Source organism: Chenopodium album, chromosome 4 (genome assembly GCF_948465745.1).
Source record: "Chenopodium album chromosome 4, dcCheAlbu1.1, whole genome shotgun sequence".
Taxonomy (NCBI): Eukaryota; Viridiplantae; Streptophyta; class Magnoliopsida; order Caryophyllales; family Amaranthaceae; genus Chenopodium; species Chenopodium album.
Genome location: NC_137837.1, coordinates 27,554,032 through 27,698,210, shown reverse-complemented (window position 1 = coordinate 27,698,210; position 144,179 = coordinate 27,554,032). Strand labels below are relative to the sequence as shown.

At 38.8% G+C, this 144,179-nt stretch overlaps 3 protein-coding genes and 1 non-coding gene across 4 annotated transcripts; 3 read left to right on the top strand and 1 right to left on the bottom strand.

Moving 5' to 3' along the window:
• The first annotated feature begins 31,564 nt into the window (after positions 1-31,564).
• On the top strand, positions 31,565-32,473 carry LOC145627821 (uncharacterized). The gene has a single exon (XM_081680166.1). It carries the CDS (start codon positions 31,565-31,567, stop codon positions 32,471-32,473), a length of 909 nt encoding a protein of 302 aa, XP_081536292.1.
• Positions 32,474-34,567: 2,094 nt separating this feature from the next.
• LOC145627819 (uncharacterized) lies at positions 34,568-35,179 on the top strand. Its single transcript, XM_081680165.1, has one exon. The coding sequence runs from the start codon at positions 34,568-34,570 to the stop codon at positions 35,177-35,179; it is 612 nt and encodes a 203-aa protein (XP_081536291.1).
• A 31,068-nt stretch (positions 35,180-66,247) lies between these two features.
• Positions 66,248-117,267, top strand: LOC145626888 (phosphopantothenoylcysteine decarboxylase HAL3b-like). The gene is made up of 3 exons (XM_081679353.1): positions 66,248-67,659; positions 115,480-115,972; positions 116,966-117,267. The coding sequence occupies exons 2-3, from the start codon at positions 115,628-115,630 to the stop codon at positions 116,972-116,974; spliced, it is 354 nt and encodes a 117-aa protein (XP_081535479.1). The 5' UTR covers positions 66,248-67,659; positions 115,480-115,627; the 3' UTR covers positions 116,975-117,267.
• On the bottom strand, positions 81,317-81,422 carry LOC145629629 (small nucleolar RNA R71). Its single transcript, XR_014111791.1, has one exon. It is a non-coding gene; the product is annotated as a small nucleolar RNA R71 (small nucleolar RNA).
• Positions 117,268-144,179: the final 26,912 nt, after the last annotated feature.

The following is a 144,179-nucleotide window of genomic DNA, read 5'->3' as shown; positions in this document are numbered from 1 at the left end:
TCATGGAGAGGTTGTTGCCCACTGCTTTGAGAGAATTGCTCCCTAGCCATATATGGAATGCAATTACAGAGATAAGCCAATTCTTTCGCGATTTATGTTGCTACACAGTTACAGTTAGCGACATGGAGCGATTGGAAAAAACATAGTTGAGATCCTGTGTAAGCTTGAGAAGGTTTTCCCTCCATCTTTCTTCAACTCCATGGAGAATTTACCAATTCATTTGCCATATGAGGGCAAGTTATGTGGACCTGTTCAATATCGGTGGATGTATCCTTTCGAAAGGTAAATCAAAGGCCCTTTCTCAACTATTACTTACATCTCTTTTATTGCTTAGGGTTACTTATACTTCTACGGCTATATAAAAATAATTACAGGTTCCTCAATCACCTGAAACGAAAAATTGGTAATAAGGCTCGTGTTAAAGGTTCCATATGCAACGCTTATCTCACTGAAGAGATATCAAACTTCTGCTCCAATTACTTTCAGCCCTCAGTTGACACAAAAACACGAGATCTAGGTCGAAATGTGAATGCTGATGTGGAATCCACGGATAACAACGATGAAATCCCAGAGCTGTTCACGGTGGATAAGGGTCGTGTGTCAAATGCGGGTAAAACTCGGTATTTAGATGACAAGGAACTCGAACGTGCTCATTTGTTCGTTTTAAGAAATACCGGCATTCTTGGTGAATATGAAAGGTATATATGTTTAGGATAAACTTTTGAAAAACCCTTAAATTTAATATAATTGCTGCAATGATTAACCATGTGTAATTAATCTATTAGGCAGTTTGAGGACTACATTCTTAGTACTCGAACTTATTTGCGTCGAGAAGATGTCATGGAGAAATGCGAAAGTGAATTCTCTAATTGGTTTCATCACAAGGTGATAATACTTTTCGAACATTGCATATCGAATAACTTGTGATAATACAATATATTTCATTTCAATTAGTGTGACATTTGTATTCGTAACGGTTATAGGTGAGGGAACAGAAACCAAGTTCCGATGTGGTGCGAGCATTGTCTATGAGGCCTTTCAAGCGTGTTCGAACTTGGAACCAGATATTTGTCGGTGGCTTTAATTTCCACACACAGTCCTATGGCAAACACAAATCTACGATGAATTATGGGTGATATGTCTATTTTATATATTATTTTACCCCCGTCCCTTGGTCATAATTAGTAGTGTTTTTGGCTCTTTAGAGCCACTTTTATTACTAATTGGTGTTTTTCAGTGTTTTCGTAGATTTGGTTGACTTTTGCAGGGATTTACACTTTTGGAGTATTTTCCCGAGATATTTTGGAGCAATCACGAACATTGGAGAAGCACGACCAGAGTTTATAGCCCAGGGCCGATTAGAGCCATCGAACCGGTGATTAAGGGCTCGGTATAGGTGATACCGGGGCTTTGGACCGAGTATTCAAGACCCAAAGAGGAAACCCAGATTAGCCCGAAGAATTGGAGCCCAATCGAAGCCCAAATAGTGGCCCAAATGAGCCGCCCGGCCAAAGAGGCTGGTGCCCGGAGGCGCGCCCGGCCGGGCGGGAGAAGCTTAGTCTGGCGCCCGGTGACGCGCCCGGCCAGGCGGGAGAAGCTTAGTCTGGCGCCCGGTGACGCGCCCGGCCGGGCGCGATATTAGTGTTAGAGTAAAAAAAGGCGCTCCCGATCGGGCGGTGCCTCGCCCGATCGGGCGCGTGTATTTTTAGGAGACGATTAGTGTCGTTTTAATTTGTTTTAGTTTAGGATTTTTGTACGGAGTATAAATACTTCTCCGTAATACGATTTTAGTATCTTCTCTTTCTTAGACTTTCTCTCTCTACTTAGTTTTCTCTCTCTTAATCTATTTCTAAACCTTTGTTCTTAATTCTTTCATTAATTCCAGATTTATTTTGGTAACGATTTCTCTTCCCTTAATCTTAGTTATTTATTTTATTCCTTTCATCATGATTTATTTTATTACTTTGATTAGTTTAGTTTTTAATATGTGTGAGTAGTTTAATTTCTAGGGTTTATGGGGATCTAATAAATAATATGAAGGGGTAAATTATTGTTGTTGATTATCAATGCTAGATTAATTTCCTATTGATTGATTTAATGCTCTGTGACTAGATTAGGCCTATCTTTTATGCATGAGTTTGACAATATTGATTCAAGAATCAAGAGATGAGAATTAATGTTTAGGTCTAGTTTCAATAGGCAAGTTAATTTATAAATGGTTAAGTCAAGATTCGAGAGATGATATTTAATACCGGTAAATTAATTGTGTGATTGTAATACGTAGCGAGAGCCCTTTACAATCTGGTTAATTGATGCATTGATGATTGACTATTATTGATTATTGGTATTGCATGATGATTTCTTATTGGATTGTTTTAATGTTTTACAATTGCGGCTTGTAAAAGTATAGCAATATTAAATTGATGAATCGAGCATATGTTAATTTGATATTAAAGGCTATTTTCAATGAGGACTTAGATCTAGTAAATTGCGAGAGCCTGTTAGATCTATGTTGATTAATAAATTGCGAGAGCCTGTTAATCATGTTATTTATGCAATGTCAATGATTGATTACTATGTTTTACCCTGGAGTATTATTTATTGGTGAACCTATGCCCTAGATCCTTTTATATATTGTTTCCTTCCCATTCTCAACCTTAGTAGTTTAGTCTTTTACTTAATTATAAATATTGGTTACTTAAATAATTTAGATTATAATATTTAATTAGGAGTAAAAAAACTTGTTTCCCTGTGGAGATCGACCCTACTTCCCTATCTACCTTAGTTAGTGATTTAGGTAATAATTTTTGATTAGGGGATACGACTTTACCCTGTCAATGGGGTTTGTGTCTCAAGTGAGGACGGTGGAGAGTACTTTGGCATTTTAAACGACATAATTGAACTTGTCTACACTGGTCCTGAAAAAGAGTACAAGACTATTTTGTTTAGTTGTAATTGGATGGATTGTGGTAAAGGAATGAACATTCATGAACAATACAAGCTTGTCGAAGTAAATCATACTAAGAAATATCCCAAGTATGATCCATTTGTCTTATCTTACCAAGTGTCTCAAGTGTATTATGCATTTTACCCTAGCCTTAAACGTGATCGGGTTCAATGGTGGGCTGTATTTAGAACTCAAGCAAGGTCGGTGATTGATGCTCCGGTGGATTTAGAGTTTTTGCAGGCTCCTTCACCACAAGTACATGCAACGCTTTGTCCACTAACTGACATTCTAGACTATGAACTTGATAGTGATGATGATGATGATGACGATGGCTTTGTTATCTCAAGCGATGATGAAGAAGAAGAAGATAGCATTGACTCTAGTGATAGTGACGAAGAAGAGGACATTGATGTATTTTTAGATGACACTAGTGATAGTAATAATTATAGTGATAATGATAGTGGTAGTAGTGATAAGAGTAATGAAGAGGAGAATATGTAGTTACTCCTTTAACTATTGTCTTCGAATTTTTAGTTTTTAATGACTACTCGGACTTGTAATATTGCATTACATATTTTTTCTCATTTTATTTTTTTATGTAATATGGATCTAATTTATGAAATTACAATGTGCGATCATGGTACTAACAATTTTTTCAGGTGGTCATCATGGGAGGAGGAAATAAAGGAGAATCGTCCAAGAGGAGAAAGACTAAGGGGAAATCTCAGGTTGTACGTGATGACGAGGATGAGTCAATGGAGGAAGAGGAGGCACATGATTTGGGGGCCTCTCAAGAAATCATCAATTGGAGACAGATTCATAGGCATGTACAGGGGCAACGGGAGAAAGAGCAACAGGAGCTACAGGACCCGCAACCTAATGACTTGCTGGAGTTGGACCCTTCCACACTTTGGTGCGTATGTATTTGTAATGAAATATCCTTAAATTCCTATTTATTTTGAGAAAGTGAATTTGTATTACTTTTACCATGTTTTGTTCACTTTTTGTTGATTATCTACTTACATGAATGTCTATCCTTTATTATAGGTTTGATTATATGCCGGTGAAGAATGTGCTCTCCGACACGTTAACCGGCTACTATGTTGAGCCTTGGAAGAATTATGGAGAGGTTGATGAAGATTCGAGAGAGCACTTTTGGAACTTGTTCTGCGTATGATAACTTTAACCTAACATAAAACATGTTTTATAAAGTATATTAATGGAGTTGAATTTCTAATAAAGACATTTTCTTGATTTGCAGAAAAAATTCAAGTGGGCACCTGAGTTAAACGACCATGTGAAGCAAACTTTCAAATTCAAGTTTGCAAATCGCCTACGTGACACGCTCTACCACATCACAAAGAGGTTTAATGGTGTCAAACCAAAATGGCTTAATAAAGATGTTCACGAAGCCATGATGCGAATTGTTGCCACTGATCCAGAATATAAGAAGCGGTCGGAACAAAACAAGAAGAACAGAAGAGGCGGATCCATGGAAAATGTCGTTGAACCGACCCACTTTCAAGGTTCCATGTCAGCTGTACAACATGCTAAAAGGATGGTAAGGTTCCTAAAATATGTCCAGTAACAACCAAGTCATTTGTGTATTAATGAACTTTTGTGGGCTAACATGTTATCATTGATTTTCTGCATGTATATTTAAAGGCAGCACAAAATTAAGGCCAATTACCAAACGCCCATGATCTTTTCTTGAAGAAACACTTCAAGGAAGTACCTGGAAAAGGCCAAGTGGCTGCCAACACCAAAGCCAAAAGGATTGCGGTAAAAACTTATTACATGACTTGATATATGGCAAATTAGCAAAGTAGAACTCATTATATGCTTATTTGAATGAATTTGGATGAATTAGGGTCGTAAAGTGACTTATGTGCTCATTTTTCTCAATTTCTATCCATAGGCACCTAAAAGTAATTGATATTGGAATGCTAGAAGAAAGAACGAGTTCATTTGATTGAAAACATAGAAAATAGGCATGGTTTTAGCCATATAGGCAAATTTTGAATGATTTTGGATGAATAAGGGTCGTAAATTGACATATGTGCTTATTTTTCTTAATTTCTATCAATAGGAACCTAAAAGTAATTGATATTGGAATTCTAGAAAAAAGAACGAGTTCATTTGATTGAAAACATAGAAAATAGGCATGGTTTTAGCCATATAGGCCAAATTTGGATGAATAAGGGTCGTAAATTGACATATGTGCTTATTTTTCTTAATTTCTATCCATAGTCACCTAAAAGTAATTGATATTGGAATGCTAGAAGACAGAACGAGTTCATTTGATTGAAAACATAGAAAATAGGCATGGTGTTAGCCATATAGGCCAAATTTGGATGATTTTGGATGAATAAGGGTCGTAAATTGACATATGTGCTCATTTTTCTTGATTTCTATCAATAGGCACCTAAAATTAATTGATATTGGAATGCTAGAAGAAAAAACGAGTTCATTTAATTGAAAGCATAGAAAATAGGCATGGTTTTAGCCATATAGGCCAAATTTAGATGATTTTGGAGGAATAAGGGTTGTAAATTGAAATATGTACTTATTTTTGTTAATTTCTATCCATAGGCACCTAAATGTAATTGATATTGGAATTATAGAAGTAAGAACGAGTTCATTTGATTGAAAACATAGAAAATAGGCATGGTTTTAGCCATATAGGCCAAATTTGGATGATTATGGATGAATAAGGGTCATAAATTGACATATGTGCTTATTTTTCTTAATTTCTATTAATAGGCACCTAAAAATAATTGATATTGGAATGCTAGAGGAAAGAACGAGTTTATTTGATTGAAAACATAGAAAATAGGCATGGTTTAAGCCATATAGGCCAAATTTGGATGATTTTGGATGAATAAGGGTCGTAAATTGATATATGTGCTTATTTTTCTTAATTTATATCCATAATCACCTAAAAGTAATTGATATTGGAATTCTAGAAGAAAGAACGAGTTCATTTGATTGAAAACATAGAAAATAGGCATGGTTTTAGTCATATAGGCCAAATTTGGATGATTTTGGATGAATAAGGGTCGTAAATTGACATATGTGCTTATTTTTCTTAATTTCTATCCATAGGCACCTAAAAGTAATTGATATTGGAATGCTAGAAGACAGAACGAGTTCATTTGATTGAAAACATAGAAAATAGGCATGGTTTTAGACATATAGGCCAAATTTGGATGATTTTGGATGAATAAGGGTCGTAAATTGATATGTGTGCTTATTTTTCTTAATTTCTATCCATAAGCACCTAAAATTAATTGATATTAGAATTCTTGAAGAAAGAACGAGTTCATTTGATTGAAAACATAGAAAATAGGCATGGTTTTAGCCATATAGGCCAAATTTGGATGATTTTGGATGAATAAGGGTCGTAAATTGACATATGTGCTTATTTTTCTTAATTTCTATCCATAGGAACCTAAAAGTTATTGATATTGGAATGGTAGAAGACATAGGAAATTGTTCCGCCGCCTATCTCATGCCATGCTAAAACATAGAAATAGGCATGGTTTTAGCCATACAGGCCAAATTTAGATGATTTTGGATGAATAAGGGTCGTAATTTGACATATGTGCTCATTTTTCTTAATTTCTATCCATAGGCACCTAAAAGTAATTGATATTGGAATGCTAGAAGAAAGAACGAGTTTATTTGATTGAAAACATAGAAAATAGGCATGGTTTTAGCCATATAAGTCAAATTTGGATGATTTTTGATGAATAAGGGTCGTAAATTGACATATGTGCTTATTTTTATTAATTTATATCCATAGGCACCTAAAAGTAATTGATATTAGAATGCTATAAGGAAGAACGAGTTCATTTGATTGAAAACATAGAAAATAGGCATGGTTTTAGCCATATAGGCCAAATTTGGATGATTTTGGATTAATAAGGGTCGTAAATTGACATATGTGCTTATTTTTCTTAATTTCTATCAATAGGCACCTAAAAGTAATTGATTTGTGAACGCTAGAAGAAAGAACGAGTGCATTTGATTGAAAACATAGAAAATAGGCATGGTTTTAGCCATATAGGCCAAATTTGGATGATTTTGGATGAATAAGGGTCGTAAATTGACATTTGTGCTTATTTTTCTTAATTTCTATCCATAGGAACCTAAAATTAATTTATATTGGAATGCTAGAAGAAAGAACGAGTTCATTTGATTGAAAACATAGAAAATAGGCATGGTTTTAGCCATATAGGCCAAATTTGGATGATTTTGGATGAATAAGGGTCGTAAATTAACATTTGTGCTTATTTTTCTTAATTTCTATCAATAGGAACCTAAAATTAATTGATATTGGAATGGAGAAGAAAGAACGAGTTCATTTGATTGAAAACATAGAAAATAGGCATGATTTTAGCCATATAGGCCAAATTTGGATGATTTTGGATGAATAAGGGTCGTAAATTGACATATGTGCTTATTTTTCTTAATTTCTATCCATAGGCACCTAAAATTAATTTATATTGGAATGCTAGAAGAAAGAACGAGTTCATTTGATTGAAAGCATAGAAAATAGGCATGGTTTTAGCCATATAGGCTAAATTTGGATGATTTTGGATGAATAAGGGTCGTAAATTGACATATGTGCTTATTTTTATAAACTTCTATCCATAGGCACCTAAAAGTAATTGATATTGGAAAGCTAGAAGAAAGAACGAGTTCATTTGATTGAAAACATAGAAAATAGGCATGGTTTAAGCCATATAGGCCAAATTTGCTTGATTTCTATCCATAGGCTCCTATAAGTAATTGAATTTGGAATGTTAGAAGAAAGTACGAGTCCATTTGATTGAAAACACCTTAACTTTCAGCCATATAGGCAAAATTAGCTTGAATAATCAAGAATAAGAAACCTTACCTTATATTGTTGGTTGTTTTTTTAACAAATTTTTTTATTATCTTCAATATTTTGTAGGAGACCTATTAGAAGAAGCTCGAAGAAACAAGGAGTCAGGGGATTCAGAAGAGTCCTAATGAGTTGTACTGGGAGACGGTGGGTGGGCGCAATAAGAAGGGTCGTGTGAAGGGACTTGGCCAAAGTGCAGAGCTCTACTATGGAAACCGGATGGGTCGAGCTTCCCGTTCTTCACAGCAATACACGTCGTCTATCATTTCTCAGATGCAAGATCAGATGGAACTTAGGGTGCAAGCTCTCCAAACTCAAATGGAAGTCGAGATGCAAAGCCGAATTAACTCCTGAATGGCTGAAATAGAGAGGAGATACAAGGAGAGTATGGATGAGATGATGAGTCGTTTCACCAACAACGACTCATGTTCCACCATTCATCCTCAGCATCGAGACCCAAGGGACGACCCGGGTAGTGGTGGAGCAGGCCAGGGTACCCAGGCGATTGCGTAGCTTAGCTTTAGTCTAGCAAAGATCCACTCTAACATAGCTTTTGTTTGGTATGGATACCAAATTATGGACTATCTTTTGTATTATATATATGTGTGTATATATATATATATATATATATATATATATATATATATATATATATTTATATATATATATATATATATATATATATATATATATATAAATATAATTTCGTAGGTCGATAATTAATTTTTTTTTTAAACAACTTCAGGTTTTGAAATGCATTTTTTTTGTCGATTTATTATAAACAAAATTCAGGTTTGGAAATGCATTTTTTATCGAAAATTTCTGGCGGGTTGGAAGGTCGTTCCGACGGAATGTTTCCTCGCAAAATAAAAATTCCGACGGACTTTTTCCTCACAAATATAAAATTTCGACGGAATTTTTCCTCTCAAACAAAATATTCCGACGGAATTTTTCCTCGCAAACAAAAAATTCCGACGGAATTTTCCCTCGCAAATAATATGTTCCGACGGAATTTTTCCTCGCAAATATTTTTTTCCGACGGAATTGTTCCTTGCAAATAATTGTTTCCGACGGAATTTTTCCTCGCAACAATTAAATTCCGACGGAATTTTCCGTCGCATAATATATTTTCCGACAGAAAATTCTGTCGGAAAATATATTTTTCGACAGATAATTCCGTCGGAATTTAAATGTTGCGACGGATGTTTTTCCGTCGGAAAATTGCGACGGGCCTTAAGTTAAAGTCAAATCAAATTCCGACAACGTTGTTTCCGTCAGAAATGAGGTTTACGACGGAAATTCTGTCGGAAAATGACCAATTTCCTACAAAGTGTTTTCCGACGGACGCTTCCGACGGAAACCTCATTTCCGACGGATATTGGATAAGTTCCGACGAATTTTTTCCATCGCAATTCTGCTGTTATCTTGTAGTGAAATCCCGAATCGGTACTGTTCCCATCATCTTCTTTATCAATTTTCTTTTTCTTCTCGGACATGTTGTATGTCCGTGTATAGGTGAACTTGGACTTCATCACATAAGAATTCAGCATGCCCTTCTCGGCTAGCTTGTCCAACAGTCTCTTCAAATTGATTCAATCGTTTGTGTCATGCCCCACGTCCTTGTGGTAATGACAATACTTGTTTTTGTTCCTGTACTGAGCCAAGCCTCTTAGCGGCTGGGGCTTTTCAAACTCGAACTTATTTTTGATTTCCATCAGGATGGAGTAACAATCCTTATTGAACTCATACTGGGGCTCGTACGTCTTGACTTTCTTTGATTTCTGTTGCAGGCCGTCGGCCACCCAAACTTCTTTCCTTTTATTTCCTTCTTTCTTTTTTCCGGTCGAGTCTTGCTGAGTAGATTGTTTCTTCTCAGCCCCCTTGGCCTGTGTCTCTTGTAAGAGAACAAAATTCAGCTGCCTCAATATAGGCTTCGGCTTCCCGTAGAACGCCTGTGTATGTTCGAACCTTTTTTCTTACCAGATCTAACTTAAAACCATTATGCCTTAATCCCCGGAGAAATTCAGAGTAAGCCATTTCATCCGGAAGATTATGAATTTGGGCTTTTTCTTGGTTAAATCTCTGGACGTACGAACGTAGGCCCTCATTTTTTCCTTGCACAATTGTTGCTAAGTTAAGACTTGTCTTTTGAGGTGGTATGTTGTAAGAGAAATTTCCCACGAACAACAAACGGAGTGTGGTAAAGCAATTGATACACCCGGCCGGAAGGCTATTGAGCCAATCCTGCGCCACACCCTTCAACGTGGCCTGAAAGCACTTGCACCATGTAGCGTCATCTACGCTTTGTAAGTACATCAGGTTTTTGTACGAAGTGATATGTTCCTCGGGGTTGCCCGTACCATCATAGGCGCCCACAAGCACACTTTTCACCTTCGGCGGCTGAGGAGCAGTTAAAATCTCTTGCGATACGGAGGCGGCTTATCTCCAAGAGTTAACAAGCGCATCTGCCAATCATTTGGCTGGGGTTGCACAGGCTGTCCGGCCAAACAGGGAGTCTTGCCGAACGTCTGACCGACCGAGTGGCCCATATTGTACGAAGACCTGGGGGCTTGGCTGTAAAATGTTGTTGAAACCCTAGGGGGGCTGATATTAAAGTGATTGTACTGGAATAGGAGTTTGAGTACGAACTGCTTGACTCCCACTGGAGATGATCGAGTTGTTATGCTGGGAAAGAGAGTGGTTGGAAAATCCATCCGACATTGTGGTAGTTGAAGCCGTGTCCGAGTAAGCGGCACGTTCCGGTTGCTTATGCCGAAGATAGTCTCTTGCGTCCTTCCATCACTAAGACAGCTCTGTCTCTTCTCTTTGAGGCTGTCTGCCCCTCCCCCCAGCCGACTGGGTTTTTGCCAACAGACCAAACAAATTCGTCCGTGGCACCCTCGGAGACCTTCCATTCGGCCAGCGAAATGGGGTGTTCCCAGCATCTGTTGCATTGGTTGCTCTGTTCTGAGTTTTCTTTGGAGCTCTTTCTCCCTCCTTCCTCGGCGGCTGCCTAGAGGTAGAAGCTCGGTTACTCTCAAACTTCTACCAAAATTTGTTGAGTGCGGTCTGCAAAGAAGCAGCAGTAATAAGAGGATCATCGGCCTCTAACAGGGGAATAAACGCGTCGTCAATTGTCTATCCCTAGATCAAATACAATTTATACAACCTAAACAAACCTAATACGAGTATAAGGCAAGCATAGGGGTCAAACATACCCTTGGTTCGACCGAACCAACCCCGTAGTTCGGTCAAACCAGACATCGGTTCGATCGAACCATTTCACGAGACTCGCGCATGGTTTTTAATGAAGATCGAACGGCTTGAATTGATGCTCGATGAGTGCTGTTGAAGATGAACGGTGGCGATTTCATATGGAAGCTTGATGATGGATTTTGGTTAGGCTCAAAGTAGGGGATCATCTCCCATTATTGAAGCAGCCAATTTCGAAGAAGAAAGGGGAATGGGGTAGCTGATGGTTTGGTGGGGATTTGTGGGTTTATTCGATTTTTATTTTCTTTTTCTTTTATTTTTTATTTCTTTGTTTTCTTTTCCCTTTTTCTTATTTTCTTTCTTTTATTTTTATTTTTATTTTAGTTTTCTATTTTTACTTTTCCTTTTAATTTATTTTATTTTATTTTCTTTTTCTTTTTTTCCTAGTTTTATTAAGTTAGTATAAATACCCATTTTTTTGGGGGTATTTAAAAAATTGAATAACTATCTATTCTTCTCTCTAATTAGTTTTAGGTTAGGTTAGGATTAGTCTTCATTGGTAGAGAGAGAAAGTGAGGTTTTCTTCATTAATGAACTTGGATCTTGAAGAAGGAGCTTGTTCAATCCTTTGTAGACATTCATCTTCAATTAATGAGCAATCTCTTACTCTTTCTCTTTACCTTTGTTCTTGATTTTGTTTATTTGCTTTTATTTTTCTTCTTTGCTTATTAATCATGTTGATGCTTATTGATTTGATGATTGATATTGTTTTCAACATGATTTGTGAGTAGTCACCTAGCCAAGGGTGTGGGGATGGTGTAGTTGCTAATTGTTCATGCTTTTAATGTTGGGGTTATGTTAATGGTGATTAAAGTCTTTGCATGCTTGATATTCTTTGGTCTTTCTTGCAAGTGCACATTGTTAGTTGATCAAAGATGAGTCTTTACTAACAAGTAACGGAAGTTGACTTAGTTGAGATTCATTACTATCGATAATTCTTTGTTTGCACCTTCTAATATATGGTTCTAATGTGGAAACATAGAGGCTATGTTAGGAGAAACCAATTAACCCCGGAAGACGGTTAGATTGGACCCCTTTACTTCGGTATTCGTGCATGTTTAGTTTACCATTGATATGCTACTTTGTTATTGCATGATCAAGCGTCAACTTCACCTACCCATTTCCCTTGGTGCCTAGCTATATTAATTTTAATCCATTTTGTTCTTAGTTTAACCTTCTAGTTATTCACACTTCTTGTTCCGAGATAGCTTAGACCCTAGGTAATGAATGCAGTGCTTAAGCATTTCTCCCTGTGGTTCGACCCCTCTATTTACCCTATACACGTATTAGGTCGGTAGAGCGTTATAAATTCATTTGATTTAGGTGTAGTCACTCAACGACACGATTATTGCCTTGTCAAATTTGACAAGGGAATAAACGCGTCGTCAATTGTCTATCCCTAGATCAAATACAATTTATACAACCTAAACAAACCTAATACGAGTATAAGGCAAGCATAGGGGTCGAACCACAGAGAACGATTAAACACCACCAAATGTATCGACAATTAAGCTAGTCCGGAATAGGAGATAAATAAACTAAAGTCTAAAAATGCTAAAACAAGAAATAAAACATTAAGACACCAAGGGAAATGGGTAGGTGAAGTTGACGCTTGACCATACAATAACAAAGTAGCATATCAATGGTAAACTAAACATGCATGAATATCGAAGTAAAGGGTCCAATCTAGCCGCCTTCCGGGGTCAATTGGCTTCTCCTAACATAGCCTCTATGTTTCCACATTAGAACCATATACTAGGAGGTACTATTAAATAACAATCGATAGTAATGAATCTCAACTAAGTCAACTTCCGTTACTTGTTAGTAAAGACTCAAAGAATATCAAGCATGCAAAGACTTTAATCACCATTAACATAACCCCAACATTAAAAGCATGAACAATTAGCAACTACACCATCCCCACACCCTTGGCTAGGTGACTACTCACAAATCATGTTGAAAACAATATCAATCATCAAATCAATAAGCATCAACATGATTAATAAGCAAAGAAGAAAAATAAAAGCAAATAAACAAAATCAAGAACAAAGGTAAAGAGAAAGAGTAAGAGATTGCTCATTAATTGAAGATGAAGGTCTACAAAGGATTGAACAAGCTCCTTCTTCAAGATCCAAGTTCATTAATGAAGAAAACCTCACTTTCTCTCTCTACCAATGAAGACTAATCCTAACCTAACCTAAAACTAATTAGAGAGAAGAATATATAGTTATTCAGTTTTTAAAATACCCCCCAAAAATGGGTATTTATACTAACTTAATAAAACTAGGAAAAAAAGAAAAAGAAAATAAAATAAAATAAATTAAAAGGAAAAGTAAAAATAGAAAACTAAAATAAAAATAAAAATAAAAGAAAGAAAATAAGAAAAAGGGAAAAGAAAACAAAGAAATAAAAAATAAAAGAAAAAGAAAATAAAAATTGAATAAACCCACAAATCCCCACCAAACCATCAGCTACCCCATTCCCCTTTCTTCTTCGAAATTGGCTGCTTCAATAATGGGAGATGATCCCCTACTTTGAGCCTAACCAAAATCCATCATCAAGCTTCTATATGAAATCGCCACCGTTCATCTTCAACAACACTCATCGAGCATCAATTCAAGCCGTTCGATCTTCATTAAAAACCATGCGCGAGTCTCGTGAAATGGTTCGATCGAACCGATGTCTGGTTCGACCGAACTACGGGGTTGGTTCGGTCGAACCAAGGGTATGTTCGACCACTCCTCTTAGAATAACAAAACCCCCAAAGTCTCTGACTCGAAGTTCGGTCAAACCACCAACGGTATGCTCGAACTTGATTGATTTTCTATTTGTTCTGATTTGGGGCTGTTGCTGTGCGAATTGGTGACGATGTGGCGCAATTGTTGCTGTAATTGATGCTGGTGGTGGCTGCTCTGTTGCGCGGTGGTGTTGCGGGGTGATTACGTGGTTGCTCTGATTTTGGGCGCTGCAGTGTCGGCTTTAATTGGTGGTTGCGGTGGTTGGGTGCGTGGTTATTGTTCATGTTGTGTTCGTTGTTGTTGCTGTTGTTGGTGGTTGAGAACGATGGTGCGGCTGGTGGTAATTGGGTTGATTGGAGGTGGTGGTTGTTACGGGGATGATTGGTGGTGTATTGGTTGGTTTGGTTGATGTGGCTGCACGGATTGGTACGGGGGTGATTGGTGGTGTTGGTTGGTGGCAGCTGGTGGGCTGTGGTGGTGTTTGATTGGTGGCAGCAGGGGAGAAGCAGAGAAGGTTGGCTGAGGGGCTGCTGTGGTTGATGTGGTGGAGGATAAGGAAGGGTGCGGTGATGGATAAGGGGCAGCAGGTTTGTTTGGCGTTTGACTCAATTTGGAACCCGAACCCACTTGACATAAAACCCGAACCCCTACACACAAAACCGAGGAGAAATCAAGACAAATAAGAATGAAATAAATAAATTAGGAATAAAATAAAGTAAAATAGAAAAAGAGAAATAACACTAAACTAATAAAAGTTAAATAAAACTATACAAGTAAATAAAATCAAATAAATAACAAAATAAACTTAAAACTAATAAAAACTAAACAAAAACTATACAAGCAAAGAAAGTGAAATAAAATAGACTCAAAACCAATTAAAATAAATAAAAGTAAATTATAAAACTTTCAAGGAAAAATAAAGAACGAAATATAACAAATCAAAAGCAAATAAAGTAAAATAAAATACGAAAATAAACTAAAGCTAATAAAATAAAGAAAATAAACTAAAACGCTCCAAAATTACCAAATAAACAAGAAACTTTATTAAAGAGAAAACAAGAGAATAAAAGGAAAAATAAGATAAAATAAACACGAAAATGACTCTAAAACTACTCCCTAATCAGCCTCAGGAAATGAAGCGGTCAATGGATAATTGGAATGAATTGTAGGGACTATATCCTCTACATGACCGTCCTCGCCTGGACGAGGGTCGGTATTAGGTGTCTGACCATCTATTGCCATAACGGACTAGTATCCCCACTGATGGCGCCAAATGTTTAGGGTATTTTTTAGATTTCCTCGGATACTGGTCGCGCTCTTCAGGCAATGAGACTCGGACACCTGCAAAATAAACGAATATTCCTTTACCGGAATATTCGCCTCCGACGATCTAGTTAGATATCTGTAGACACCCAAATGTGTCTCTCCAAAACCAAACCCAGTGATGAATACCTTTCACGTCATTTGATTATCGAACAAAGCGAAAGTGTGAAAAGTCTAGTGATGAGGATGTTTTTATTAAAATATCTCTTCTTTCTGTTTTTGAAAATATTTCTTTTCTTACCTTATTTATGAAAAACGTGCATTCTAGTTTAGTTTGGTCCATGATATGGGTCCAATAATGGTGTTGTTGGATGGGGATTGAAAAGACCTTTCCAACGATATATTATAAGCTCAATTCCGATGAATAATGAGGAAGTTATGGACAAAATACTAAACTGGGCTAGAACCGGATCTTACCTACGGCCCAATGATCATGTGGAGGGTCCAAAGGTTTAATCCTATTCCTAAACTAATTAGGATTAATTAGAACCTTCTATAAGTTTCTAAAAGATCTTAATTATCCTTTTTTGAAAAGATAAGATTAAAGAATTTGAGTTAAATAAAAACTTTCCTTTTTTAAAACTTTCCTTTTTCTTAAATCCTAATTCTATTCTAATTTAAAGATGTTCAAAGACAGTCAGATTTTATTTTTGTGCCTCATAATCTTTATACAATTTTTATATGGTTGGATAGATCTTGAAATTATCTTTCCAATGATATATTATGATATTAAATCCGAGTTATAACGAAAAAGATATGAATGAGATACAAAACTCTATCCAAAACTGACACCGTCCTACTATTTCGGACATATCTTTTTATATACAAAAGATTTTAATTTTATTCTAATTGGGTTGGAAAGTAGACTTCAAGAGCTTTCCAACGACATATTATATGCATTATTTGGACTTTTGAATAAGAAGATATGATAAAAATAAAATCCGCAAAAACTGCTGTCCATCGAGTTTTATTTCGATTCGAATTCGGATTCTTTTCTTATTCTTCGACTCTCTTTTTTCCTATAAATAGAGGACATATCTCCCCTTTTTCAATCACCAACTCTCATCAACAAATTCTTCATTCTCTCTCTCTTTATAAGCCTAGCCTTTACAAATACAATTCCTCATATAAGATCGAGACACACCTAGCATAATTCGAAGTTGCTTTCGCCTTAGACGTGAAACGTTTTAATTTCTGAGGGTTTGGTCCCGAATATCTCTTTTCAATTATTTAATTTAATTGTTTGATTTAATTATTTTCCTTGAAGTTACTAACGAGTGTATTTTGTTATTAGAAAGAGATACGAGGCATCCAAGTAAGTGCTTTAATTGATTTATTGATATTATGATATAGAAATCATGCTTAGGTTGTTATTATGATTCCTAGTGTCATGTTAGGATTTTTTGATCTTCCTAGTATCATGTTTAGGGTAATAACTATAATTTCTAATATCAAATATGACAACTATGATTATAATGATGTTTCCTATTCTCTTCCTAATATTTTTGTTAGTATCATGTTAGGGATAAAGCTTTGATTTTTATTGCTTAGTGACATGATAGGGTTTGTTATTAATCTTGTTAGTATCATTCCTAGTATCTTGCTATTATTATACTTTAGCATTATTATTATTATTATTATTATTATTATTATTATTATTATTATTATTATTATTATTATTATTATTATTATTATTATTATTATTATTATTATTATTATGATTATTTTTATATAATTATTATTATGATCATTATAATTATTGTTATTATGATTATGTTGCTTGATATTTATTGTTATTGCTTGATCACACCTTTTATGCATGTTTAAAGGGAATTGGTACTTGTAATCACGCTTAATAAGATAATTAATAATCTTGTTTAGGGTAAATTTGATTATAATTCAAGTGATCGCCAATAATAGATTTATTTGTGCATTAATATTCAACCAACATAGATTAAACAGGTTTAGGGTAAACCTATTGATTGCATGTTAGTCAGAAAGCGCACATGAATACGATTAGAATAAAGTAGAGGCCTATTATTAGGGCAGGTTCAATCTCTTTTAGGTTGGATTTGTACCTTCATCCCCAAACTACCAGTCATGGTTCCAGACCTGTTGGAGTTGACGATCTCTTGGATCGTTAAGGGGTGTAACCTTCACCTCGTGAACGGTTTACAAGTTCCTAAAACTTGTTAGCGACTCTTTTTCTCTAGCTTCTTTCCCTTTGGACGCCACCGTACTTTAGTGTATGATTACAGTGGGCCGGGGTTCAAGTTAGGGATAATGCTTGAATTATTCCCTACAGTTTTTGGTGACTCCTCTGGGGAGGATTTCTATTTTAATTCCTGAAATTTATTTCGGCAATGATTTAGAATGAGTGGATGAGACTCGAAAAGTTCTAAGTATTTCATGTGCGTAATTTTGATTAACATTATTGTCATATGAATAAAAAAGATCTCATTGGAAAGACCATCCCTAATTAGTTAAAACATAGGATTTTTACACGTAGGAAATTAGAGGAATATCTTTCACAACTAGGATCGAAATAACACTGCGCGAAACTGGAAAATTTTATCGAGCACAGAAAGATGCTGAGGCATGTAGGAACTAGCGTCAGCGAACAAAGATTAGTGCCAGTATTTTGACTTTAGCGCCAGACGATAGCCTCTGTCCCTAGGCGCTAAAGCCAAAAGCTGGCGCCAGCCTCTGTTTGCTGGCGCCAAGTTCTTCCAATACCGAGCCAGAAATATGCGTTCTAATTTCGACCAGTTTTTAGCATTGTTTGCTCGATCCTACTTCCTGATTGAGTTTTTCTCACTTTTCCGAAACCCATATGTGTTCTACATATGGGCATAACCCTCTGGGAATTCATGCTCCATCTACTTGATTGAACGCTCTGTGCAACAAAGGGTACATCCGAGAATGTTGAATTCACCAAACCATGGAAGCGAGTTTTCAACTCGCGGTGTCCCATCCACTCGCGCCAACCCTTCACGATTAGGCTTCCGCGCGGTGCATCCGGACAATTAACCATGGACCCTCTTTGACTAACCCATACCCCAAACTTTAGAGAACTAGAGCCATGGTTAGGTTGCAAACTCATTGCATCATGTTGTGACTACTTGACTATTTGTGCATCTCTTACTTGTGCATACTCTTTATGTGACTAAACTAACCGTTTGGTTTGACTTGTGTTTGTAAATAAGTCTTAAAATAAACTAATTAATGACTAAAGGACTTTTCTTAATTAATTAATTAATTAATTAGAGCTAATAAACATGTCTAAAATCGAGTCATAATTCTTTTGAGTCAACCCGGATTTTATTCCCGCATACTACACAAGCGTCAACTTGTTTTGGTCATAGCCGGATTTATAGAAAGAGTTAGGAGTCGTACAACATATGGATCTGTAGCCCCAAGTTTTATCTTTAATTTGGCGTTAGTTTAATCCCAATCGGAGTCACAGATTAAAAGTTATGATTAAAATACCACAACCTGTCCAGTGTAATGCATATACGTGAAGTCTTAACTTAGTCTTTGCTTGAGTCTAATCACATAGTCTAGCCACATGGTCATGACACAAGTCTTAACATGTCACCTACACTCACTAGTCTTAGCACACACTTTGTATATGCCACCATGACCATGTCTTAGGTTCATGCATGAGTCGGTTTCTGTCATTTGAGTTGGGGTACATTCTATTCCTAATTTTTTTCATACCTCTCCATTTACATCTTTCCATTCTCTATATGCTTTCTCCATATCACAACCTTCCTTCTTCCTACCTTCTTCCATCCATGCATATTTAATCGAGTTTGAGTCATGTGATTGACAAACAAAAAAAATGAGGGTAATGATGAAACAAATGCACAAGGCAAGCTCTTCACCAAGATTTCATGCTTTCTTCTTCTTTTTTTCAAACCCTTTCCCCAATAAGTTTAGCATAGGTACCCTTCATCCTCCTTGAATTTATTTCTTAGAGTTTTATTTTTACCCTTCACTTTTTAAATAAAATGAGCATTTATTTCCTAACATATGATCATTGCATTGCAAAAAAAAAAAAAAAAAAAAAAAAAAAATCAAATTTAGCACAAGGTATACCAATGATTTGAGGCACCCCTTGTAGCCACATCATATTACCTTTCACCCTTCAAATATGCAATCCTTTTTTGGTAAATCACTTTGAGTCTCGTCTAACGATAGACCCTTCATTTTTTCAACCCATATCTACCTAACCTTGAGATGGGATGATGTGCAACTTATGCAATTTTCAAAAAAAACTTGAGTGACTTCAAAAGATTAAAATAGCAAAAAATAAAAAATAATAATAATAAAAGTGTACAAAAGGGCAAGTGTTCCAATGTATTTGATATGAAAATGTCTTTGATATGAACACGTCTCAGATTGCGTCTCTTATAGAGTGCTCGGTACCGTGCCTGAGAAACATGAATGCCAAGTGATTGATAGACCGCATGATCGGGATTACCCACACTTATCAAAATAAAAAAAATGCAATAGCAAGAAAAGAGAGCTAAAAAAAAGAGTAGAAAGCCTCAAGCATAAAAATATAAAGATTCAAAAGCAAAGTTGCACACCTTGGGGGCTTATCTAGGGTGTTGAGCCTTTATCCCTTTTTTCTTCAACCTTTAGCCTAACCACGTTACAACCCTTAAAAAAACCTTTTTGAGGTATACACACACTTGTACGAGGTTCGGCTAGAGCTACATTCAGCCTGATTCCTAACGGATACGTAGGCAACCTCACATTGAGGTACGACCTAATAAAAATGCATTCACATTCACACACCATGATCATATCAAGGGATCTCCAATGATCATCCCTATCTACTTAGAGCTAGACTTGGGGGATTGATCCCTATATCATTAGCTTACCTAACCTAAGAGTCACCATCATTTGACTCTTCTTGAAATATTATCTTTTTCCACACACTTAGCCCTTGCGGCCTAACTTTAGAATCACTTTCACACACATCACAGATACATAACCAAATATACCTTCCCTTAGGAACCCTTTGTCATGGAATCTTAACACAACGTTGAAGCATGCCTTGTCATATCAACATCACTCATCAATCATAATTGTCATTGCATCACGAAGTATGAAGTGCTTAGCCTCTGTGCCTAAGTTACCCAAATACTTTCATCATTGAGTCAACCATTGAGATAGCCTAGGATGGATTAATCCTTGCACCTTGAGAGATAGTACCAAACAACATTTGACTAAGCTCATTTAACATGTATTCGAAAACTTCGATTATTTTTTCGCGTCTTTCTTTTTCGGGAGAAAGTCGGTACCCTCCACAAAAATTACGGAAAATTTTTGCTTTTTTGCATTTTTGAGTCGCACGATCACATTAAAATGTACACACGAGTCATGTACACATTGAGTCATGTCGTGTCGTATCACCTTGATTTGAGTCTAACACATGTGTCAAACACTTTGAGTCGAGTCAACCTCGAGTCAAGTTTATACCTTGAGTCATGTCAAGTCAATGAGTCAAGCAACACTAAACCTTAGGTCAACCCTAAAGAAAGATAAGCAAAGTCCTATAGTCAAAGATATAAATGCAGGTGCATCCTAGCAAGCGAGGACATTCCCGGATTTTTTTTGAAAAAGCCGCGAATATGACACAGGAGATTCCTCCAAGATAAGAGGAGTTACATTGATCGGTAAATTAGAGATGAAGAGCTTTAATTTACAAAAGACTTGAGCGGATTTGGAAACGACCAAGCTCAAAGTTCGGAGCGAAACCGAGCAACAGCGGCAACAAAAGCTAAATAGGGAAGACCCGACTCCAGCGCCAGACGAGAACATCCAACGTCTGACAATAGATTTCAGCGCCTGGCGCTAGATCCCAGTGTCTGGCGACAGAGCAAAATCGTGGCGCCAGAGATATTTCAGCAGCGACAAAGCTCGAAGCCTCTCAGAACATCAATTTCGGGTTCCTTGGTACGCTAGTTAGCCCCTATAAGCAATTTGACATGATTGAGTAGTCGATTTGATTACAACCGCAAATAAGTGATCGACCTCACGAAAGATCGTCTCACTTAGCTTAAAGCGCCTAAACATTGGCTCATCACAAAGGCACCGACAAACTAGTTCAGAAGCACCGATGTAATGGTTCAGAAGCACCGACATACAGGTTCACAATTCAAAGCGCCGACATACTGGATTACAAGAAATAGAAGCACCGACGCACCGGCTAAAGCAAGTTTAAGCGAGCTTTAAGGATCGACAAGCGTTGGTCTTCGGTAGTATTCTTCGGAATATTATCGCAACAACTGAGGATAACTTCAAGAGAGGTTATTTTATACAGCATTCGTTAAGATTGTGGAGGTTGTCACCAAGATTTGAGAAGATAGCACGAGATGGGCGGTCTTCGACAACATTCGCTAAGATTGTGGAGGTTGTCACCAAGATTTGAGAAGATAGCACGAGATGGGCGGTCTTCGACGGCATTCGCTAAGATTGTGGAGGTTGTCACCAAGATTTGTGAAGATAGCACGAGATGGGCGATCTTCGACGGCATTCGCTAAGATTGTGGAGGTTGTCACCAAGATTTGAGAAGATAGCACGAGATGGGCGGTCTTCGACGACATTCGTTAAGATTATGGAGGTTGTCACCAAGATTTGAGAAGATAGCACGAGATGGGCTGTCTTCGACGAATTTTGCTAAGATTGGAAAGGTTGTCACTATGATTCAAGAAAGAGGCTCGAGATGTAGCAGCATTGATCAACGACATTCCCTAGATTGCGGAAGTTCGTTAAACAAACAACAAGATGGCGTTCCCTGGATTGTGGAAAGTTTTCACAAGCAGCATAGCGCCGACGTACTGGCATAGCAGCATTAAGGATCAACAAGCAGTGATCTTTTCGAAGACTATCACAGCGGAAATTGGAGGCAGTTACAGGCGTAGCAGTCTTCATGCGATATTCTCTAGCTTGCGGAAGATCGTCACAACAAATCGGTTACCTACAGAGATGTGTGCTCGACGGTGTAAGATAGGCGTTTCTTAACTCTCTTATCTGTTTGACTAATGCTAATTTTGCAGGTATCGGCATTACAAGAGTGATTTAGGATCGCAGAACGTTCTGAATTATTCTCCGTCCCTATCCATACTTTGACTTTCGTTTTCGAAACTTGCGTTTCTCCAAACTCAGTCAAAGTGGGGGCTTCTGTAGACACCCAAATGTGTCTCCCCAAAACCAAACCCAGTGATGAATACCTTTCACGTTATTTGATTATCGAACAAAGCGAAAGTGTGAAAAGTCTAGTGATGAGGATGTTTTTATTAAAATATCTTTTCTTTCAGTTTTTGAAAATATTTCTTTTCTTACCTTATTTATGAAAAACGTGCATTCTAGTTTAGTTTGGTCTATGATATTGGTCCAATAATGGTGTAGTTGTATGGGGCTTGAAAAGACCTTTCCAACGATATATTATAAGCCCAATTCCGATGAATAATGAGGAAGTTATGGCCAAAATACTAAACCGGGCTAGAACCGGATCTTACCTACGGCCCAATGATCATGTGGAGGGTCCAAAGGTTTAATCCTATTCCTAAACTAATTAGGATTAATTAGAACCTTATATAAGTTTCTAAAAGATCTTAAGTATCCTTTTTGAAAAGATAAGATTAAAGAATCTGAGTTAAATAAAAACTTTCCTTTTTAAAAACTTTCCTTTTTCTTAAATCCTAATTCTATTCGAATTTAAAGATGTTCAAAGATAGTCTTATTTTATTTTTGTGCCTCATAATCTTTATTTAATTTTTATATGGTTGGATAGATCTTGAAATTATCTTTCCAATGATATATTATAATATTAAATCCGAGTTATAACGAAAAAGATATGAATGAGATACAAAACTCTATCCAAAACTGACACCGTCCTACTATTTCGGACATATATTTTTATATACAAAGATTTTATTTTATTCTAAAAATGATTTGGAAAGTAGACTTCAAGAGCTTTCCAACGACATATTATATGCCTTATTTGGACTTCTGGATCAAAAGATATGATAAAAACAAAATCCGCAAAAACTACTGTCCAACGAGTTTTATTTCGATTCGAATTCGGATTTTTTCTTATTCTTCGACTCTCTTTTTTCCTATAAATAGAGGACATATCTCCCCTTTTTCAATCACCAACTCTCATCAAGAAATTCTTCATTCTCTCTCTTTTTCTAAGCCTAGCCTTTACAAATACAATTCCTCATATAAGATCGAGACACACCTAGCATAATTCGAAGTTGCCTTCGCCTTAGACGTGAAACGTTTTAATTTCTGAGGGTTTGGTCCCAAATATCTCTTTTCAATTATTTAATTTAATTGTTTGATTTTATTATTTTCCTTGAAGTTACTAACGAGTGTATTTTGTTATTAGAAAGAGATACGAGGCATCCAAGTAAGTGCTTTAATTGATTTATTGATATTATGATATAGAAATCATGCTTAGGTTGTTATTATGATTCCTAGTGTCATGTTAGGATGTTTTGATATTCCTAGTATCATGTTTAGGGTAATAACTATAATTTCTAATACCAAATATGACAATTATGATTATAATGATGCTTCCTATTCTCTTCCTAATATTTTTGTTAGTATCATGTTAGGGCTAAAGCTTTGATTTTTATTGCTTAGTGACATGTTAGGGTTTGTTATTAATCTTGTTAATATCATGCCTAGTATCTTGCTATTATTATACTTAAGCATGATTATTATTATTATTATGATTATTTTTATATAATTATTATTATGATTATTATAATTATTGTTTTTATGATTATGTTGCTTGATATTTATTGTTATTGATTGATCACACCTTTTATGCATGTTTAAAGGGAATTGGTACTTGTAATCACGCTTAATAAGATAATTAATAATCTTGTTTAGGGTAAATTTGATTATAATTCAAGTGATCGCCAATAATAGATTTATTTGTGCATTAATATTCAACCAACATAGATTAAACAGGTTTAGGGTAAACCTATTGATTGCATGTTAGTCAGAAAGCGCACATGAATACGATTAGAATAAAGTAGAGGCCTATTATTAGGGCAGGTTCAATCTCTTTTAGGTTGGATTTGTACCTTCATCCCCAAACTACCAGCCATGGTTCCAGACCTGTTGGAGTTGACGATCTCTTGGATCGTTAAGGGGTGTAACCTTCACCTCGTGAACGGTTTACAAGTTCCTAAAACTTGTTAGCGACTCTTTTTCTCTAGCTTCTTTCCCTTTGGACGCCACCGTACTTTAGTGTATGATCACAGTGGGGTTCAAGCTAGGGATAATGCTTGAAATATTCCCTACAATATATCAACGGAAAAGGCTTAGAGAGAGAAAGTAGAGAGAAGTTGGAGCTATGTTATGCTCTTGCTTGTAATGTCGTAATCCACCCCTCCAATCATAAATGATTGGGGTATTTATAGGGGTGGGAGTTTGTGCCCCTTAGGGTTTGTACCCTAAAATTCTGTGACGTGATTTGATGTGCAATCAAACAATGCCACGTGTAGTACAGGGGCGCCGTTTTGCGGCTTTCATGAATTGTAACACCCCCGATTTACTAACTAAAAATAAACAATAATGAAAAGAAAAATAAACAACCTTTAAATAAAATTGCGGAAGCATACTCCTAAAACGGAGGTATTACCGCCACACTCAACAACCTGTCAAGTGTTAAGGCTTACAAAATCCCAATAATTACAACCCAATAAACTAAGTGAGCTATTTATACAACTTTACAAACTTGATATAAAAACACTAATCGATCACTTGAGCTCCTTTAGCTACGATTACTTGATCAACCTGCTTAAACAATCTTGACTGCTCACCATTAAGGACAAATTCCAAAATAGATCGTTGCAGGGCCACCATAAGAAAAAGACATGGCCACAAACACAAGTAGCAAAACGAAATAACACACACGTCAGCAAAAGCTGAGTAATCACCACATATTAGAATATAGAGTATAATATAATAATTAACATTACTAGATCAATTAAACAATGTAGTCCGAAACTACATTACACATTGTACTATGAAAATAAGCTTTAACAACTCAACCTCGAATAATAATACGAACTTTTACTCAATTAACTCATAACCAATAAGTGTGCCATGCTCTTTGTTTTATACCTAGCCTTGGACATGGGTAATTCGAATAAAACCAACAAGTAAAAAAGCTTGAATACTCCCAATAATTAGAAAACACCTTGAACCAGACCACATATGGGCCAATTCCCACTGTAGGGGACTATAGAAAAATAAATTATAAAGATTGTACCTCATTCTTAACTCATGATTATCATCCTCTTACCAACATGTCAAGGACTAAGGTCTATAACGCCGAGCCTCAAACCAAGAATAAAATAATAATTTCTCAACCTTTTGATCTCACACTTGATCAAATAATCATTCACATGATAATAAATAATATCTCAATATTGGCACAGGTTCCCAATTCATATATGACAACATATTCGGTTTATAAATATCTCAACTCTTATTAGGCTAATACTAGTACCCAAAATTAATTAATTATCAACCCAAAGTAATACTCTGCATTAATAATCCTAAAACTTCAAGAACAATACTCCCTATAGCAATAACATTAAAAACCCTAGAAAAATAACACAATCAATCAATATAACAATAATAGCAAGACAATTAAATCAGATCATATCATAAAATTATATACGTCAATCATATATACATACACTCAAGCATATGAATATCCAATTATACAATAATAATATAAAGTAATAATTATACAAACAATTCTAAAATAAACTTGTGTGATTACCTTAGGCAAAATTAGGCAAGACACTCCACCTTCACATTCAACAATTCACGCACAAAACTAGCTAGTCGATTTTGATCATTAACAGATCATTGACCGAACATCATGGTGACATAAAAAAAATAGATATGAAGGCTTACATAATAAAAGTTTGATGGAGGATCATGATAATAGTAGAAGGCCTAAAAGAATTATTAAGAGAATTATATTGCTTACTTGATAATGGGGCTTAAGGTTTGCTTGTTCCAACGCAGAGGAACAAAACGACAAAAGGGGTGGAAAAAAAAATGAAGCAATATAACATTTATAATAGTTAGGGTTTAAAATAGTTAATATAGATTAAATAAGAGTCCTATTAAAATAGGGTTTTAAACCTTTGCGAACTCTAAAATAAAAATATGAGATTAGGAAAGTTATTTAATAAATAAAAATATTATATGTATATATATATATATATATATATATATATATATATATATATATATATATAAAATATAATATAAAATCATAAAATATTCGGGTATTACATGAATATCTCTCGGGATTTGGGCCAAGATGTAAGAAGGCCTTTTCAATGCTGATTAAAAGTGCTCTTTTGTGCCTTAGACACACGTCACTTTCCCATAGTACACGTTTCTCCCTTTAATTGGGTCATGTGTCACTACGGGATTGGTCCACGTACATGGGGTATTTTTACCCTAAACAAAAGTGATTAATGGAAGTTTGCATGTGTGTAATTGGATTAGGCCTTGAGAATTATGCTAGATTGCATTGTAGTTTCTAATGATACGGACCATTGATTTAGGAATTGCAATTGTCGATTGAGCTTGATTAGTGATGCTCCTAGTTAGATTCTCTCGTAGTTGGCGCTAGTTTGACCTCTAGGGGATAGCTTATTGACTCTTTTGATTGAGCTTGCCATTAGTCTTCACAACCATTGACTTGCATGTATTTTCGAGTTGCTACAATTGTCGTGATTACTTGTTGATCCCCGTTCGTAGTGCTTTATTTGTTTAGTTTCTTTGTTTGTTAGTTGTTAGTGTTCTCCTTTTATCCTTAGACTTCGACCTAGCTTAGGCACATAATTGAGAGCGCTTGAACATTACTGTTCCTTTGGGTTTGACCATTGACTTGCCTCTATACTAGTATTTAGGGTGGTTAAGTGTTTATAAATTTAGTTTGACTTAGGGAGGATTAGTAAACGACCTAGTTTTTCCCTCGTCAGTATCCCATTGCAGTTTCTTGTACTAGTTTACTAAACTCCTTCCATCTTTGTCTTAGTTGATTATATTTGTTCTTAAGTTGTTCCTGACTATAATCCTTTTTTGTCTTCTCCTTTAGTTTTTGCTTGATAAGCCTCCAAGATTGCTTGGTTAGAGTGGTTGTTAGTCTATTTCCTTTTTTTACCTCCTCCTCTACCAAGCTTATAAGGTAAGATTCAATATTTTAATTCTATACTCCAACTACTCCAGTAGATTCAATTTCAAGAACTTCATCTTCGCACTCATCATTTTTTAAATTTGACATATATAAAGTAATTATTATTAGACGTAATAATCATCTACGTCAACTAAACAACCAATGTGCAGCAACTAGAAAAACAATAGCATATGCAAACTTCACCAATATCATACTAGCAACAAGATAAAGCAAGAAGAGGAAAAAAAAAAAGAGCACAACATATCCAACACACTCCAATACGCCATTATTAGTAGACTAACAAGGAACTATGATACTTTTGCATATACTACTTAAGGGGTCAATGAACGATCAATCACTGATCGAGGGTTGAATAGGTCGTTAAGCTACTACCCTAATCAAATTAATCATTTATAATACCTAAACTTAGACCAAATTAGTTAGTGGCAAGTAAAGGGTCGAACCACTAGGGAAGCACACTAATTCAACATCGATCAATAATCACTAATGCAAGAGTAAAAAGGGAATTGTTTTTGTTGGTTTTGTTGAGTAAGAATCACTAAAACTACAAATAAGCAAGAAAGTGATGATTAAAACCAAGGGAGAATGACGCTAGGGATACGGGGGTATCACATATGATTAGAAAGAGGGGAATAATAATGATTATCATGAAACACATTCCAAAGAACACAAGGTTCTATCTAAACAATTCATTCTCATGCAATAGTCTAGGCAAATCAATGAAAGAGGTCTACACTAATAAGGATCATTCTCATGCATCCTATTAGTTACAATCAAATCAAGAGAATAAAGAAACACAATCCATAAAAACTCCACTTTAATAACTCATTCTAATGCAATCATTAAAATAGAGATGATCTTAATAAAGTTCAAATCACTTTCATGCATTTAAACTAGAAAACATCAAATAGAGAGCAACAATAATCTCAAGCTATCAAAAATCTTGTCTTTCATCAATTTATGGCATGAGTTCAATCCAAGCATTATCATTCATCCAATATCAACTCATATCTTCCACCCCCTTCCCCTAGCTAAAAGATTAGCCTAGAGAAAGAGAGATTAAACATAATATCAAAACTAGAAATAAACTTAAGAAACTCAAAACAAAACATGATTAAAAACAATGAAGACAAAAATAACTAGATGAACTAATAAGATTATCAAAAATAAGCAACAATAAAGCAAATAAATAAAACTAAAGGAAAGGATTAGAGATTACTAAAGAAAGGATTAATGAAAGATGAAAACTTGAAGTCTTGCTTGATTGAAGATTAAACTTGAGCAAAGTTGAATACAATAAGGAAATTTGAGTAACAATCTACTTTCTCTCTCTAAAATTATCTAATCTAAGCTAAAACCTAGAGAGATAAGCTCTCCTAAACTAGAGAAAAAGATCTAATAATATCCAAACGCCCCGCACAAAAACAAGCCTCGAATATAAATAGATACGCGCAAAAACGTTGAACAGGGCTCGCTGTGCGCCCGCGCAAGGGAGTGTGCGCCCGCGCACAGTTCGCACACAACCCGCGCAAACCTCTCTGCCTCGATTATGAAATTTACATCCTTATGCGCGGCTTCTGACAGGGCTGCACGCCCGTGCACTATGGCCGCGCTCTCGCGCACATTTTGCGCTCCCTCGCACCTTGCTTCTTCGATTATACTCTCGTGCTTACTTGTCCTCTTCTTTGCAATCCAAGACTTCAAATAACTAAGCACAAGCACCAAGGGAAGCAATAAGGTATAGGCAACGATGAAAACACGCATCGAGACATGTATGAACGCATTATTTGAACAAAACAACTACAAAACACCTCAAGACAAGCTAAAACAAAGCATAAACACTACCCTAAGCGTGACATAAATGCCACTCATCAACTACTTCCTAAGAGTGACATAAATGTCACTCATCATATTTTGTTTTACTATTATATTACAAGAACTAAAAACTTAAAATATAAACATAGAAAATAAGAGAATTTAAATAAATTAAGAAAATAAGCTAAAAACTATTAAAAACTACTAAAATACATAAAATAAAGATCAACTAAGGAAAATAAGAAAAAGAGAGAAATGAAGCGTAAAACTAGGGAAATTATTAGAAACTAAACCGGAAAATAAGCATAAAAGTACCCTAAAAGTGACATAAAAGTCACTTATCAATCACAAATCCAAATTAAAACTCCTACTTGATCCAAACAATACTATTTAACAGAAAATATTAACACATGAGGTTCATACAACTTTGAACACTATAGTAACCAACAATACAACTTTACAGGTAATTTGTAAAAACTATAATGCCATAAGTAGCAAGCTTGTAATGTAGAAATGGCGTCATATGTCTCAATAAATCCCTTCCATATGTATATTAAGTTTAGCTAAAGGTATTATCAATATAAAACCCCTCATACATACATTTGGTTTCTGATTCTCCGTAAAATAATTTGGAGCAGAACTATAAAAAGAGAAAAGCAAAAGTTTATGGAGGACATGTTAAGAAAGTACCAAACTAAACCTCTGTTATGGGACTATGATATGTTAGAGTGAGGAGGCCGACATAAATTCCACTATTCTCTTTGGTTCCTTGTCTTTGATAATACCAACCCTTACCCATAACAAAAAAAGAAATGAAAATATGATTCTCATTAATTGTTCTGAATTTCTTTTTGGGATCCCATGGTCAAATGAACATTAGAAGTTTTACTTTTGGAAAAGGTTCACTTAATTCTCTTTACCGTCTAGACGTCTAGTGATTTTATAAGCGGTTTACACTAATTATTCTTCTTTTTAATGTGACTGGCTAAAATTAAAGAAGGCTCTGCACTAATTATCTTACAGAAACTGGAGAGAAAACGAGAGGCAACAACATACTAGATACCATAACTTATTGAGTTGACATGAATCACATGATATTCTGCCGGTTTGGGCCTAGTCCATTGTCCTAAGCCCATTGACCTGGAATTACGAAAATACCCCTCCATGATCCAGCCCATCATTAGTCAGAGCAAAGTACGAATTTACCCCTAATCTGTCCAATTAAGAACAACTTCTGCCACCTGAAAGTACATCTATAAATAGCTCTCCAATCATTGATGATGGTAACTTTTTCCTAATTCTCTAACCTTCTCTCTCTACTTTATCTCTCTAAAGTACTCTTTCTCTCTCTAATTTCTCTCTCTAGAAAGTACATTCGCTGACTTAAGCATCGGAGGGGCTTTCCCGGGTTATACCCTCGGGGCAGTTAACCTTCTTTCTCTATTGCAGGCCTAGCTCTTGGACAGCAAGACATAGCGGAGGGAAATTCGGACATTCATTGGACATAGCTCTAGGACATCTTGATTACCCTTACTACCCTAAGACTCCCAAGAGCATTATGTTTCCAGAAACAGGTGGCGCCGTCTGTGGGGATAACTAACAAGAAGTCATGGTGAACACTAGGCGTCCCCGCAACACTCATCAAGATGCTACTAGGCAAGCTCTAATTCTCTCGGCTAGGAATGCTCACATAGTCGAGGAGATAATACACAGGGCTCGTAGTGAACCCGAGAGAGAAGTGAACAGCCCCAGTGGTCACTCGCCGAGACTTGGACCAGCTGGCAGCCCAGATCAACAAAAACCTGGAGGAAAGCCTCAGGGCACTTGTCAACCAGGGGGTGGGGCAAGGCAGGCAGGGGAGCGCTCCACAGCCTAACCCTCCGCCTCACGTGTCTCATCTCCATCAAGCCTCCTCTCGGCCTCAGCATCGGACATCTCGTCGCTCTCAACCTAATCTGTCGCCTGACCCCTAGCGGGAGATAAGGCAGCCAAGCAGGCCAAGAGATGTTAGAGAAATCATCAATGACCGAAGGTTAAGGGATGACACTCTAGATGCCCGAGAGATAATCAACTCCAGGAGGGAGAACTCCAAGGAAGATAATAACCCCCCCCAGAGAGGTCGAACTAGAGTTCACTCTCGGCATGGGTCAACAAGGTACCGAGATAGCATGATTCACTCAGCTACCTCCAGACCGAGAAGAGGAACCGTTCAGCCCGCTCATTCAGCAAGAAAAAGCCCCGAGCGTCCTTCCTCCCCCAGGCCACGGAGGCTCGGGATTGTCAAGAACATCATCCCCTTCAGCCAGGAGATAATGAATACCCCCATTCCTCCTAAGGTCAAGATCCCTACATTGGACCCTTATGATGGAAAGACGGACCCAACAGACAATCTGAACTCTTACAAAGCACAGATGGGAGTCCAAACTGGGTGTGAAGCCTCATGGTGTAGATTCTTCCCTACTACTCTCAAGGGCATAGCTCAGACATGGTTCAACAACCTTACCCCCGGGAGCATAAGAACGTTTGACATGTTAGCTACTCAATTCAAAAAGCACTTCATCGCTGGGAGTAGGCAAACAAAGACTAGCGTTCATTTGATGACGGTGAAGCAGGGGGAGAATGAAAGTCTTAAGGACTACATCAAGAGGTTCAACACCGAGTCTCAACTCATCCCCGACCTCCAAGACAATGTTGCCTTTACAACCTTTCTCTTTGCGCTCAAGTCTAACAAACTGAAGTTTGAACTTGTCCATGACAAGGTGAGCACCTTCTCTGAAGCCATGGAAAGAGCTGAAAGGATTATTGAAGCTAGTGAGGTGTGCAAGGCGCCCGTAGCAAACAACAAGGGGAAGAGGAAGCAAGAAGATAACTACCATGATAACAGGAATAGAAGGCCGAAGAGGGCTGAGAGTGATGTTGAAGGACTCAAGTACAATGCTGATAGGTGTGAGATCTATTTGGACATAAAGCACAAGGCTATTCTTCCTAAGACTCACCCCATGAACACGCCGATAGAGCAAAGGAACAAGAAGCTTTGGTGTGAATACCACAAAGAGTGTGGTCATACAACCCGGAACTGCAGAGAGATTAAGAGAGCCCTTGACAAGCTAGCTGAAGAAGGAACGCTTAACAGATATCTCAAGCCCCCCCCCCGAAGGATAAGCAAAGCAAGGCTGCCAAGGAAGTTCAAGAAGCCCATAGCTCAGCTGACACTAATTTGAGCATCAATGTCATAGCCGGAGGGTTTGCCTCCGGGGGTTTGTCTAACAGGGCACGCAAAAGTCACTTGTGGTCGCTCGAAGAGCCCATCTATGATATCGGCACTCCCTCATCTACCCCGAAGGACCTCCTCATGGTATTCGGGGATGATAAAGGAAAAAAGATTTAAAGGCCTCATGATGACCCCTTAGTAATTCATATGAAGGTGGCCAATGCTAAGGTGAAGAAGATCTTAGTAGATAGTGGAAGTTCAGCAGACATCATCACATGGAAATGCATCGAGCAAATGCGTTTTTGGAGAGGTGACCTTACACCCCTGGAGAAACCCTTAGTGGGATTTGGGGGGGCATCACGTGTACCCCTTAGGAACGATCAAGCTTTCTGTTCGTTTGGGGGAAAAGAAGAAGGGAAGAAGTTTGGTTCACACGTTCTTAGTTGTGGATACCCCTCTGCCATACAACATGATTCTTGGCCGACCCCTTCTCAATAGGGTTAAGGCTGCCATCTCAACCTATCACTTGCTCCTCCAATTCGAGACCGATGACGGATCGGTGGGCAAGATATTTGGAGATCAGTTTGAGGGAAGAAAATTCTATGTAGATAGCTTGAAGTCACCTGAGAGCTCCGTCAATCAGGAAGACAAGGGGGCCAAGAGAAAGGCGATGGATATTGATGAACCCCTACACCCAGTCATGAGCATCTACATGGCCGAGAATCCAAAGCAGTACGGTAGGCCTAGGCCTATTGAAGAGGATGAGAGCATACCCTTAGGGGATGGCCCCGCTCGGACCGTGAGGGTGGGAAAGAACTTGGACCCCCAGATCAAGGAAGAAATTATTCAAGTACTTAGAGAATACAAAGACATCTTTGCTTTTACCGCAGATGAAATGCCGGGCATAGACCCCGTGGTGATGACTCATGAGCTGAACATCAAGGAGGGTTACAAGCCCGTCAAGCAAAAACTCCAACATGCTGGGCCGGAGAGAAACAAAGCCACAGCCGCTGAGGTTAAAAAGATTCTCGAAGCGGGTTTCATTCGAGAATGCCAATACACCGAGTGGTTGTCCAATGTTGTGCTGGTTAGGAAGCCCAATGGTTCTTGGCGTATGTGTGTGGATTTTACAGATTTGAACAAGGCATGCCCGAAGGATGATCATACTTTGCCTAAGATTGATAGGTTGGTGGATTCGACCGCTAGTCACACCCTCCTAAGCTTCATGGATGCCAATGCGGGGTATCATCATATCCCCATGTCAGAAAAGGATCAAGCCCACACAACCTTTATCACTAGCCAGGGGGTGTATTGCTATAATGTAATGCCCTTCGGCCTAAAAAATGCCGGGGCTACCTACCAGCGCTTGATGAATAAGATCTTTGAAGGACAGCTAGGCCGGAACATGGAGGCCTACGTTAATGACATGATTGTTAAAAACAAGGAAAGCTCGGACCACATAGCTGATCCAAGGGAAACATTTACAACCCTTAGAAAATATAAAATGAAGCTTAACCCCAGCAAGTGTGTCTTTGGGGTGCAAGGTGGAAAGTGTCTGGGCTTCATGGTGGATCAGTGGGGCATTGGTGCCAACCCCGATAAAATTCAGGCTATCCTTGACATGGAATCCCCCAGATATGTGAAGGAAGTGCAACGCCTTACAGGCTGCCTAGCCGCATTGGGGAGGTTCCTATCCCGATCAGCTGATAAGAGTTTGTCTTTCTTCAAGGTCCTCAAGTGGCCTAAGTTCTTATGGGATGAAGAAGCTGAGAAAGCTTTCCAGCAGCTAAAGGAACATCTGAGGAACACTCCAAAGCTTGTTAGCCCCCTCCCCGGGGAGACATTGTTTGTGTAATTGGCCATATCAGATTATGCCCTGAGTTCGGTTCTTGTTGCGGAAGGAGATGAAGGCCAAGTGCCTGTCTATTTTGTCAGCTATGCCCTAAGGGGGGCTGAAACCCGGTATACTCTCATAGAAAATGTGGTGTACGCTTTAGTGATGGCAAGTAGGAAGTTGAAGCCATACTTTCAAGCACACCCGGTCAAAGTCCTCACCAGCCAACCAATCAAGAAAGTGTTAGAGAGCAAAAATCATTCATCCCGAATGACGGATTGGTCGGATCAGTTAGCTGATTTCGGAATTGAGTTTGAGCCCCGGAAGGCGATCAAGGCCCAAACCTTAGCTGACTTTATAGTTGAATGTGCTCATAGGCCTACTCCAATAGACACCTCCATTCCTTGGGATCTTTATGTGGATGGGTCGTCTAGTAAGGCCGGGAGTGGAGCTGGGCTAGTTATCATCTCCCCGGAGGGAGAGAATTTTGAATATGCAGTCAAGTTTCCTTTCCATGCATCAAATAATGAAGCTGAGTATGAGGCTCTTATCTTGGGGCTAAACTTGTGCCAATTCATGAAGATAAAATCTGTTCAAGTGTGTTCAGACTCACAGCTCATAGTGGGACAAATGGCAAAGGAGTTTGAAGTGAAGGAGGAAAACATGAAAGCCTATTTTGAAAAGGCTGAAAGCTTGACAAGATCGTTTGAAAACTTTGAGATCAGGCACATCCCCCGCTCGGAGAATCAGCAAGCTGATGCTCTTGCCCGATTAGCAAGCTCGGCTGAGGGGATAGCCCCCCGGAATATCATGTGGGAAGTATTAGAGAAGCCAAGTACCCAAAAACTTGCTGTCATGGACATTTATAGAGGGGAAACTTAGATGGACCAAATCATTCAGTACTTAAAGGTGGAGCTGCCCGAGGATACCCTCGACTTCAAAATGATCAAAAAGTGGAGTGAGTGGTTCTTACTTCATGATGGGGTCCTCTACAAAAAATCCTTTACTCATCCTTTGCTGAAGTGCATAACCCCGGAGGAGGGGAATTACGTCCTTAGAGAAATTCATGAAGGGGCATGTGGTAGCCATCAGGGTGGAAGGACCATAGCTAGAAAAGCGCTGAGGGCCGGATTCTATTGGCCAACCCTGAGGGATGATGCTGCCGAAATTGTCAAGAAGTGTGAAAAATGCCAAAGATTCGCTGACATGCCCCATGTTCCGGCCAACGCCCTCACAAGTATTCAGTCAATCCTACCCTTTGATCGTTGGGGCATGGACATCCTAGGGCCATTCCCCGTAGCTTCGGGACAAAGGAAATTTCTGATAGTAGCGGTGGATTATTTCACCAAGTGGGTTGAGGCCGAGCCGGTGGCAACAATAATCGATAAGCAAGTCCAGAAGTTCATCTGGAGGAATATCATCACCCGCTTCGGGGTACCCCGCATCTTAATCTCAGATAATGGCTGGCAATTCAACAGTGGGCCAACCATAGAGTATTGTGGGCGTTTTGGGATTAAGACAAGATTTTCAGCTGTGTGTCGACCCCAAACAAATGGCCAAGCAGAGGCGGCAAATAAAACAATATTGAAAGGATTGAAGACAATGCTGGAAGGCACGAAGGGGTCTTGGGTGGATGACTTGCCCGGGATCTTATGGTCCATTCGTACCACAATCAAGGAAGCTACAGGGAAAACCCCTTTTGCCTTAGTATATGGGAGTGATGTAGTGCTCCCCGTGGAAGTTGGGATCCCATCCCCTAGGGTTACCTTCTATGACCCTGATCGAAATGATCAGCTGAAGCCCTTGGCCTTAGACTTACTCCTAGAGATAAGGGGAGATGCTTTACTTCGCTTTATAGCATACAAGCAAAGGATAACTCGTTATTTCAACAAAAAAGTCAAGGCAAGGTCCCTAGTTGAAGGTGATTGGGTGCTTCGAAAGTGTGAGGCTACTGGCAAGCCCCCGGCATTGGGCAAGCTAATCCCTAATTGGGAAGGGCCTTACAAGATTAAAGAAGTAGTCCGCCCGGGAACCTTTCGCTTACAAACCCCTGATGGCAAGGACCTCCCTCGGCCATGGAATGCTGACAACCTCTGGCGGTTTTATGTTTAAAGCATCTTTATCACAATGATGCCCTAGGGGCAATAAGAGCCGATGCTAGGAGATCAACTTCAATATAGCGTATCATTGTAATGACTTTCATATTTTTGTTAATATAATGAAAAACCCCCGGTTGGGATGTTTGCCCCATTTATTTTGCACTTGTTATTTGTTGTTTACTTAGTTTATTTTTGAAACTTTGATATCGCTCATTAGCATAGCCAACGTTCATTTAATAGCACCACATGCCGGGCATAAGGAATTTTGGTTCGCTAACACTAAAGTTTGTTCCAATGTTTGGGGCAAGATGCTAGCCTATACTCAAGCATTTGAGATAGAGTCCTGGCCAAAAGATCACTCAGAACTTGGGGCTCGTTTAGCCCCCAGCCTAATTTAAAAGGTTGGAAAGGCCTAACTCTTATACTACTTACAACTTGGGGCTTATGTTAGCCCCAAAATCGTTTCACTTTGTTATAATAAGCAGAGATAGCCCAACTCTCATATCACTCATAAATTGGGGCTCGTTTAGCCCCTAGTCCATTTACTTAGTTAAATTATAACTTAGGGCTCGTTTATGCCCCGTATGTTCACACAAATCACGTCCTTACAAAAATAACATAAGGCTCGTTTAGCCCTCGTCAAACAACAATAGCATGCTAAAGCTACTCAATAAGCACTAGGGGCTTCTTTTTTGCCCCTAGGGGTGCATGAGCAAGTAATAAGAAAGTGTGAAACAATAAGCAAGTGTTAAACAATAAGCAAGCTGGAGTAAGAGCACATGAAATCCACATCAATAAGAAAAGCAAAGGTAAAGGCCGAATGTGCAAATATACAAGCCAAGTTAGAGATTCAAAGTTCCAACAAAAATATCACAAGTCTCATGAAAACAAGACATCCTAAAGAAATTGGTTAAGAAAAAACAAAGGGCTGGAGAAGCTACTCATCGGCCTCACCCTCCTCAGCAAGCACCTTCCTCTGCTCCTCCTCATCGGCCTCGCGGACAAGGTCCTTAATCTTACCTTGTACCTTGGGGTACGAATCCTGGAGACCGAAATAAGTAAAGGCAACCTGCATATGAGTCAGGGCATCCTCAATCCCAGCCTCAAAGGCCACATATCGAATCTCAGACCGGAAATCAGCGCAAGCTGGAGACTTCTTCCACTCAGCAATCACCTCCTCCTGGCTTTGCTTCACCTTCCTCTAGGCCTCAGCAAGATCACTCTTCATTTGGGACAGCTCGTCCTTCTCCTTTAGCTCGTTGGAGATCAGCTCCTTCCCCTCCTTAGCCTCCTTGAGCTGAATCTCAAGGGCCTGAATGCGGGATGTCCCGGCCTCCTGAGCATCAACAAGCTCCTTCTTGGCCGTCTTAACCGTCTCTCGGGCGGAGTTAAGCTCTTCCTTGAGGCCGTGGATCTCGGTCCTAGCCTTAGAAAGCTTAGCACGGAGGCCCTCAACATCCTTCAAAGCCTCCTTCCGGTACTCCTCGACGAGCACACTCAGAGTCATGCCGGCCTACATTCCAAAAAGACAAGAAGATGATGGTTAAATACAAACAAAACTAAAGATAGAGAAATTGGATGTTATATAGCAAAATATACCTTCAACACGCCATCGAAGGCCGAAGAAATAGCCTTGGTGGGATCCTTCTTCACCACCTCAATATCCTTCGCCGAAGGGAAGCGGACCATCGTTTGCTTTACCATCTTCTTTCGGCCCCTCTTTGTGATGCCAAGGAGAGAGTCAGGAAAGTAAGGAGTCATGTCCTCGCAATCTTCTCCCCCTTCCTCCTCGCTCTCCTCCACCCGAGGCTGCTTTCCTTGATCCCCAAAGCCCTCGGCCTCCAGGAGCTCGATGTGAGTGGAGCCGGTCGGGGAGACAAGCTGAGACCCCTGATCGTCTATCTCCATGTTGGTAGCTTGGGAAGATCCTTCTCCCCTCTCAGTAGTTTTCCTTCTCAACTTTGTGTTCTTCGGGTTCTGAAAGAACAAATCACAAGTGAAGTTAGCAAAAAAGCAACATTTCATGAAAACCAACCTTAGAGAAGTGGGCATACCTGGGGAGGAGGAGGAATGCTCATGTTTCCTTTTGACAGGGTAAAGTCGTATCCCATAATAAAAAATAATTACCTAAATCACTAACTAAAGTAGATAGGGAAGTAGGGTCGAACTCCACAGGGAAACAGGTCTTTTTAATTCTAATTAATTATTATAATCTAAATTATCTAAGTAACCAATATTTTTAGGTATGAATTCTATACTACGAAGAATAAGTTTAGGGAGAAAAGAAACAATAATAAGGAAGCCTAGGGTCACAGGTTCACCAATAATTAATATTCCGGGATAGAACGAAGTAATTAATAATTAACAATGCATAGATAACATGATTAACAGGCTCTCGCAATTTATTAATCAACATAGATCTAACAGGCTCTCGCAATTTACTAGACCTAAGTTCCTATTAAAATTAGCCTTTAATATTAAATCAACATCTGCTCGATTCATCAATTCAGTATTGCTAAACATTCACAATCAAATTACATCTGCTCGATTCATAATCTAATTGCAAAGAATTAAAAGAATTCAATAGGAAATTATCATGCAACATCAATAATCAATAATAACAAACTATCCCTCCATATTAATTATGGATCCCCATAAACCCTAGAATGAAACTACTCACTAATCATCATAACTAAGCCAACCAAGTAAATAATTAAAAGCTTAATCAAGAAAAGCAATTAAAATAGCTGAAATTAAAAGGGAAGAAATTGTACCAAAAATAAATCTGGAATTAAAGGAAGTATTAAGAACAAAAGTTTAGAGAGAATTTAAGAGAGAGAAAAATACTAAGTAGAGAGAGAAAGTCTAAGAAAGAAGGTAATCTAAATTTTCGTACATAATTCGTACTTAAACACTCCTAAAACAAAAACTAAAACAAAACTAATCAGCTACTAAGAAAAACACGCGCCCGATCGGGCGAAGGTCCGCCCGATCGGGCCCGCCTTTTTACTCTGCCCTTGCTTGGTATGTTGCGCCCGATCGAGCCTACGCTCACCCGATCGGGCGCGCTTCTTCCTTGAGGTTTGCTTTTGCGTGCACTCGCCCGATCGGGCGTATGCTTGCCCGATCGGGCCTGGCTTCTTCTCCGAGGCTTGGATTTCGATTGGGCTCGATTCCTCGGCCCAATCTGGATTTCCTCATCGGGTCTTGATTAATTGATCCAATAGCCCCGGTATCACATACCGAGCCCTTAATCACCGGCTCTCACTGATCTTGGGCTTCAAGAGTGGTCGTGTCCCTCTAGCTTCCGTAGTCGATCCATAAAGCCCGGGAAAAAGCTCCAAGAGTGCAATTTCCTGTAAAATACAACTAAAACTACGAAAACACTAGAACACACAAATTAGTAATAAAAGTGGCCTGAAAGAGCCAAAAACACTACTAATAACGACCAAGGGACGAGGATAAAACACTATGTAAAATGGACATATCACCTTTCCTCATGGAAACCTTGACCTTTCCAGCTCGAAAGTTCACCTCTGACATCTTCTTTTGAAACCTCTTTGTCAACTGCTTGAAAGCAACACCTGAAATCATCATTTGCACAAGTTTGTTAGCGAACAGCAAGGCTCAAGAGAAATCATAAAAGAGAAAAACATATGTAAACAAAAATAAATCCTACCACTATCATAGGTGTGGCCCAGGCCCACAACACTAAAAAACCGCTCTTTTCGAAAGTGTTTATCCTTCAAAATCCACATGGTGGGAAGCTTCTCCTTGGACCCTCTTTCCTTATATGATTGCAACCAAACAGCCGTCACGACCTCATCAACTCCCATGGAAGGAACATTGTAGTTCAAGCCAACCCTAGGCACACCGCTATGATCTCGGGGAACCCTCCAACCCCCAGCATGGTAAATGAAGAGAAAGGTGTGGCAAAAGCCCTTCTGACTCGTGGGTTTAGTGTTTATAGTAAGATATAACTCCCTATCGTGAAAAGCATACCACCCATGGCTATCTACATAACCTGGGGCCTCCTGGAGCCTATGTGTGTTCCTAAAGGCGGTTATGGTGCAAGGGGCTCCAAGTAGACTGCAAGTGGCTATGTACGCGTTTATTGTCAACCAGGAGTTAGGAACAAGCTGAGTTATATTAAGGTTATACTCGATCAACAACTCCTCAACAAAAGGGTGAAGCGGAAATCTCAACCCATTGTCCAAACATTGCCTATATACAGCCATGCACCCAGGGGGAGGGTTATCTACGATGTTATCACCCCTAGGAGGGGAAATGAGAAAAGGCTCCCTAATATGGTACTCAGTCTGCAAATGTCTAGTACCCTCAGATAAAGATCTAAGGCAAGTAGTGAAAGGGTGACACATAGAAGGGCTAACTCTCTTAACTGGTGGTTTAAAAGTCACCGGCGCCCCAAGAGAAGTAGAAGTATCATCCTCACTTGACATTGTCACCACTCCGTCAATAAGCAATCTGTTCAAAGAACCCCTAAAAGTCGGTTCACGTGCAAGAGAAACTTCCCAAGGGGAAGGAGGCAAAAAATAATCAAAGCTTAAATCATGCTCAAGGGTGGGGATGGCACACATGGAAAAGGCACACCCAAAGGAACAGAAGAATCAACACTACTACCAATTACATTTGTTACAAGTACTCCTCCCGCCCAGATTTCCTTAGACAAATCATAAGATGAAGGGCCGGGGAGAGAATCAAGGTAATCTTGAGTCGCTTGGTCGTTCATGATACATGCATAGCTCAACTCAAGACTACCCGAGGAATTCTCAATGTACATACAAAAATGCAACAAGTGTACCTCTAAGCCTAACATCATCACAAGCACAGCCGAGGAACAATCAAGCATACAAGGAAAAAATAACAAACAATTACTAAGCATGGAGACATGATACTTGAAGCATGAAAAACTAAGTATAGAAGACTCACCAATTGCTCAAAGAGGCCGAAAGGAATTATGTTGAAGCTAATCAAGCACCCCGGAGAGAAATACTCCTGAAATGTCAACAAAAAATTCAAGAGTTAGAAAAATCTCAAGAGCATCGAGCCTAGTAGAGATAAAAACAAAAAATCCGAAAAATTGCCCTAGGGGTTTAAGGCCGAGAGCTAAGGGTAGCATCTCAAACCCTTGACATAACACTTTAACCCTCTCGGCACCCTTCACCCCCCTTGGCCATAGCTTTCTCTTTCTCAGGGGTTTCGGTTTATTCCCTCATTGCTACCTTAAATATGTTCCTAGGCTAAAAATTCTCAAAACCCAAGTTCACTTCCCTTACCTCCTCAAAATACAAATAAACTAAACCAATACAACTACAAAAACTCTAAACACAAAAATACTAAGGATCTCCCTCGGCCTCTCCACCCATTAAGATCCTCATTATTGCCACTTAAGACCCATGGCGCGCGGCACCCACTTCGGCCAGTGGGTAGCTGCCCGCTTTACTCACGCTAATGACCCCTGCCTGGCCTAACAGCTCTAGGCCCACACAAGCAAGTCCCCAGACCCGCATAGCAGGCCTTCGTCACTTCTCTCACCCATTCTAAGTATACCCCTTCGGCAGTCGATACACCCCTCGACTCCACTTTTTCTCTCCCCCGGGTTTGCACACCAAGCGAAAATCAACTCACCCCTCTCGGCAGTTGGTATAGCTCTCGGCACTCCCTATCTCTCAAACTCCATTAGCCGCGCACGCGTGACCCCCTAAGCATGTGCGTGAACCCTTTCGGCACCCTTCACATCCCTCGGCAAATCGAGGTGTAACGCTCAACATTCTCTCCAAAAAAACCTCACATCTCAAATCTCCCTCGGCTTCCCCAAGCTCTCACTCTAAAACTCACCCTTCAGCGCTAACCTCACCCCGTCAGCCGGGTATGATACACCTTCAGCCCGACCAGCTACCCCCTCGGCCAGCAGGGTACCCCCTCGGCCAGCATGGTACCCTCTCGACCCGCACAGCAGGCCCTCGGCCAGACGCGACCTCCCCCCTCTCAGCATTCATCATTCAACAGCTAAAAAAAAAAAAAATAAAAACTGATAAATCAGAGATGCTGAGAGCTGGGGTCACTTTGTTCCTCGGCCTAGCAAGCCCAGCCGAGCCTTTCTCAACTCCCTCTGGGTTTCTCATTCGACTCGGGGTATCACCAATACCCCTTCGACATATGAATCTCATCACTCTCCACCAAAATTAATCTCATCGCATTCCCCCAATTCAAACCCGAAGCTCCACTCAGCTTATCGCACCCCTCATCTCTCGTTCTTCCGCGCATGACTGAGGTTACCTCGAGTTCAGCTTGCTCACCCCCTCGGCTTGGAGCAACCCTTCGGCATTTCCCTACCCCGCTGCACTCCCCTCACCTCTCTCTCTCCCGCATCTCTTTCCTCTAAGTAAATAGCCGAGGAGTAAGCTGGCCAGGTAACGTACCAGAAAACCCCTCGGTACTCCTAACACCCTCTCGGCCTAGCACCCCCTCGGCCAGGCCGAGAGCTTAGCTTGATCGCCCTGAATTATGCCCAGGACAAATTATCCCTCGGTAGTACACATCACAACCACCCCGAATTTCACCTAAGCATACCCTCGAAAATCCAGAAAATCAAGTATAAAATCAAAATTCAAATTCCTACCAAGAAATTTCCCCCAAATTCAAACACTTACAACAGAAATTCATATGCATATCCCAAAAATAAATTCAAAATTCGAAGAAATACAAAGAAAAAACCTTAATTTTGGCTGGGCATAGCCATTCTACCCCGGGGTTAAATCAATTACAAGTTCAAATATGTCTACCCCTAGGATAAATTCAAAATTTCAGAGTTTTCAAGTACAAAACAACCATTATACATTCGGATCTATGAAAAACGGATCAAAAGCAAGAAAAATTCACATACCTCTTGAAGATCTTGAAGAACTTGGTTGAACACCGATTGATGTGACTTGAACACTCAAACTCTCAAGAACTTGGGAAAAATTGGAGAGGATTTTTTAGATTTTCTCTAAGGCAAGTGATGAGTGAGAAACAAATGCAAGTACAGTGGGAGTTCATATGTTTCAAGCTAAGGAGATGGCAACTCCCCAAAACCCTGGTTCAAATGGGCCTAAGTGATGCTTGAACCTAGAAAGTCACCATTGAAGGATTAAGCTTAATTACAGGCTTAATTAACATCAAGTCATCATCAGCTTATTGCTAAAAATCCCAAGGATAGTAAAAAATGGAGACAAGACATGCCTTCAGCAAAACACATGAAGCTCAGCCTGGAAAAATATTATGAAAATGGAAATTTCATCAGTTATCCCTAAGCCATCATCAGGCTTAGTTCTCAAAACTGCTCAATAATCTGAATTAAAGTACCTTTTATGCATTGCTTGGGGCTGGTTTTCACCCTTGCAAGTCGCTTGGGGCTCTTTTTAGCCCTCAGATACCCTTGGGGCTCATTTTAGCCCCCGGGTACGCCTCGGGATTTACTTCAGCATATGTGACAACTTCTCTCATCTCTATTCCGCGTGATATCCGAACTTCATGCGATCTCGTTCCCACATCACGCGTGGGGGCTAAATGTTTGGGCCTAGTCCATTGTCCTAAGCCCATTGACCTGGAATTACGAAAATACCCCTCCATGATCCAGCCCATCATTAGTCAGAGCAAAGTACGGATTTACCCTTAATCTGTCCAATTAAGTACAACTTCTGCCACTTGAAAGTACATCTATAAATAGCTCTCCAATCATTGATGATGGTAACTTTTTCCTAATTCTCTAACCTTCTCTCTCTACTTTCTCTCTCTAAAGTACTCTTTCTCTCTTTACCTTCTCTCTCTAGAAAGTACATTCGCTGACTTAAGCGTCGGAGGGGCTTTCCCGGGTCATACCCCCGGGGCAGTTAACCTTCTTTCTCTTTTGCAGGCCTAGCTCTTGGACATCAAGGCATAGCAGAGGGAAATTCGGACATTCATTGGACATAGCTCTAGGACATCTTGATTACCCTTACTACCCTAAGACTCCTAGGAGCATTCTGTTTCCAGAAACACTGCCCATAAATTCAATAAATTCAATTTACAACATGATATAATTATTCAATTGCACTAACAATTAATCAACAATCGTATTATTTCAGAAAAAAAAAATCTCTAAATATAAAACCCAAATTAAATCATATACAAATTAGGCAAAGAACAATTAACATTCAGAAATTAAAGGACAAAGATCACCAATTTGATCAATGAAATTGAATACAAACAAATTTAACAACAAAAACATCAATAAATTTATAAATTAAGAAAGAACAATAAGAAGAAACATGGTGATTACAAACGAAGAAATTAAAAAAAAGGAGAATGGAGAAAGCTCCATACCTGTAATTGATCCTTGAATTTTGAGAATGATTAGGGATTGAGGAAAAAAGATGAAATAATGAAATCGGAGGAGATACAATTGATAATACGCTTAATAGGTTAAAAAAACAAAAACAAAAACTCAAAAACTGCTTTGAGGTGTTTTAGGTTAACCGTTTTAGTTTTTAAAAAATAGCTGTAAAGTTGTTTTTTAAAGCTATTTTACCAAACACTGTTTTGTTTTATTTTGGGGGTAAAAAACAAAAACAAAAACCAAAAACAGCAATGATGCCAAACACACCCTACTAGTTTTTTACTCGGGCAATGTCCCGGGTCATGTGTCGTACGACCTAGGGGGAAAGTAATTCGATTTAAAACCAAACCGAATAAGCAATGTGGTTGGGTTTCTTTTTTATATGGTGCGGTTTGGTTTCGAAAAAAAATATATATACTACCTCTGGTTCTTGTTACTCGCAACTTTTTCTATTTTTGGATGGTTCACATTACTTGCAACTTTTGTTTTTCTTTCCTTTTAGGGTGAGTTTTTAGGGTTAAATTTACTATTTTACCCTTAATTTTTTTAATCAACTTTATTAAACTACAAATCTGATTATATTAATTTAAACACCAACCTTAATTAAATTACTCTCGTCCCTAATATTTTTTCTTTCTCCTCCTCCAACCCCATTCTCAAGGTTGGTACGTCGGTGTTCTAGATCGTCGGTGTTAGATCAATGGGTTCGGGGGTCGTGGGAATGGTGGGTCGTGGCTTAGCTTAGATCAGTGGGTTTGGTGGGTCGTGGCCGTTGTGGGTTCAAGGGTCGTCGGTTTTAGATCGGTGGGTTCGGCGGTCGTCGTGGGTTCTAGGGTCATCGATTCCGGCTAAATGAAAGGAATGGTGTCCTTCGAACAAGTGTATTATTCCGTTAGTGGGTTCAGAATTATTAGAAAGCTAATATATTCATTAAGGTCAAGTGATCGGAATGCTTGGGTGGAGGCCGCTTCCGATCAGTAACATTAATGCATAATTAATATTACAGCTTATTCTTGACTGAACCCTTCGGGACACACCCAAGCAACTAACGAACCGAAGCAACGAATTAATCCGGAAGGAATTAATAAGTCAACCGAGTAATTAATATTTAGACGTCGGGAATTCGAGCTTAGAGCGTCGAAACCGAACGTCGGAAGTCGATTCGAAAAATAGTAAAAAACGAGACGTGAAAATAATAATAAATCAACAAATTCCAAAATACCCCTAGCATCGGAACACCGAGTGCTAGGGGGTATACCAAGCTAGCAGCCCGCACCAAATGCAGGGCTTGCTAGGAAGCTGCGGCTAGCTGCCCGCACCTAGTGCGTGGCGTGCTAGCATGCTGTAGCTAGCAGCCCCGTACTAGGTGCGCGGCATGCTAGCAGTAGCTCTCGGCAGCAGCAACCCGCACGCAAGTGCATGGGGGTGCCGGACGAGAGAGTGCTAGCAGCAGCCCGCATTTTGTGTTGCGAGGATGGCTGGGCCGAGAGAAGGGCATCAGCAAATGGGAAGCCTACTTGGGTGCCTTGGTGCCCACCCAAGTGGGAGTTGCCAAGTGGCGCAAGGTGAGGGAGAGAGTGGGGAGCAAGTTTGGTCCCCCCTCCTCCAAATGGTCCTCACCTAACCTCTCACATGAGTTTGCCACTTGTTGATTTATTAATAGTTTGATTATTAATTTTATTTTAGCTTTAAAATAAAATGGGAAAATCAAATTCTCCCACATTGATGGGAGAGCTTTTCACACTCATGCATTTCCCTATAAATACCCAAGTTGGGGTATTGGGAAAAGTACTTGAGTAAGAGTTGAAAAAGGCATCACCATTGTGAAAACCTTTGACCTCATTAATTACTCGGGTTTTGGTCGGGCTTTGCTGACCCCAAGGCATTGGACTGTTTTCGGTGGTCGAGTTATGGGTGGACTATTGTTGGAGGCTGTCATAATTTCGAGGCTTACTTTCGAAGTAAGAGCCCCGTCTGGTTGGGCGAAGCACGCTCCAAAGGTAATTTTTTTTATCTTAATCTTGTGATTAATTATGTTTATGGTTTTATTTATTGCGAGTGCGGTCTTGTATTTGGGTTTGTTTCCGCGGTGAGTCGGACTCACCAAACCCCAACAGCGGTATCGGAGCCTCGCTCGTTTATTTTTAAAATCATAATATTTTTCAAGGTGTTTTTATGGCTTAATTTTTCTGGTATTAAGTTGATAATTAGATTAGTAGCTCGTTTTATTTATTTTAATCTCGTACTAGAGTTGTCTTCAGCCCTGAACCCATATTTCAACCTAAAAATAGTGAATTTTTGGTGAAAAAGGCGTTCTGGAAATGGTTTTACCCTTTTAGGACTCGGTTTTTAGCCAAAAAATGACCAGAAATGCACTTTTCGAGGGATTTTTCGTTCTGACGAAAATTTTAAGTCTTTATAACCTTGAAAATTAATTGCATATTAATGGTGGTTATGTAATTGGTTCAATACATATTTTATATGCAATTTTAAACCTTTTTAGGCATGATTACTTGGTGGTAATTTGTATTTGAAAGATTGGTTTTATTTTTCACATAACTGCAAACTAATTGCATTAAGTGTGAAATTGTTGTTCTTTGAGGCTTCCAAGTACTAAAGATTCAATCTTTAATTATGTTAAGTGATTGAAACTTTGAGTTACTAAATTCCATGAAATTTTGTTGAACTTTGTTGATTTAATCATTTTTTAGTTGATTGGAATCATAAAGTTTGAAACTTGTGATAGAAATTTGTTTATCTTCATATTGGAAGATATAATTTTTTCAAGAATTCACAAGTATTAAAGTTGGAATCTTTATTGAACTTATGTTCATTTTTCAACTCCCTTTTATTTTGTCAAAAACTCAAGATTAATTTAAATTAATTAAATTGATAGTGAGTAATTGCCCTCTTATTTTTGTTGCACCAAGTTAAACCAATTTTATTAAAGAATAGTTCTTGGAAATAATTTTGATTACATGCACTTGGATGATTTTTTTATTTAAGTTAGATTTGTTTAAAATTTTAATTTTGCTCACGAAAATTAGTTCTAAAATTAATTTAGAATTAATAAATTGTCACGCGAAATTTGGGATTAAAATCCCTAGGCTATGGCACGCAAATCGAGGCAAAGCATTCCTTGGCTAGCCGGGCTGCATAGCAGCCCGCATGTGGCTGCCAAGGGCATGCTTGATGCATGCGGCCATGTGCGTGGGGTGTGCGAGCGTTTAGTGCGTGTATGTGCTTGGTGTTTTGGTGTAAAGGGGCAAGTAGCCGTGGCCTTGTGTCTAGCACCTTGTAACCCGTAGCAAACGCTACTAGGGTGTACCTAGCTAGTGCTGCGTGAGGTGGTGAAGGCACGTGCGCCAAGCCATATAGTGCGGGGTTGTTAGACAACCTTGACTTTCATGCGGCACGTATGTAGTGTGTGAACCACTTGAGTACGGTTGGCTTCGTGTTTGCTTATTTTGCCGTTTTAATTATTTTATTAATCTAATTTGGTTTTAATCATTTTAATAAATTTTGGAGGCTAGGCCTTAGTTTTTGAGCGACATTGGCAAAATTTATTTTGACAAATATTTGGGTTTATCGACTTAATTAATTGGATTAATTAAGTTGGATGCGGAATTTAGTGGGAGCTTCATTTATTATTTTCATAATCAGTTAAACAACTTTGACTAGTTTTAATTAGGCGAGTTAATCGGATTAACCACCTAGATTAGTTACTAGTGCGCGCGTTTATTTAATGCATTATTACTTGTTTTTGTTGTAAAAATGCATGGGCCATTCACAAATAGTGAATGGATGAATGGAATATATATTCTCTCACAGGTTTTATGAAATGGCAACTAGTGGGACCCGATTAGGATAGAAAATACGGACTACGTATCGTGATGTATTTTTGTAAATCTAAATACGGTCTACGCACCGTTGAGTATTTTTGTACCTTAATATTTAGATTAGTCCTAATCGTAGATACTAGTATTTGCATAGTTTGTTTAAGTCTTGAAGACGGATTTTCTTGGAAGACGAAGTCTTGAAATTGCAGGTGAAGACCTTTTGAAGACTTGAAGATTTCAAGGGGTCATGCTAGTTGCCAATATGCATCTTATACTTAAGATTTATATTTATGCTAGTGCTTATATATGATTGATATGTTAGATGCGTGTTTAGGCTTTCTTTATGTTGCGATGATTGATTAATTTCACTTAAATCAACCAACATAGAAAACCTAGGTCCCTAATAATATTGAGTTAAACTTGCCTTTCCAAAATAATACTTGCACACCGAATGAGTGTAATGGTGGGCTACGCCAAAGCGAGGCACCATTCTACTTTGAGGAACGTAAGGCACACCGGGTGTGCATGATGGTTTTGGTTGAACTCATCGGTATGAGTGAGGAGTCCTCATATGCCGTGGCAAAAGAGATACATCGTCAAAATGCATTGGTGCGGCGATTAGCTAACCAAGAATGGCTCGGAGCCATTATCAAGGTAATCCTTTCCTTGGGATAACAAGTGTTAGGACAAGCCAAAGCATGCCTAAAATACTTGTTGATCCCTTGGATCTTAGAATCGCCTTATTTTTCACAATATGGGGACAATTTTATGTGTAAATAAGACGTAAATAAGTATTGAAATATGCATGAATTAAATTCAATCTTATTTAAGTACTTTTTGAATAGTTTTTCATTTCAAATTCTTTCAATTGTAGAATCATGTCTTCGAACAACTCAAACAACCAGTTTTCATTGCGCTCAATTCTCGATAAGGAGAAGTTGAGTGGGACCAATTTTCTTGATTGGCAAAGGAATTTGCGCATCGTTCTTATGCAAGAACAGAAAGAGTATGTCCTTGATGAGGAAATGCACGAGGCTCCCAATGAGGAGGTGACTCAGGCTGCCCTTAACAGATGGCAAGTGGCCAATCGGGATGTCAAGTGCGTTATGCTAGCCACTATGTCTCCTAAGCTTCAAAAACCTTCTTCGAGAAGGAATCGGCCTATGAGATCATATCTGAGTTACAGAATATGTTTCAAGAGCAGGGTCAAACTGAAAGGTTTGAAACCAATAGGCATATCCTTGAGACTAAGCTCAAGAAAGGAGAGCCAGTCAGCCTACATGTGCTCAAAATGATCGGATTATTTGAGAACATAGGAAGGCTTGATGCGGGGTACTCAACTGAGATGGCTATTGACATCATTCTCCATTCCCTTCACAAAGGCTATGACCAATTCAAGATGAACTACAATATGCATAGTATGGAGAAAACCCTCACTGAGCTTCATGGGATGTTGAAGCAAGCTGAGCAGAAGCTCAAAGATGAGGGAAAGCATGATATGCTTATGATCAAGAAGGGAAAGCCATTCAAAAGGGCAGGCAAAAAGAAGAAGGGCTTTAAAGGGAAAGGTAAGAAGAACTTTCCGCCTAAGCCAAAAGCTACCAAAGACAACAAGGAAAAGAAGGTAGCATCTTCTAAGTCTGATTCCGAATGCTTCTATTGTAATAAGAAGGGACATTGGAAGAGAGACTACCTCAAGCTCAAAGAAGATAAGAAGAACGGAACCGTTGCTCAGCTTCATGGGTATTAGATACTGGATGTGGCTCACACCTTTGTTCCAAGTCTCAGGCACTAAGGAACACTAGGAGGCTAGCGAAGGGAGAGATCGAGCTCCGGGTTGGAAATGGAGCAAGGATTGGTGCTATATCCGTAGGATCTCTTAGTTTTTCTTTGCCCATGGGGCTAGTTTTGGAACTTGACAATGTTTATTGTGTTCCCAACATTACCAAAAACATTATTTCAATTTCGGCGTTGGACGCCAAAGGTTTTGAGTTTCGAGTAAAAGACCAATCATGTTCATTTTATCTCGATAATGTTTTATATGGTACGACACATTCTGAAAATGGTCTTTATGTGCTATGTTTAGACAAAGATATCTATAACGTCAATAATTCCACTAATAAAGCTAAGACTACACATTCTAGTCAAACTTACTTGTGGAATTGTCGTCTTGGCCACATTAACATCAAACGCATCAAGAAACTTCTACGAGAAGGCATTCTAGAATCATTTAATTTAGAATCATTTGAAAATTGCGAAGGATGTTTACTAGGAAAGATGATAAAGCAACCATTCTCCAAGTTAGGAGAAAGGGCCGGTGACTTATTATGCCTAATACACACCGATGTGTGTGGGCCAATGAGTACACCCGCAAGGAATGGTTATCGGTATTTCATAACCTTCACGGACGACTATAGTAGATATGGCTATGTCTATCTAATGTCACACAAATCTGAATCGTTTGATAAATTCAAAGAATTTCAGAGTGAAGTTGAAAATCAACTTGGCAAGAAAATCAAAGCGCTTCGATCGGATCGAGGTGACGAATATTTGAGCCAAGAATTCGATGACCATCTGAAAGAACATGGGATACTTTTAGAATTGACACCTTCGGGAACTCCTCAATGGAACGGAGTATCCGAAAGGAGAAATCGAACCTTGTTAGACATGGTACGATCAACTATGGGTCTTAGTGAACTTCCAATCTCTTTCTGGGGACATGCACTTTTAACTGCGGCACTTACACTGAATCCTGCTCCGTCAAAAGCTGTGGAAAACACTCCATGTGAATTATGGACGAAGAAACCTCCTAGGCTGACTTTTCTAGATTTGGGGATGCGAAGCATATGTCAATAGACTCATGTCTGACAAACTTCATCCAAAATCTGACAAGGTTTTCTTTGTGGGGTATCCAAAAGAAACCAAGGGGTATTACTTCTACAACAAATTTGAGAACAAAATGTTTGTTGCTCGTGATGGTGTCTTTTTGGAGAAGGAGCATCTTTCCAAAATGACAAGTGGGAGAAAAATCGAACTCGATGAAGTTCGAGAGGACAGGCAGCAAGGAAAAATTGACAATCAAAGTGCTCACGAAGCATTTGTTGACATTGGTCAAAGTCAAAATATGCAAAGTCAAACCGACAATGCAAATGCTCAATCCATTACCCTACGTGGGTCTCAGAGGCCGAGATCTCAACCTGATAGATATTTCGGATTTTTTTTAACCGAGAATCAGGACTTCCTAATCATGGATGATGATGAGCCGGCAACCTACAAGCAAGCTATGACGAGCCCCGACTCTGCAAAATGGCAAGAGGCCATGAATCCGAAATGGACTTCATGTTTGAAAATCAAGTATGGGACTTGGTTGATTTACCCGAAGGTTACACACCTATCGGATGTAAATGGATTTTCAAGTTGAAAACCGACAAAGATGAAAATGTATTCATTTACAAAGCTAGACTGGTAGAAAAAGGTTACAGACAAGTTCATGGTATTGATTACGATGAAACCTTTTCTCTAGTTACAATGCTTAAGTCCGTTCGGATTCTTCTAGCGATTTCTACATATTACAATTATGAAATATGGCAGATGGACGTCAAAACCGCCTTCCTCAATAGAATTTTGGAGGAAACTATGTACATGACACATCCTGAAGGTTTTGTCGACCAAAACAATGCTAGAAAGGTATGCAAGCTTAAGAAGTCCATTTATGGATTAAAGCAAGCAAGCAGAAGTTGGAATCTGCGATTCGATGAAGCCATTAGTAATTTTGGTTTTATCAAAAATCCAAATGAGTCTTGTGTTTACAGGAAGGTCAGTGGGAGTGACATCGCCTTCCTAGTCTTATATGTCAACGACATCTTGCTAATTGGAAACAACATTCCGTTATTAGAGTCTGTAAAGGCTTGGCTCGGAAAATGTTTTTCAATGAAAGACTTGGGAGAGGCTCAGTACATATTAGGCATCAAGATCTATAGGGATAGATCAAAGAGGATGATAGGATTGAGTCAAAGTACTTATATTGATAAGGTACTTGCTCGATTCCACATGGAAGGAGCCAAGAGAGGCCACCTACCCATGTCACATGGCATAACCCTAAGCAAGAATCAGTGTCCAAAAACACCTGATGAGCGGGAAAGGATGAATGAGATTCCATATGCTTCGCTTATTGGATCAATCATGTATGCTATGATATGTACTAGGCCAGATGTATCGTATGCCTTGAGCGCTACGAGCCAATACCAATCAGACCCAGGAGAGGCGCATTGGACTACGACCAAGAATATCCTAAAGTACCTGAAAAGGAACAAGGAAAAATTCCTGGTCTATGGTGGTAGAGATGAATTGGTTATTGAGGGAAGCTTCCAGACAGATAAAGATGACTTCAAGTCACAGTATGGGTACATATTCTGTCTCAATGGAGGGCGTTTAGTTGGAAGAGTGCTAAGCAAAGCACAAATGCTGTTTCTACAACTAAAGCCGAATACTTGGCAGCATTTGAGGCAGCTAAGGAGGCAGTTTGGATTTACAAGTTCATTGGGGAACTTGATGTATTACCCTCCATCAAGGGTCCAATAGATCTCTATTGTGACAACAATGAGGCTATTTCTCAGGCCAGAGAGCCTCGAGAACATCAGAAGGTCAAACATGTCAAAAGGCGATTTCACATGATTAGAGAATGGAAATCAGAAGGTGAAATCAGAATTTTCAAAGTTGGAACGGATGATACGATCCACTTACTAAACCTCTGTCTCAAGTGAAGCACAACAAACACGTTGAGGCAATGGGAATCAAGCATATTGGAAACTGGCTTTGATTTCCTTATTTTAGTGTTTTAATTAAATTTTGGACAATGTTGATGTAAAACACTATGATGAACCATTTAGTTTTGGAGTAATTAAATTTTCATGTGATTTAAATCACTCCATTTCTATTTTATTATGGCTTAGAATTCAATAATGAGTCCATTCGATTTAAAGAATATTCAAAATAGGGTATCAAGACAATGTCTTGGATAAAGAAACACCTATTAACTGAACATTGAATATTCTAATAGAAAATTATCCCTAATAAAGGTCATTTATATGGTGGACGATTAATGACCAATAGAGATTAGTGTGTAGTATGATTTACAACACCATTTCTTGTGCTATAAGGACGTAAATCATTTGCACGGGTATTGGTTTAGAACCATACTGGATCGACCGATGAGAATACTTTAAGACATTCAAAATCGTCATACGTATATTTCTCATTATTGCTATCGGAACTCTTTTCCTTGAAAATGAGTATTGTGAGGTCTCTTGTTTGAGTACTAGTCCTTTTTGATGTCGGTCAAACGTCTGCCGTAATTGGGGATTATAACGACGGCTATCAGGCGGCTAGGTCCTCTTAGTAAGAGAAGCTACATTACAAGACTGGGAATGTCCCCCTACTAACACTAGGGAACATGTCTTGTTGTTTACAAGGCCTCTCAAAGAGCGAGACTGTGAAAATGCATGGCCGTGCTCAGATGGATTTTAGAAATCATCTACTTATTGACAGTCAAACTCAGATTTCGAGAAACACTTCTGGACATAATAGGGATGACGAATAATCTTACCCTATAGTTCATGAAGAGACATGGGAAAAGGGATGTACACTAAATGCGCACTTGTCTGGAAGGACAAATGGGAGATTGAAAGGAATGGTGTCCTTCGAACAAGTGTATTATTCCGTTAGTGGGTTCAGAATTATTAGAAAGCTAATATATTCAGTAAGGTCAAGTGATCGGAATGCCTGGGTGGAGGCCGCTTCCGATCAGTAATATTAATGCATAATTAATATTACAGCTTAATCTTGACTGAACCCTTCGGGTCACACCCAAGCAACTAACGAACTGAAGCGACGAATTAATCCGGAAGGAATTAATAAGTCAACCGAGTAATTAATATTTAGACGTCGGGAATTCGAGCTTAGAGCGTCGAAACCGAACGTCGGAAGTCGAGTCGAAAAATAGTAAAAGACGAGACGTGTAAATAATAATAAATCAACAAAGATCAAAATACCCCTAGCATCGGAACACCGAGTGCTAGGGGGCATAGCCAAGCTAGCAGCCCGCACCAAGTGCAGGGCTTGCTAGGAAGCTGCGGCTAGCTGCCTGCACCTAGTGCGTGGCGTGCTAGCATGCTGCAGCTAGCAGCCCGCATTAGGTGCGTGGCATGCTAGCAGCAGCTCTTGGCAGCAGCAACCCGCACACAAGTGCATGGGGTGCCGGCCGACAGAGTGCGAGCAGCAGCCCACATTTTGTGTTGCGGGGATGGTTGGGCCGAGAGAAGGGCAGCAGCAAATGAGAAGCTCACTTGGGTGCCTTGGTGCCCAAGTGGGAGTTGCCAAGTGGCGCAAGGTAAGGGAGAGAGTGGGGAGCAAGTTTGGTCCCCCCCTCCTCCAAATGGTCCTCACCTAATGTAACACCCCCAAATCTCCCTCTACGGAAATACTAGTATAATACGTATAATTATACCGTAGAGAAAGACTTGGGCGTATTACCGCCGCGTGATTACGCAAGGCTACTCAAAATACTTAACTCGACAACAAAACTTGCAGCGGAAACTAAACTTTTGTTTTGTTAATACTTATAAAAATAGTAACATTGTTATGAGTACTCAAAAAATAAAGACAAGACCAACATTCCTAAACTAGGTTAAACAAATCGCGGGACTCCCATATGCTCATTCATGACTCCACCTGAAAATAGTCAACACTACTTACCATTACGGTAAACAGGGCGAACCAAAACAAATAGGAAATACGGATTAGCAAATTATGCTAAGTACAATAAGTGCAAGATAGTGTAAACTCAATTTATTTGCAAACATGCTTTTAAAACCAATTCCAATAATTAATCCAATAAATTCAAAACTCATGATTCAAAACCGATTCTCAATATTCCAATATCAATAATCAATAAAACCAATACCAATTATTTTAAAAACCAATTCCTCATATTAAAAACCAATTCCTCATAATAAACCAATAAAACCAATTGAACCAATTGAACCAATTCCTCTCCCAAGTGTGCACACCCCCCAAGCTAGTCTCCTTATGTTACAAGGTTATTCTTGAGGAAAGACCCGGTCATACAAAGTCCAAGGCCTTATCAATAAACCAAATCCGCATAGTGGGATTACTAATATGCTTATAAAGCATAAATAATAATAATTCAATGGTTCAATAAATCCTTTAAATATCCAATAGTTCCAATATAATTCAAAATCCTTTTTAATTAATTCCACATGCTTTCAAAATCAAACCTTGTAAATAAATACTTGAGAATAAAATCGCATATTAATAACTTTTTAAAATCAACAACTCTTCCTTGAAAAACCTTTATTTAATTCAACAAACCTTTTAAAATCAATTTCTTTATTTAAACACGATAAGTAATCCAAACCGTTCAAAACATGATTTAAAAATCATCATTCAAAATACTTTTATTAAAATAAATACCTTCAAAAAACATAATTTATTTCGAAATCATAATTCAAATCAATTTAATTTAATCACCAATCAAATCATGTAAAACATGTTATTAAAACCAATTACTTTTAAAGGTATCTAGCCACCTAAACGTACCTTGATCCTTGCTAGAAAAACCACACAAAAAGAACCTCAAGAACCTTTATCGAACAAACCCTACAAATAAATATAACCTTAATCAATCTAAGGTTAGAAAATAATTTAAAACCCCTCAACTATATGTACGTGAACCTTTTAAATTAATTTCTCATAAACATCATTAAAAATATAATTTTATATAATTAAAACTACTCATAATAATTATTTTATAAATCCCCTATAATAATAATAATAATAATAATAATAATAATAATAATAATAATAATAATAATAATAATAATAATAATAATAATAATAATAATAATAATAATAATAATAATAATAATAATAATAATAATAATAATAATAATAATAATAATTGAATAAGAGAAGAGAAGAAGAAAAGATAAGACACAAAGCAAAAGAGAAGAATTAGATTTGCGTTGGAAAGAATAGGCAGAACTTGCAGAAGCCATAACTCCTTCGATATAACTCCGAATTGGGTTATTCTTGAGCCTAACCTCAAGTAGTTTTCGAGAGGAACAATTTTTTTAGAAACATCAATACCCTAAAACTGATCATAAGTACCCGAAAATTGACTTCAAAGATAAACGAGATAATTTATGTAAAATTAAGGAGAAGTAAAGAAGAGAATTAGTGTGAAGAATGTGAGAGGTATGAAGGGGTATTTATAGGCTAGATCATGCAAGAATTATGGAAAGAGAATGTGGGAAGAATTATGGCAAGTAGGGTTTATGAGATTACTTGGAGAAGTGAATAAAAGAATTAAGGAAAGTTTGGATATTAAGGTGATTGTGTATACTTGAATATGGAAGGTATGTATGTCACGAAAAATATTAAGGAAATTAGAATTACTTGGGGAATAATTAAGAAGAATGAATGGCAAGAAAATATGATGATTAGATATTAAAAAGATGGAGAATTAGAAATAAGGAAAATAGGAGATTTTGGGAGATAATTAAAAATATAATTTAACCAAATAAATTCCCCCAAAATAATTCACGAGGTCCGAAAATATTGAGCTTACCATAGCTCAAATATTCGGAATCCTATAAATATATTTAGAAAGATTTTGCTCGATTTTTAAGGAATTAAAATAATTGTATAAAAATATAGAATAATTAATTAATTAATTAAATACCAATTATTTACCAATAAATAATTAAGAAAAATCAGGTTTTCCATACATGAAAAATCTGAAAATCCTAAATAATTAATAAAATATTATTTTGCTTTAATTAAAATATCCGAAATATGTAAATAATCCGGTTTTTAAAATAGGATAAATGGATAATATATCTTATCCAAAATAATGATTAGTTTTCAAAATACTTTTGGCGCCCAAAATTCAAATATTATTTTGGCTCCAAATAATAAATTTAAATACCCTTTTTATAAAAATACTTCTTAATTAATTAATTAGAAAATACGTTTGAAAATACGGGGTATTACACCTAACCTCTCACATGAGCTTGCCACTTGTTGATTTATTACTAGTTTGATTATTAATTTTATTTTAGCTTTAAAATAAAATGGGAAAATCAAATTCTCCCACATTGATGGGAGAGCTTTTCACACTCATGCATTTCCCTATAAATACCCAGGTTGGGGTATTGGGAAAAGCACTTGAGTAAGAGTTGAAAAAGGCATCACCATTGTGAAAACCTTTGAACTCATTAATTACTCGGGTTTCGGTCGGGCTTTGCTAACCCCAAGGCATTGGACCGTTTTCGGTGGTCGAGTTGTGGGTGGACTATAGTTGGAGGCCGTCGTAATTTCGAGGCTTACTTTCGAAGTAAGAGCCCCTTCCGGTTGGGCAATAAAGCACGCTCCAAAGGTAATCTTTTTATCTTAATCTTGTGATAAATGATGTTTATGGTTTTATTTATTGCGAGTGCGGTCTTGTATTTGGGTTTATTTCTGCGGTGAGTCGGACTCAGAAACCCCAATACTTAGATCGGTGAGTTTGGGGGTCATCGGTTGGTGCTTAAATCGGTGGGTTCGAGGGTCTTGGGTTCGAGGGTCACCGGTGTTGGCTGTGGTCGTGGATGAGATCTTTGAGTTAGGTGGGTCATGGTTTGGTGGTTGCTGGGTTAGTAGGCTAGTGGGTTCGACGGTGCTAGGTTCGGTGGTTGCTGGGTTCCTCGGCGTTTGGGTCGTTGGGTACGGGGGTCATCGATGTTGGGTATGCTGGGTTCAGTGGTAGGTGGTGGTGGTGGCCTAGTGGGTGGTTTATGTACAACTAGGTGGTGCTGGTGGTGGTGGGTTATTTATTTTAAACTTGGTTGAATTTGTTTTTTTTTTTAAATGTATATTTATGTACATATATGTATATATATGTACATATATGTATAAGGGATGAGAGAGAATTCTAGAGAGAGAAAGACCCTAAAGAGGAAAAGACCCCTCAGAGGAAAAAGAAACCCCCGGACCCAAAGAACCCTAACTCAGCCCTTACGCCGCCAATTGTTTGGCTTATCCACCATGAAATCGTCACCCGTAACCCCGAATTTACCTATTTTGGTACCCCGTTCAGAGAGAGAGACAACCAATTTAAGAACCGCATTATTTTTCTTAAGTTTTGTGAACTTGAAGAAGGAAGTGGAAGTGACGGCGGATGTTTCGTTGCGCTACCGCGGTTCCTTGTTTCCTCTGGGTAAGTTCCTTTCCCACCTTTAATTATTTATTATGAATTGTTGTAGACAACTAAAATGGACTTGCTGTAGTATATCGGTTATAATTTTTAATCTGTGACTTTGATTGGGACGAAACTAATGCCAAATGAAACATAAAACTCAGGGCTACAGATCCATAGGTTGCACGACACTTAACTCTTTCTAGAACTCCAGTTATGACCAAAACAAGTTGACGCTTATGCATGATATATACGAGAATAAAAATTCGGGTTGAGTAAAAAAAAAAAAGAAAAAAAAGCTATGACTCGACTCTAAAAAAAGGTTTGATAAGAGAAAAAATAAAAATAAAAAGTCAATAAAAAATTCACATATAAGCACATGAATTTCGCAACCTAAAGTCAAGTTTTATGTTCCACTATAGTCAAGCTTTTACGTGTCAAAGGGTACCATTGTTAAGAGTTTGGACGCATTATCAAGGCAGTTGTAGCAACCTAGAAATTCCTTTCTTTTAAAATACCTGTTTTGCCCTGTTTAAAACTTTAAATAGGAAAATCTAAGACATTACCGCCATCGTGAAAACGGCTAAGGCAACTATCAAAGACACACAGCGGAATAATTTCCTTTAAAATATTTAAAACGACTCAACATAAAAAGTCAACCAACCAAAAGTAAAGTTAACCAAAGTACTCTCTACTTGTTTCCACTACTCTCTATTAAAAATGGGTCATCATAGTGCCAAGGTAAAAACAAGGACAACAAACACACAAACACACAATCAGCAAAGCTGAGTACATAAGCATATTTAAACACACCAACATGCTTTTACCTATCAACACACAGCTTACCTTGTTGCACCTATTTCCAAGCACACAACATACAACAAAACTTCTCAACTAAGTAAATAAATAATTTATTTAGTTTTGATTACGCATCGAATGGGTTTCCCCCTTTACCTGCCCAAATAAAGGGATACTAACACGGGAGCTAACTGTGCTAGTATAAAAGAACAACTCGTAAGTGGCGGAATTCCTGCGCATAATAATAAAAGGAAAATATATCGTTTGGTACTCCCAGTAGATATTTATGGTTAAATATAAAACCCCATAACTATGGATGGAAATATCCAACGGATGATCCGACCACCCGGTCCATCCGCTTTATTAAACGGGTGAAAAACCCGATTTATATGGATGAGAGGCGGGTGACGGGTGAATCGGGTGATGGATCGTGTAGGATTCGGGTGGTGGTTAATCCCATCCGTCACCCATCCATCCAACCGTTTAGTATTATAATTATTCTAATTTTGTAAAAATAAATATAAATATCTTACACATATATAATATTTGCATATTAGAAGTTGTATGGTACGACTATATTTTATTTTTTATGTTAATATTTGACATATCACAGTTATTTTACAATGATTATTTTAATATTAAAGGGTCTAAATAATTTTCTTAAGTTTTTTTTTTTTACTAAAATTCATTTTTAGTCACCCACCCGTTTACCACCCGACTCATCCGTTACACCCGCGGATGGTGGATGGATGGATTTTGGGTGATGTATTATGCGGGTGATGGATGGATCGGGTGAAACGGATGGATGCGGGTGACGAATGTGGGTGGAGCTCCACCCGATCCGAACCCGATCCATTTCCATCCCTACCCATAACTCCCCCCATATGTTCATACTCAAGGTATATACGTTCCAAGAGTTTTGGTGCGTAATCTCCTTCACTTTACGTTCTTTACATATTATTAAACTTGGTGATGACTCTCAAACCATAATCATAAAATCATAATAATTATTCAAACAATTAAACATTCCAATTTAATTATTGAATAATTAGTGACCACATAATATTTAATGTTGAACCCTTTTTAAATCTAATTTAATTAAACATGCTTCTATAGTTCCATAAATAAAAGTTTGGTTCATATTCAACATACCAAACGATTATTTCTTGTGTACATAGACACTTACATAGCTCATTTCTCATGCTTATAGAATTAATAAAAATTATATGAACCATAATAAAATTCCCTTTTAATATTCCAAACCAAATTAAACATTTAATTTAATTAAACATGCTTCTATAGTTCCATAAATAAAAGTTTGGTTCATATTCAACATACCAAACGATTATTTCCAAATCAATAATCCATCACAAATAAATCATGCTTCATTGTTCAATCACCAATAACAACCAAACCAAAATTTCCAATCATAATCTAGCATGATTCTACTTGGAATTAATTAACCACATCTAGCATGCCACTATATCATCAAAAATATGCTAAGTACGCAAACATACCTTGAATACGATCTTAATATTGCCACGACTTATAGAAATCACTCACTTCTAAGTCTTCTACAAACCAAAATCATAATAGAGTATTAAAATCCACTCTACACAAATTTCCAGCAATATATACTCTTATTTAACCACTCATAATTTAATTAAAACAAGCTGAATTTTTTTTAAAACCTCATACTTTAATCCCAATTAATGGGTAATTAAAATCCTTTAAAGAAACTTGATTTTTAGCATTCTACCAAAAATTCCAGCAATATATATTAATAAAAACTTGCTGTAATTATGCTTTATAACTTGTAAATTAAAGGTTTAAACCATCCTAAATCATAATCCTTCCATAATCAATTATTTATGAATCTAGGGCTTCAAAATTGGGGCTTTTAAATTAGAATTAAAATTTGAAAATTAATTTGCACTATACTTAATATCAATCATCATAAAATTAACACAAAAACTATAATTTATAATTAGATCTAAGGTTCAAACAAAAATAAAAACAAAAGGTAATTTTTTTTTGAGAATAGGGGTGGCCGGACAACAGGTGGCACCAATTCCGGCTGCTTCCAGCCTGCTGGTGGTCGCCGCCGCTGCCGACTGGTGCTGGTGGTGGCTGGTGGCACACCGTGGGTGGTGGTTCCCAGTGGTGGTGAACCAAAAATGGGAGGGGGAAAAAGAAATAAAAAGAGAAAAAAATAAAGGAGAAGAGAGAGAAAGTTTATCATGGGTTTTCCCACTTTGGGAAAAGTTTAATTTGCCCAAGTGTTTAATATTTATACCCCTTTCTCTAGAAACTCTTCTTACCTAAACTTCCCCTTTTAATCTTTCCTAACCCCTTTCCTAATTAAACTTTACTCAAATAAAACTTTCCTAAAATAAATTCCAACTTAATAAAATACTTAATTAAATAAAACTTTCCTTTTATAAATTATTTCCAAACTTTTTAAAAATATCATAAATAATTCATTTCAAATTATTTATATACCCCACAAAATACTTATTTTAAATAAAATACGTATAAAAATACGGGGTATTACAGCAGCCTCCCTTGAGAGTGTATGCTAACGGGCGCCTCCGCGAGTTCGTGATGAAACCGAACTCAACTCCATGGTTTGGGTGGATTTAAAAACTCGGATGAACCCTTATTTCCATGAGCGCTTTCGGTTTAATAGAGCTTAAATCCCCCTGGCTAGTCACATACGTAGAACATGAACTATTGTGGCAAAGTAGGTAAGCTAAAATGCATATACATATGTCACAATGCCAAATAAATTGCAGGAATATAATTCAAGAATCTTTTAAGTCTCATCCACTCATCTCAATTAAATACCGATCACTCAAATCGATAAATAACCAAGAATCCTCCCTAACGGAGTCGCCAATTGTAGGCGTCGTTCGAAGTGAACCTACGTTAAGTATGTGTGAATATGCTTGGCACTCGTAGGAAGTGGGAATTGATGTATACGATTAGGGACAAGGAAAGTAGGGAGCCACCAACAAGTTTTTAACGAACTTGTAAACCATTTACGGAAAATAAAAGGCATTTGTGAATAAAGGGACAATGATAGGCAATAACAATTGGCCCGTGAAGGTTACACCCCATTCATAATCCATGAGATTACTAATCCATATGGTTTGAAACCACGAAAGGAGGATCGAGGATGATGGTACGAAGTGAGTCATGGAGTCACATTCGCCCGTATTGGCCTCTACTTGATTCTTATAGTGAAAAGTGATTTTTGCGATCTCAAAGGCATGTAAACAAAATATTCAATTCGCTTCAAACTGTTATTATTCTAAATTGGTTGAATATTAATGCAACAAATAATTCTAATATATCGCGATCACTTAATTAAATTACAAGATTAAAAAGGAACCTAAGTCCAAATTATCTTATTAGGCGTGATTTTCGATTACATATTCCCTTGAAACATGCAATATAGTGATCGACAAATATAGTAAAAATCAACATTGATATTTGAAGCAATTCAACAATATATTATTAGTAAAATCAAATCATAATAAACCTAATCATGATACTAGCAACAAGAATAAAAGTAAGAGTAATTAAGTGATTAATTACTTACTTTCCACGTTTCCTTGAATTGCTACATTATGAATATCTTGTTAGTAACTTCATTAAATATATAAATCAAATTGAAATAATTAAATTAAATAAAAAGTAGAGTTGATTTGGTCCAAACCCTCAGTTAATTATACCTTTCACGCCTTGGTTTAAGTATAGAACTTCGGGTATTGTATGGACTCCTTGGAGAGCTTAGGGGAAGTATGGTGGAAGAATAGGGAGGCTAGTGTTTAGGCTAAAGTGGGAGATGAGAATGATTTTGTGATCAAGCTTGTTGATGATAGAAAAAGGGGTGATATGACCTCTATTTATAAAGAAAAAAGAAGGGTCGAAGAATAAAGAAAAGATTCGAATTCGAATAGGAATAAAACTCTTGCAATAAGCAGCAGGTTTTGCAATTTTTTTTTATCATATCTTTTGATCCAAAAATTGGAAAAAGATAAATAATATTTCGTTAGAAAGCTCTTGAAGTCTACTTTCTAACCCAATTAGAATCAGATTAAAACCTTTTAGAATAAAAGATATGGCCGAAATAGTTGGACGAGGTCAGTTTTGGATAGAGTTTCGTATTTCTTTTATATCTATTTTGTTATAGCTCAGAATTAATGTTATAATATATCATTGGAAAGATAATTTCAAGAGCTATCCAAAAATATAAAATTTAGATTAAACTATGAGACACAAAAATCATATCTGACTATCTTTTAACATCTTTCAATTCGAAAAGAATTAGGACTTTAAAAAAGAAGAGTTTTATTTAATTTCAAACTCTTTAATCTTATCTTTTCATAAAGGATAATTAAGTTATTTTAGAAACTTATAGAAGCTTCCAATTAATCCTAATGGTTTAGGAATGGGATTAAATTCTTTGGATCCTCCACATGATCATTGGGTTGTAGGTAAGGTGGGCTTAGCTTTGATTTAGGCTCAGTTTAGTATATTGGCCATAACTTATTCATTATTACAAATTTTTACCTACACCCCAAGGCAGGGAACACTGCCTGCACCCCCACCCTCCGCTCATGTTCAGTCTTGCCCCTTTCATTTACGAATCTTCTGCAAATATTTATAAAATGTTCATTTATGTATTGGTAAATGTTCATTTTTGTATCATATGATGTTCATTTTTTATAACAAGAAGGTTTTTGTTCAAATTAATATATGTTTTGAATTGAATTTTAAGAATTTTCTATAAATAAAAATGAGAGCAAATTTATTTATAGGGATTACTGCATTTAAATCATTTTTATTATAAAAAGTATTGCATCATCCAATGTTCTTTTTTGTTTATCCGTGTTCGAACAGATGTTTATATTTTTATCATTAAATATTCATTTCAAGAGTTATGCATAAGTTTCATAGTAAGATGTATGCAAATAAATACGTCTTAGATTTCTATTTATTTAAAATAAAACTATGTTAACAAATAATTTCTAATATAATATAAATTTAATTTAATTAAATGATAACACATTTCTATACTGCTATACTATTACATGTAATTGTTCCATACGCATGAAATTGAACCAAATTTACATGTGTCTAGCTAAATGAACATTATTTGTTACATTTGATATATTAAAGTGTGTGTGTGTGTGTGTGTGTGTGTGTGTGTGTGTGTGTGTGTATACTGCAACTCTAATCATATACTTGTGTGTTTTCCATGAAAAATATAATCTGAGCACAATATATATGCTGCCTTCAACTTCCTTACTTGATTATCCTATACAATAAGAGATTGATCAAGTTTTTTTCAAAAAAATAATAATAAAATAATAATAATAATAATAATAATAATAATAATAATAATAATAATAATAATAATAATAATAATAATAATAATAATAACAACAACAACAAATATTCCAAACAAAAGTATGTGAAATCTAAAGATTCAAAATTGAACATTTACGCATGAATAACAACTAGAATTTAGAAATTAACACACTATAAAGATATAAAAAATCTTTCAATATATGAGAATAAAAATGTATAAAATCTAAATGAACATTATTTGTATTCTAAATAAACATTTAAATCACTTCCATTAAACAAAATATGACAATAATCATTCACAAAACCAAATTTGAACACATTGCTAGAAAATGAACAAATATAATATCTAAATGAACACTAATCCTTCAACAAATGAACATAAAATCCATCTAAAATGAACATTTACGTTAGAATAAATGTACTAGCCTAAATTCACTGCATAACAATTTTAATTAAACTATAATATAATTATGGAAAATATTAGTAACATAATATAATTATTATTATAAGAACCACTTCCACTAAAAACTACACACTCTAATTGAAATTCTTATTAGATATGTGAAGAATTCTAATGATTATTTATTAATAAGTAAATGACCATCTACTAGTATATAAATGAACATTCTACTATAATATTAAATTATTCATTATATATATTAGAGCAATTGAACTCTATGTTTAATTTTTTTGTCCAGTAATTGTATAGGCTAATAACACACACAAGTTAAATCAACTTAAATAGAGTATATAAAACATCATTATACTATAATATTAAGAAATCATCATTACCAAGTAAAATTATAAGAAATCATAACTGCTACTATTGAAAGTTCATACTATAGAAGAATAAGGCAATTAAAAAGTTAGGGTTTAATCTTTTTTTTTCGAAAAATAAACAAAATCATCAACTCGCAATTTGATTGATGGTCATTCTTTTGTAGAAATTTTCTTTGATTTCTTGATTTTTTCTTTTACAAGTAGAGATCTAAGAGCACTACTACATTTTTGGTCAAATGCAACGCCCAAAATTAGGCTATCGCAACGGCTATATAAGTTACCGTGGCATCAGCATGGTCTAAAGCAATAGTTGTTTAAGATCAGGGTCTAACGCAACGGCTAAGAATTAGCCGTTGTAATAGGTCTGTCTAATACAACGCTCACTATCTATATCATTTAAATGTAAAAGGGATTCTTTTGTTCTCGATCTATACGGCTGCCCTTTCTCTCTCCTCCATTCTACCCTCTCTCTCCTTTATCTTCCTCCATTTAGCGGCACCCCCTGATTGATGCTCGAAATTTTGTCAATTTTAATTCTAGCTAAACCACACCATTCATTTTCACTTCATCATACTACGCCATTCTCTCTTTCCTTTTTCCCTTTGAAGCGGCAAAAACCCTAACCCTCAAGGCCCAAATTTGATATAAGAACGTTTGAAATTTCGGTTGTTTTATCCTTTGTTGTATTTCAATCTTAGTCTTCGGTGTCAAATTTGCTTTAATTTCATCAAGAGAGCCTTTATTAACTTCATTGCTCCTGATTTAAATTCATTATCTACGAATTTTGTGCTATTTTTCATTAATTTCTCGGTGAACTGGTGTTAAAGGAACTGTTTTGTGCATTGTAAAGCAAATTACAGGTACTGGATATGTTTTTTTATTACCAATGTTAATTCTTAATTGAAGATCGTATGTTTGCAGGTCTGTTTTGGCTCTTCCATGTCGTCAACAAGCATAGGGAAAACATCAAGGTAGTCTTCAACTTCTCAGGAAAGTCTTTAATTTTTTGTAAAGGGTCTCAAGGCAATTGAATACGATTCAATAATGCAAAATAAATATATACTATGGATTAGTGGAGGATAGATAGTAAGATTGATGTATAGTAATTCCTTTTGTTGTGTAATGTAGAGTACTTATGGCTAGAATTTCAATGTAATTAACAATAATTATCTATGGACTTATTGAATCCAACAGTTTTGGCTAAGTCTTTTCCTTGCTAGTTATTTTCAAATGGCTGGTGATTGTCTATATGTCTGTTGCATAGTCTGATTTTCTTAGAATAATTAATCAATGTTGTGTAGTCTGGTTTTCTTAGAATAATTAATCAATGTGGCTTTTGCTAGTTTGATTGAGAGAAAGAGAACGATTAAGGTGAGTAATCTTCATGATACACTTCCTGATCTACAGTATTACCGCGGTACTACATTTTTTTTATTATCAATTTTATGGTTTCTTGCATTTTTGTTTAAATTTTCGAGTTTTCATTTTTCCTGATTCTGCTCAAATTTTTTAGTCTTTACTATTTAAGTGATCTAAATGTATTGGACACATTGCTATTAGTTGTTCAATTCTGCATAACGTCGTGTATGTGTTGAAATATTAGATCATAATTTCTAAATGAAAACCTGATCCAACCCCAATAGAGAGATAAGAACCAGGATTAATTTCCTCAATGATTACCTTGCAAGGAAGAAGGAATTCTTGAGAAACTCTAATAAAATTGATCAATTTGGATACACAAAAATGACATTAGTTCGCTGGTTCAATCTTTAACTGGTTTTTTTAGTTGTTCCAATCTTTGGCTGATTCAAGTAATCTGATTCTGAAATGTGGTAGTGTAGACACCCATTTGTGTCTCCCCAAAACCAAACCCGGTGATAAGTACCTTTCACGTCGAACCATAATTGAATGAAGCGAAAGTGTGAAAAGTCTAGTGTTGCGGATAGTTTTAATTTCTTTTCTCTTCTCTTTGTTTTTGAAAACTTATTTTAAGAAAATAGCCAATCCAGTTTGGTTGGTCCATGATATGGGTCCAATAGTAGTTTAGTTGGATGAGGCTTGCAAAGACCTTTCCAACGATATATTATAAACCCAATTCCGATGAATATTGAGGAAGTTATGGCCAATTTACTAAACTGGGCCCGGTTTGAGCTTTATATATGGCCCAATGATCTTGGGGAGGGCCTAATATGATTTATCATTCCTAATGCAATTAAGAATGGTTTTAGTCTTCTAGAATCTTCTAGAAGGTTCTTTTCATTCCTAATTCAATTAGCATTGATAAGTTGACTTTTGTTAACTTTTCAGAGTTTTAATCAAAATCAAATAGCATTTTGGAGGAAATTATATGATTTTATCCTCCAGTACGGCAAACTTATCAGATTTTCAAAAACACGTTAAAATCAGGCTTGGCGCCTAACCCCAGGCCTGGCGCCTGACGCTAGCCATTGGCGCTAGCCAGGGTTGGCGCCAGCTCTGTTTTCTGTGCGTCAGACTCTGTTTTGTTTAATTTATCTTTTTGGTTGATTTTCTCTATAAATATCGTATTAAAAACTCCGTTTTCATTCACCAATTCTCACGATCATTCACTTACAATCAGTTTTAATTAGCATTCTCTTAATCTTTCAATTCTTTCTCTCTTTCCTTAATTCTAACTTTGTTTTCACATACAAAATTCCGCATTCGGAAGATCTAGAAACACCTAGCCATATTCAAAGTTGCCTTCGCCCTAGACGTGAAAGGTTTCATTTCTGAGGGTTTGGTCCCAAATCTCTCTTTCAATTATTTAATTTAATTGTTTTTTTTATTATTTTCCTTGAAGTTACTAACGTGTGTATTTTGTTATTAGAAAGAGGTACGAAGCATCAAAGTAAGTGCTTTAATTGATTTATTGATGTTATGATGTAGAAATCATGTTTATATTGTTATTATGATATTCCTAGTATCATGTCTAGGGTAACTTTAATATTAAATATGATTGTTACGATGCTTCCTATGTTCTTCCTAATATTTATGATTGTTAGTATCATGTTAGGGCTAAAGATTTGATTTTTATTGCTTAGTGACATGCTAGGGTTTGTTATTAATCTTGTTAGTATCATGCCTAGGATCTTGCTATTATTATTATGCTTTAATGTTAACATGAACATAATTATGATTATAATTGCTATAATTTATGATTATGATGATTATTATTATTGTTATGATTATTATAATTATTATTTATGATATTGATGATTATTTATTATGTTGCTTGATACATATTATATTTATTATTTATTGCTTGATCACACCTTTTATGCATGTGTAAAGGGAATTAGTACTTGTACTCACGCTTAATAAGATAATTAATAATCTTGTTGGGGTTAATATGATTATATTTCAAGTGATCGCCAATAATAGATTTATTTGTGCATTGAAATTCAACCAACATAGATTAAACAGGTTTAGGGTTAATCCTATTGATTGCATGTTAGTCAGAAAGCGCACATGAATACGCTCAGAATAAAGTAGAGGCCTATTATTAGGGCAGGTTCAATCTTTTTTAGGTTGGATTTGTACCTTCATCCCCGAACCCTTATTTGGTTCAAGACCTTATGGAGTTGACGATCTCTTGGATCGTTAAGGGGTGTAACCTTCACCTCGTGAATGGTTTACAAGTTCCTAAAAAACTTGTTGGCGACTCTTTTGCTCTATCTTCTTCCCTTTTGGACGCCACCGTACTTTAGTGTATGATCACAGTGGGGTTCAAGCTAGTGGGATTTAAAGGCTTGAAAATATTCCCTACAGTTTTTGGCGACACCATCGGGGAGGATTTCTATTTTAATTCCTGAATTTTTTTCGGCAATGATTTAGAATGAGTGGATGAGACTCGAAAAGTTCTAAGTATTTCATGTGCGTAATTTTGATTAACATTATTGTCATATGCATAAAAAATATCTCATTGGAAAGACCATCCGTAATGAGTCAAATACATAGGATTTTACACGTAGGAAATTTGAGGAATGTCTTTCACAACTAGGACTGAAATAACGCCGCGCGAAACTGGAAAATTTTATCGAGCACAGAAAGCTGCTGAGGCATGTGGGAAGTAGCGTCAGGGGCCAGAGCTTGGCGCTAGCAATTTAATCGTAGCGCCAGACGCCAGTATTGGCGCCAGGCGCTACAGTTAAAAGCTGGCGCCAGTCTCTGATTGCTGGCGCCAATTTCCCCCAATACCGAGCCAGAAATATGCGTTCTAATTTCGACCGGTTTTTCGTATTGTTTTCTCTATCCTACTTCCTGATTGAATTTTTTCTCACTTTTCTGAAACCCATATGTGTTCTACATATGGACTTAATTCTCTGGGAATTCATGCTCCATCTACCCGATTGAACGCTCCGTGCAACAAAGGGTACATCCGAGATGTTGAATTCACCAAACCATGGAAGCGAGTTTTTTCTAAAGACTCGCGGTGTCCCATCCACTCGCGCCAACCCTTCACGGTTAGGCTTCCGCGCGGTGCATCCGGACAATTAACCATGGACCCTTTTTGACTAAACCATATCCCGAACTTTAGAGAACTAGAGCCATGGTTAGGTTGCAAACGCATTGCATCATATTGTGCCTACTTGACTAATTATGCATTATTTGTTGTGCATATATATTCTATGTTTCTCTTAACCGTTTGTTGACTTGTGTTGAGACTACATTAATTAATGACTTAAAGAACTTTGCCTAATTAATTAATTAATTAATTAATTTGAGTCAATAAAGTCTAATATTTTAATCAGAATTGACCTAGTACGACTTTAGGCATACCCCAGTTGACTAATAACACTGAAAACTGTCCCAGACCGAAGCTCCAATATTGGCGCCAAGGTCTGAGCTGTAGCGCCACACTATGGAGTGTAGCGCCTTATGTTGTCTGGCGCCAAGCTCCACAGTGTCGCTTGGCCGACAGTTCGGATTATTGGTCGAGTCACCACCTAGGGTCTAATTAATCAATCTCCTGTTTAATTCGGTCAATTTTTGCTGTCAATAATATTTAATTGAATCAATGATCGAGTTTAGGCACTAAGTCCCATGGTCTTACACAAGAGTCCAAGAATGTCACTTACACTCAACGCACACACCAATGCACATACTTTGACCATGATTAAGAGAGTCTTGTGTGCGCATTTTTCCGTCATTTTTTTAGGGGGGTAAGTTGGATATTAATCCTCCAATAAAAAAATAATAACACTTAGTTCCCTAAAAATATGTACATTATTTTGCCTAAAATATGCGCCCTTTTCTTTTTCTTTTCCCTTAAAATAAACCATAAAATCAAGTTGATTCGAGTCAAGTAATTAAAATGCAAAATGGTTTAATTTACAGCGCGTGGTCAAGAAAGGAAGGGCGATTAATCAAAGATAACCTCTTCGTACAAGTCCAACTTTTCGACAAAACCATAGCTCGCAAGAAAAAAGCTAAGGCTATAATGGCAACTCAAGAAGAAGTCAATGATCTTAAGAACCAACTGGCTACCGTGACTGAGACACTGAAGCTTCTCGCACTTAGGATCGATGATCCCGTGAAGCAACAGCAAATGGACCTCATGCAAGAGAGTTTGAGCAAGTCGTCTAGCGACTACAAGTTTCAAGAGCTTACATCACAAGGGGTCTCGGTGGACAGAGAGCTTCTTCCGCAGAAGTTCAGCGCCAACGACATCCCAAAATTCAGAGCAATTGACAACCCTTACTTTCATCTAAGAGCATTCGAAACCATAATGAGTATCAAGGGTATCGATAAGAAGGTCTTCCCTTCTCTGTTCTCACTATCTCTCGAGACTGTTTGCCAACAATGGTTCTTTTCTCTCGAGAAAGAAAAGACCTCCACCTGGTAGTCTATAGCAAACGCTTTCGTTGATAGGTACAAGTGCAACATTCAAGTCGAGACTGACCATAGAGAACTTGGAATCCTCAAGCAGAAAGAGAATGAAGGATTCACCTCTTTCTTTAACAAGTGGAGAGAAACCTCAGCTAAGATGATTGAGGTGCCAAGTGAAAAAGAATCTGTGAGACTGTTTATCAAGAATCTCCAGGAAAAATATTCCAAGCATCTTAAATATCAAAATAATCTCCATACCTTCAAGGCCGTTTATGACATTGGGATCAATATTGAAGATGACTTGGCTAAGTTAAAGGCTGCCAACAATAACTCCAACAGTGGCTGGAAAGGAAAGAAGAACGACAATCCTTCTTCTTCCAAAACCGCCCACTCAAATAATGTTAGCACCTTTAATTTAGGAGAAGTTCTTGCCATGAACAACCAAGGACAAAAAAAACCATTTAGGAGGAACTTCACTCCTATTGGCATGAGTTATGACACCGCATTTGATCGATTAAATGCAAAAGGTCTTATAACTCCCATTGGACCATTTGGGGACCCACCAGTTGAAAAGAGGTCGGTTAACTGGAACCCCAATGCACACTGCAAGTATCACCAAGGTAGGGGCCATCTCACTGAAAGCTGTTGGAAGCTATCCAAGACCTAATCGACAATAACAAACTGCCGTTGCCCCCTGCCAGTAAGAAGCCAAGTATCGACAATGCACCTCTAGCTCATACCCTGGCTATCTCCGATGAGGAAAACGAGGTTGACCCCTCCTCTCTCATTAGACATGTCAAAGAAATCAGTGCCATAGAAAAAGAAGAGGAGATCTTTTTCGATGTCAAGGATAACCTTCCAGAACCGGCGAATAAGGAAGATATACAACTGCTCACACTGTCTATGAAGGAGGCATCACAACTACTACGTGAAGCTCTCAAAGTTATGAACGAACTCCATAAGAAATATGATGAGCTTCCACTTCCGAAAGAAGAATCTAAAGAAGAATTCACCAGTTGGGAAGGTTCCCTTACAAGTCACTGAAAAACCCAAGAAGAGCAACAAAATCTACACTCCAATTGGGATCCCATATGCGCAAATGTTTGAAATTCTCTCCGAGAGTGGCGAGGTCAAACCTCTCGAACCGAGACCATTCGAGCCATTAAAAAGGACAGATAGATATTACTGTCAGTATCATCAATCAGGGGGTCACACTATAGAAAACTGTTTCAAATTCAAGGATTTGGTACAAAAAATGATTGATGAAAAGAAACTAGTCCAAGTTCAACAAGAAGAGGATACAACCATTAATGGAGTTTGGGACAATGATGAAGAAGATGTCTATCTAAAGGACATAGTAGGACCTTCACCTTCTGTGTCATACACCACAGATGACATTTGGGCTGAAGAAGATTCATCGATAGATGTCCTCACAAGATCTGGGAGAATGCAACCTCCCGTTTCAACACAACCTATGCCAACCGTACATCAAGTTCCCATACCTATCATCGAAGACAACGACATTGTTAAACAGTTTAAGAAGACAAAAGTTGAGATGAATGTGTGGAAACTTCTGGCAACATCTCGAGAGCATAGGTTGGCTGTAATGAATGCCTTGGATAAAATCGGGATAGATTCTTTCACTACGCCTTGGTGTGGGCCACAACTAAGTTAAGACATTACATGTTAATGCATACCGTTTTCGTAGTCTCCCGATTAGATCCACTCAAGTATCTGTTCGAGAAATCTACACTCAACGGACGCATTTCAAGATGGATAGTCAATTTAGCCCAGTTCGATGTAAGATTTATGCCACAAAAAGCTATTAAAGGATCCGTGGTGTCAGACTTTCTAGCAGATTTTCCAATAGAAGACTCGACGCCAATACAAGACAATGAATTTCCAGATGAAGACTTAATGGTTACTGAAGATGATACTTGGACCTTGTATTTCGACGGAGCCTCAAACCAAAAGGGATGTGGCGTTGAAGTACTACTAGTATCACCTAAAGAGGAGCATGTTCCAATCTCCATAAAGCTTGATGTCGACGTTACCAACAATGCTGCTGAATATGAAGCATGCGTGGTAGGTCTTGAAACAGCTTTGGCATTAGGAGTAAAGAAGTTAAGAAAAATCGGAGACTCTTCTTTGATCATCAATCAGATATCTAAAAGGTGGAAAGTAAGGAGCGAAAGCCTAGCCCCTTACCAAACCTATCTTGAAACTCTTACCGATCAGTTAGAGAAGGTAGAATACACATATCTACCTAGAGAAGAAAACCAATTTGCTGATGCCTTGGCAAGATTAGCCTCAATGGTTAGGATTCCCACCGAAATCGAGCAAATGCCTCTAACTATCGAAAAAAGGCACAAACCAGCATACACCCAGGCCATAGAAGACGATGAAGTAGTCCAAGGCGAAGAAGAAGAAGAAGAAGAAGAACCGTGGTACACGAACATACTCAATTATGTCACCAATGGAGAATACCCTCCTCATGTTGAAAAAAGAGCAAAGCGAGCATTGAGACTTTTGACTTCTCAATATGTACTCATAAACAACGAGCTACATAAGAGGGTACCTAAAGGTCGAGCTCTCCTATGCGTAGGAAAGAAAGATGCACAAAGAGCACTGCGAATAATCCACGAAGGAATATTTGGGACACATATAAATGGAAAAATGTTAGTCCAGAAAATAATGCGAGAAGGATATTATTGGACTACAATGAATGGGATTGCCATCAGTACGTAAAAAGATGCTTTAAGTGCCAAATTTATGCCAATTTACAACATGTCCCTCCATCTTTTCTCTACACCTACACATCGCCATGACCATTCTCTACATGGGGAATTGACATAATTGGCAAAATCACTCCCCCAGGAACAGGAGGCCACAAATTCATCCTAGTAGCAATCGATTACTTTACAAAGTGGGTCGAAGCGCAATCGTACGCTAAACTCACTGCAAAACATGTAGCACTCTTTATCGAAAGAAATATTATTTGTCGATATGGAGTCCCACATGAAATGATAAGTGACAATGGAACTCACTTTCAAGCCGAATGTGAAGAATTGCTACAAACATATGGCATTCAACATCATCATTCTTCCCTTTATAGACCTCAAGCAAACGGAGCAGTCGAGGCAGCTAATAAAAATCTAAAGACTATCATCGAGAAAATGACGGAAAATTATAAGAATTTTCCTGACAAACTTCACTTCACATTGTGGGGTTATCGCACGTCAATCCAAACATCAACAGGAAATACGCCATTTTCCTTGGTATATGGAATGGATGCCGTACAACCTGTCAAATTAGAAATACCATCTCTACGCATTGCGCTAGAGAGTAAACTCGATGAAGTTGAATGGACTAGGGCAAGATACAAAGAATTAATTCTACTCGACGAAAAACGACTAGAAGCTCTACATCACACTCAGTGTTACCAGACTCGTATGAATAGGAATTTTAAAAAGAAGGTCAAGACAAGAAATATCAAAGTAGGAGACTTGGTATTCAAAGCGTTAAGGAAAAATATTTTAGACCCAAGGGGTAAATTTAGACCTAATTGGTCTGGACCTTACATTGTCAAAACAATCCTGTCAGGAGGTGCAGCAAAACTAACTGATATTGATGGCAATGAATTTTCAAACATGACAAATCTTGACCAACTTAAGAAATACTACCCATAAATTACTTGAGTAGGATACTCAAGAGAGCTACGTTCGACCTGATTCCTTAAGAAAGGATACGTAGGAAACCCTTTACGGGTGCGGCCACTTTATTTTTCGACATCTCCGCGTTCCAGAATTAATTAAAAATTCAACAGAAAATCGGCGAATTATTGGCGTCGCAGAAAAGAACCTGGCGCTAGCCAGAAGTCATCAGCGCCAGCCGATGGAATCGGCGCCTGGCGCCAGACTTTAATGGTAGGCGCCAAACGCCAATAACTGACGCCAATTTTGGAAATAAGCTCTGGGCGAATTTCAGTGTTTTTTGGAAAATTTTCGACTTCCGTACTCGAAGAACTTTTGGAAAATTGATTTTTTTTCGATTTTCATTGCTTTAATAAAATAAATTTAAAGTAAATAATAAACTGAAAGCTCAAATTTCATTAATAAAATAAAATTACATTATTGATGGAATTTAAATAAAGCTGAAATAAATTAACTTTAAATAAAAATAATAATCTAAGTCTAATAAATTTAAAGCTAAGCAATGCTCTTAATCTTTCTTTTCCTTTCTAGCTCTTTTCCAATTCTTGTCTGCTTCCTCCTCCTCATCCATAACTTTATCTAGTAGGCATCCTTTAGAGGACCTACATTCAATTTTGGAGTAGATGATCTCCCCTTCAGCTAACACTCCACGCTTCTTTTCCACCCAAGATTTTTTATCTGTGGTGTTAGCTTTCCTTTTCCCTTTATCTTTGATAGCACCTTTCTTCCTAGGCATTGTAGGTGTTTTAAATTCAATTCTTGCACCTAGGCGTTCCTTGGCAGGAATCACTCTGTGACCTAGACGATTCTTCACATCGATTCTACCCTGATCAACCGAAGATTTCTTCAGCAACCACTTATTTACATCATTGGGCAAAGAAGGAGGAACCTTTTGGGTAATCACTTCCCATAAAGGTCTAGCGCTCCAGTAAGCATCGAATCTATCTACTTCTTGAGATACAGGGTACTCATAGGGAGGACGAAGATCCCCGGAAGGAATATTCTGAAGCAAGCCGTATTGTCTTTTTACCCTGTAGGGATAATAATAAGTTACACGAGACAAGCTTGGAAGACGGCAGAAAGGTTGCTTGTTAACACCAACCATCCTTTCTATTTTCCACCATGGGACGACCCACTTGATAGCAAAATCACGTAATTCAAAGACTTTTCTCCACCCATGGCGCCCAATTTTAGGGATGCGCTTCTTCCTTCTCACGAATCAATTGGGAGTATACTTTTCAATATCGTCCGGAGGGCTAATTAATCCTAGCCTCTCCATTAGCCACATCTGTAAAAAATTACAATGCAAATAAATTATTATTACAATACAAAAATATATTTTTTGATTTCTGTAATTAAAAATATTATTTTTCTACCTGTAATAAAATTGGAGAGCCGCGAAAAGGCGCTTTTGGGTCCCTTTTCAATTCATCTAGACTAATCATAGTCTCTCCAACTATTAATGGCATTGGATTTCTCCCTGATTTAATTTGTTCTAGTACAGTGGTTATAATTGATTGGCCTTCATTATTTTTACCACTACTAAGAAAAAATTGGTTAAGCATTCAAAATAGGAACGCCCTTCTTCTATATATATGAAAAGATTCAGAAAGAGGTCTATCAAAATAATGGCGTGCAAATTCTTTCAAATTAACTATGTTGCCATCTACTATTTTTGATAAATCCCTTTCTTTCAAATTAAAAAAGCGCTCAAAATCCTTATAATAATAAGCATCTACTCTAGGGATTGCTATAAGGTCTATTGCAGGGAAGCCTAAAATAGCACCAAATTCCTCCGGCAAAGGGCTAATTTCGTCATACCCTATTCTGAAACAATGAGTATCAACACTCCAAAACTCTAAAGCGGTATGTATGAAGTCTAGGTCAAGATCTACCCCTTTGATGCCATAAATTCCCCCCAGGTGAAATAAATCTAATTCTTTTCTCTCCCTCGCATTAAGTGATCGACACCATTCATGAGTGTAATGGGTGAAGGTTTTGGTGACTAAAGACATGATTATTATTTTTCTAAAGAAGAGAATTATTTTATTCGCTGGAATTATGAGAAGAATCGGCTAGGCAGGGGGATATTTATACACAAATTGCGAAGAATTTTAATCAGAATGAAATACGGAATCAGCGTCAATTGACGTCAAAATCCCGTGATTGGCGCCAACCGCCAGCACTTGGCGCCACAAGCTAAGTGTAGCGCCTGGCGCCAAGTTGCCAGACCAGCCGCGCGTGCTCAACTTGCGTTTTTAATATTAAACTCGAGTCGGTTATTGACTATATGGCTCCGTTTATTTTTCCTAAACATCCTTTTTTACCCTTTTTCTTAATTAATTAAATATAGCTATTATTTTTAATTTATATTATTCTTTTTGCACTTTATTTTAAATTCCAAACACCCGGCATTTTATTCGATTTTTTTCCTTTTTTATTTTTCTTTTGGGGGAGAGAGTCGGATACCCTCCATCAATAATAAAAATGACGGAATTTTTGCGCAAAATCATTGTCACACTTCTCTTGCACACACAAACATACACATAACAGTAAATAAATTCATAATGGCATAAATATACAAAATATGTCTATAAATAATGAGTCTGAGGCAAAGTTCTATAAAAAAGTCAAAATAAAATATACACAGGAACAAACTACGGCGCCGGAGGACATAGGCCCATCATATCATAAAAATGCGCCGTACGAGGAGTCACCTCTCCACCAACTCCAGCTCCAGCTCCAGTCTCTGTAAGAGGAGGAAGACTCAATGTGGGACCACTCCAACCAGGATTAACTTGAGGCTGAGGTCGCGGAGGCTGCTGCGATGACGAGCCTACCTCGTACATTCCACCACCTCTGAAAGCCGAGGAAGCCTCTCCTACCGGTGCAGCATGAGCACCCTCAGAAGAAGATCTCGAGCCCTCTGCAACGTCGGCTCGAGCAGCCTCAGAGCGACCGCCTCTACCCCCTGACGAAGTGCGACTACGTCTCGAGCTGGACCTCGCTGGATCCCTCCGCCCCTCAGGTCTCGTGCAGGTGTGACAACCAATAGGCTAGCCCTGCAAAAAGAATTAAATCAGAAACAAGATAAAATTAAAGCAGCAATGCAAAAATAATGAGTAAAGAAAGGCTACCTCTCGGACAACGTCATCCCGACGGCAAGTGGCCGCATTCCTCATCTGGACGAGCTGGCTCCGGAAGACATCTATGCATCGTGCCATCGCCGAAACTACCTCGCGTGAAAACTGTCAGAAAAATAAGTTAGTAAAAATGCATGATAAATGAACACAAAAATTCTGAAAAAAACTAGGCTTACTCTAGTCTGGTGGCTAGGAATCGACCGCTCTACGAAGCGCTCGCCCTCGGGAGCCGGAGAAATCATCTCTTCGATCGGCTCGTACATCCCCTGGTAGTGGATGGACATACGGGGTGGCACGAACTTAGCAGCACCGTCCTGATAAGACAAAAAGGTCAGTAAAACATTACTTGGGGGCTACTTAGTGGAAAGTAAAGAGCTGAAAATCTTACCCTCACATCCTCAGTCGGTACGGGGGCTGGAGCTAATAAAGGTAGCAGCTCCTCAGCATAACACCGCTTGAGGATCACATGGGACCGCCAAGGGGTACCAGCTCCCTCAGACATGCTCGACAACCGCGCCTCGTCGAACATATGACGTGGTGGAGTGATAAATCATATCTGTATAGGATTGTTGGGCACATTTTTAATTGTTTTTTAGTTCTTCTTAGTCTCTTAGTCATTAGTTTTAGAGTCAATTATGTATAGGTTATCACTATCGTGCTGTATTATGCTCCGTTTGTGTTTTCTTAATGTTTCAGGTAGCTCTCATAGCTATTTGGACGCTCTCGGAAGAATTCAGCATTTTTCGAATAGTCGTTGGATGGAGGGATGTTGATTTGAGGCCGATGATTCTTTAACCTTGTGCTTATATATGAATGTAGATTCTTTGAAGCAAATCAGAGTTGTTTCGTAGTCCCTATTGCAAGTTCGAGATCGTTTTAGGCCTTTGATGCATTGACAGTTCGAGTTGCTAAGCATTCTTATATCGAGCTATAGCTCGAGTACTAGCTCAGTAAGGCCGCAAGCTAAGGAAGCTGCGAGCTATCGCTCGCCACCTAGCTCGCCTATTAGCTCATCACTGCCATATGCAAGTCCTATCCGAGCTATAGCTCGCCAGCTAGCTCGCCAAGGCAGTAGCTACATTTGACGAGGGAGCGATAGCTCGCTGATTAGGGAGTTATAGCTCGGCCCTGCTATCTTTTACGACATTAGTGAGCGAGAGCTCACTCAATGAACGAGCTATAGCTCGTTGCTGCTCCAGCGCTTCTTGGTCATTTGACGTCATCAAGTCGAGTATCGTGCCACGCCATCAATTTTCATCCAATAGCATAATAGTTTATGTATTTATTTATTTATTTTATTTAGGTTGAGGCAAAAATATAAATACTGGAGAGGATTTTACTTTGCCTCTTATGCTTTATTTTTCTAGATTAAACGCTTCTTAGTTTTCTTTCTCTCCATTGTTGAACCCTAGCTTTTCATTCTTCATTAATTCAATCATCGAGGTATTTCAATTATTCTTTTCGTTCTTTATTTATTTTATTAATTATGAATTCAAGTTTATTTATCTCTTTTGTTTTGTTTATCTCAATTATGAGTGAGTACTCGTTTTCTAGGGTTAAGTGAGGGAAGCCATGTTTATACCATGATTATTTGTGCTTATTTATTTATAAATTTATGAATTAGGGTTTGAATAATTCCAATTGATTTGTGTTTTATTGTTTAATTCATGTAATTGGCCAATATCATGAGTTAATTATTTAGCTAATAAAAATTAGAATTGAAAGATCATATTTTTAGAGGCTTAATTACAATTGGCGAATTTGATTATGTTAGTGACCGAACTACATATGTTAATTCGTAAGCGTTAATTCCCGACCGTAGGATTAACAAGTGCTTTAATTATTCGACCTAGTTTGTTTATTAATGGATTGTTTGCATTTCTTGGATTGGTATAAGCATGGTGGACCGAACGTATGCCATAGACTTTAATTTGTCTGAGAACAACTTTATTTTCATTATTGTCATTCTTTAGTTAATTAATCATCGAATCATTATTCGTTTATAGAAATAGTTCATATAATTGGGCAAAAACTAATAGAACCTGTCTCCCTGTGGGATTCGATCCGTATTTGCTAAATCTCTGCTAACAACAGACACCGTGCGCTTGCGGTATAACTTTTTATTCATCAAGTTTTTGGCGCCGTTGCCGGGGAGACGGCTAAATTCTATTAGTTTTAGTTTGATTGTTTGAACTGTTTTTATTATCCCATTGGAACTTCTGATTTCAATTGGGACATTCTCATTGCTTTCTTTTCTTTTTGTTTATGCCCAGGTCAAAATGAACAGGTGATTTGATCCCTACGGATCCGGAGTTGGTCAAGACCCTTAGGAAACTCAAAAAAACAAGGAAAAGGGAAGCAGAAAAAGACTCACTCACAGAAGAGCTCTACAACACAGTCTGACACACGCAAAGAGATGACTGATAATAGGTCTCTTAATTCTTACGGAGTACCATCCCAAGATGGCATTCCAACAGGTCTTAAAATGCCAGCAATCACTGCAGAGAACTTCGAAATCAAACCCGCATTGCTCATTATGGTCCAACAAAATCAATTTAGTGGCCATCCTACTGACGAGCCGATTAATCAATTGCAGCGATTTCAACAATTATGCTCCACTGTTCATCACAAAGGAGTCACTCAAGATCAATTGAAGGTGATGTTGTTTGGATTTTCCCTTCGCGATAGAGCTCAAAAGTGGTTGAACACTGTCGAGGAGACGGAGTGGAGCAAGATTTCTCAAGCATTCCTCAAAGAATATTTTCCCCCTGAAAAAACTGAAAAGATTCGACATCAGATATCAACATTTTCTCAAGAGTCGGGGGAATCTCTTAGGGAAGCATGGGATAGATTCTTAGATCTTTAACGATCATGCCCGCATCACAATTTTGAGAAGTGGAATCTTGTTCGTATTTTCTATAACGGACTAGAACCCGAGACTAAATGTATTGTTGATTCTGCCGCAGGTGGTGTTTTCCTTGACAAGACAATCGAGGAAGGGTATGATTTTCTTGCAAATCTTGCAGCCAACCACTTCTCATCTCTAAGAACGCGACCAAAGAAAGGGAAGATGGAAGTTGAAGCCTATTCACTCATGACATCTCAAATGGCTAAATTAACTGCAAAGATTGAAGCATTGCAGGCCGCTCAAGAATCTTCTCTTTTATATGTTAATGCTATGTCTTCTCAACCTTCGCAAACTAATTTTTTTTGTGAATTGTGTGGTATACAGGGTCATTTTGGATATCAATGTGCTCAGAATTCTCAAGACACCAATCAGATGGAGCAGGTGAATGCCTTTCAACAAAGGCAACCAAATGATCCATATTCTAACACATTTAATCCAGGTTGGAGGAATCATCCCTACCTTTCATACAAAAGCAATAATGTTCAAAATCCTCAACCTCAGCAACAATGGGCACAACCTCAGCAACAGTGGTCACAGCGTCATAACCCTCAACCTCAGCAATATGTTGCAAGGCCTCCACAACATCAACAAGGGGCCTCTCATCATCCTCCTCTGGGTTTCAATAGACCACCTCAACAACCTACTCACGGAAATGCTAGCACTCAAGAGCCTACTATGTCTGACCTCATGCGAATGATGACATCCATGAAGCAAAACACTGAAGATAACATCAAGGAGTTGAAAAATACGACAAAGCATTTGGAGAACCAAATCGCGCAAGTCGCAGGTACCAATATCCAAAGGCAACCTGGCCACTTACCAGGACAGCCTATCCCTAAGGAGACCGCCAATGCTATCACTACTCGTAGTGGTGTTAGCTATGAAGGACCCCAAATGCCTATTGATGATGCAAATCTTGAGAAGGAAAAGAGTGAGGTTGTAGAGAAGGCCTTGGATGATGTTCCCACCTCTAAGGATGGGAAGGCTAAAACAAGTGAGGTTGAGAAAGAGAAAAAGAAAGGTTCCGAGCCTCCATCGATCGAGCCAAAGCTACCATTCCCACATCGGATGCAAAAGAACAAGGTAGATCAACAATTTGGTAAGTTCTTGACTATGGTCAAGAACCTTGAGGTAACTGTTCCTTTTACTGATTTGGTCTCTCAAGTTCCAATGTATGCAAAGTTTTTAAAGGAAATGATTACTAAGAAGAAAGACTTTTGTGGTGTAGAAATAGTTGCTCTAACTGCAGAGTGTAGTGCTATATTGCAAAATAAATCCCCGCCTAAGCTTAATGATCCTGGTAGTTTTTCCATCCCATGTCATGTAGGTGCATTATTCATTGATAAAGCTTTATGTGACTTAGGTGCTAGTGTGTCTGTTATGCCTCTTTCTGTATGTAACAGGTTGAATATGGGAGCTTTAAAATGCACACAGATCACTTTACAAATGGCGGATCGTTCTATAAAATACCCTTTAGGTGTTTTGGAGGATGTCCCCGTTCGGGTTGGGAAATTTTTCATTCCTGTTGACTTTGTAGTTTTGGATATGGGGGAGGATAGTAATATCCCGATCACTTTAGGTAGACCTTTCTTGTGTACTGCAGGTACTGTTATTGATGTCAAGTCTGGGTCCCTTACTTTGTCTGTTGGTGATGATACAGTGACTTTTAATCTAACCAATGCGATGAAGTCGCCTATGCTTGAGAATACTTGTTGCAAGATTGATGTGCTTGATGAGATTGTGAGAGATGATACGCCTCGTGAGTTAGCTAATGATCCATTAGAAGCTGTTCTCACCCTGGAGGTCTCTAAAGGAGAAGGAGATGCAGAGATTGACTCCTTGATTCGTGACTTGGATGCCCCTAACACTGAGGGGTTTGAGGTAATGGAAACTTTTTGTTCTACTTCTGAGTCACAAGTAAAAAAGGTAGAGTTAAAACCTTTTCCTTCTCATCTTAAATATGCATTTCTTGATGATAATGAGGAATGCCCTGTAATTGATAGTGCTAAACTCGACGATAGCCAAGTTTCTAAGCTTTTGACTGTGCTTCGCATGCATAAAAAGGCAATCGGGTATATCATTGACGATCTTACAGGGATAAGTCCTAATTTTTGTATGCATAGAATCAATTTGGAAGAGAATCATCGCCCTTGCATCCAACCACAACGTCGATTGAATCCTAATATGCAAGAGGTGGGAAAGAAAGAGGTAATGAAACTTCTTGACGCGGGCATCATCTACCCCATCTCAGATTCTAAGTGGGTGAGCCCGGTACAAGTCGTTCCTAAGAAAGGGGGGACAACTGTTGTTAAAAATAATAAGAATGAACTAGTTCCTACTCGTGTTGTCACAGGTTGGCGTATGTGTATCGATTATCGCAGGTTGAATACAGCCACCTTGAAAGATCACTTCCCCTTACCTTTTATAGATCAAATGCTTGAAAGATTAGCAAAACATAGTTTTTTCTGTTATTTGGATGGATATTCAGGTTTCTTTCAGATTCCCATTCATCTAAAAGATCAAGAGAAGACAACGTTCACATGCCCCTATGGTACATTTGCTTATCGCAGAATGCTATTGGGGTTGTGTAACGCCCCTGCGACGTTTCAAAGGTGTATGATGGCCATTTTCTCTGATTTCATTGAGAACATCATGGAGGTATTTATGGATGATTTCAGTGTTTATGGTTCTGACTTTGATATGTGCTTGCATAATCTTTCTAAGGTGCTTAAACGTTGTACAGATGTCAATTTGGTCTTGAATTGGGAAAAGTGCCACTTCATGGTCAATGAAGGAGTGGTACTTGGTCATCTTATTTTTGACCGTGGCATCCAAGTTGACAAAGCAAAAATTGAGGTGATTGAGAAACTTCCCCCTCCCATGAATGTCAAGGGAGTGAGAAGTTTTCTTGGTCATGCAGGGTTTTATTGCCGATTTATAAAAGATTTTTCGAAAATAGCGAAACTCCTCACTCAATTATTGCTTAAGGATGCCACATTTGAGTTTACTGATGCTTGTATGGAGTCTTTTAACAGGATTAAGGAGGCATTGATAACTGCTCCTATCATACAACCTCCGGATTGGGATTTGCCATTCGAGATCATGTGTGATGCGAGTGACTATGCTGTGGGAGCCGTGCTTGGACAACGAAAGAACAAGGTTTTGCATGCCCTTTACTATGCTAGTAAAACCTTGGATGAAGCTCAGATGAATTATGCCACCACTGAGAAAGAGCTCCTAGCTATTGTGTATGCTCTTGACAAGTTTCGAACATACCTCATTGGTTTGAAAGTAATTGTCCACACTGACCATGCCGCTCTGAAGTATCTCCTAGCAAAGAAAGAGGCTAAACCGAGGCTCATTCGATGGATTTTGCTCCTTCAAGAGTTCGATTTAGAGATTCGAGATAAAAAGGGTGCCGAGAACGTTGTTGCGGATCACCTTTCTCGATTGAGATTTCAGTCTACTTCAGATAGCCCTATAAATGACTCTTTCCCCGATGATCATTTATTCTCTGTTTCTACTGTATCTCCATGGTATGCTGACTGTGATAATTTTTGTGTAGGTGGTTCACATCCTCCAGATTTGACTTACCAACAACGCAAGAAGTTCTACCATGATGCCAAGCGGTACTTTTGGGATGACCCTCACTTGTATCGTAAGTGTTTAGATGGGATGTTTCGGAGATGTGTAGCTGTAGGGAATAATTTCAAGCCTTAAAAATCCCACTAGCTTGAACCCCACTGTGATCATACACTAAAGTACGGTGGCGTCCAAAAGGGAAGAAGATAGAGCAAAAGAGTCGCCAACAAGTTTTTATGGAACTTGTAAACCGTTCACGAGGTGAAGGTTACACCCCTTAACGATCCAAGAGATCGTCAACTCCATAAGGTCATGAACCAAATGAGGGTTCGGGGATGATGGTACAAATCCAACCTAAAAGAGATTGAACCTGCCCTAATAATAGGCCTCTACTTTATTCTGCTCGTATTCATGTGCGCTTTCTGACTAACATACAATCAATAGGATTAACCCTAAACCTGTTTAATCTATGTTGGTTGAATTTAATGCACAAATAAATCTATTATTGGCGATCACTTGAATTATAATCACAATTAACCTAACAAGATTATTAATTATCTTATTAAGCGTGATTGCAAGTACAAATTCCCTTTAACATGCAATAAAAGGTGATCAAGCAATAACAATAAAAAATATACCAAGCAACATAATAATAATATCATGATAATAAAAATAATCATGTTAAAGCATAGCAAGATCCTAGGCATGATACTAACAAGATTAACAACAAACCCTAGCATGTCACTAAACAATAAAAATCAAATCTTTAGCCCTAACATGATATTAACATGAATTAATATTAGGAAGAACATAGGAAGCATCATAACAATCATATTTAATATTAAAAATACCCTAGACATGATACTAGGAATATCATAATAACAATCTAAACATGATATCTACATCATAAAATCAATTAAACCATTAAATTACTTACTTGGATGCCTCATACCTCTTTCTAATAACAAAATACAGACGTTAGTAACTTCAAGGAAAATAATAATCAAAACAATTAAATTAAATAATTGAAAGAGAGATTTGGGACCAAACCCTCAGAAATTAAACCTTTCACGTCTAGGGCGAAGGCAACTTCGAATATGGCTAGGTGTTTCTAGATCTTGCGAATGCGGAATTTTGTATTTGAGAAAAGGCTAGAAAGAATGCGAAAGAATTAATGTTATTGAAAATTGATGAATGAAGAGAATTAATGAATGGTCATTGATGAATAATTTCGTGAATGAAGAGAGTTGATTATTGGTAATTGATGAATAAAACGGAGTTTTTGATACGATATTTATAGAGAAAATCATCCAAAAAAGATAATTTATCGAAACTTGCGTTTCTCCAAACTCAGTCAAAGTATCGATAGGGACGGAGAATGATTCAGAACGTTCTGCGATCCTAAATCACTCTTGTAACGCCGATACCTGCAAACTAGCATTAGTTAAACAGATAAAAGAGTTAAGAAACGCGTATCTTGCACCGTCGAGCACACGTCTCTGAAAGTAACTGATTGCTGCTGCTGTTGTTTTGACGACCTCCTGCAAGCTAGAGAATGCCATCCCGCCTGAAAACCGCTACGCCTTGTAACTGCTTCCAATTAGAAGATTGCTTCGCCTGAAACTACCTTCTCCGCTGTGATAATATTCCACGTCCAAGGGAATATCATCGAAAATTATTTCTCTTGAAATAATTCTCATTCGCATTACGATCATCTTCCATGCCTTAGGAACTATGATCGAAGACAATTTCGCCCTGAAATTACCTTCAGTTGTTTGTGACAACTTTCCGCAAGCTAGGGAATGAGGTCGAAGACATCTTCTCTTGAAGTCATCCTCATTTGATGCGATAATTTTCCAAAGGAAAATACCGAAGATCCACGCCTGTCGATCCTTAAAAGTTTGCCTGAACTTTGCTTTTGCTATGCTTGTACGTCGGCGCTCTTTGCTCTTGGACCTGTATGTCGGTGCCCTATGCTCTTGAACCTATATGTCGGTGCTTTTTGCTCTTGAGCCAATGCTTAGGCGCTTTAAGCTAAGTGAGACGATCTTTTCATCAGGTCGATCACTTTACATAATCAAGCCGATTACTTAATCATGTCAAATTGCTTAGAGGGGCTAACTGGCGTACCAAGGAACCCAAAATATATCGCAGAAGGCTAGCACAACCTCAATAGGTGGCTGGTTGCTTTGGCGTCGCTGAAAATCAATCAGCGCCAAACATATGGAATTAGCGCCAGGCGCTGGCATTGGCGTCTGGAGCCAAGCACAGAATGTGACGCCAATGCCTAGGGACTGGCGCCAGCACGGATTCTTCTTTAAAATCAGTTTTCCGTTTTATTTCTTGCTCTGTTCGTCGCGAAACAGCCCGAGAGAAGTCCGAAAACTTCAATTGATCGTTGCTCATTCGTTTCTCAACCGAATTAACTCAAATTTGTTGCAAATCAAAGCTCTTCTCATCCATATTCCCGATCTATGTAAGTTTTCCTCCAACTCACACCGGTTTTTATGAATTCTTGGCATGTTCATTCACGAATTTCATGAAAATTCGAAACTTATAATGCTCAATTTGCTTTGTTTATCAAGTTTTATGCCATGAAATTGCTTGTTTACGTTTGTATATTGCCTTGGGAGTAATTTGAGACTTGTTTGACTCAATTTGGTGAAGGAATGAGCAATCCGCCATTGTTAGACCTCTTAAGGTCGTGAAAAACAATGTGACCCGTTCTTGATGTTTTTGCTAGCAATTCTTGTTCAATTTGTCACAATAATCACTATAGTGTTGCAAGAAATTGTTTGATTGCTTGAAAAAATGATGTCATGCTCAATTTGAATTTGTGCTCTGTTTTAGTACTACGTACTCTGTTTTTGTGAACATAGTATCATGCGGCTAGGCGAACCTTTAGATACTATAGAACCTTAATTTATGATGATTTTGCACAATGTAGCATGGCTAGACAAAGAGGCTCAGGTTCACGGTCCCGAAACACTAGACGGGAGCATGAGCCCGTGGAGGACGACATTACACCGTACAATTCACTTGGTCGGTTCCCAGATTGGGATGAGCAGACCTTGTTCTTTGCCCCTGTCCACCATATTTCCAAGAGGGTGAGACGGGGAAGCGAGCCTGGGAGGACACGACATCATGGCTCTGGCTGTGATGGTCTAGGCGATTTGTATAGGATACACATCGCCAGAGACCGAGAGACGAGACTCCTATGGGAATCTTGCGGACTAGTTGCCTTGTTCGAGACCTCCGAGGCTATGGTTGCCTCCAGCGGGGGTCACCACGTAGTACGCGCTCTGGTGGAGTTCTTCTGGGACACCACCAACACTTTTCATTTTCCATGGGGCGAGATGATGGTCACTCCTACAGACTTCAGTCTCATCACAGGACTGGAGTTCACTTCTGTGCCGCTGCCATTTGACGGCGGTATCGACGTCTTTTCTCCAGAGGTCAAGGAACTGTTGGGGACGATTGCTGTTCGGGCCCGAGCTGAGGTCGAGACGACTCAGTTCAGTGCTAGGGGGATTCGCCGCTCAACGCTGGCAGCGGCTCTTGATGACGATGCGACCACCCGAGAGCAGCGGGTGCGCATCTTTGTGCTGATGTTATTGTCAGGGACATTCTCCCCTGACAGGGGTAGTAGGGCGTTGCTTTACTACCTCCCTGCTGTTCGCGATCTCCAGCGGATCGGGACTTATGACTGGGCCAGCTTGGCCTATACTGACTTCGTTCGCGCACTGAGGGACTCGTGTCGCCATCGGTCCTTTAGGACGAACGTTGCTTTGTCTGCTTTCTGGAAAGTCGTAGAGGTAAACATTATTCCCTATAAAGTTTAGCCCTATATGTTAGGCAGCATTTACTCATGCTTTAGCTTTTTTGTAGATCTGGTTCTATAAGTACTTTCCTTCCATTGCGCCGGCGAGACCATCGCCGAGGGGGTATCCGGTGAGCGCCTCTTGGGGCGGCCACCATGTGGACCTGTCTACTGCACGTGTCCGGAGTCGGATCATCTCGGTATGACTTTTAGTGTTTATCTTGCGCTTCTGTGACGTTTTAGACATGTTCTTACCTGATCGGTATTCTTATAGGGACTTAAGGTAGTATACCGACCATGGGGTGGTTGGACAGTCCCTGGATTAGCCGCACAGTACTCTGCTGAGCGCCGCTACTTTCTGGGGACCTACGGAGCGGTTGTGTACTTAGGAGAGAGAGTGGCTAGACAGCACTCTTCCGATGTTTTTGTTGTTCCTACTCCTCCACCACGTCACATGTTCGACGAGATAGAGTTGTCGAGCATGGCTGAGGAGTCTGGTTCCCTCTGGCGGTCGCATGTGATCTTCGGACGGAGTTATGCTGAGGAGCTACTTCTTTTGTTAGCTCCAGCCCCTGTGCCGGTCGAGGATGTGAGGGTAAGATCCTTAACTTTTTTGTTTTTCGCTGAGTAGCCCCCCAAGTAATACCTTGCTGATTTCTTTTCTGTTTTATCAGGATGGTCCCACTGAGTTTGTGCCACCCCGTATGTCCATCCACTACCAGGGGATGTACGGGCCGATCAAGGAGATGATTTCTCCGGCTTCTAAGGGCGAGCGCTTTGTGGAGCGGTCGATTCCTCGTCACCAGACCAGGGTAAGCCTAGCTCTAATTCAGAATCTTGTGTTCAGTTATCATGCATTTTTACTGACTTAACTTTCCTTGACAGTTCTCACGCGAGGTGGTTTCAGCTATGGCACGATGCATAGATGCCTTCCGGAGCCAATTCGTTCGGATGAGGAATGCGGCTACCTGTCGTCGAGACGACACTGTCCGAGAGGTAACTTATTATTTTTGCATTATGCTTCAGTTTTTTTACCTTGCTTCTGATTTAATCCTTTTTGCAGGGTCAGCCGATTGCTTCTCACACCCGTACGAGGCTTGAGGGTCGGAGAGATCCGGCGAGGTCTAGCTCGAGACGTCGTCGTACTTCGTCAGGAGGTAGAGGTGGTCGTTCCGAGGCTGCTCGAGTCGACGTTGCTGAGGGCTCAGGGTCTTCTTCTGAGGGTGCTCCTACTGCACCGGTAGGAGAGGCTACCTCGGCTTTCAGAGGTGGTGGGATGTACGAGGTTGGCTCGTCATCGCAGCAGCCTCCGCGATCTCAGCCTCAAGTTGACTTTGGCTGGAGCGGTCCTGTTTTGAGTTTCCCTCCTCCTACGGAGACTGGAGCTGGTGCTGAGGTCGGAGCTGGCGGAGAGGTGACTTCTCGGACGGCGCAATTTTATGGCATGATGGGCCTACGTCCTCCGGCGCCGTAGTTCATTTCTGTATATGCATTTTATTTTGACTTTTTATAGAACTTTGCCTTTGACTTGTTATTTAGACACTTTGTACTTTATGTTATTATGTTAGTGTATGTTAGTGTGTGCAAATGTGATAACAATTTTGCGCAAAAATTCCGTCATTTTTATTATTGATGGAGGGTATTATCCGACTCTCTCCCCCAAAAAAGAAAAAATAAAAAAAAGGAGAAAATAAAACGGAGAAAAAAAGCTGATTTTTGAAAATTAATTCAAAAAAAAGGAAATAAAAATAAAAATTAACTAAAAATAACTTCTATATTTAATTAATAAATAGAAAAATATTTAGAAAAATAAAAACGGGGCCATAAAGTCATTAACCGACTCCGATATAATATCAAAAACGCAAACTGAGCACGCGCGGCCGTTATGCTGACTTGGCGCCAGCTGGCGCCAGCCTGTGGTGCGTGGCGCCAGGCGCTACACCTAGCGTGTGGCGCCAAAAACAGATGGGTGACGCCAATTTCAGGTATGTGACGCCAATTGACGCTGACTCCGTATTTCATTCAGATTTGAAATTCCTCGTAATTTGTGCATAAATAGCCCCCTGCTCAGCCGATTCTTCACATAATTCCGGCGAAAAAAAAAATTATTCTTTTCTTTAGAAAAAAGAATAATCATGTCTTTAGCCACTAAAACCTTCACCCAATATTCTCATGAATGGTGTCGATCTCTTAATGCTAGAGAAAGAAAAGAATTGGATTTATTTCACTTGGGGGGAATATATGGCATTAAAGGGGTAGATCTAGACATAGACTTCATACATACCACTTTAGAATGTTGGAACATTGATACACATTGTTTTAGAATAGGGTATGATGAAATTAGCCCTTTGCCAGAGGAATTTGGTGCTATTTTAGGCTTCCCTGCAATAGACCTGGTAGTAATCCCTAGAGTAGATGCATATTACTATAAGGATTTTGAGCGCTTCTTTAACTTGAAGGAAAGGGATTTATCAAAAATAGTAGATGGCAATGTAGTGAACTTAAAAGAATCCGCACGCTATTATTTTGATAAACCGCTTTCTGAATCTTTTCACATATATAGAAGAAGGGCGTTTTTATTCTGCATGCTTAATCAATATTGTCTTAGTAGTGGTAAAATTAACGATGGTCAATCAATTATAACCACTGTGCTAGAACAAATTGAATCAGGGAGAAATCCAATGCCATTTATAGTTGGAGAGACTATGATTAGTCTAGATGAATTGAAAAGGGACCCAAAAGCACCTCTTCGCGGTTCTCTAATTTTATTACAGGTAGAAAAATAATATTTTTAATTACAGAAATCAAAAAATATATTTTTGTATTGTAATATTAATTTATTTGCATTGGAATTTTTTTTTTTCTTTTTTTTTTTTTTTTTTTACAGATGTGGTTAATGGAGAGGCTAGGATTAATTAGCCCTCCGGACGACATTGAAAATTATACGCCCACTTGCTTTGTGAGAAGAAAGAAGCGCATCCCTAAATTTGGGCGCCATGGGTGGAAGAAAGTCTTTGAATCACGTGATTTCGCTATCAAGTGGGCCATCCCATGGTGGAAAATAAAAAGGAAGGTTGGTATCAACAAGCAACCTTTCTGCCGTCTTCCAAGCTTGTCTCGCGTGACATATTATTATCCCTGCAGAGTAAAGAGACAATATGGCTTGCTTCAAAATATTCCTTCCGGGGATCTTCGTCCTCCCTATGAGTATCCCATATCTCAAGAAGTAGATAAATTTGACACTTACTGGAGCGCTAGACCTTTATGGGAAGTGATTACCCAAAAGGTTCCCCCTTCTTTACCTAATGATGTAAAGAAGTGGTTGCTGAAGAAGTCTTCAATTGATCAGGGTAGAACCGATGTGAAGAATCGTCTAGGTGACAGGGTGACACCGGCCAAGGAACGCTTAGGTGTAAGAATTGAGTTCAAGACACCTACAATGCCTAAGAAGAAGAATACTACTAAAAACAAGGGGAAAAGGAAAGCTACAGACAAGAAGGTTTGGGTGGAAAAGAAGCATGGAGTGCTAGCTGAGGGAGAAACAATCTATTCGAAAATTGAATGTAGGTCCTCTAAAGGATGCCTATTGGCTAAAGTAATGGATGAAGAGGAGGAGGCGGAAAAGAATTGGAAAAGAGCAAAGAAGGAGAAGAAAGACTAGAACATTGCTTAGCTTTAGATTTATTAGATTCTTAATTTTTATTTAAAGTTAATTTATTTCAGCCTTATTTAAATTCCATTAACAATGCAAATTTATTTCATTAATGAAATTTCAGCTTTCAATTAAATTATTACTTTAAATTTATTTTATTAAAGCAATGAAAAACCGAAAAGAAATTAATTTTCCAGAAATTCTTCGAGTACGGAAGTCGAAAATTTTCCGAAAAAAAAAAACACCGAAATTCGCCCAGATTTTATGACTGAATTGGCGTCAGTAATAGCAGCTATTGAGGTCTGGCGCCAGGCGCCAATTCCATCATCTGGCGCTAATGGCTTTTGGCTGGCGCCAGACTTTGTTCTGTGATGCCAGTTGCTTTTCCGACTTTTGTTGACTTTTTGTTGATTCTGGAACGCGGAGATGTCGAAAAATAAAGTGGCCGCACCCGTAATGGGTTGCCTACGTATCCTTTCCTAAGGAATCAGGCCGAACGTAGCTCTCTTGAGTGTCCTACTCGAGTGATTATGGGTAGTATTTTTTAAGTTGGTCAAGATTGGTCATGTTTGAGAATTCATTGCCATCCATGTCAGTTAATTTTGCTGCACCACCTGACAGGATTGTTTTGACAATGTAGGGGCCAGACCAATTAGGTCTAAACTTTCCCCTTAGATCTAAAACATTTTTCCTTAGCACTTTTAATACCAAATCTCCTACTTTGATATTTCTTGTCTTGACCTTCTTATTAAAATGTCTAGCCATACGAGTTTGATAGCACTGAGTGTGATGTAGAGCTTCTAGTCGTTTTTCGTCGAGTAGGATCAATTCTTCATATCGTGCCCTAGTCCATTCGACTTCATCGAGTTTACTCTCTAGCGCAATACGTAGAGATGGTATTTCTAGTTCGATAGGTTGTACGACATCCATTCCATATACCAAAGAAAATGGTGTATTTCTTGTTGACGTACGGATTGACGTGCGATAACCCCACAATGCAAAGTAAAGCTTGTCAGGCCAATCCTTATAATTTTCTGTCATTTTCTCGATGATAGTCTTTAAATTCTTATTAGCTGCCTCGACTGCTCCGTTTGCTTGAGGTCTATAAGGGGACGAATGATGATGTTGGATACCATATTTATGTAGCAAATCTTCACATTCGGCTTGAAAGTGAGTTCCATTGTCACTTATCATTTCATGTGGGACCCCATATCGACAAATGATATTTCTCTCGATAAAGAGCGCTACATGTTTTGCAGTGAGTTTAGCGTATGATTGCGCTTCAACCCACTTTGTAAAGTAATCAATTGCTACTAGAATAAATTCGTGGCCTCCTGTCCCTGGAGGAGTGATCTTGCCAATTATGTCAATTCCCCATGTAGAGAATGGCCATGGTGATGTGTAGGTGTAGAGCAAAGATGGAGGAACGTGCTGTAAATTGGCGTAAATTTGACACTTAGGGCATCTTTTCACATATTGATGGCAGTCCCTATTCATGGTAGTCCAATAATACCCTTCTCGCATTATTTTCTAGACTAACATTTTGCCATTTATATGAGTTCCACAGATTCCTTCGTGGACTATTCTCATTATTCTTTGTGCATCCACCTTCCCTACACATAGGAGAGCTCGACCTTTAGGTACCCTTTTATGTAGCTCGTTGTCTATGAGTACATATTGAGAAGCTAAAAGTCTCAAGGCTCGTTTTGCTCTTTTGTTAGCATGAGGAGGGTATTCTCCCTTGGTGACATAGTTGAGAATGTCTGTGTACCATGGTTCTTTTTCTTGTTCTTCATCTTCATCTTGGACTGGGTCGTCGTCTTCTATAGCTTGTATATATGCCGGTTTGTGTCTTTTTTCGATAGTTAGGGGCATTTGCTCGATATCCGTGGGAATCCTAACCATTGAGGCTAATCTTGCCAAGGCATCAGCAAATTGGTTTTCTTCTCTAGGTAGATATGTGTATTCTACCTTCTCTAACTGATCGGTAAGAGTTTCTAGTTAAGTTTGGTAAGGGGCTAGGCTTTCGCTCCTTACTTTCCACCTTTTAGATATTTGATTAATGATTAGAGAGGAATCTCCGAATATCCTTAATTTCTTTACTCCCAATGCCAGGGCTGTTTCAAGGCCTACCACACACGCTTCATATTCAGCAGCATTGTTGGTAACGTCGAAATCAAGCTTTATTGAGATTGGGACGTGTTCTTCTTTAGGTGATACTAGTAGCACTCCGACACCACATCCCTTTTGGTTTGAGGCTCCGTCGAAAATACAAGGTCCAAGTATCATCTTCGGTGACCATCAAATCTTCATCTGGAAATTCATTGTCCTGTATTGGTGTCGAGTCTTCTATTGGAAAATCTGCCAGAAAGTTTGACACCACAGATCCTTTAATGGCTTTTTGTGGCATAAACCGCACATCGAACTGGGCTAAGTTGACTATCCATCTTGAAATACGTCCATTGAGCGTTGATTTCTCGAACAAGTATTTGAGTGGATCTAATCGAGATACCACGAAAACGGTATGCACCAACATGTAATGTCTCAACTTAGTTGTGGCCCACACCAAAGCGAGGCACAATTTCTCAAGTGGTGTATAGTGTGTTTCATATTCGAGCATCTTCTTACTTAAGTAATAGATTGCATTCTCTTTGTTTTCTACCTCTTGTGCTAGCATGGCTCCCATTGTCTCCTTGGTAATCGTCAAATATAACCTAAGAGGTATTCTGGGAAGTGCTGGCGCTAATACGGGAGGATTTGCGAGATAGGCTTTGATCCGGTCAAAGGCTTTTTGACACTCATCATCCCATATTACTGGTACGTTCTTCTTGAGCTTTTTGAAGATTGGTTCACATATCGTTGTTAGTTTTGATATGAACCTACTTATGTATTGCAACCGGCCAATGAATCCTCGAATCTGTTTCTCGGTCTTGGGCGGTGGCATCGACATGATTGCTTTAATCTTGGTTGGATCTATCTCTATTCCTCTAGAGCTTATGACGTACCCCAAGAGCTTGCCTGTGGTGACTCCAAAAGCACATTTTGATGGATTTAACCTCATATTGTATTTTCTTAGCCTTTCGAAAAATTTCCTTAAGGCTACTTGATGACCTGGACGGTCCTTTGATTTCACAATCATGTCGTCGACATATACTTCAACTTCTTTGTGCATCATGTCATGGAGCAAGGCAGTTGCTGCACGTTGGTAAGTAGCACCTGCGTTTTTCAACCCAAATGGCATTACCGTGTAACAGTAAGTGCCCCATGGTGTGATAAAAGTTGTCTTCTCCATGTCTTCTTCCGCCATGAGAATCTGATTGTACCCTGCGTATCCGTCCATGAATGAGAGAAGCGCGTGATTTGCTGTGTTGTCTACCAGAATATCGATGTGTGGCAAAGGGAAGTCGTCCTTTGGACTTGCCTTATTTAGATCTCGATAGTCGACACACATCCTTACCCTTCCGTCTTTCTTTGGAACTGGGACGACGTTGGCGACCCATTCGGGGTATTTGGATACCTTGATGAAACCTGCAGTTATTTGTTTTTGAACTTCTTCTTTTATTTTAAGTGCTACTTCGGGTTTCATTCGACGCAACTTTTGTTTTACAGGTTTCATTCCTTGAATTATAGTGTGTTGAGCTATTTCTCTGTTAATGCCTGGCATATCTTCATATGACCAAGCAAATACATCGATAAATTCTTTAAGCAAGTTAATTAAATCGGTTCTTTCTTGTTTATTCAATGTTAGTCCGATTTTAACTTCTCTTTTATGAGTTGAATCATTTGAGATGTCAATAGTTTCAGTCTCTTCAATTACTGGTGTTTTCTTTTCAAGTGTTTCCATTGCTTTAATAAATTCTTTATCTTTTTCATCGTTAGCTAAGCAATGTTCGTCATCTTGGGTTAGGGAAGAACACGAGAAGTAAGGAGAATGAGCGATATTATTATACTCTGAGATCATTACATCAAAGAGTGATATGTCCTCAGGGACTGGATCACTAACTATCCTAGGAGAGGAAAAAGGAAGGGGAGGCGTTATAGCTAAAGACTTAGAAGGTTCTAAAGGGGAAGACTCTGACTCAGACTCTGACTCTGACGATTCTTCAAACATCGGCCCTTGTCCTGTCGTGATTGATATCTTCCTTCCACTCGGAGTAATCACCTTGATAGTCTTGCGCCACCCTTGCAATAATCCTTCGGCTGGAGTAATTAGCTTTGAGGGGTCGAAGTTTTCACTTTGTAGGACCGTTTGAATGAGTGAAGAGTTATCTTCTTCATAAACTAACTCATTCTTTTCTCGCCCAAACAGTAATCCCATGACATTAAAGTCAAAGCATGGAGGTGCTTTCTCCTTATGGACGGGAGTTGGGATTTCGTCAATGAAGTAGCAATCCAAGAAAATCTCGAATCCTGGTGGTCGTATGCCATTTACAACAAATGGTTCGGGAAATTCATGGCATGGATAGTCCTCTCCTTCTTTTATAAACTGACCATTAAGCGTAAGGGGGTACTGATCCATTGGAATTGCTTTCTTTTGAATACGAGCGTCCCTACGTGCTTTCAATTTATCCTGGGCTCGCTTGAGATCTTTCCGAGTCGGTTTGAAACCAAGTCCGAAAGTATCTAGCTTAGGGAGGCCAGGTGACTCTATCGATTTTGCTATCCCCTTCTTCTTTCCTAAGGTCATCCCAGGGAAGTGTCCTTGTTTCTTTAGCATAGTGTTGATAATCATGTTGGAATGGGGGTCGTGGCAAAGAGATGTCCTTTCATCCTCTTGGATTAAGGAGACTTCTTCGTTAAAGCCCCATAGGTCTTCATCATCTTTTTCGTGCTCCACGTTGATGATTGGATTCTCTATTGATTTGATCCTCATTGGCGAAGCATCAATGGTGATGGGGATTCCTCCAACTATGGCTTTCACTTGTTGGTGAAGAGATGAAGGGACGGCCTTTAGGTCATGGAGCCAAGGGCGTCCTAACAACAGATTGAATGAGGCTTTGATGTCTACCACTTGAAAAGTAGTAGCATGTTCTATTGCTCCTGCCGTCACATTTAGGGTTATTTTGCCGAGAGCTTGACGTCGAGTATTATCGTAAGCTCTTATTCCTTGTGTGGACGGAGTTAAATCCTCATCCTTTATGCCAAGCATCCTTGCAGTCCTAAGTGGACAGACATTAATAGCCGATCCATTGTCTACAAGAGTCATGGGAACGTTCATTCTTTTGCAGACTACCGTGAGGTTTAATGCCTTGTAGTGTTTGTCACCTTCCGGGGGTAAATCTTTATCAGAGAAGGTGATTAGATTAATTGGACTAGGGAGATCACTCGTGAGGAAGTTAGCTAGTCCCTCAGGAGTGGTGTCAAGATCTATCCCGATTTTATCCAAGGCATTCATCACATCTAACCTATGTTCTCGAGATGTTGCCAGAAGCTTCCATACATTCATCTCAACTTTTGTCCTCTTGAATTGTTTAATAATGTCATTGTCTTCGATGATAGGTATGGGAACTTGTTGTACATTAGGCATAGGTTGTGTTGAAACGGGAGGTTGTATTCTCCCGGATCTTGTGAGTACGTCTATTGATGAATCCTCTTCAGCCCAAATGTCGTCCGTGGTGTATGATACAGAAGGTGAAGGTCCTACTATGTCTTTTAGATAGACATCTTCTTCATCACTGTCCCATACTCCATTAACATTTATGTCCTCTTCTTGTTGAACTCGGACTAACTCTTTTCTATCAATCATTTTCTGCACCAAATCCTTGAACTTGAAGCAGTTTTCTAGAGTGTGTCCTCCTGACTGATGGTATTGACAGTAATATCTATCTGTCCTTTTTAATGATTCAAATGGTCTCGGTTCGAGAGGTTTGACCTTGCCATTCTCGGAGAGCATTTCAAACATTTGTGTATACGGGATCCCAATTGGAGTATAAACTTTATTGCTCTTCTTGGGTCTTTCGGTGACTTGTAAGGGAAAGTGTTTTGCCTCATAAGTCGTTTTTACTGGTGTGAATTCTCTCTTAGGTTCTTCATCATATTCCTTGCGAAGTTCATTCAAAATTTTGAGAGTTTCATGTAACAGTTGCGATGTCTCCCTCAGATACAGTGTGAGTATTCGTATCTCTACCTCATTTGCTGGTTCTAGAAGATTATCTTTGACATCGAAAAAGGTCTCTTCTTCTTCCTCTTCGATGTTGGTTTCTTTAAAAGGCTTAATGAGAGATGAGGTGTCAACTTCGCTTTCTTCATCGGAGATAGCCAATGTGTGAGCTAGAGGTGCATTGTCAATACTCGGTTTCTTACTGGCAGGGGGCAACGACAGCTTGTTACTGTCAATTAGGTCTTGGATAGCTTCCTTAAGCTTCCAACAGCTTTCAGTAGAATGGCCCCTACCTTGATGATATTTGCAATGTGCATTGGGGTTCCAATTAGGCGACCTCTTCTCGACTGGTGGATCTCCAAATGGTCCAATGGGAGTTATAAGACCTTTTGCATTTAGTCGATCAAACGCGGTGTCATAACTCATGCAAATAAGAGTGAAGTTTCTCCTAAACGGTTTCTTTTGTCCTTGATTGTTCATGGCGAGGACTTCTCCTAGATTAAAGGTGTTAACATTATTTGAGTGGGCGGTTTTGGAAGAAGAAGGATTGTCGTTCTTCTTTCCTTTCCAGCCACTGTTGGAGTTATTGTTGGCAGCTTTAGATTTAGCTAAGTCATCTTCAATATTAATCCCAATATCATAAACAGCCTTAAAGGTATGAAGGTTATTTTGATATTTAAGATGTTTTGAATATTTTTCTTGGAGATTTTTAATGAACAGTCTCACGAACTCTTTTTCACTTGGTACCTCAATCATTTTAGCCAAGGTTTCTCTCCACTTGTTAAAGAAAGATGTGAAGCCCTCATTCTCCTTCTGTTTGAGGATTTCAAGTTCTCTATGGTTAGTTTCGACTTGAACGTTACACTTGTACCTATCGACGAAAGCGTTTGCTATGGATTCCCAGGTAGAGGTCTTTTCTTTTTCAAGAGAAAAGAACCATTGTTGGCAAACGGTCTCGAGAGATAGCGAGAACAGAGAAGGGAAGACCTTCTTATCGATACCCTTGATACTCATTATTGTTTCAAATTCCCTTAGATGAAAGTAGGGGTTGTCGATTGCCCTAAACTTTGGGATGTCGTTGGCACTGAACTTCTGCGGAAGAAGATCCTTATCCACCGAGACCCCTTGGGATGTGAATTCTTGAAACTTGTAGTTGCTGGACAACTTGCTTAGGCTTTCTTGCATGAGGTCCATTTGTTGTTGCTTCGCGGGATCCTCGATCTTAAGTGCGAGAAGATTTAGTGTCTCAGTTACAGTAGCCAGTTGATTCTTGAGATCGTTAACTTCTTCCTGAGTTGCCATTATAACTCTTGCTTTTCTCTTGCGAGCTATAGGTTTGTCGAAAAGTTGGACTTGTACGAAGAGGTTATCTTTGATTAATCGTCCTTCCTTTCTTGACCACGCGCTGTAAATTAAGCCAGTTTGCGTTTTAATTACTTGACTCGAATCAATTTGACTTTATGGTTTTTATTTTAAAAAAGAAAAAAAAGGGTATGTAAGAAGTATGCATATTTTTAGGGAGCAATAATGTATATTTTTAGGGAGCAATAATGTACATGTGTTTAGGGAACTTAAGTATTATTATTTATTGGAGGATTAGTATCCGAATTACCCCCCTAAAAAAATAACGAAAAATGACGCGCGCACACAAGACTCCCTTAATCATGGTCAAGACATGTGTTTTGGTGAGTGTATTGAGTGTAAGTGACATGCTTGGACTCTTGTGTAAGACCATGGGACTTAGTGCCTAAACTCGAATATTAATTCAATTAAGCATTATTGCCAGCAAAATTAACCGAATTAAACAGGGAACTGATTAATTAGACATTAGGTGATGACTCGACAAATAATCCGAACTGTCGACCAAGCGACAGGACTGGCGTCACAATATGGTGGTTGGCGCCAGACTTTTTAGTAAATGTCTGGCGCTACACACCATACAGTGGCGCTACAGCCCAGATTTTGGCACCAATATTGGAGCCTCGGTCTGGGACTGTTTTCGATATTATTAGTCAACTGGGGTATGCCTAAAGTCGTACTAGGTCAATTCCGATTAAAAAAAGAAAAAAACTTTATTGACTCGAATTAATTAATTAATTAATTAATTAGGAAAAGTTCTTTAAGACATTAATTATAATCTCAACACAAATCAACAAACGGTTAGGAGGAGCATGGAATATATATGCACAACAAATAATGCACAATAAGTCAAGTAGGCACAATATGATGCAATGAGTTCGCAACCTAACCATGGCTCTAGTTCTCTAAAGTTCGGGATATGGTTTAGTCAAATAGGGTCCACGGTTAATTGTCCAGATGCACCGCGTAGAAGCCTAACCGTGAAGGGTTAACGCGTGTGGATAGAACACCGCGAGTTTTTTAGAAAAAACTCACTTCCATGGTTTGGTGAATTCAACCTCTCAGATGTACCCTTTGTTGCCAGGAGCGTTCAATCAGGTAGATAGAGCATGAATTCCCGGAGGGTTATGTCCATTTGTAGAACACATATGGGTTTCAGAAAAATGAGAAAAAATTCAATCAGGAAGCAGGATCGAGCAAACAATACGAAAAACCGGTTAAAATTAGAACGCATATTTCTGGCTCGGTATTGGGGGAAATTGGCGCCAATAAACAGAGACTGGCGCCAACTTTTAACTGTAGCGCCTGGCGCCAATACTGGCGTCTGGCGCTACGGCTAAAAGTTTGGCGCCAAGCTCTTGCCCCTAACTCTACTTCCCACATGCCTCAGCAGCTTTTTGTGCTCAATAAAATCATCCAGTTTCGCGTGGTGTTATTTCAGTCCTAGTTGTGAAAGACATTTCTCAAATTTCCTACGTGTAAAAATCCTATGTTTTTACTCATTACGGATGGTCTTTCCAATGAGAACCTTTTTATGTATATGACAATAATGTTAATCAAAATTACGCACATGAAATACTTAGAACTTTTCGAGTCTCATCCACTCATTCTAAATCATTGCCGAAACAAATTCAGGAATTAAAATAGAAATCCTCCCCAGTAGAGTCGCCAAAAATTGTAGGGAATAATTTCAAGCCTTAAAAATCCCACTAGCTTGAACCCCACTGTGATCATACACTAAAGTACGGTGGCGTCCAAAAGGGAAGAAGATAGAGCAAAAGAGTCGCCAACAAGTTTTTATGGAACTTGTAAACCGTTCACGAGGTGAAGGTTACACCCCTTAACGATCCAAGAGATCGTCAACTCCATAAGGTCATGAACCAAATGAGGGTTCGGGGATGATGGTACAAATCCAACCTAAAAGAGATTGAACCTGCCCTAATAATAGGCCTCTACTTTATTCTGCTCGTATTCATGTGCGCTTTCTGGCTAACATACAATCAATAGGATTAACCCTAAACCTGTTTAATCTATGTTGGTTGAATTTAATGCACAAATAAATCTATTATTGGCGATCACTTAAATTACAATCACAATTAACCTAACAAGATTATTAATTATCTTATTAAGCGTGATTGCAAGTACAAATTCCCTTTAACATGCAATAAAAGGTGATCAAGCAATAACAATAAAAAATATACCAAGCAACATAATAGTAATATCATGATAATAAAAATAATCATGTTAAAGCATAGCAAGATCCTAGGCATGATACTAACAAGATTAACAACAAACCCTAGCATGTCACTAAACAATAAAAATCAAATCTTTAGCCCTAACATGATATTAACATGAATTATTATTAGGAAGAACATAGGAAGCATCATAACAATCATATTTAATATTAAAAATACCCTAGACATGATACTAGGAATATCATAATAACAATCTAAACATGATATCTACATCATAAAATCAATTAAACCATTAAAGTACTTACTTGGATGCCTCGTACCTCTTTCTAATAACAAAATACACACGTTAGTAACTTCAAGGAAAATAATAATCAAAACAATTAAATTAAATAATTGAAAGAGAGATTTGGGACCAAACCCTCATAAATTAAACCTTTCACGTCTAGGGCGAAGGCAACTTCGAATATGGCTAGGTGTTTCTAGATCTTGCGAATGCGGAATTTTGTATTTGAGAAAAGGCTAGAAAGAATGCTAAAGAATTAATGTTATTGAAAATTGATGAATGAAGAGAATTAATGAATGGTCATTGATGAATAATTTCGTGAATGAAGAGAGTTGATTATTGGTAATTGATGAAGAAAACGGAGTTTTTGATACGATATTTATAGAGAAAATCATCCAAAAAAGATAATTTATCAAAACAGAGTCTGAAGACCACAAAACAACCTTGGCGCCAGCCCTGGCTCATTGGCGCCAGGACCAGTGGCTAGCGCCAGACGCCAATGGCTGGCGTCTGGCGCCAATCTTGATTCCAGGCGCCAAGGCCTGGGGTTGGACGCCAAATTGGATTTCAACGCGTTTTCGAAAATCTGATAAATTTCCCGTACTGGAAGATAAAATAATATAATTTCAGTCGAAAATGCTATTTAATCTAATTAAAACTCTGAAGAATCCTAATTGAATTAAGAATGATAAGACCTTCTAGAATTTTCTAGAAGACCAAAACCATTCCTAATTACATTAGGAATGATAAATCATATTAGGCCCTCCCCTAGATCATAGGGTCGTACTTAAAGCTCAAACCGGGCCCAGTTTAGTAAATTGGCCATAAATTTCTCAATATTTATCGGAATTGGGCTTATAATATATCATTGGAAAGGTCTTTGCAAGCCCCATCTAACTAAACCACTATTGGACCCATATCATGGACCAAACAAACTGGATTGGTTGTTTTCTTAAAATAAAGTTTTCAAAAACAGAAAGAAAAGAAAAGAAATAAAAAACTTTCCGCAACACTAGACTTTTCCACACTTTCGTTTCATTCGATTATGATTCGACGTGAAAGGCACTCATCACCGGGTTTGGTTTTAGGGAGACACAAATAGGTGTCTACATTAGCAGATTGGGATACTCATGGTGTCCTTCATCATTGCCATAATCTACCTTCTAGTGGGCATCTTGGTTCTACTGCAACTGCCTACCGAGTGCTTCAATGTGGTTTCTATTGGCCATCATTATTCAAGGACGCTCGTATCTTTTGCAATGCATGTGATGAGTGTCAAAGAACAGGGAATATATCGAAGAGGCAAGAGATGCCACAAAATGGAATTCTTGAGGTTAAGCCTTTTGATGTATGGGGAATTGATTTTATGGGACCATTTCCTTCCTCTAGCGGAAATCGGTACATTTTTGTTGCCGTCGACTATGTCACTAAGTGGATCGAAGCTATTGCGTCACCAACTAACGACTCAAAGGTCGTTATGAAGTTATTTAATAAGATCATCTTCCCGCGTTTCGGAGTCCCAAGAGTTGTTATTAGTGATGGAGGTTCTCATTTCCATCAACGAACTTTTAAGGCTCTTCTCAAGAAACATGGGGTTACCCACAAGGTTGGTTTGGCCTATCATCCTCAAACGAGTGGCCAAGTTGAGGTATCCAATCAACAAATCAAGAGAATCCTTGAAAAGGTTGTCAACAAGTCCCGCAAAGATTGGTCATTAAAGTCGGACGATACATTGTGGGCATTGCGAACGGCCTACAAGACTCCGTTAGGGACAACTCCATATCGGTTGGTGTATGGCAAGGCATGTCATTTACCGGTCAAAATGGAATACTTTTCACAATGGGCTGTCAAGGAGATCAATTTAGACTTAGAAAAGGCCGATGAAGCGAGACTTCTTCAATTGAATGAGTTAGATGAGCTTCGACTAGAAGCTTATGAGAACCATAGGTTGTATAAGGAGCAAACGAAAAAGTTTCATGACAAGATGATTCAAAAACGTGAGTTGAATGTTGGTGATAAAGTTTTGCTTTATAATTCACGACTTCGACTTTTCCCAAGTAAGCTTAAGTCTAGGTGGTCCGGACCTTTCACCATTACTGAGGTTAAAGATCATGGAGCTATTGAAGTTGCTAGTGAAAATGGTTCCAAATTTAAGGTGAACGGACAACGTTGAAACTCTATACCGAAGGTGCTTTCATTGGTGGATTGGAGACGATTTATCTCTCCGATTCACATAATGATGCTTGAAGTTGAGGTAAGAAGTCGAGCTCACGACTCTAAATGAGCGCTTATCGGGAGGCCTCCCGATATTTAGCTTAGTTTAGTTGTTTTCGTAGTTTTTTTTTATTATTTTTTTATTATTAATATATATATATATATATATATATATATATATATATATATATATATATATATATATATATATATATATATATATATATATATATATATATATATATATATATATTTTCTTTTCTTTCTATTTTTGAATTCACTTGGATTCGATTTTTAATAATTTCACTGATTTCTTGCATTAACGATGCTAATGATTTTTAGAGTGGTGTTCAAGATTTTATTAAATGATTTCAGGTGGTTTAAGGATGTTAAGTACAAGGGTTTAGTGCCAAAGTTCAGAAGCTGATTTTCTTTCCTGCAAAAACAAACCAGCAGCAAATAAATAAATTGTCAAAATATACCTTTGTCCACTCTTTCAGCCATAACTTTAGTTATAGAGGTCGGATTGATATTATTCAAGTTGGGTTAGAAACTAGACTTGAAGAGCTTTCCGACGGTAGGTCACACGCCTATATATGACTTACGAATCAGAAGTTACAAGCCTGTGAAGCTGACGTTGTACCTGCAGCGCGAAGCAGCGATAGCTCGTGAATTAGCTCTCATAGATCGAGAGCAATCAGCATTCCGAGCGATAGCTCACTCTATGAACGAGCTATAGCTCGTTGCTACTACACCCCACGGGATGCCCGAGCGAGAGCTCCTTGACGAGTGAGCTATAGCTCCTCTTTTACAACCCATTAGCAGCCCACATGTTCTAAGTCTATCACAATTTCACTCCCCTGCTTCTCAAAACCCAAGACTCTTTCCTACTGCTCCACCATTCTCCTAGCAGCCCACACCTCCGAACCTCACAACCACCGTCGGCGAGTCACCTCTGGCCGTCGGCGACCACTTTTAGCCACCCTATAACCACCCTAATACCACCAATTCACCTATTTTCCCCATATCACACCTCTTGTGCAAACCCTAACTTTTTCAATTGAAATAGGGGTTTTTGATTTCATTCATATTGGAGCAAATTGGACTCTTGAACTTGATATTTAGCATTTATATAGGGGATTGACATCAGATTTGGGCATAATTGACAAGTTTATAAAGGTTTTGTGATCAATTTTTTTTCTCTATCTTTGAACTTATTTGTGAATTGTGATTTGTTTGGACATATACCTTAGCTTGGGTGATTACTCTGAATTATTGATTCTTGATTGATTTTTAGACGATTCTTGTTGCACATTGTTGAACTTGATTTGAATATTAATCTTGTGATTTCTGATTTGTGTTTCTAATTGGTGAAGTGTTGAAAGTTGTGCAACAGTTCCTGTGATTATTTTTTTAGTCATGACTGCAGCTAGGAGGACTAATCCCAAACGAAACGCCACTAAACCAATACCACAAATCAAGCCAATCTCCAAGAACAAACCCCTGCCCAAAGCTCCTCAACCATCAGCCTCCCCAACTACAATTCCCCCACCTCAATCTGAAAGCCAACCCTCTTTCCCTGACCCCGCACATAAGCGCCGATTTGACAATATCCTTACCCGTCCCGTAAAGCCTACACTATTTTATTCAAAGAAAGATGCTGGAAAGTTAGGTTTACATGGGAGCATTCTATGGGCCTTATCATCTTGTTCATGGGAGAAATTCCTAAGCTTTGAGGAGTACACCTATAAAGACTGGACATATGAATTTTTGGCTTCTCTTGAAGTCCATGGGTGTTTGAGAACTTATCCTAAATTGCATATAACATTTCAACTTGATGGAGAGAAACACCAAATGTCAGTTGATCAGTTAAACGAGGTCTTTGGTTGGAAACAAAAAGGAGTGATTCATCCGGACAATTTTGACACTTTTCTTGATGGTCTCATCAAGGAGGAGGATCTATTTTATGCTGATGAATTTTGGTCTGAAATTACCGATAGGAGAGATTGGCGAGCTAGTCATAGCAAATCATCGTCAATTATTAATCCAACCATGAGGATGCTTCACCGGTTGATTAAGGGTGCTTTTTATCCTAAGAAAGACATGAGTCAAGTATGCACTAGTGACCTCCGGCACCTATGGTTCTTAATGAGTGATGATCTGGAACAACACGGTCATATAGATTATGGGAGTTTCTTGGTTCGCTCTTTTCTCAATGTTCGTGATGAGTCTAGTGAAATCCACTGTGGGGGGTTTATTACTTGTATTGCCAAGTCTTTGGGACTATCGACTAAGGGTAAGACTCCAGTTTCAAAACATAAGTCATTGGATATTGATGCGATGAAATGTTTTGAATGGATTGAGTTGGAGAGAAGGGGGAGTGATACTCGTTATGTTTGGTGCTTAAAGGGGGATTTGAAAGGACAGCGGAAAACACGCTACTCTTACCTCCCACGTGTCGAGGCTCATTTAAACAGTGATGATTCATGGTTATTTGCTCCAAACCATGCGGATGCTAGTCAGTCAGGTTCCCAACCTCTACCTCAGATGACCAACACCCAAGCACTACCACATGTTACTAATGTCGAGCCTAGAGAGACAGGAACTTCCTCTCAAGCCACTACTGATGTTTCATTGACTATTGAAGAGGCATTACAAGCTATCTTGAATTCTTTCACCTCCTTTCGAGAGGAGACATCTAAGAAATTCGACATCATCGAGGGTCATGTAGTCAAGCTTCGCAAGGAGGTCAAGAGCCTACGCCGCTTAATTAGAGGAGACGAACCCGCTACAGTTGCCACCACCACTGCACAAGAGGAACCTCTCCCTACTACCGGTGATGCTGCTCCCGGTCCAGCTCCTAATCAGTGAGCAATTTTTCTTCCCTCTCCTTTTGTCTTTATGCATTTTTCACAGTGAGGACACTGTGTTTCATTTAGCTTGGGGAAGGGATGTCTATCTTTAATTGCTTTCATATTGTAGTTTGATTTGCTTTAGTAGGATTGTTGTACGGTTTGTACCATTCATTAGGAGTGGGAGTTTACGTGCAACGGAAAAAAATGTATTGCTTTCTTAGTTTAGTTGTGTTTTCGAATAATACATTCTTCTGCCTAGTCGATATTTTTGTAGACCCCAAGCCAAAGTGAGTTTTTGGAACCTGATAGATTGACTGTCACATTTATAACAGTCTATATTTTTTTGGCGTGTGATAGTTCCTGGTGCAATTTTGATCTTGATTTTTCCTAGAGACTCGTAGTAATTTGGTTGTGATGAATGCATGATTGAAATGATAAAGGTCTTTCTTTTTCTCATTTGAGCCTCCAGATATTATTTTTGGTACATTTGCTCCTTAATTGTTACCCATGTTGAGCTTTAACCTTCATTGAATTCTCCATATTACAAGACTTTGCCCTCAATTGGTTACTATACCAAATCCTAGCTTGGGGGAGTGGTCTATCTTGTGATTTGTGGTTTTTATTTGGCTAAATATTTACTTTGTGGTGCAATAAAGGAGATTTTGAATGGAAGCTCAAGGTTGGAAAAAAAAATGAAAATGAAATTGAAAATGAAAAAAAAAAAAAAAAAGTAGAATAAATGGGGTATGAGAAAAAAAAAAGAAAAAAAAAATTAAAGAAAGAAGGGAAAAAAAGGAAATCAATTTACTTTGGTGTATAGTGATTTTTTTGTTCTGGTTTTCATGGTGTATGGAGAGGCTAGATGCTAAGCAAGGTTATCTTCGACATGCATTTGGTTGTGTTGTTATTATATACTATTATTACCACTCTCCCAGCTAGCTCAACTCTTACATTTCCCAAAATGTTTATCCTACCTCTCACCCTAGCCCCATTACAACCCTCATAAAGACCTCTTGATCTTCGTGCATAAGTTATGATTGAGTGAATTGAGTTTTAAGTCAAAGTTAAAGAGTATTTGTTACATTTCAAGTCGACATGGTATAGGTTGAGTGTTTGTTATAACCCCAAGCTGGTAGAGCACCTCTCGTGCTCAACTGCAGCATATCTACAGGAAATCGGCGGAGACTAACTTGGAAAGAGACTGTTTGTGGCCTCTAGATTGGAGAGTTAATTGCAGGACTATAAATGCTACGTGGTTCTATATGTATCCGAGCCAGATTTCAGTTTTGCTAACTTTGGTTTGATTGTTTGTTCGATAGTCGAGTCGGTCTTATTCAAGTTCTCTGGAAGTCTTGTTTGTCTTGTTTCTCCATCTTGAGTCTAGTGTTGCTTAGGGACAAGCAACAGTTTAGCTTGGGGGAATTTGATAAATCATATCTGTATAGGATTGTTGGGCACATTTTTAATTGTTTTTTAGTTCTTCTTAGTCTCTTAGTCGTTAGTTTTAGAGTCAATTATGTATAGGTTATCACTATCGTGTTGTATTATGCTCCGTTTGTGTTTTCTTAATGTTTCAGGTAGCTCTCATAGCTTTTTGGACGCTCTCGGAAGAATTCAACATTTTTCGAATAGTCGTTGGATGGAGGGATGTTGATTTGAGGCCGATGATTCTTTAACCTTGTGCTTATATATGAATGTAGATTCTTTAAAGCAAATCAGAGTTGTTTCGTAGTCCCTATTGCAAGTTCGAGATCGTTTTAGGCCTTTGATGCATTGACAGTTCGAGTTGCTAAGCATTCTTATATCGAGCTATAGCTCGAGTACTAGCTCAGTAAGGCCGCAAGCTAAGGAAGCTGCGAGCTATCGCTCGCCACCTAGCTCGCCTATTAGCTCATCACTGCCATATGCAAGTCCTATCCGAGCTATAGCTCGCCAGCTAGCTCGCCAAGGCAGTAGCTACATTTGACGAGGGAGCGATAGCTCGCTGATTAGAGAGCTATAGCTCGACCCTGCTATCTTTTACGACATTAGTGAGCGAGAGCTCACTCAATGAACGAGCTATAGCTCGTTGCTGCTCCAGCGCTTCTTGGTCATTTGACGTCATCAAGTCGAGTATCGTGCCACGCCATCAATTTTCATCCAATAGCATAATAGTTTATGTATTTATTTATTTATTTTATTTAGGTTGAGGCAAAAATATAAATACTGGAGAGGATTTTATTTTGCCTCTTATGCTTTATTTTTCTAGATTAAACGCTTCTTAGTTTTCTTTCTCTCCATTGTTGAACCCTAGCTTTTCATTCTTCATTAATTCAATCATCGAGGTATTTCAATTATTCTTTTCGTTCTTTATTTATTTTATTAATTATGAATTCAAGTTTATTTATCTCTTTTGTTTTGTTTATCTCAATTATGAGTGAGTACTCGTTTTCTAGGGTTAAGTGAGGGAAGCCATGTTTATACCATGATTATTTGTGCTTATTTATTTATAAATTTATGAATTAGGGTTTGAATAATTCCAATTGATTTGTGTTTTATTGTTTAATTCATGTAATTGGCTAATATCATGAGTTAATTATTTAGCTAATAAAAATTAGAATTGAAAGATCATATTTTTAGAGGCTTAATTACAATTGGCGAATTTGATTATGTTAGCGACCGAACTACATATGTTAATTCGTAAGCGTTAATTCCCGACCGTAGGATTAACAAGTGCTTTAATTATTCGACCTAGTTTGTTTATTAATGGATTGTTTGCATTTCTTGGATTGGTATAAGCATGGTGGACCGAACGTATGCCCTAGACTTTAATTTGTCTTAGAACAACCTTATTTTCATTATTGTCATTCTTTAGTTAATTAATCATCGAATCATTATTCGTTTATAGAAATAGTTCATATAATTGGGCAAAAACTAATAGAACCTGTCTCCCTGTGGGATTCGACCCGTATTTGCTAAATCTCTGCTAACAACAGACACCGTGCACTTGTGGTATAACTTTTTATTCATCATGGAGCAGCAGGAACGACGAAGACATCAGAAGAATGCTGTCTAGCGACCCTCTATCCTAAGTACGCGACCGCTCCATAAGTCCCCAAGAAATAGCGACGCTCAGCAGAATACTGTGCGGCTAACCCAGGGACTGTCCAACCGCCCCACGACCGGTATACCACCTTAGGTCCCTATAAAGAGCATCAATCAGGCAAGAATATATCTAAAGCATTGCAAAAAAGCAAAATAAATAATAAAAGTCGTACCGCGATGATCCGGTTCCGGACGTGTGTAGTGGACATGTCCACCTAGTGACCGCCCCAAGAGGCGCTCACTGGAAATCCCCGCGGCGATGGTCTCGCCGGCGCAGCAGAAGGAAAGTACTCGTAGAACCAGATCTACAAAGGGTTCAAAAGTGTGAGTAAATGCTAACTAGTATGCAGAGCTAAACTTTATAGGGAATAAATATTTACCTCTACGACCTTCCAAAAGGCAGACAAAGCAACGTTCGTTTCAAAGGACCGGTGTCGACACGAGTCCCTCAGCGCACGAACAAAGTCAGCATAGGCCACACTGGCCCAGTCATAAGTCCCGATAGTAAAGCAACGCCCTACTACCTTTGTCAGGGGAGAATGTCCCTGACAGCGCAAAGATGCACACCCGCTGCTCTCGGGTGGTCGCATCGTCATCAAGAGCCGCTGCCAGCGTCGAGCGGCGAATAGCTAAACTGGGTCGTCTCAACCTCAGCTCGGGCCCAAATAGCGATCGGTCGTAACAGCTCCTCGACCTCCGAAGAGAAGACGTCGATTCTACTGTCAAACGGCAGTGGCACAGAAGTGAACTCCAGTTCTGTGATGAGACTGAAGTCTGTAGGGGTGACCATCATCTCGCCCCAGGGGAAATGGAAGGTGTTGGTGGTGTCCCAGAAGAACTCCACCAAAGCGCGCACTACATGATGACCCCCGCTGGAGGCGACCATAGCCTCAGAGGTCTCAAACAGAGTAGCTAGCACGCAAGACTCCCATAGGAGCCTCGTCTCAAGGTCCTTGGCGATGTACATCCTGTACAAATCACCCAAACCATCACAGCCAAAGCCATGATGCCGTGTCCTCCCAGGCGCGATGCCCTGTCTCACCCTCTCAGAAATGTGGTGGACAGGGGCGAAGAACAGGGTCCGCTCATCCCACTCCGGAAGTCGACCAAGCGAAGTGGAAGGCGTAACGTCATCCTCTACGGGCTCATGCTCCCGTCTAGTGTTTCGGGATCGTGAACCCGAGCCTCGTTGTCTAGCCATGCTACATTGTGCAAAATTATCATAATTTAAGGTTCTATAGTATCTAAGGTTCGCCTAGCCGCATGATACTATGTTCGCAAAAAAAAAAAAACAGAGTACGTAGTACTAAAACAGAGCACAAATTCGAATTAAGCATGACAACATTTTTCAAGAAATTAAACAATTTCTTACAACACTATAGTGGTTATTGTGACAAATTGAATAAGAATTACTAGCAAAAATGTCAAGAACAAGCCACATTGTTCTTCACGACCTTAAGAGGTCCAACAATGGCAAATTGCTCATTTCTTCACCAAATTGAGTCAAACGAGTCTCAAATTACTCCCAAGGCAATATATAAACATAATCGAGCAATTTCATGGCATAAAACTTGATAAACAAAGCAAATTGAGCATTATAAGTTTCGAATTTTCATGAAATTCGTGAATAAACATGCCAAAAATTCATAAAAACTGATGTGAGATTGAAGAAAACTTACATTGATCGGGAAAATAGATGAAAAGAGCTTTGATTTGCAACAAATTTGAGCGAATTCGGTTGAGAAACGAGCAAGCATTGAGCAATTGAAGTTTTCGGACTTTTTTCGAGCAAAATCGCGACGAGCAAAGCAGCAAATGAAGAGGAAAGGGGTATTTAAGGAAATCCCCGTGTTGGCGCCAAGCCCTATGCATCGGCGTCACAAATTTGACTTGGCGCCTGGCGCGAATATCAGCGCCTGGCGTTAATGCTAATTAATAAGGTGGCGCTGATAGTTTTTCAATGGCGCCAAAGCACCCAGCCCCCTGATGAGGTTGAGCTAGCCTTCTTCAACATATTTTTGGGTTCCTGGGTACGCCAGTTAGCCCTTCTAAGCAATTTGACACGATTTAGTAATCGGCTTGATTACATGAAGTGATCGACCTGATAAAAGATCGTCTCACTTAGCTTAAAGCGCCTAAGCATTGGCTCATTAGCAAAAAAAAAAAAAAAAAAGAGTACCGACATATAGGTTCAAAGCAATAGAAGCGCCGACGTACAGGCATAGCGGAAGCAAAGTTCAGGCGAACTTTTAAAGATCGACAGGCGTGGATCTTCGGTAATTTTCTTTGGAAAATTATCGCATCAAATGAGGATGACTTCAACAGAAGATATCTTCGACAGCATTCCCTAGCTTGCGGAGAGTTGTCACAAACATTTGGAGGTAATTTCGGGCGAAGTTATCTTCGATCATATTCCCTTAGGCATGGAAGATGGTCATAATGCGGATGGAGATTGTTTCAAGAGAAATAATCTTCAATAGTATTCCCTTGGACGTGGAATATTATCAATGCGGATGAGGATTGTTTCAAGAGAAGAACTCTTCGATGGTATTTCCTTGGATGTGAAATATTATCATAGCGGAGGAGGATCGTTTCAGGCGAAGCAATCTTCCAAATTTGGAAGCAGTTACGGGCGTAGCGGTTTTCAAGCGGGATGACATTCTCTAGCTTGCAGGAGGTCATCAAAACAACAAAAACAGAAGCAACAATCGGTTACTTTCAGAGACGTGTGCTAGACGGTGCAAGATGTGCGTTTCTTAACTCTTTTACTTGTTTAACTAACGTTAGTTTGCAGGTATCGGTGTTGCAAGATTGATTTAGGATTGCAGAACGTTCTGAATCATTCTCCGTCCCTATCGATACTTTGACTTTTTTTTTCGAAACTTGCGTTTCTCCAAACTCAATCAAAGTGGGGGCTTCTGTAGACACCCATTTGTGTCTCCCCAAAACCAAACCCGGTGATAAGTACCTTTCACGTCGAACTATAATCGAATGAAGCGAAAGTGTGTAAAGTCTAGTGTTGCGGATAGTTTTAATTTCTTTTCTCCTCTCTCTGTTTTTGAAAACTTATTTTAAGAAAACAGCCAATTCAGTTTGGTTGGTCCATGATATGGGTTCAATAATAGTGTAGTTGGATGGGGCTTGCAAAGACCTTTCCAACGATATATTATAAGCCCAATTCCGATGAATATTGAGGAAGTTATGGCCAATTTACTAAACCGGGCCCGGTTTGAGCTTTATATACGGCCCAATGATCTTGGGGAGGGCCTAACATGATTTATCATTCCTAATGCAATTAGGAATGGTTTTAGTCTTCTAGAATCTTCTAAAAGGTTCTTTTCATTCCTTATTCAATTAGCATTGATAAGTTGACTTTTGTTGACTTTTCAGAGTTTTAATCAAAATCAAATAGCATTTTTGAGGAAATTATATGATTTTATCCTCCAGTACGGCAAACTTATCGGATTTTCGAAACGCGTTAAAATCAGGCTTGGCGCCTAACCCCAGGCCTTGGCGCCTGGAACCAGGCCTGGCGCTAGTGTTGGCGCCTGGCGCCAGCTAGCCAGTGTTGGCGCCAGCTCTGTTTTCTGTGCGTCAAACTCTGTTTTGTTTAATTTATCTTTTTGGCTGATTTTCTCTATAAATATCGTATGAAAAACTCCGTTTTCATTCACCAATTCTCACGATCATTCACCTACAATCAGTTTTAATTAGCATTCTCTTAATCTTTCAATTCTTTCTCTCTTTCCTTAATTCTAACTTTGTTTTCACATACAAAATTCCGCATTCGCAAGATCTAGAAACACCTAGCCATATTCGAAGTTGCCTTCGCCCTAGACGTGAAAGGTTTAATTTCTGAGGGTTTGGTCCCAAATCTCTCTTTCAATTATTTAATTTAATTGTTTTGTTTATTATTTTCCTTGAAGTTACTAACGTGTGTATTTTGTTATTAGAAAGAGGTACGAAACATCAAAGTAAGTGCTTTAATTGATTTATTGATGTTATGATGTAGAAATCATGTTTAAATTGTTATTATGATATTCCTAGTATCATGTCTAGGGTAACTTTAATATTAAATATGATTGTTACGATGCTTCCTATGTTCTTCCTAATATTTATGATTGTTAGTATCATGTTAGGGCTAAATATTTGATTTTTATTGCTTAGTGACATGCTAGGGTTTGTTATTAATCTTGTTAGTATCATGCCTAGGATCTTGCTATTATTATTATGCTTTAATGTTAACATGAACATGATTATGATTATAATTGTTATAATTTATGATTATGATGATTATTATTATTGTTATGATTATTATAATTATTATTTATGATATTGATGATTATTTATTATGTTGCTTGATACATATTATATTTATTATTTATTGCTTGATCACACCTTTTATGCATGTTTAAAGGGAATTAGTACTTGTAATCACGCTTAATAAGATAATTAATAATCTTGTTAGGGTTAATATGATTATATTTCAAGTGATCGCCAATAATAGATTTATTTGTGCATTGAAATTCAACCAACATAGATTAAACAGGTTTAGGGTTAATCCTATTGATTTCATGTTAGTCAGAAAGCGCACATGAATACGATCAGAATAAAGTAGAGGCCTATTATTAGGGAAGGTTCAATCTTTTTTAGGTTGGATTTGTACCTTCATCCCCGAACCTTTATTTGGTTCAAGACCTTATGGAGTTGACGATCTCTTGGATCGTTAAGGGGTGTAACCTTCACCTCGTGAATGGTTTACAAGTTCTTAAAAAACTTGTTGGCGACTCTTTTGCTCTATCTTCTTCCCTTTTGGACGCCACCGTACTTTAGTGTATGATCACAGTGGGGTTCAAACTAGTGGGATTTAAAGGCTTGAAATTATTCCCTACAGGTAGCTTGTAATCTTCTCATTTTATTGCATCTGTTAGTTTTATTAGCTGCATTAAATAGGACAGAATGAAGTACGCTGTTTTGATTTGTGACTTTATGGCTATGGATATATCTCAGATTTTTTAACAGAGCTGGCTTGTTCTTTGGTCATGGCACAAGGAGAGCCTGTTACTACTCACATAGAACTTGTACAAGCTAATGACACACCTAGGAGACCAAGGATTCTTCTAGCTGCAAGTGAAAGTGTTGCTGCGATCAAGTTTGAGAACCTCTGTCATTGCTTTTCTGAATGGGCTGATGTAAAAGCAGTGACATCTAAATCTGCATTGCATTTTATTAACAGCGTGACAATTCCAGAGGATCTGATGCTATACACAGATGAGGATGAATGGTCTAACTGGAGTAAAATAGGTGGCAATGTCCATCACATTGAGCTTTGCAGGTGGGCTGACATCATGGTTATTGCCCCTCTTTCAGCAAACACACTTGGCAAGGTAATTCAACTCTTTCCATTATGTATCATCTCATTCATCTGGTCACGTTTCTAACTTTTCTCATTCAAGATTTAGATATGCCATTTGTGGAAATGTCAATTCACTCTTTTAGGTTAAGCACTAATACAGTAACCTCACTTCATAAAAAGATGAGCATTACCTCAGTTAGCACTCATTATGGATTAGAGAGAATGTATATTCACTTTTTTTAAAAAAAAATCTTGCATCTACATTGCCATTTTCTAAAGGCTGTTAGGCTACTTCTATCATGACTTCAGACTTTCTGAGTCATAACACTACATAATTTGAACGTAATCAGTCCAGCTATCTCCCTCTCTCATAAATTATAAGTATTTTAGGTTGAATAAACATGCAGGTAAAAATGGACTGTATATGATGATTTGCTGGGAAAGTCAATGTCTCAAACTTAACCTTGTGTATCTAATAAAAATATATGGATATATGAAGGCATTCTGAAATTTTATGGAAATTAATCCTTCTTATGAATTTGAATTTGTTATGGTGAGGTGAAAATGATCTCTCTATTTCTTGTAATATATTATGGGAGACAACAATGACTTGTTATGCAAATGTTTTTCTGTGAAATTTATCTAGTTTTTATGAAATTTCTTGTAAGTTTGACTTATATTTTTTTGGTTACAAAGGCCTCATCAAGGAGTGTACTATACTTGTATCTTTGTTTGCATTGGGGTTTTTGCTAATCAATTTTAATTTCTCTTTTTAATGTATTTTATCTATTGCGAACACGCCTGCTTTTAGTGTGATTAGTTTTTTGCTATATATGTCTAATGGCTCTGGTCTGAGATATAATGTGATGAAGATTACCTTCTTAATTAAGTGAAAGAACCTTATAATGAACTTTGTATATCTAATTAATCTTTTAAATTGTTCAACTAAAGTTCCTTTCCTTTTTTTTAGTGCTCGATTTTTCTATAATCCCATTTTGATTTGTTTGTGTGTTTTGTTTATTAGGGGATCTAGATCCGAATATGTGTAAATAGTGCTAGAGGTGGATACTAAAGCTCAAGAAGATGCTTCCTGAATTGGTCCCAAATTGCTTTACTTGAGAAATTGGAGAAGCAGGAGAAAGAAATGATAATACGGTCCAAAGAATGGTAGAAAATATTGTTTGAGGGACAAAATGATTTAGTTTAAACTTTTAATTGTTTTTTCTAAGTTTAACAAGTGATAAATTAATTTTGTAATATTCCTTATAGATAACAATGTACAAACATTTAATTTATAATAATAAAATTCAATTTTTTTTAATTTAATTGTATTATTATTATTATTATTATTATTATTATTATTATTATTATTATTATTATTATTATTATTATTATTATTATTATTATTATTATTATTATTATTATTATTATTATTATCAATTTACTTATTGTTATTATACTAGAATTAGGTATATGCATTGTGTGGCATTAGGTATAGGGAACCGTGGCAATATGTATAGTGAATCGTGGCATTAGGCATATGAAACCGTGGCATTAGGTATTATAGCTAATGCCACGACAATAATGGTGTCGTTGCATCAAGTATTGATCTAACGCCACGGATCATTGATATCGTGGCATTAGGTGTCATATGTCGTTGCATTAGACCTACTGCAACGCCAGGAGATGCCACGGTACATAGCCATTGCATTAGGCCTAATGCCACGGATTTTGACGCCTAATACAACGGATTTAAGGGTTGCAATAGGTAAAAAATGTAGTAGTGGAGTATTTTGATTTATTTTCAAGAAATATTTAGAAGTTTGTGGTAGTTTAGGAGAGAGAAAGTGGTAATTTAAATTATGAGGAGAGAGAAAGTGGTAAAATTATAAGGAGAGAGAAATTTCAAACGTTAGTAAAATTATCAAGAAAACTAATTTAGAAGAGGAAAGAGGAAATGTAGGCAATTAAGCGAGGAGGGTTGTAGATATTATAGTAATTTAGTTGGGGGGGGGGGTGTAGGCAATGATGCCTAAAGGGGGTGTAGGTAACAACAACTAATTCGTTATAACATAGATTTGGGCTTATAATATATCGTTGGAAAACTCTTTTCAAGCCCTATCTAACTATTCAATCATTGGACCCAGATTATGGACCAAATTAAACTGGTCTAAATGTTTTTATTAAAGGTTACGAAATGAATGATTTTAAGAGACACGAAATGAATTATTTTGGGTTTAAAGGCACAAAAAGAGGAAAATAAGTTATAATTTGGGGAAATGGGCTAGGAATTGGGTTGGTTTATGAAATGTATTGGGATTGAATATGGATTTAAGCACTCCAAAGATTAAATACTCGACCCGACCAATAATGGCGGTGAAAGGTTGTTCATCATCGGGTCTGGTTTTGGGGAGACATTTTTAGGTGTCTACAATTGCCTTTACTTATGGTAATTGCTCATGTACTACTGTAGACACCTAAAAATGTCTCCCCGAAACCAAACCCGATAATGAACAACCTTTCGCCACCATTATTTGTCGGGTTGAGTATTTAATCTCGAGAGTGCTTAAAATTTATATTCGATCAAACTCAGTTCATAAAATAGTTAACGGATTAGTCCTAATGTTTAGTCAAAGCATAGTCCAAATTATATTTTGGCCCAAACCTTTTTTTATTCATTTTATATTATTTATTATTTTAGCCCAATTAATAAATAATATACCTAAATAGCTCGAAATTATGAAACAAACTTAAAATGTTGAGCGTAATTAGGTGTAAATGAATTTGGATGTAAAAATGAAAACAAAGTCCACCGTGTCACGACAACCTATGTCGTGCCACGGGATCAATTGCCATGCCACGACATATTTTCTTGTGACACGGGATGGTCCCGTGTTTTCTCCGTATAAAACCTAAACGCGTTTTATCCTCTGTAGGTCTGTTTTTGTCCCGCGTCACACCAAAATACCCCGCGCCACACTCAATTATACCGTGTCGCGGCATGCTGCTGACGTGTCGCGGTATTCTCTTTTAGGGTTTTTTTTTCATTTTAGGGTTTTGTGTGTTCTTTCTGCTCATTTTCCCTATAAATACCCCCCTCATTTTTGCAATTTGGGGCATTAATTAATTCTCTCTTCTCTCTTATATGCTCTATCCCAAACACAAGCCTACCTTATTCTTCCAAAATACCTCCCTTAATCACTCCAAGGAGTCCGTACTTTGCCCGAGGTTCTGTCCTTAAACCAAGGCGTGAAAGGTAGAACTGTTTGAGGGTTTGGCCCAAATCAGCTCTATTTAATTTAATTTTAATTATTGTTTTATTTATCTCCTTGAAGTTACTAACTAGTTTATTATTTTATAGCTGTAAGGAAGCAAAATCAAAGTAAGGAATCATGTTCCTTTTATTTCTATTATTTTTCTAACGATTATTATTGAATTGCTTCCAAGGTTAATGTTTATTTTACAATATTTATTGATCACCATATTGCATGTTTAAAGGGAATATGTGATTGAAAATCACGCCTAATAAGATAATTTGGACGACCGATTTAGGTTCCTTTTAAATATTGTTATTAATTAAAGTGATCACAAATATTTTAGAATTATGTGTTGCATTAATATTCAACCAATTTAGCATAATAATAGTTTGGAGAAAATTAAATATTTTGTTTGCATGCCTTTGAAATCGCAGGAATCACTTTTCATTATAAGAATCGAGTAGAGGCCAATACGGGTGAATGTGACTCCATGATTTACTTCGTACCATCATCCCCGATCCTCCTTTCGTGGTTCCAAACCATATGGAGTTAGTAATATCATGGATTATGAATGGGGTGTAACCTTCACGGGTCAATCATTGTTGCCTTTCGTTGTCCTTTTTATTGTGGTTGCCTTTTATGATCCGTGAATGGTTTACAAGTTCTTTCAAAACTTTTTGGCGGCTCCCTACTTTTCTTGTCCCTAATCGTATATGTCAATTCCCACATCCTATGAGTGCCAAGCATATTCACAACATTCTTAACATAGGAGCACTTTGAACGACGCCTACAACTATGAAGTGCTTCTTTACTTCAGGATTTTGGCTATTTTTTATAATTAGTGATATAGTTTGGCTAGTAATTGTTGAGATCTATTGGTGGATCTTTAATTGTTACTTTGTTGCCTTACTGTAGATACCCAAATGTGTCTCTCCAAAAACCAAACTCAGTGATGAATACTTTTCACGTCGATTGATTATCGAATGAGGTGAAAGTGTGAAAAGTCTTGTGATGCGGTGGTTCTAAAATCTTTCTTTCTGTTTTTGAAAATCTTCCCTATTTTATGAAAACCGCTAGTCCAATTTATCTTGGTCCATGAAAAGGGTCCAATAATAGTGTAGTTGGGTCGGTCTCATAAAGAGCTTTCCAATGATATATTATAAGCCCAATTCCGATGAAATAATGAGGAAGTTATGGTCAAAATACTAAATTGGGTTTGAAATGGTTTTATGGCCCAATGATCTTGTGGAGGGCCCATTAATTATTATTCCTAAAATTATTAGTATTGGTTCTAATCTTCTATAATATTCTAGAAAGTTAATTTGAGTTCTAATGGGGTTAGGATTGATGATTAATCTTTGTAGAAAAATAAAGATTTTTATTTGAAATAAAACGAGTGTTTTATTATGATAAAATATGATTTAAAATTAATTAAAGAGACTTTAATTTCTTAATTATATTAAGAAGAGGATTCCGTACAGAGTGCGTTTTATCTTTTAAACCAGCGCCAAACGACAGAGCATGTCGCCATGCGTGGTCCTTGTCATTTTGCGCTGGTCTCTGTCGCTGGCGACAGGGGTTAGTTTTATTCCAATTCAAGTTCTGATTCTTTTCTATTGATTCCAGACTATTTTTTTTATAAATAGGGGTCTTATTCTATGCTTTTTTCATCAACAATCAACATTAAAAATCATCTTATTCTATCTCTCTAAAAGCTAGAAGCTTATTGTTATGGTTTGGTGAGTCCCACTCACCGCGGAAAAAACCCGAGCCAAGGATCTCACTCGCAATAAATAATATCACAAATGCATAAATAAACACAAAAGGGCAAAATAGGAGATTTACCTTTGGCGCGTGCTTCGCCGCACAAATTGGGCTCTTACTTGAGAAGCTTAGCCCCGAAAATACGAGAGTCTCCGACGGAGATCCACCCTAAAAAAACAACCACCAACTTTTAGGTCCGTTACTTCGAGGTTAGCGAGGTCCGACCAAAACCCGAGTATTATGTGAGTTTAAGAGTTTTTGCTAATGCAATGTTCTATTGAACTCGTACTCAAGCACTCTTCCCAAAAACCCAAGATGGGTATTTATAGGCAAGAGGGAGAGTGGGAATTTCTATCCCATCAATGTGGGAGGATGAAATTCCACAATTTATTGTAAAGCTAAATAAAATTAAATAAGCTAACTAATAATAAATCTACAAGTGTCACTATTATATGAAAAGGGAAGTGAGGACCACTTGGAGAATAGGGAACCATACTTGCTCCCCACTCCATACTCCCTTTGTGCCACTTGTCCTTCACCCACTTGCTTCCCATGAGTTTCGGCCCTACTAACTGTGCCTTAGGCCCAGCCGTAGCACAATTGAAGCCCAGCCCCGCACTTGGAGCTGCGGGCTGCTACTAGCATGGCGCGCATACCATATGCAGGCTGCAAGCAGCTGCTGCCTTGGTGTGCTAGCTGCTGCTAGCACGGTGCGCTAGCACGCACTAACCAGCCACCCTTGGCTTGGCATGGTGCGCATGCTAGCCACCTGTGCTAGCATATTATGCCCCTAGCATTCGGATGCTCGGGGCATTCCGATGCTAGGGGAATTTTGGGAATATTGTCGATTTATTATTATTTGCGTGTCTCGTCATGTAGGGAATATTTCAAGCGTTAACCCCTAGCTTGAACCCGACTGTGATCATACACTAAAGTACGGTGGCGTCCAAAGGGAAAGAAGATAAAGCAAATGAGTCGCCAACAATTTTTTAGGAACTTGTAAACCGTTCACGAGGTGAAGGTTACACCCCTTAACGATCCATGAGATCGTCAACTCCATAAGGTCTTGAACCAAATAGGGTTTGGGGATGAAGGTACAAATCAAACCTAAAAGAGATTGAACTTGCCTTAATAATAGGCCTCTACTTTATTCAGATCGTATTCATGTGCGCTTTCTGACTAACATGCAATCAATAGGATTAACCCTAAACCTGTTTATCTATGTTGGTTGAATATTAATGCACAAATAAATCTATTATTGGCGATCACTTGAATTATAATGAAATTAACCCTAAACAAGATTATTAATTATCTTATATAAGCGTGATTACAAGTACAAATTCCCTTTAAACATGCATAAAAGGTGTGATCAAGTAATAACAATAAATAACATCAAGCAACATAATAATAATTATAATAACAATCATAACGATTATAAAAATCATAATAATCATAATCATGTTAAAGCATAATAATAATAGCAAGATCCTAGGCATGATACTAACAAGATTAATAACAAACCCTAGCATGTCACTAAACATTAAAAATCAAATATATTGCCCTAACATGATACTAACAATCATAAATATTAGAAAGAAAATAAAAGGCATCATAACAATCATATTTAACATTAAAGTTACCCTAGACATGATACTAGGAATATCATAATAACAACCTAAGCATGAACTCTATATCATAACATCAATAAAAACCATGAAAATACTTACTTTGATGCCTCGTACCTCTTTCTAATAACAAAATACACACGTTAGTAACTTCAAGGAAAATAATAAACAAACAATTAAATCAAATAATCGACATAGAGATTTGGGACCAAACCCTCAAAAATTAAACCTTTCACGTCTAGGGCGAAGGCAACTTCGAATATGGCTAGGTGTATCTAAATCTAATGAATCCGGAATTTTTAGATTTGAGAGAAGACTAGTTTAGAAAAGAGAGAGAGAGTAATCAAGAAGATCTTGATGAGAGTTAGTTAATGAAAACGAAGTTTTTAGCACGTTATTTATAGAGAAAATCAACCAAAAAGATAAAACATCAAAAACAAATTTTTGACGCAAAAAGCCAAGTTAGCGCCAAACGCTGACCTTAGTGCCAGACGCTAAGGCTAGCGCCAGGCGCCAAGCATAGCGTAAGGCGCTACAGCTGGCGTTTAGCGCTGAATCAGAAATTCACGTCATTGGGCCGCATATAAGGCTCAAACCGGGCCCAGTTTGGTATTTTGGCCACAACTTCCTCAATATTCATCGGAATTGGGTTTATAATATATCTTTGGAAAGCTCTTGTCAAGCCCCATCCAACTACACTACTATTGGACCCATATCATGGACCAACAAAACTAGATTGGCTGTTTTCTCAAAATAGGTTTTCAAAAACAGAGAGAAACGAAAAGAAATTAAAACTATCCGCAACACTAAACTTTCCACACTTTCACTTTATTCGATTATGATTCGACGTGAAAGGTACTCATCACTGGGTTTGGTTTTGGGGAGACACAAATGGGTGTCTACAGAAGCCCCCACTTTGACTGAGTTTGGAGAAACGCATGTTTCGAAAACAAAAGTCAAAGTAGCGATAGGGACGAAGAATGATTCAGAACGTTCTGCGATCCTAAATCACTCTTGCAACTCCGATACCTGCAAACTAGTGTTAGTTACACAGATAAGAGAGTTAAGAAACGCGTATCTTGCACTGTCGAGCACACGTCTCTGAATGTAACCAACTTGCTGCCGCTTTACTGTTGTTTTGATGACCTCATGCCAAGAGAATGCCATCCCGCTTGAAAACCGCTTCATTTTCGCTGCTGTTCGTCGCGCTTGCTGCTCGAAAATTCTCAAAAATTCATTTGCTTCGTTCTTGCTCGTTTCACAACCAAATTCGCTCAAATTTCTTGCAAATCAAAGCTTATTTCATCCATTTTCCCGATCTATGTAAGTTTTCTTCAAACTCACACCGGTTTTTATGAATTTTGCATGTGTATATTCTCGAATTTCATGAAAATTCGAAACTTAGAATGCTTAATTCTCTTTGTTTGTCAAATTTTATGCCATGAAATTGCTTGATTATGTTTATATATTCCCTTGGGAGTAATTTGAGACGTGTTTGACTCAATTTGGTGAAGAAATGAAAAAATTGCCATTGTTGAACCTCTTAAGGTCGGGAATGCAATGTGGCTCGTTCTTGATGTTTTTGCTAGCAATTCTTGTCCAATTTGTCACAATAATTACTATAGTATTGCAAGAAATTGTTTGATTGCTTGAAAAATGTCGTTATGCTCAATTTGAATTTGTGCTCTGTTTTTTTAGCACTACGTACTCTGTTTTTTTTTTTTTTTGCGAACATAGTATCATGCGGCTAGGCGAACCTTAGATACTATAGAACCTTAATTTATGATAATTCTGCACAATGTAGCATGGCGAGACAGCGAGGTTCCGGTTCACGGTCCCGAGACGTTCAACGGGAGCATGAGCCCGTGGAGGACGATACCGAGTCGTCCACTTCGCTCGGTCGACTCCCCGAGTGGGATGAGCGGACCTTGTACTTTTCCCCCGTCCACCACATTTCTGATAGGGTAAGACGGGGCATCAATGTTGGGAGGACGCGCTGTCATGGTTCCGGCTGTGACGGCTTGGGCGATCTATACAAGATGTACATCGCCAGAGACGATCAGATGAGACTTCTATGGGAGTCTTGTGGTCTTACTGCGCTGTACGAGACCTCCGAGGCAATGGTTGCCTCCAGCGGGGGTCACCATGTAGTTCGTGCTCTGGTGGAGTTCTTTTGGGACACCACCAACACTTTCCACTTTCCTTGGGGTGAGATGATGGTCACTCCTACCGACTTCAGTCTCATCACAGGACTGGAGTTTAGCTCCGTGCCACTGTCGTTCGACAATGGGATCGACGTCTTTTCCTCTGAGGTCGAGGAGCTATTGGGTCCGATTGCTATTCGGGCTCGAGTTGAGGTAGAGTCATCTCAGTTCAGCGATAGGGGGATTCGCCGCTCGACTCTAGCAGCGGCTTTGGACGATGGTGCGACCACCTGAGAGCAGCGGGTGCGCATCTTTGCACTCATCTTGTTGTCAGGGACGTTCTCCCCTGACTAGGGTAGTAGGGCGCTGCTTTACTACCTCCCTACCGTCCGCGATCGACACCGGATCGGGACTTATGACTGGGCCAGCTTGGCCTATGCTGATTTCATTCGAACGCTGAGGGACTCATGTCGACATCGGTCCTTTGGGACGAATGTTGCTTTGTCCAGCTTTTGGAGGGTCGTAGAGATAAACCTTATTCCCTATAAAGTTTAGCTCTACATTTTAGCTAGCATTTACTGATAACTTTAGCTTCTTGTAGATCTGGTTCTACGAGTACTTCCCTTCTGCTGCGCCGGCGAGACCATCGCCGCGCAGGTTTCTTGTTAGTGCTTCATGGGGCAGCCGCCGTGTGGGGATGTCCACTACATATGTCCGAGCTTGGATCATCTCGGTATGATTCCTTTCTTATTTGACATTTTGTGATGCCTTAGATAGACTCTTGCCTGATTGATGCTCTCTGCGGGAGCCTGAGGTGCTGTACCGATCATGGGTAGACCTGGCAGTCCCTGGGTTAGCCGCGTAGTATTCTGCTGAGCGTCGCTATTTCTTGGGGACCTATGGAGCGATTGCATATCTTGGCTAGAGGGTTGCCAGACAGCATTCCTCCGATACCTTTGTCGTTCCTGCTCCTCCACCTCGTCACATGTTTAACGCCGCGAGGTTGTTGAGCATGTCAGAGGGAGCTGGTACCCCTTGGCGATCTTACACGATCCCTGGGCGATGCTATGCGGAGGAGATACCGCCGTTGTTAGCTCCAGTTCCTGTACCGGCTGAGGATGTGGCGATACGATTTTTCAGCTTTCATCTTTCGTTAAGTAGCCCCGAGGTGATGTTTTACTAACTTTGTTTTGCCTTGTCAGGACGACGCTGCTGAGTTCGTGCCACCCCGTATGTCTATCCATTATCAGGGGACATATGGGCCGATTGAGGAGATGATTCCTCTGGCTCCTGAGGACGAGCGCTTCGTAGAGCGGTCGATTCCTCGCCACCAGACTCGGGTAAGCTTGTTTATTTGCAACTTCTGCCCATATATTATGCATGTTTACTGACTGATTTCTTTAACAATTCTCGCGCGAGGTGGTTTCGGCGATGGCACGATGTATAGATGCCTTTCGGAGCCAGCTTGTCCGGATGAGGAACGTGGCTACCTGCCGTCGGGACGACGCCGTTCAGGAGGTAGTCTTCCTTTCATATGTTTTTGTATTACCGTTTCGATTTTGCCTGTTTCTGATTTTAATTCCTTTTGCAGGGTCAGCCCATTCCTTCTTGTACCCGCACAAGACCTGAGGTGCGGAGGGATCCAGCAAGGTCTAGCTCGAGACGTCGCCGCACTACTTCAGGAGGTAGAGGCGGTCGCTCTGAGGCTGCCCGTACTAATGTGGTAGAGGGCTTAGGTTCTTCCTCCGAGGGTGCACATGCTGCGCCGGTAGGCTTGAGAGAGGCTACCTCGGCTCTTAGAGGTGGTGGGATGTACGAGGTTGGCTCGTCATCACAGAAGCCTCCGCAGCCTCAATCTCAGGTTGATCTTGGGTGGACTGGTCCTACGTTGAGCTTTCCTCCTCCTGCGGAGACTGGAGATGATGCTGGAGCTGGAGCCGGAGCTGGCGGAGAGGTTACTCCTCGTACCGCGGAGTTTTACGCGATGATGGGTTTACGTCCCCCGGCGCCGTAGTTTATACCTGTGCTTTTTATTATTTATTTGACTTTGTGTAGAACTTTGCCTTTTAGTTAGACACATTTTAGACATATTTTGTATATACATACTATTATGAGTTTATTTTATTTATTATGTTCTTTCATTTTTTATTATTATTATTATGTGCATGTTTGTGTGTGCAAGAAAATGTGAAAAATAATTTTTGCGCAAAAATTCCATCATTTTTATTATTGATGGAGGGTATCCGACTTTCTCCCCAAAAAGAAAAAAAATGAAAAAAAAAAGGAAAAGTCAAATGAAATATTGGATTTATAAGAACTTGGGAATAAGTCTAAATAAAATCCAGAAAAATAATATAATTAATATAATAGCTATATTAATTAAAAGAGAGAAATAAATGAATTATTAGAAAAAGATAAGGAAGCCGTAAAGTCCTTAGCAGACTCGAATTAAGTTAAAAACGCGGTTTTTAGAAAGCACGTACGATGAGGCAGATTGGCGCTAGCTGGCGCCACGCGTTTTGGTGTAGCGCCAGGTGCTACACTTAGCGTTTGGTGCCAAGCTCTGGCGTCAGGCGCCAATAGTAGCGTCTGGCGCTAAAGGGCGCTGATTCCGTATCCTTCCTAGATTAAAACTGCTCCGATTTCGTGCATAAATAGCCCCCTGCCCAGCCGATTCTCTTCATAATTTCAGCAACTAAAATATTTCTTAGCTTTAAAAAAATAATATCATGTCTCTAGTCACCAAGACTTTCACCAACTACACCCATGAATGGTGTCGGTCTCTTAATGACAAAGAAAGAAAAGAATTAGACGTGTTTCACTTGGGGGGAATTTATGGTATCAAAGGGGTAGATCTTGACTTAGATTTTATTCATACCGCTCTAGAATATTGGGATGTAGATACTCATTGCTTCAGAATAGGGTATGATGAAATTAGCCCTTTGCCGGAAGAATTTGGTGCTATTTTAGGTTTCCCTGCAATAGATGTTGTAGTAATCCCTAGAATAGATGCATATTATTATAAGGATTTTGAACGCTTCTTCAATTTAAAGGAAAGGGATTTATCAAAAATAGTGGATGATAACATAGTTAATTTGAAAGAGTTTGCTCGCTATTATTTTGATAAACCTTACTCCGAATCTTTTCATGTTTATAGAAGAAGGGCTTTCTTATTTTGTATGCTTAATCAATTTTTTTCTTACTAGTGGTAAAAATAATGAGGGTCAATCAATTATAACCACCGTATTAGAACAAATTGAATCAGGGAGAAATCCAATGCCATTGATAGTTGGAGAGACTATGATTAGTCTCGATGAATTAAAGAGGAACCCAAAAGCACCTTTTCGGGGCTCTCCAATTTTATTACAGGTAGAAAAATAATATTTTTAATTACAAAAATCAAAAATATATTTTTGTATAGTAATAATAATTTATTTGTATTGCAAATTTTTTACAGATGTGGCTAATGGAAAGGCTGGAATTAGTTAGCCCTCTAGACAATATTGAGAAGTACACCCCAAATTGCTTCGTGAGGAGGAAGAAACGCTTCTCTAAGATGGGGCGCCACGAGTGGAAGAGGGTCTTCGAATCCTGCAATTTTGCCATTAAGTGGGTCATCCCTTGGTGGAAAATAGAAAGGATGGTTGGTGTCAACAAGCAACCATTCTGCCGTCTTCCAAGCTTGTCCCGTATGACTTATTACTATCCCTGCAGGGTAAAAAGACAATTCGGCCTACTTAAGACTATTCCTTCTGGAGTTCTTCGTCCTCCCTACGAGTTCCCTGTCTCCCAGGAAGTAGACAAATTTGATGCTTATTGGAGCGTCAGACCTTTATGGGAAGTAATTACCCAAAAGGTTCCTCCTTCCTTGCCCAATGATGTGAAGAAGTGGCTGCTGAAGAAACCTTCAAAGGACTTGAAGAAAAATCAGTGTAAAACTGATGTGAAGAGTCGTCTAGGTGACAAAGTGGTTCCTGTTAGGGAACGCTTAGGTGAAAGAATTGAGTTCAAAACACCTGCAATGCCTAGGAAGAAAATTACTACAAAAGATAAGGGAAAAAGGAAAGCTGACACCACAGAGAAAAAAGCTTGGGTAGAAAAGAAGCATGGAGTCCTAGCTGAAGAGGAAACTATCTACTCCAAGATTAAATGTAGGTCCTCTAAAGGATGCCTACTAGCTAAGGTTATGGATGAGGAGGAGGAAGCAGACAAAAATTGGAAAAGGGCTAGGAAAGAGAAAGAAGATTAAGAGCATTGCTTAATTTTCAATTATTAGACTTAGTTTATTTTTTTATTTAAAGTTAATTTATTCCATCAATAATGTAATTTTATTTTATTAATGAAATTTCAGATTTTAATTAAATTAATTACTTTAAATTTATTTTATTAAAGCAATGAAAACCGAAAAAAATTAATTTTCCAGAAATTTTTCGAGTACGGAAGTCGAAAATTTTCCGAAACAAACCGAAATATTCCCAGAATTTAACTGTGAATTGGCGCCACGATTTTGATACTGGCGCCGGCCGTGGCAGTCTGGCGTCAGGCGACAGACTCCGTCGTCTGGCGCTGATGGTCATCGGCTGCCGCCATAATTTTTTCTGCGATGCCGATATTTCGCCGATCTTCTGTCGAATTTTTAATTAATTCTGGGCCTCCGAATTAAGCTAGTGTATGATTCTTACGCTTAAAATATTCCCTACAGTTTTTAGCAATTCTTCACATTCGGCTTGAAAGTGAGTTTCATTGTCACTTATCATTTCATGTGGGACTCCGTATTTACAAATAATATTTCTCTCGATATAGAGTGCTACATGTTTTGAAGTGAGTTTAGCGTATGATTGCGCTTCGACCCACTTTGTGAAGTAATTAATTGCTACTAGGATAAATTCGTGGCCTCCTGTTCCTGGGGGAGTGATTTTACCGATGATGTCAATTCCACATGTAGAGAATGGCCATGGCGACGTGTAGGTGTAGAGCAAGGATGGAGGAATATGTTGTAAATTGGCATAGATTTGGCACTTAGGGCATCTTTTTACGTATTGATGGCAATCCCTATTCATTGTAGTCCAATAATATCCTTCTCGCATTATCTTTTGGACTAACATTTTGCCATTTATATGAGTGCCACAGATTCCTTCGTGGACTATTCTCATTGCTCTTTGTGCATCCTTTTTTCCTACACATAAGAGAGCTCGACCCTTAGGTACCCTTTTATGTAGCTCGTTGTCTATGATTACATATTGGGAAGCCAAGAGTCTTAAAGCTCGTTTTGCTCTTTTGTCAGCATGGGGAGGGTATTCTCCTTTGGTGACATAATTGAGTATATCCGTGTACCACGGTTCTTCTTCTTCTTCTTCTTCGTCTTGGACTACTTCGTCATCTTCTATTGCCTTGATGTATGCTGGTTCGTGCCTTTTCTCTATAGTTAGAGGCATTTGCTCGATTTCCGTGGGAATCCTAACCATCGAGGCTAGTCTTGCCAAGGCATCAGCAAATTGATTTTCTTCTCTAGGTAGATATGTGTATTCTACCTTCTATAACTGATCAGTAAGAGTTTCCAGATAGGTTTGGTAAGGGGCTAGACTTTCGCTTCTTACTTTCCATCTTTTAGATATTTGATTGATGATTAATGAAGAGTATCCGAATATCCTTAACTGTTTACTCCCAATGCCAAAGTTGTTTCAAGGCCTACCACGCATGCTTCATATTCAGCAGCATTGTTGGTAACGTCGAAATCAAGCTTTATGGAGATTGGAACATGCTCTTCTTTAGGTGACACTAGTAATACTCCAACGCCACATCCCTTTTGGTTTGAGGCTCTGTCAAAGTACAAGGTCCAAGTATCATCTTCAGTGACCATTAAGTCTTCATTTGGAAATTCATTGTCTTGTATTGGCGTCGAGTCTTCTATTGGAAAGTCCGCTAGAAAGTCTGACACCACAGTTCCTTTGATAGCTTTTTGTGGCATAAACCTTACATCAAACTGGGCTAAATTGACTATCCATCTTGATATGCGTCCATTGAGTGTAGATTTCTCGAATAAATACTTGAGTGGATCTAATTGGGAGACTACAAATACGGTATGCACTAGCATGTAATGTCTTAAGTTGGTTGTGGCCCACACCAAGGCGAGGCACAATTTCTTAAGTGGTGTGTAACGTGCTTCATATTCGAGCATTTTCTTGCTTATATAGTAGATTGCATTTTCTTTGCCTTCTACTTCTTGTGCTAGCATAGCTCCCATTGTCACTTTGGTAACTGTTAAATACAACCTAAGAGGTATTTCGAGAAGTGCTGGTGCTAATACAGGAGGATTTGCGAGATAGGCTTTGATCTTTTCAAAGGCTTTTTGACACTCGTCATCCCATATTACTGGTACATTCTTCTTAAGCTTTTTGAAGATTGGTTCACATATCGTCGTCAATTTTGATATGAACCTACTTATGTATTGCAACCGACCAATAAATCCTCGAATCTGTTTCTCAGTTTTGGGCGGTGGCATTGACATGATTGCTTTAATTTTGGTTAGGTCTATCTCTATTCCTCTAGATCTTATGACATAACCCAAAAGCTTGCCTGAGGTGACTCCAAAAGCACACTTAGATGGGTTCAACCTCATATTATATTTTCTTAGCCTTTCGAAAAATTTCCTTAAGGTTACTTGATGGCCGGGACGGTCTTTTGATTTTACAATCATGTCGTCGACATATACTTCGACCTCTTTATGCATCATGTCATGGAGTAAGGCAGTTTCTACATGTTGGTAAGTATCACCCGCGTTTTTCAACCCGAATGGCATTACCGCGTAGTAGTAAGTGCCCCATGCTGTTATGAAAGTTGTTTTCTCCATGTCTTCTTCTGCCATGAGGATCTGATTATAACCTGCGTACCCGTCCATGAACGAGAGAAGTGCGTGATTTGCCGTGTTATCTACTAGAATGTCGATGTGTGGTAAAGGGAAGTCGTCCTTTGGACTTGCCTTATTTAGATCTCGATAGTCGACACACATTCTTACCCTTCCATCTTTTTTCGGAACTGGGACGACGTTGGCGACCCATTCGGGGTATTTAGATACCCTGATGAAACCTGCAGTTATTTGTTTTTGGACCTCTTCTTTTATTTTGAGAGCTACGTCGGGTTTCATTCGACGTAACTTTTATTTTGCAGGTTTCATTCCGGGAATTAGTGGTATAGTGTGTTGAGCTATTTCTCTATTAATGCCTGGCATATCTTCGTATGACTAAGCAAATACATCGATAAACTCTTTAAGTAAGTTAATTAAATCGGTTCTTTCTTTTTCATTAAGTGTTAGTCCGATTTTAACTTCTCTTTTATTGGTTGAATCATTTCAGATATCCACCGTTTCAGTTTCTTCAATTACCGGTGTTTTCTTTTCGAGTGTTTCCATTGCTTTAATAAGTTCTTTGTCTTTTTCATTGTTAGTTAAGCAATGCTCGTCATCTTGGGTTAGAGAAGAACACAAGAAATAAGGAGAAGAAGAAATATTATTGTACTCTGAGATCATTACATCAAAGAGTGATATGTCCTCAAGGACTTGATCACTAACTATTCTAGGAGAAGAAATAGAGGGGGGAGGCGCTACTACTAAAGACCTAGATGACTTTATAGGGAGAGACTTCGACTCAGACTCTGACGACTCTTCGAACATCGGTCCTTGCCCTGTCGTGATAGATATATTTCTTCCACTTGGAGTAGTCACCTTGACGGTCTTGCGCCACCCTTGTAGTAATCCTTCTGCTGGAGTGTTTAGCTTCGAGGGATCGAAGCTTTCGCTTTGTAGGACTGTTTGAATGAGCGAGGAGTTATCCTCTTTGTAAGTTGGCTCATTCTTTTCTCGCCCAAATAGTAATCCCATGACATTAAAGTCAAAGCATGGGGGTGCTTTCTCCTTATGGACAGGAGTTGGGATTTCATCTGTGAAATAACAATAAAAAAAAATTTCAAATCCCGGTTGCCTTATGCCGTTTACGACAAATGGCTCGGGAAATTCATGGCATAGATAGTCCCCTCCTTCTTTTATAAATTGACCATTAAGTGTAAGAGGGTACTGATCCATTGGGATTGCTTTCTTTTGAGTGCAAGCGTCTCTACGTGCCTTTGATTTTTCCTGGGCTCGCTTGAGATCTTTCCGAGTCGGTTCGAAACCAAGTCCGAAAGTGTCTAACTTAAGGAGGCCAGGTGACTCCAGCGATTTTGCTATTCCCTTCTTCTTTCCTAGGGTAATCCTAGGAAAATGTCCTTGTTTCTTCAGAATAGCATTTACGATCATGTTGGAATGGGGGTCATGGCAAAGAGGGGTCCTTTCATCCTCCTGGATTAAGGAGACCTCTTCGTTAAAGCCCCATAAATCTTCATCATCCTCGTCGTGCTCCACATTAATTATTGGGTTTTCTATGGACTTGATTCTCATAGGTAAAGCGTCGATGGTGATAGGAATTCCTCCAACTATGTCTTTTACTTGTTGGTGGAGAGATGAGGGGACGACCTTTAGGTCATGAAGCCAAGGGCGTCCCAACAGCAAATTGAATGAAGCTTTAACGTCTACTACTTGGAAAGTAGTAGCATGTTCTATTGCTCCCGCCGTTACATTCATGGTAATTTTACCAAGGGCTTGACGATGAGTGTTGTCATAAGCCCTTGTTCCTTGTGTAGACGGAGTTAAATCTTCATCCCTTATGCCTAGCATCCCCGCAGTTCTAAGTGGACAGACGTTGATGGCCGATCCATTGTCTACAAGAGTCATAGGGACATTCATTCTCTTGCAAACTACCGTGAGGTTTAATGTTTTGTAATGTTTGTCACCTCTGAAGGTAAATCCTTGTCGGAAAAGGTGATCAAATTGATTGGACTAGGAATATCATTCGTGAGGAAGTTAGCCAACCCCTCAGGAGTGGTGTCGGAATCTATCCTTATTTTGTCCAAGGCATTCATTACAGCCGACCTATGTTCTCGGGGTGTCGCCAAAAGTTTCCATATGTTCATTTCAACTTTTGTTTTCTTAAACTGCTTGACGATATCATTGTCTTCAATGATAGGTATGGGAACTTGCTGTGTGGTTGGCATGGGTTGTGTTGAAACGGGAGGTTGCATTCTCCCGGATCTTGTGAGGACGTCTATCGATGAATCTTCTTCAGCCCAAAACTCATCCATGGCGTATGATACGGAAGGTGGAGATCCTACTATGTCTTTTAAGTAGACGTCTTCTTCATCACTGTCCCAAACTCCATTAATATTTGCATCCTCTTCTTATGGAACTTGGACTAGTTTCTTTTCATTAATCATTTTCTGAATTAAATCCTTAAATTTAAAACAGTTTTCGATGGTGTGATCTCCTGATTGATGATACTGACAGTAATATCTATCTGTCCTTTTCAATGATTTGAATGGTCTCTGTTCGAGAGGTTTGATCTCGCCACTCTCGGAGAGCATTTTGAACATTTGTACATATGGTATCCCAATTGGAGTGTAGAGTCTATTACTCTTCTTGGGTTTTTCAGTGACTTGTAGAGGAAAACGCTTTGCCTCATAAGTCGTTCCCTTGCTAGCTAGAGTTAATGAGATCTTATTGGCTTCCACAATATCTTGAATGAGGTTTTGAAACCTGTAGCATTCATTTGTGGTATGACCGTTTCCTTGATGGTACTTGCAGTAGGATTTGGGATCCCACCTTGAAGATCGCTTTTCTGCTTTTGGATCCTCTGTAGGACCAATAGGTTTAATTAGTCCATGATCATAGAGATGATCAAAAGTAGCATCATAGGTCATTCCTATGGGTGTGAATTCTCTCTTAGGTTTACTTTTCGTGGGTGGAACCTCGTCATATTTCTGCTGAAGTTCTTTTACAACTTTGAGAGCTTCACGTAGCAAGTGCGATCCTTCCATCATGGACATTGTGAGCAATTGTATGTCTTCTTTACTTGTCGGTTCTGGAAGGCTATCCATGGCGTCGAAGAAGATCTCCTCGTCTTCTTCGATGGCATGGATTTCTCTGACAGGTTTAATGACAGACGAGGGTTCAACCTCGTTTTCCTCATCAGAGATAGCCAAGGTATGAGTGAGAGGTGCATTTTCAATACTTGGCTTCTTACTGGCTGGGGGTAATGGCAGCTTGTTGTTGTCGATTAAGTCTTAGATAGCTTCCTTAAGCTTCCAACAGTTTTCGGTGAGATGGCCCCTACCTTGGTGATACTTGTAGTGTGCATTGGGGTTCCAATTAGCCAACCTCTTTTCGACTGGTGGGTCCCCAAATGGTCCAATAGAAGTTATAAGACCTTTTGCATTTAATCGATCAAATGCGGTGTCATAACTCATGCCAATAGGAGTAAAGTTCCTCCTAAATGGTTTCTTTTGTCCTTGATTATTCATAGCAAGGACTTCACCTAAGTTAAAAGTGCTAACGTTGTTTGAGTGGATGATTTTGGAAGAAGAAGAATTGTCGTTCTTCTTTCCTTTCCAGCCACTGTAGGAGTTATTGTTGGCAGTTTTCAACTTAGCCAGGTCGCCTTCAATATTGATCCCAATGTCATAGATGACCTTGAAGGTATGGAGATTGTTTTGATACTTGAGATGCTTGGAGTATTTTTCTTGAAGGTTTTTTGATGAACAACCTTACAGAATATTTTTCACTCGGAACCTCGATCATCTTAGCTGAGGTTTCTCTCCATTTGTTAAAGAAGGAGGTGAAGCCTTTGTTCTCTTTCTGCTTGAGGATTTCAAGCTCCCTATGATCAGTCTCAACTTGAATGCTGAACTTGTATCTATCAACGAAAGCGTTTGCTATGGACTCCCAGGTGGAAGTCTTTTCTTTCTTGAGAGAAAAGAACCATTGTTGGCAAACGGTCACGAGAGATAGTGAGAATAGAGAGAGGAAAACTTTCTTATCGATACCTGTAGGCGTCGTTCGATGTGCGCCTACGTAAAAGCATGTTGTGAATATGCTTGGCACTCTTAGGAAGTTGGAATTGACATAATACGATTAGGGACAAATAAAGTAGGGAGCCGCCAACAAGTTTTTAAGGAACTTGTAAACCGTTCACGGATCATAAAAGGCAACCACGAATAAGGGACAACGAAGGCAACAACGATTGACTCGTGAAGGTTACACCTCATTCATAATCCATGAGATTACTAACTCCATATGGTTCGGAACCACGAAAGGAGGATCGGGGATGATGGTACGAAGTGAGTCATGGAGTCACATTCGCCCGTATTGGCCTCTACTCGATTCTTATAGTGAAAAGTGATTCCTGCGATCTCAAAGGCATACAAACAAAATATTCAATTTGCTCCAAACTATTATTATGCTAAATTGGTTTAATATTAATGCAACATATAATTCTATATTTGTGATCACTTGATTAAATAACAAGATTAAAAAGGAACCTAAACCGGTTGTCCAAATGATCTTATTAGGCATGATTTTCAATTACATATTCCCTTTAACATGCAATATGGTGATCAATAAATATAATAGAATAACTTCAATATTGGAAGCAATTTAGCAATAATTCCAACAATATAAAATCGTTAGAAAAATAAAAGAAATAAGAGGAACATAATTCTTACTCTGATTCTGTTTGTTTGCAACTACAAAATAATAAACAAGTTAGTAACTTAAAGGAAATAATAATAAAACAATAATTAAATTAAATTAAATAAAGTAGAGTTGATTTGGGGCCAAACCCTCAAACAGTTTTACCTTTAACGCCTTGGCTTAAGGACAGAACCACGAGTAAAGTATGGACTCCTTGGAGCACTTGAAGAAGGACTTTTGAAAAAAAAAGGGTAGGCTAGTGTTTAGGCTAAAGCATAGAAGAGAGAAAACTAGAGAATTAATTGATGCCCCGTACATCAGAAATGAGGGGGTATTTATAGAGAAAATGTGCTGAGGGAACACACGGAACCCTAAAATGATAAAAACCCTAAAAAAGTATCCCGCGACACGGCAAATTGTACCGTGACACGGGAAGTCCCATCGTCAGACGAGAAACATTCCCGTGACACGGTGCAATTTTTGTGTGACGCGGAAAATATTTAGTAAACGGGGAAGAAGACGCGTTAAGGGTTTACACGGAAAGGACACAGAATTTCCCGTGTCACAGCAGGTTTCCCGTGTCACGGGAAATCCCACCGTCAGACGGGAATGATTCCCGTGACACGGTGGGTTCCTGCCGTGGCGGGGGAATTTTCAGCCCGCTTTTCCGTCTAAATACATTTTTAACCCTAATTTCGTTCAGCATTTTAAGTGCCGATTGATAATTTCGGGCCTTTTTCTGATTTATTATTGTTTGGGCTAAAATAAGAAAATAAGCAAATAAAATAAATAAAAGGTTTGGGCAAAAAATAAATAATAAAACAATAAAATAAAAAAGGCTTGGGCTAAAATTAAATAATAAGTTTGGGCTAAAATTAAAACTATGCTTTTACCAAACATCAAGACTAATCCATGGACTATTCAAAAATACAAATTTAATCAAATACGATTTTTTAAGCACTCTCGAGATTAAATACTGAACCCGACCAATAGTGGCGGTGAAAGGTTGTTCATCATCGGGTTTGGTTTTGGGGAGACATTTTTAGGTGTCTACAGAAGCCCCCACTTTGACTGAGTTTGTAGAAACGTCAGTTTTGAAAACGATAGTCAAAGTAGTAGATAGGGACGGAGAATGATTTAAGACGTTATGCGATCCTAAATCAGTCTGTATACGCGGATACCTGCAGAAAAATGTTACTTCCACAGATAAAAGAGTAAAAGGATAGAATACGTATCTGGCACCAGTGTATCGGTGACAAATGAGTTTGGCAGCTTCCTATGCTTGAAGGAATCCACCGGATGACGTTTGTTGAAACGCTTTCCACGCGTGAGGAAAGCCGACTAAGGAGTTTGGTAGTTTTCTAAGCCTGAAGAAACCTACCGGATGATACTTTCCATGCTTGAGGAAAGTCGACGTACGAATTTGGTGTCATTCTATGCTTAAAGAAATCCACCGATGATGCTTTCCATGCTTAAAGAAAGCCGACAAAGGAATTTGGCGGTTTTCTATGCTTGAAGAAAAAATCCACCGATAATGCTTTCCATACTTGAGGAAAGCCGACCTGGCTGTTTTCTATGCTTGAAGAAAAATCCACCGATAACGCTTTCCAAGCTAGAGGAAAGCCGACTTGGCGATGCGGTATTCTATACTTGAAGAAAAACCCACCGATAACGCTTTCCAAGCTTGAGGAAAGCCGACTTGGTGGTTTTCTATACTTGAAGAAAAATCCACCGATAACGCTTTCCATGCTTGAGGAAAGCCGACGACTACTGTAATCGCTGAAATTCGCAAGTGTATGATGGTTTAATTATCCCCGAACGTGGGCCGCAGATGATTCACACCTTCACGTCGATTATCCGACAATATTAGGTGTTTGAGATATCGACAAAATTGATTTTGACGCTTCCTAGGGGCAAAATAGTAATTTTGATACCCTTCAGCCATCATTTAGAATTTTCCGCGTAATCTTGCTGAAAAATTAACTGTCCAATTTGCACGGAAAATCGCGCAATTTTGGCCAAAGTGCCAGGAATATTCGCAAATAGCTTCAAGGGATATGCAGGGCAGGCGCAGGACCACCGTGTCACGAAAAAGGATTCCCGTGACACGGCAAGGATCCCCGTCACGCGGAGCAAATTCCTGTGACGCGGGAAATCTATTGGCTACAAATCAGTTAACTGGCATCTTTGATCAGTCAAACCACGTGCGCCACGTCAATATATTACCGTTACATAGTAACGGAAACCGTCGCACGGTAAACAGGATGTAACGGGATGCTTTTTTGGCTTTAAATTCAAGCAGCTCTCTGCCATTTTTTGCTATTTCCGCACTTCCCCTTCTCCATTTTCTTTTTTCTTCTGCTCAAATTACCGAGCCACGGCAAGGTTCCACCGGCGCTCGGAGTTGTTTCCCGTCAGACGGAGTTCTCATCCGTGGCGCGGCGGTGCTGCGGTTTTTTCTTTTTTTTTTTTATTTTTTGCTACTGCTTTGCTGCTATTCGTTGTTGCGCTGCTGTTCATAGGTCGGTTCTACTGATCGGAGCTCCGTCAACCCCTCGAATCACCGTGACACGGGATTTTATCCCCATGACACGTCATCTGTTCACCGCGTCGCGGCGTAGCGTGACCGTGTCGCGGCGGCTGCTTTGGTCTTCACGGTTTTTCGAGCTTTTGGTGCTCAAATCTTCATCAATCCTGCTCTAATTTTTTGCTACTTTCTTCATTTTTGATTCTCCACAAGGATCTATGTAAGTTTCCCTTGATTTTGCCTCGAATTTTCTTCAAATGAGTAATTTCATAAAAAACCCTTAAAAATCAATTTGGGGATTTTTCGATTTTGAGGTTTATGTTGAAATTTTTGCCATGAATTTACTTGCATATGTGTGTATGTGTGTTTGTGAGCGATTTGAGACAAAAATTGCATGATTTGGTGAAGAATTGAGCAAATCACCATTTTTGGTACTACTTGTGGTAAATGGTGTTCCTTGTTGTTCATGTTGTTCTTTTGCACTTGAAATGATGACATGTTGGTTGTAGATCTTGTAAAATATTCTATGATGCGTCGATCTATTGTTTTTGTGCAATTTTGAGACATGTTTTGTACTGTGTATGTACTACATTGTCATGGAGAACATAGTATCATGCAATTAGGAGAACATAGTATTAGTTCGTCATGGAGAAACTAAATACTATAAATAATTCCATTATTTTGCCAATTTTTAGCCTTGAGGTAAAAATTTAGCGTATAATGCAATAAATAACTAAATACCTTAGGAAGTGATGCTAAGCATTTAGATTTTTTATCAAAATGCAACTCGATATAAATAACTAAATGTCTTAGGAAATGATGCTAAGCATTTAGATTTTTATTTTTATAATAGCATGCCTAGACGACGGGATCTCGATCTTTCTACCCATGGCCAGCGTCAGGATTTTCGGGAGGACACTCCCACGATTCCCGAGGGTATGGATGACGACGCCTTAGAGTCTGAGCCTCAGGCCTCTACGGGTAAAGGTAGGTGGGTTCCACCTCCATGGACTTCAGACCAGTTGGTTTTCTGTCGTTAGAACCACGTTTCTCGTCGCCCACTTGCCGATATAGTTGACGGCACGCTTCGCCACCACGGTTCTGGAGCCGGAGATTTGATTCCTCGACTTCACCGGATTATCACAAGGGATCCTGCTACGAATGCCTTATGGGAATCAGCTGGTTTAGTGGACTTTTATTCGGCGGTCGTAGGGTTTCGCAGCCCCCTAGGTTGCGGTGCGACAGTCGTTCGCGCATTGTTGGAGTATTTTTGGGATACTACCAACACCTTCCACTTTGCTTGGGGGGAGATGAAAGTGACCCCTCTGGACTTTAGCATGATTAGCGGTTTGCGCTTCACTGACCGGGTCGTAGCACAGATGTCTGATCTTTCTTGGGGAGCGGCTGAGGCAGCCGATTTGTTAGGTCCAATCGTTCAGCATATCACGACCCAGCCAGTGTCTTGAGGTGGTCCTAGGAGCGGGCGATCGGAGCTGTCTTCGGTTCTAGCCCGTGGTTTTAACATGGAGGAGACATCAGCTGAGCAGCGAGTGCGGATCTTCATTCTGATTCTCATCTCCATGACTCTTTCTCCTGACAGGAGTTCACGTGCACTCCTTTTCTACCTCCCTTATTTAGTCAGGATCAGTGAGATAGGATCCTTTAGCTGGGATAGCCTCGGATACGCTGACCTTCTCTTGTCGTTATGTCATGGCTGTAGGCAGCTGAACGACGAGTCTCCCGTCACTGTCTACGGTCTATGGAGAATCGTAGAGGTGACAATCCTTTCCTCTTCTTGTTTTATTTTAATTTGTTCGACTCGTGTGCTCAAAGATTACTTTTCATTGCAGCTATGGTTCTACGAGTACTTCCCGGGATTGGATCCTCGACGACGTCGTGGAGCGGTTCATGACTTCCCTGTCGGGGCCAGCTGGCGTGACCGAGGAGAGTCACGGGTGGAGTCTGTCTTTGCGCTGCGCGGGCTGCTACGCCGAGGCACCTCTTCTGTTGGCGTAAGAATTAGTTTTGTAGCCTATTATTTTCTCTTTAACGTTATTTCCGGTGTTTCATGCCAACTATTTATGGTTTTTAGGTTGCCATTGATGTCCAGTATCGTCCTTGGGCTGGGATGACTAGTCTTCCCGAGGCTCTGCAGCTTTCAGCGCACCGCACCGTTTTTGTTGGTACCGGACCCTTTGTCTGGTATCTGGGGGAGCATGTCATTCGTCAGCACAGTGGTGATCGCTTTGTGGTGCCCTTATCTCCACTGGAGTCGATGCTGGACTCGCGCTTGCTTAGGGAGTTGATAAACATGGGAGAGCGCTACACTCTTCCTTGGCAGGAGCTTGTGCGCATGGAGGGTGATTATGCGCAGGACTTACTCCCTTTTCTGGCTCCTCCACCCCGCCTTCCTGAGGTATGATTTCTTTTCAGGAGTTTTGTCGCTAGTCTCTGTTTAAATAGTTGATTAACTTGATTATTCGATCGTATTTTCATACGCCTGTTCGCCCCGTGGGGAGGATTGAGATTCCGCCTCAATTTGTCCGCTACCCAAGGCCGATTGGTATTACTGAGGACCATATTGCTGACGCGCCAGAGGGTTTCAGACAAGCGCATGAGTCTTTGCCTGAGGTTTTTGAGCCGGTAAGTTTTATATGCATTATTCATCCCTTTTAACACCGCTTGTTACTGATTTTTATCTGTTTGGTTCTCAGCCTAACCGCCCGGAGATGATGGGATTCTTGAAGCTGGTTGACGCTTTGAAGTACTGCATCATTAAGCTTCAGCGTGGTGCGAGTTGTCGGAGCAGTTCTGGCGATGTTCTTGAGGTATGTTCATTTTTTCCCACTTCTACCATTTGTTTTATTTTGCATTGTTGACGCCTTTTGATTTTGTATCTTTCAGGAGCAATAGAGGTCCCGCTCGCGCTCGAGGCATAGAGGCTCACGAGGGGGAGCCTAGTCGTGGTAGAAGATCTCCTAAGGTTCATCGGTATTCTCAGTCTCAGCGGGAGCCTCAGCCGTTTCAGGAGGCTCAGTGGCAGGAGCCTCAGTCTTCCCAGCGCTTTCAGGGTCAGGGTCAGAGGCAGCGACAGTCGTTTTCACAGCCTTCACAGCCTGAGTTTAGTCCAGTTTTGACTCTCGTGGATCCTGGCTTATTTTCAGCTCCCTCGTCTGGGATTCCTCCGCCGGTGTCGGGCTTGTTTTCAGTTCCGGTGTATGGGACGATGCCTCCACCGACGATTCCCATGTCTTTGAGTCAGTCGACACCGTTTGCTAGTTTAACGGGTCCTGCTTTGAGTTTGACTGCTGCTGGAGTCACAGGGACTAGTAGGGACACTACTCCCCGTACTCGGATGATGGCGGAACTCTTTGGCTCACCGTTCCCGTATTCACAGGCTGGAGATGATACTGATCCTAACTCTTCTAGTTCTGCAGATTTTTGACTGAGGGTCTTTACTTATACATACTGTGATGACACTTGACGCTGCTTATTTATTATGACGCATTTTGTACATTATTCACAGTTCATGTATTTATTAGTGTGTGTTAGTGTGTGCTTGAGACTCATTTTGTGTGATTGTGTATGACGCGACAAAAAAACGTAAGTGGAGTAGTGGAGGGTACCGACCTTCCCCAAAAGAAAAAGAAATAAAAAGACAAGAAAAAAAATAAATAGAATAAATAAATAAATATATAAATAATAAAGAAAAAATAGAAATAAAATGAATAAATACTAAAAAATAATAAATAAATAAATAAAAATTAAATAATAAAAATAAAATGATAAAAATAAAAAAATAAAAAAAATAAAAGAAATAAATAAAAAAAAAAGTTGAGAATTTTATTAGGAATGAAACTCTCGGAAAACTGAAAAATAAACGGTGAAGATAAAATACTAAAAAAAATCCGAATAGATACAGGAAAAGATAAAAAAAAAAAAAAAGAAAAAAAGAAAACGTGTGGGCACCGTAACTCGACATTGTACATCGTGTCACGACAACAATTGCCGTGTTGCGGCGCAAATTCCCGTGACACGGTGTGACTCCCCGTGTCACGGTGCGCGTATTCTACAACGGTGTGGTTTACGCGTATGGAAAGATAATTTATGAGTAGGTCCGAGCGCTTTTGCTATAAAATAGGACCAGTATATTCGTGATATGCATAATTACGAAACACAAATTAATTAGAATTTCGTATTTCAATAATAATGTCTCAGAATTTTGATAATACATTGCGCGACTGGTCTTATTCTTTGACCAATACTGACAAAAGAGAGTTATAATTGTTTCATGTCAGGGGTTTACTAGCCCTAAGGCATGTACCGATTGAACATGATTTTCTTGAGGCAGCATTAGACTATTGGAGTCCAGAAACACATTGTTTTAAATTTGATTACGATGAAATCTGTCCCCTGCCACTACCACAAAAACTAGAATAAGAAACGCAAGATACAGAACGGTTAACTTAGATAGACGATCTCTAGAATTATATAGAACACCTATCTAAGTTAACCGTTCTATTTGATTTATTTTATTATTTTTATTAAATTGTGATTTTATTATATAGAACGCATTTCTTAGTTAACCGTCCTATTTGATATGTCCATATTTTACACTTGCAATATAAATCGCCCCACTTAATTACCCGTTCTATATGTTTAATATTATTTTTTGAAAAATAAAAAAGAAATAAAAAAAAAATCTAACATATGTTACATATCAAAAGCCCAAAATTCTAACCCTAGCTCCACAGCCGTCATTCACTCATTCTCCATAACTTCCCCTCTTTATTCCCCTTCTCTCATTTCTTCCCTTTTGTGAAATCCTTACTTTTTTCCCTGCACCTTCATCCTTCAATGTTCTTAAAACTTCGAGATGATGTCCAATTAATCTGCTATTCGTCGTCTTCTTCCTCTAGTTTAAGTAACTCCTCGAAACACAACCTATCAACATCAATAATCATATACTAGCTACGATTAAAGATTACAATTCAATCCTTCAAAAATATTAGCCACCTGATAAAATTTTGCATTGGTGGAATTCATCTTACTCCTCTTAGAATACGAATGAAATCAAATAAAGCTCCTGTTGAATCTTTGTTTTGCTCTGTTTATGGTAACAAGTTGAGGGTGGATTGGTGTTTAACATTATAGAGGTAGCTTGTTTGATTCTTAATTATAAATTTTAGATTTACAATTGTTATCAATTGATTTTAATGTTACGATTTGGATTAAAATTTGATTTTTCATCTTTGATTTATGGGTGTTTGGTGCGACTTCACTATTTGCGTGCAGTATTGATGGAGGCGTTGCGGTAGTGCGGTGGTTGAAGCTGGTGGAAGCGCTACTGGTCGTTCGGGTTGGTGG

Bases quoted from the DNA above. Each gene is read 5' to 3' on its own strand.
- LOC145627821 (XM_081680166.1), top strand. From the start codon at position 31,565: ATGAATACCCCCATTCCTCCTAAGGTCAAGATCCCTACATTGGACCCT.
- LOC145627819 (XM_081680165.1), top strand. From the start codon at position 34,568: ATGACGGATTGGTCGGATCAGTTAGCTGATTTCGGAATTGAGTTTGAG.
- LOC145626888 (XM_081679353.1), top strand. From the start codon at position 115,628: ATGGCACAAGGAGAGCCTGTTACTACTCACATAGAACTTGTACAAGCT.